Genomic DNA, 110,044 nt, shown 5'->3' with positions numbered 1-110,044 from the left:
ATTCAATAGAGCAATAAAAAACTTTTTCATACAATGTAAACCAATTATCTAAGTTCCTGCACAATTCTTTTGACCATTTTTCTATTTTTTCAGTTGGCGGCAAAATTTTTTCATTACAAAGCTTATCATAAATATATCGAGACGTTTTATCAATGCTTTTAATATCTTCGATAAGACTAAAATGTGGATTGACTGGTGAGGTTTTTGATAAATTAGTTTTCCATTGCTGGGGTATACATGATATAATTTTTAAATACGCTAGCATGTCATCATAAAAACTAGAAAAACAATAATGATGAAAAACATACGGAAACATTGCAAGTTGCTGATTAGAATCACAAATATCTTCAACGAAACAAATATTTTTACTATTCCAATCATCCATATATAAAAGTTTTCCTTTGCAAGTTATATTTTTATTAAACCACAAAGGTTCATGTAAATGACTTACATCCCTAATAATCTTGGATTTGAAAATAAACCAATAGTACAGAGTATCTCTCAAACATCTGGAATACATATTTTTGATATACACTCCATGCGGATATACATTTCCATAAAATAAAGCCTTTCCTCCATACAAATTCAAGAAAAACATTTCTATGGATTTCCATGAGACATCAATTTCGTCATTTATTAAACATTTAACCCATCTTAATTTTTGACCAATGAGAAATGATTCCACATCAAGCATATTGACCCCCCCTTCCTTCACAGGTGCAATTAATGTCTTACGTTTTATTCTCTCCCATTTTGAACCCCATAAAAATTCATGGCATATCTTATTTACTTCCATTATAAAACTATTGGGCAGTATTACTGGTAAGATGGAAACTACATAAATCAATAAGCTCAACATCAAAGATTTAATCACAGTGATTTTTCCGAGGAAATCTAGATTTCTTTTGGACCATATTTGTGCAACCATTTTCAGTTTTTGAAGTTTTGGCAAAAGGTTCACAGTAAAAAGATCCGTATCATTTCCACACACATTAATGCCCAAAATTTTAAAACAGCTAGGGTTCCACTGAAGTCCTCGGTCTTGCATAGGAAAATTTTGCCAATTATTATTTGCACCCAGGTATAATGCTTGGCATTTATTCGTATTTATCTTGCACCCAGACATGGTAAAGAAATTATCGGTTTCAGAAAATACTGTTTTAATACTTTTTTGTGACCCATCACAATATACTGTTGCGTCATCTGCAAACAAGGAAATTTTAATTTCTGTATTTCCGAGACATATACCTTGTATATTATGGTTTTGTCGCATTCTACATGCAAATATTTCAATTATTAATAAGAACATATATGGTGAGAGACTACAACCTTGCCTCAAACCTTTCTTAACTTGAAACATTCTTGAACTATAATTATTATTAACAACAGTGCTTTGACTTTGAAAATATAAAGTTTTGACCCACTTAATAAACATTTGACCAAAATTAAAAAATTCCAACACTTGAAAAAGATAATTCCATGAAACAGAATCATAAGCTTTTTCTATATCCAAGTTGAGTGCTATTCCTGGAAGCCTTTTATATTTCAAAAAGTCTCTAACATTAAAAAATAATCTTACATTTTCGCCAATATATCTTCCCTTAGTAAATCCTTTTTGATCATTGTGAATCAATTGTTGTTGTTCATTGTAGGATTGTAGGATTCATTGTAGGATTGTTGCGGAGACATTTTACAGCCTCAAATTGGCGTATCACTATAAAATCTTTGAAAAAATGACCAAAAATGGCTCTACGCTGTGTTTGTGGTCAAATTTAACGCATTAGATAGTTTTTTATTCCTGATTGCGTTATATATTTAGATAGCATATATCTTAAAGTTCAAAATCCACCCTTCGGTTTCATTCTAGCTCTTATAACAGCGGACTTATTCGATTCGGTACAACAACACGACAAAATTTTTCCATAAGACCTCATTGTTTCGCGTTTCCAAAATATGGCACAAGATGGCGTCCATGAACTTTTAACATTAGGCAAGTTGGTTCTCGGCCGTTTGCCGGAACGTGGGTAACAGTCCAGGGGTCCCCGCGAGTTGCATTCAAATCCTAAAGTGTATATTAATGCATGTGCATTGTTCAACTAATATCAAATACCTATTGCCTTATTACTATCAGTATCAAGTCTATCAATATCGTTAAACTTGATACCGGTACGGTACCAATACCGGTACCGGTACCGGTATCTACAGTACCGTAGCAGTTTGTTTTGCCAGTATCCTTGGTATTTCTGTATATAACGTTATAGAAGGCTACCGGTATAAAGGTATAGTCTAGTTCAGGGTGGTCCAAGGTTGTCGGCCTCGCGGGCCACACTATAATTTTTGTATTGTTCGCGGGCCACAATACAGCAATAGTGCTAAGAATAGGTAAACAGTGAAATACAAAACAAACACTTTTTTTGTCCAAACACATTAGTCATTATTTGTCATTTATCAAGCTAAAACATGCAAAAACGCGAAAAAACTCACTTAAACTGTGCAAAAGTTTTACTATATGTACGGTACCGGTACCGGTAACACTTCGAAATCTTCATAACGGAGAAAGTGCCATACGGCTGTACGGGGGAAAATGCCGTTTTAGTTATCATATTAAGCAAGCATTGTGATATTTTTTCTCCCATACCGCAGTACCGGTACCGTATATTCCCGACCGAAAATATAGAAACCAGGTAACAATTTAGAGTTACCGCTAGTTGCTTCAGCTAACCATAACACCAGTCAATTCAATTACATTAGTGATGTAACAATATGTCAGAAGATTTTTCTGGTTATTTTTATGACGAAACAACACCAAATGCGATTTTTTGTTTACCCTCAGACCCTTGTGCAAATGCGACGCGGGCCACAAAAACCACCCTTTGACCCTGGTCTAGTTTATGTAATTCAATGAATAAAAGACGGTTGTAAATATTTATCAATCTTTTCGTGGTTATGCTTTTCGTTGCACCTAGCTTCGAGCTTAAGTCTGTAAGTACCGTACCGGTAATTAGTTTACACAACTTTTTCACTTCTGTGGAAGATTTTTTTCCCCCGTGTGATTATTATTTGTTTCGATGCTACCATTAGGTTTGATGTCATGACCGCCAAACTCGCTTCCTTTACTGCTGGTATTGTGTTTTCCGTTACCGTACTAGTTCTTTTGACACTTCACTTTCTATATCAGTATATTCTTCTCCAGCGAATTGATTACACATGATTTGTATTTCTTTTTTGATACATCCATTTGCCATTTTGTTATAGAAATGTACATTGTTTTGTTTTTACAAATAATTCACCGCTCCTTATATCGTTCATTTCGAATTCCCTCCACCATCAAGTCCATGTATCTGGAACAAATAACTGGCTAACTAACCCCATGGCCATACAGCCATACTCAACGTAAACTTATAATCGGATGAGAGGCCGTGGTTCCCCATATGTTTGAGCTGTCTTATCGGCTTTACTTTCTTTCAGGATAAATATGGAATCCTTATCTTATCAGTTAAAGTAATAAACAGGCTTACCGGGGTTCCTCGAGCCTCTGGAATATTAAATTGGGGGTTCGCTTCACCAAAATGGTTAAAAATCCACTGTATGCTGGCTTTAGATTAGCAACATAAGTAGACCGGATACAGACCTATATATCGAGATCTGTTCCAGCTTGCTTTGTTTCTAAGGCTTTTTCAAACAAAGTAATAAGAACAAAAAAATGGATATCGCAGCCATAAATCTTCATTTCCACCTCTGCTGCCTCTCTCTGTATTGTGCAATATAGGATTACAGTACAGCACACTATCCAAATTCCAAGAATTTCCCTCCATTTGGCTCAATAAAGCAAACACTCCATGTGTCTCACAAACGAGGGGCGTCTGGGACCACGTCAGAAGCTTCATATCGCGCCATGCTTGTCTCAATAATAATCTAAATTAATCGCAGCCGTCACATGACCAAAATTGCCGATTTTTGCAAAAAAATCTGTCGAATGCTACGGTAAAATTTTTTCTCCTTCGGTAAATCGGATTATTTTTTCTCAAGGAATTCAATGATGATGTTACTAGATTGCGCTTTTTGTAGTATTTTGCGCAACTTCATTATACTGTATTATTAACGATATTGAGGGACATCAAAGTCCAGACGTCTCCCAAAGGAGGGGTGTCTGATCATCTGTAAAATGGGTTTCTCTGAAACGGGACAATGTCACCCGATTTGTATAGTGTGCTGTACTGGATTAAGATGTTTAGCCCGGGGCGGGCGAGGAGAGGTGATGAGAGGGCCTAATTGAATGACGTAATGCAGATAAATGATTGCATTTCAGAGTTTGCACCAATTTTTTTGGTCTAGTATAGTTTAGTACCACAAGCACTTCTAGTGGGCATAGCATAACGAATTTTGCATATGTTATTCCTAACCCCCACCTGACTATGTCATCCAAAAATTATGTCACTGCGACGCCACCATCACGTCATAGAGCTTGCCTAAGTATAATTACGATCGCTCGAAATGGCATCTGCGCCGCCGATAACAACTCGCTACGCCGACAATCTCTCATATTGTGATCGTTGCGACGCGAAAACGAGAAAAATAACTTGCTCGATTTCAGGAGATCGGTGTGCGCATTCCGAACGACCATCCGCATACTTTGGAGTGACTTATTATGCCACTGTGACGCCGCAATGACGTAATTTTTTGGTGACATAGTCAGGTGGGGGTTAGGAATAACATATGCAAAAATTGCTGAGCCAGGCCAACTAGAAGTGCATGTGGTAGGCCTACTAAACCATACCACCCCATTTTTTTTTAGAATTTGCACCAATGATCGCACCTACTCCAGTGGGCCCCACTCTCTTGTCTTTTTTCTATGGGCTGGTAGTGCTTGAAAAAAATACGCTCCCACCAATGATGCATTGTTATATATACTAATTTATTCCATTTTTAATGTTACATCTTACAGGTGTCTTTATTACAATTTAAAGTTTATAACCTAATGGTCTACCATGTGATGGAAATTCTTCATTTGGGTTGATATTGTTTGGTCACATCTGCATATTGTAGCTACATCAACAAGTTCTGTGATAGATCTGTGTAGATTGCATCTGAGATATCAATAACCATGGATACAGATGAACGAATGTGTCAAAATTTTAAACAGGTTTGCATTTTTCATTTATCAGATTTAGTGGTGCTCCCGAAGTATGTGTACCAGGTTAGAGTTAGTCCTTGATTTCATTGCGATTTTCCCTATTTTAGTTGAATTACGAGTTTGGGAACAGTCTGTCCCTGTCCATAGGTTTCAGTCCCTTTACAGAGTTTGATGTAAAATAGGCGAACAAAATTAGTTACCTCCAAATTGGTATACATACTTCTGAAGCAGCGATTTAGTACTATGAACAGCGGAGATTCTGATTCCTAGCTGGAACAATTTTATGGTGGTGAAAATTGATGCATTTATTGCATTATATAGGGATTCTTTGTTGGGGTTTTATTAATTCCTATGTGGTTTTTTGGACATAGTGTCCAAAGTAATTATTTTCTGATTTCCAGCAACCTTCCTTTACTTGTGTTATGCTATGTATCCTATATTTTCAGTACTTTTCAATACCTAAATTAACTATTTAAACTATTTTCTTTCAGAGGTTTCTATCAAATATGTAGTGTGAAGTATGATTGTTTTAAAATATGCAATATTCAACAGTGAAGTTTTTACAAATTACAATCTACGCACATGTTGTATGAATAGAAAGCGTTGTTTCACGTTGTTTTGTGCAGTTATTGAGCCCATCTGAATGTAAAAATAGATATAAAAATTATTTGAAAATATTTATGATATCGAATATCGATATATACTGTATGTACTGAATTTTTTTTTCATCAAATAATACATTTGAATGTCATTCATGCCCATAAACATGAATGAATACAGTACGGCACAGTTTTTCGATTCTTTAAAGATCCCCCACATTAAAAGACAAGCATGGCATGATCTGCTGCGTCTGCCATCGTGTCAGACGCCCTCGTTTCAAAGACAAATAGAGTGTTTGTTTTATTGAACCGAATGGCAGGACATCCTGGAATCGGAACACTGTGCCCTACTGATATATGGTGGGTTAAATTATCATGTCGCATGCGATTTCTCGTCTTAATTTATTCATTTTTTTGCTTATTAAAGGAATTCAGAAAGCAGATAGAGTTCTATAGTGATAAATCATCTGGACTTCTATATGCTTATGGAGCAGCACTCAATGTTTTTGCCAAGCGCTTAAACAACAAGCCATCGTCTAAACCTATTAATGCGACATGGGAGGAATTGATGCGGTAAGGTTTCAAGTTTGAAGTTACAAGAAATTGATTTTAACAGATTTCATCATGCATGTGCGGAAAATAATATGAGCACAAAGTTTGGTGCTCCTGAAGTATGCGCACCAAGATGTTGCATAACCTGAATCCTAACCTGGTACACAACCTGAGTTCAGGTTGTGCGCCACCTCGTTGCGCATACTTCAGGAGGTCCCAAAGTTTAGTAATGAATACGAGTTTCACTTATACTCATTTATATTTATAGTTTCGTTTACAAATACCAATGTTTATTTAAGGCTTAAATAAACATTAAATTGTAAGCATATTATATTGTACTGCAATACCATCATGCAATTTAATAGGCTAATGTCCGCAAGTTGTAAATTTTACTTCCTTAGCGCCAATGGGAATAATGTTCAACGTAAATCAGACAAAGTGCATGGCAGCCGAAATCACCAACCCAGACAAGTGACAGCTTTATCTATATAATTTGTGATGTAACATTGTGCTCACGTCGGTTCTTTGCGTAAATGACATTTTATATTTCATGTGCGCCGCGTTTGCATTGTTGTCTCTGCTTGAATATTTTATAATTTATTATATAAGAGTTTAGAATCCCTGTCTTAGGCTGTACACCCTTCGTATACCCTTTATCAGTTGTATACCCAACTTATGGTCCAGTATAGACTAGGGTATATCGTATAGGCGTATACCCGGTTGAAGCACTGCCCTAGATACTCAACTGCACTAGCTTGTTTAGTCAAATATGACTGCATAACTAAGAGCCAAGTACCATAAGGGCTGGCGGTAATATCTGATTTTGAAGGGATTGTCTTCGGTTTACAGTAGATGAATTTGAATGACTTATCAAAAAGCATTACCATTTACCAGTATATAGGCTACTATTTGCTATGTCTTCATTTTTTTTCGATAGCCGGCACTGTTAGAATTGAGGTACCGATAATACCATCTTTGAATCATTCCATGTTTTGTCTTTCTATTTTTATAAATTATTCCTATCAGAATAGTTTAGGTTAAATTAATCTTAAATTTATCTGAATGGTGTTGTTCAGAAAAATGACTTAAACAAAATTTGCAGAATGTTTATATGGTAGTACTAGGGATTTCTATCAAAATGCTTAGAGCGTCAAAATTAAAAATATGACAAACTGGTTTATCATTTTTGTGTCGATAGGTCGGTTTTGCTAGCTATGACCAGCATTGAGCAACCTCCTGATACGAATGCTTTGAAAAAATTTGATACATTACTCAGACCTTGGTTAGAGGAAAAAAATGCAATCAAGTAAGTGCGAATTGTTTATTTTTCTCGTGCAGTTTCTTGCCATTGTTTAAGTAAATAAATATTAAAATACAAGAATTCGGATGAATGAGATCTTTATTTTATAATTTATGATGCCTTTCTGAATATGTAGCTGTAGCAAGTTCCTATCTGTCAAACCAAATTTTCTAAAACTGTGTTGAGCCACGGCAACCCACACTGACATAGCAAGAATAAGACCAAAGCTTCTCTTGTTCTGAAAGAAAATCTAATGTGGTTTAATGTCACATTATTTGTATTCGAATGATTAGCTGAATTGCTGATGTACAGATTTGTGCAAAAGAAAATATCGTTGATTGTGTGTGTATGCTAGTGGTAGTGCACTCTCTGTATTTATAGAGATAATCAAGGTGTAAATGCTCATTATAGTCATGTTATATAATTCAAAAGCGCTTCAGAAGTATGTGTACTAATATGGAGGTAACTAATTCTGTTCGCCTACTTTAAATCAAGTTGTGTAAAGGTACAAAAGCCTATGGACGGGTGTATATTCACATGGCTAACACATACAGTTCCCGAACTCGTAATAGAACTAAAATAACAAAATCAGCATAGTTTTATGGCTTAACCCCAACCTGGTACACATACTACGGGAGTACCATTTAAATAGTTAGGATAATTACCAGTGTACTTTGTTTTCAGAGAGATTAAGGAAAACTTTTTGGTACTTCATAATCTTGCAATTAATGGTGCTTGGGGGCATCCCATATTTCAATCTCTACTACAGGAAGAGGATGTCGATGTTACAAAACGTAAGCAGTCAATTAAAACATTCAGTTCTAAAATAACTGACAATCATCGATTGTATTTTCCAATTATTTTCAGGACATCAAAACTAATCATAACCATAAATTGCCATGTCAGGAAATGGTAAAAATGTCAACGTTTTTTAAATGAAAGGAAATTAGGAATCAATATATTTCATGAAGTAATACATTTATTGTTTATGAAGCTTAAAGCAAGGCTGTTATGTGGAAACTAATTGAAAAGCATATAGTTCGATAATAAATGAATAGCCTATACAAGCAATGTTTTTTCTTGCACTTCGCTAGGATTTGACTGCCTTTTAAGAAAATAAAATTCAAAGCTTAATAAATGAATTGTGAGATCATAGGCTATCTAGTTTATGTTATATTGAATACCAAATACCTGTCTTTACCAAAATTTATCTGGGATCTGGTTGGAAACATTGTATCTTATTTGATTCATAATCTTTTTCTGATCTTTTACATATTTAGTTGGTGACATCTTATTTCAAGAAAATGAGGAGGCATTGTGTGCAAGATTGCACGCTCTTGAACAATGTTCAAAAAATGATTCTGCATCCAAACTTATACTGGCTGCAATGAAGCATAAAAAGGTATTCTGTCGTCTTAGGTGATATAAAACTTACTACATATCATATTTGACAAGTAACAAAATGTGATGTAAAATTATCAATTCTTAAATATTTCAATTGGGAACCCTGGTATTCATCATTTAATCCCACCTAACTTTGATAATGCTAATTGCTAACTTTATTCTACAGTTTCGTGAAAGCGGCATTTTTCAACAAACTTTTCAAATGCACATTCTGTTCAACTGTAATGAAGATTTGTGGGAAAACTGCAAATATTTCGATTTTGATGCTTCATTAACGGTTTGTTTATTAATCATAAATGCTAGGAAATCAAACTTTTTCCATTTCCTACGTGTTTTCAGTATTGCTGCTATTAGATGAAAGGAATAAATAGTTATTCTTTTTTTTGTCCTGCCCTTCAGTAAATGTTGTTATTTTTTTTTTACAGATAACATTCCCTTTTTTTTTTTTTTCATTTTGGTCACATTTTACATCACTGTTGGAGAATGTACATAGTAATAAACTAGAATACTACGGTAATCAAAATTCAGTTTGCATTCAGTCAGAGTTACTTTCTGAATTGCATTGTGTCTTTCTGGATTTCTCTATCTATTCTATTTTTATCATTTTGCATTTTGTTCGTAATTTTGTTAGTCGGCTGGTTCTATTTTGAAACTGTAATATGACATATTTACGCAGAACTCTATGTTGAAGTTTTTTCACTTTGCAGGTTTTAGAAAAACTGGAAGAAGCAGGGGAAAATGAAAAAATGTCGTCATTTTGTGATATTTTGCTTGCTTATATCTGGGAAAACGATATTGTCACATCAACCATGTGAGTAATAACTGCATCAATACGTTTCTGAGAAATGATATATAGTTGCCATCATAATCGAAACATGTTTCCCGACTGTGTTGCAATACTTCGCATTCATCAGCATAAGTTGTATTTCATATCCTATGGCCAAACGGTGCATAGGGAGTTGTATATTGAGCTATTTTAGAAAATGTTTCTATATTCTTCTCTTATTATTACTTTTGGTCACTATACAGAGGCTAATTCTAAAGTCACTCATACTTGGGTTTCTTTGCTTACATTACAGAGTAAGCAAGAGTGGTTTCAGGAAAACCTTTTTTTTCAAGAAAATTTTATATGGAAAAGATATTGATAAAATGCACCCTTTAACCCTTTCATTGTTTTCCGATTTCATGTTATAGCAATGGATCAGAAAATTCTAATGCAAATAATCACTAATTTCTGCGCGAACCGAAAACACCAATATATATATACACTTTGTTGATTCATACACACATGTACAGTACAAGTTTTATCTGGAAATTTGGAGAGTACATTAGCTATAAATTATGTGTGACAGAGTTTTTCTGGTCAGTCAACATCATTGAATATTGTCTTTTTTGGAATCTTAGTATTTTGATAAGTTTATAATATAAGATTATTTCACTGCCCTTTAAAAAATCATGGTTAACCTAATGCTACCTATTCTCATATAAGATTATATCACTACTTATCGACATATAAACTTATGTGACAAAATATAGATGGTAATTTTTTTTCATTGTTAAACTGTGTTATTTTATTACAGTGAAAAAATGACGAACAAATGGTGCGAAATTAAATTGTCTGGTTCTGGTTCAGCATCAGACTTCCTGTCTTATATTAAAATGTTGTTGTCAAAAGAGAATGATGGACCATCATCTGTAACTCACTATCTCATTCTGATGCAAGTTATTTGGGAAATGGTATTAATTATTAATTTCATAAAAATAGTTTATATATTCAGGTAGTAGATATGAGAAAGAATTAGCGAATATCTCTAATGTTGTTAGACTCACAAACCCATCGAACACTTATCGCAAAACACTTGCGATATCATGCCTCTAGTAAAGTGATTTTTAACTCATTATTTTTGGAACACCAAATGGAAATTTCAAATTTTTCGCGAAAAATGTCTAATTAAATAATATTCACCTCAATGAGTATTGACACGAAAACGAAACAGCAAAAAGGCCAATAGTTTGTGCTCAAGTTGGAATAAGACCCAAATAAAATTCTGGTCCAAATCTACAAAGAGCTAAGTGCGATTAAGAGTTTTTCCAAGGTCAGACCACAAAATGCTGAATAGAACCATAATTCAAGTACTCAGTTTCTCATAACAATTTGGCCCAGAACAAAATCTTTCGCAGAGCACCAGTTGAAAATCACTACTCTAGTACACTTGTGTTTGCATGAATGTTTGTGTAATGATATATAAAATTTGAATTTTCCGAGCTAGTGACAAACATTCATAAAATGTTATATTTTTCTCCCTTATCCACAATAATTATTAATTATTAAAAAAAAATAAGTTTTTCAATTAATGATATATCAGCTGTTTACCTATAATGAAATTGTGCTTTGGGTTCTAAACCTTCATTCAAGCGATCTATTACCTCTGCCTTATTTGGTTTCGTTTCATATCTAGTAGCATTGTCCTATAAATTTTCATTGAGTACTGGGTAATACTGTCGTGAGGTTTGTCACGTATGTGAATTGAAAAACAAACAAGAAAGAATCACTGATAATGAAACCCTAATTTGTTATTTTACGAAAAGATGGTTTTGTTTGGTTTGCTGTCATAGAATGTTTAAAAACCAATTAGCAGATTGCTTTGTTGATAATGTGAGAATGCTCTTGTAGATTCTATATGTATATGTGCATCCAATATTTTCATGGATGTGGTATAGTCTTATCCATTTCAATTTTATGAGCTATTATTGGTATAGAATAAAAGTCTCAATTGTTTATTTAATACTGCAAGAAATTTACTGTCTGTTCTCTATTTAGTCATAGTTGAATATATAACAAATCAATATAGCTTTTGTTTGCCACACAAATACCATGCCATTGCAAGTAGAATTATTTTCAAGTTCAAGGTTTGTCAGTGAATTTTTGAATTTCGATTCAAGGAATCTAATATCTACATTTTCGATGGTTTCGATATTTTGTGTTTGTTTTTAATAAATATACTGCAGCAAATTCCCGAAATATGTATATAACAGGGACTGCTCTCTGTAAAATTATAATTTTGATAAAAAAATAATTTGAGAAACTATTTTTTTTCTCTGTAGATTGGAGATGTGAGTCGGGAAGTTTGTGTCGACATATTGATGTGTGCATTGCGTTTTCTTTCTGATGAAGAAGATAATGACAATTCGAATAAAATAAAAATTTTGGAAACAATTGCAAAATTGCTTCCCAAATCGACAGTAAGTTGTATACTTGTATGGTAAATTTATTTCAACAATTTAGTTTCCTGAAATTATTTTCTGCAGCTAAACTTATTTCTAATTTCAATTTTGTAATAATTTCGTCATATTTCCAATATCATATATGTATAACATAAAATAAGATAAGATTAATTTCACACAAACAATATAACATTGATTTATGTTCTTTGGGTATTGAAACTATATTGTCATTCATTGTTTTCATTGTATTTTAAAATTGAGTCACATTTTTAACTCACTGTTTGTAATTGTTAAATGTGATTTTCCTTTTTTTCCTAATGGGTAATTTTATTTCAGGTGTGCAGACTCTGTCTCCTGTGTGTGTTCTATTTGGAACCTTGCATCGACACTTATTATTGCTTGTCAGATGCCTATAATAATCCTTTGAATACTGACTCTGCGAAAGGAACAGAGTTGAGGTTGATATATATTTTATTATACCATCGTTAATTCTTGAACAAATGTTTTTATTTTACTATGTTATTCCACTTCAATTCGAGGATGTAAATCTCCTATTGAATGATGTAAATGCCACTTTAGTTGATTACTTGAATGCAATACACATGTAATCAGAGACTTCCCTTATTTACTGAATCGAACTGACCCGCAACTGACCAGGACAAAACGTGTGAAGCAAGATACTCACATATTAGTCATGTGATTTATGAGAGATTATTGAGAAATACACCATATATTGCTTTACCCAGTGTAACAAGCATATGTATGTATTTTACAGTCTCTTGTCACGCCTTTGAACATATATTTTAATTTGAATGATTCGTTTTGCTAAAATGTTGCCAGGAAAAATCACTGTTCTCAAAAACTACTGGACCAATTAATTTCAAATTTTCAGTTCCTCAAATTCCCTCAGAGTTCCATGCTGTTATATTTTGAATCTGACATGGGCAAACTACGTCCCCCGGGCCAAATATGGCCCCTTGGTTAATTCAATCTGGCCCGCCTGATGCTGCCACGACCAAACCAAAATCGAATTTTGATGTTTTATCTAAAAAACAACTCAAGGAATTTGTTGAGATTACGATTAAATTTAGTTTTGACACAAGGCTTATTGTTTCCCAATTTTGCTTGTCTGCCAATTTTTCAGTAAACTCTTTGTGTTCCGCTAAGGTCTTACCAGTTGCATGCAACAGCAGCTTTTGTCACAATTAAATTTCATATTTTAACCACATTTGATTACCCATCTGCATATGACTAACAGCTTTTGGGCATGATGTCTTAAAAGAATTAAATGGTTTTTGGGAAAAATTTTCCTAGATTTTGTTAAATTTGGCATATCTTGTTAAGAGATGTAATTATTCAATATTTTGAGTGTGTGGGATATTTCACTTCTATCTGCTTTTGATTCATGAATTCTTTAGACTATTGCCTCACTATAAGGGATTGGATTATCTAACTGGATGAAGTTAAGCAATGGAGGATTTTTAACTATTGTTTTGCTAACTCCGAATATGTTTGTACTGTCACTACTTGATGTAATATAGTTTTATAATGTAGCATACGAGAACTAATACGATTATTGATGATCATTTTTCTTCTTTTCTCAGGACAGAATTGATGCTTTATATACAAAAACAATTTCCCAGTGGATCTGATATTCAAATGACTGATTGGAATCAAATTAATGAACAATGCCTTTCTAAATTATCGCCTGAAGATGTTACATTTCTGCTGAATGAAGGAAAGAGCCCTGACACAAATGGTGACTTTTATTAATCAAAAGTTGAAATACTCAAATTGAACGGTTGATATTTTAACAAGATTTTATGAAAAAAACAATACCACACCTTATTTATGATACACAACAATTTATTATAAAAGAATCATTCAAAGTGAGATAGTTTGTGTGGTGCATCTTGCTAAGCTTTAGGAATACGCTTGCCATCGCACCTCGATTAACTTGAGTGGGTTCGGTTCGAAGATTCGAATCTCAGATGGATAATAACTGCTGGTCAGTAACGGCTTCCTCCATCACCAAGTCCATGCATCTGAAATAAACAACTGACTAACTAATCCCCATATCAGACATGGACTTGTAACTGGACAAGAGGACGGGGTTTGACATAATATGATTAAGCCGCCTTATAGGCTCTTTCACCAGGGGTAAATATGTAAATCCTATTGTATTCCTAATAATGGTTTACTTATTTCACTTCACTTATGTAATTTGACCAAGGCTCTGCAAAAGCTACCACTGATAAATACAAGGCTCCTTTTTTTAAACCCGCAATGCTTTCATAGTTAAGTCTAATGCTTTAACCACAAAGCCGCCGATTAAACTAACGTTTCAACTCTTCCATGTGATTGAGATGGAGCTGTTTTAATTTTTAGAAACCGCAAGTTCAGGGGCAGATCAGTCACCTTCCCCTCCAAGATCTGAAGTACAACAAGATGACAATAATGTAGTCACTGAATGGAAGTCGATTGAAAAATGTGAATTGTGTACTACTGAAAAGTTGTGTGAATCATGCAAGGTATTTATAATTTTTTGATATGTTGAGATCTCTTTCCATACCTTTATTTGCCCGCTCTTTACAACTCATCTTATTTGTGAGATTATTCGTTTATTAAGTGATAGGAGAACCATAGATTTTCTTCGCCTTGCAGCATTTCCCGTCTTTTGTTATAGTTTCCGCAAGTTTTGGATTATCTGATTCTTCCTTTGTGCAACAAACTTATATTTGACAAACTTAGTGTTTTGGGTAGGAAGACTTCACTGTATTTTTGACAATATATCATCGAAAATGATCCAACATTTTGTACAGCCATGTTTTTGGCGATAGTCACTAATATGTTATCACAAAAAAATTTAAAAACAATGGCATTATGGATTGTGTTATATTTTGCGAACAGGAAAAAAAGATAAAACTTGAAAAACCTCACAAGAAAAGTAGAAAAAAGAAGCGATATGGATGGACTTGTCCTGTTGTTTTGTGTAATGTTATGTCTGGGAGAATGAATTATTTGTGTACACATCTCAAATCCAAGCATAATTGGCATCAGGAGGAAATAAGGTAAAGAATTTTGATATAATAATTTCTATACAATTGTAACAATAATATTCATTGTACCATGTCGTGTTTGTTTGTCTAATTGAGCGTCGTGCACAACTCAAATGAACGAACAATTGCTCACAGGTATCATTATTATCATATAACTCGTATTGTGTTATATTTTTCATAATATAGCAAATTAACAGTGTAATACATGATTGATTCGACACAGCCAGCCTTTAATGCGACATGTGGCATCTTTGCCGGCGACAAGCTCCTTATAAATATTCATTCAGTTGTTTGTTTTATTTATTTGTCCGTTTTCATTCCTTTTTTCTTGGTCATTGCATTTTTTTTGACAAATGCTGCAATCAAACGTTATTATTGCATGCCCTTCAATACATTTGTTCCTTACAGCGCACAAGATATTATGACATAAGAAAGAATCATAGTGCCAAAATCATACCATGGATGCGAAAGTACTTAGAGATAAGTTATATGGAAAAGGGCAACTTGGGTGTTACCTGAAATTGTAATTCGAACATTTAGATGAATTTATCTAGACTTAACTTTCTAGCACCAATCGCCTATATTTTTGTATGCGTAAGACAAGTAAATTTTTCAAACAATTCGCAGGCCACATGAAAAGATTTTGTGAACATGATGCGACTCGCGGGCAGTATATTGTGCAAGCCTGGTCCAATCTAGCTTATATTTTTGCACAAGCGCAAGCACAAGTTTTGAAAGTAAAAAATAAGGTTTTTCAGTAATGAAACAACTTATTCACATCTTCAGTTGTTTTTTCAAATTGTATAAATATTCACAAATTGTATTTCAGGGCATTTGTGAAATCTCTCGGTGTAACGAGGAGTGCACGTTGGACAAGTACAAGTGATAATCTGGTTTTATTGCACAAGGCACAATTAAGAATTTCTGAGGAAGATAATGGTTCACCAACAAGTTCGAATGATTCCACATTATTACGGCAAAGTTCTGTGGAAAGTGTTAAAAATGTCATGGATGCTGATATACCAATAGGGGAAGTGCAAGCAGAAACATTAAGCAATGAAAAAACAAGAGTGAAAGATTGCTTCGTCAAAAATAGTGGATCAGTGGGGATGGATAAAAAGCTTTCTGGCAGCTCAGAAGTTAAAACAGAAGTTAACAACAATGCGACTAACACATTGGAGAGTGATGTGTCAACAATTTCTAAAACTCACGATTTGGCATTGTGTAAAAAGGCTGCTCCAATTGAAAGTATGAATGCTGTGATGGAAGTAGATTCAGAAGTTACAAAGAAATTCCCAAATTCACAAAGTGATGAAGACTTGTTGAAAAATGAAGTTGGCAGTGTGGTGACAATGCACACGAAAAACTTCAATGAAAGCTTGAAGCAATCCTCGAGTGACTCTGCATCACATCACAAATTGGGAAGGCAACGGAAATCAAAAAGTGGCAAAAAAGTAGGTGCTCCTTCTAAATCAAAGAATTTGCTACAAAAGGATACACCCACTGTGAGAATTGATGAACAAAGTCAAGTTACAACATACAAAGTAGGGAAATCTTCTGTCAAACCTGTAAATGATTTATCAACTCCATTACCTCCGGCGATTATTTCTTCAGAAAAATCAAAATCAATTAGGCATCCTGGTTATGTATGTCCGATAGGCGATTGTGGCCGCATTTTTCAACATAAACATACAATTGTGGCACACATCAAATTCCGTCATCGGAGGAGTCAAACGGTTTCAGAAACATTGGCTGAAACAGCGAAAGAGGCCGTTGTAAAAGAAACTGAAAAAGTTGAATCACCCGACAAGACTTTGGTAGATAATAATATGTTGCTCAGCTCCAGAATGTGGTATCTAAGGGTTGATGAATTCATTCATGAAGAAATAGAAGATAAGCCATCTGATACTGGTGGTAATACCGAGCCGAGGACATTTTTGATTGAATGTGTGCGTACTTTGTTTGAAAATCCTTTGACAAATTTCAATTACAATGCTGCATGTAAATATCTTCAAACTTCTTGGCATTCACTGACGAAGAAACCATCTAAGTCCGAACCTTTTGATGCCGACAGCATGGAAGATGCTTTTAGTTCTGTAGATTTTTCATTTTTGGAATCTAATAATGTGAGGATTGATCAAGGTGCATCTCTTACTTCTAAGACAGGTGCACCTGTCATCTCTGTTAATGAAACAGAACATGAAGAAGGAATTCAAAATAATGCTAACAACAGAAAGAAAAAGTCCACAAAATTAAAAACTAAGAAAATTTTAAAATCCACTCCATCAAATATTTCTGACCAGAGTTCAGAAGTCAACCACACCCGTACTGATAAAAACCCGTCATGCAATTCAAAATTAAATTCAAGTCCCACTGTGATGACTAGATTGTCATTAGATGGAGTGCAGATTGGAACTGATGTGAAAACTTTGAAGGCTAGTTCTGCTGTCAAAGTATCTAAACCTGTACAAGTTATGAAACCTAACAAAGAGTCGTTGAAAAAATATCAATCCAAAGTCTCTTCTACCTCTCATAAAAATCCAAAAGAAATGACAACTGATAGATCAGAAGTGGAACAGCCTAAAAGGTATTAATTTCTTCTGTTTGAAATTTTCTTTATCGTCTAACCCAGTCCAGGCTGGGATTAATTAAAATTTGCAGAGACTACACTCGTTTGCGCTTATAATAGCAGCAAGTGATATTAAATGGAAATTGATCTTCCAACATGTGGTTACACTGTTTACCTATAATTAAGATGTTGCTTTGATACAGTTACAGGCTTGCAAATCAGTCATGTGACAGTGAAATGTGGACATATATTCTTCCAAATCGGAACTCAAACTTATCCAAAATTTGGCAATCGCAATAACAGTCTCATCCTTTTCTTGAGCCGGATTGAAATAAAAAAAAAACGACTCCAGCTCTGACTTGTGATAAAAAATTTAACTCCCGACACATACTTACCGGTAACTCTGAGACTGTTTTCCAAACTTGTTTGAAGTTATAAGATTTTCTGTAATTTATGTATATATTTTTTTTGATGCAATTGTAAAATTAACAATGCTGATCATTTATGAACTTGGTACAATCTGTGGCCTCATCCTAATTATTTAAATAAAGTAGGTTCTATTTGTTGAAAATATTTTTTGAATATTCAATTGATTTTCACTGTTATTTTTCAGTGAAAAGTTGAAACTTATGAAACCTCCAAAAACTGTTTCTGTCTCGTCTGTCGCTCAGAAAACACCAAATAAAAACATCAGTTTTGAAGAAGCACTGGCTGATGTAAATACACTCGAATCAACAAGTCAAACTAGGCCAAACAAAAAACTGCATAAATTGTCATCTGATTTAGCATCTGTACCTACTCCAACTACACAAAAGCAAAAACGCAGTCGAAGTACTTCTTCAGATTCTATGCAAAAGCTTAAGCATTCTTCTGCTCAAATTTCCACTACTAAACATGATGAAAATCCAAACATGAAGACAGATGAGAGAAAAAAACGGAAGATACCATCACATAGAAAACACAGTCTTGATTCAAAGCATGATGCTGCTACATCTGAACGAGAATTTGTTGGAGAGTACTCTGATTTGATTAAACATGCTGAACGAATTGTTGGAACCGAATTCAAATCAGATTTGTCATCTGCTGGTCAAATTGCCGAAATAGAGCAAAAAGCTCCAAAGATGAGACATTTTTCATCTGGAAATAATTCCCGTCCAGCAAAATCTCAAGTTGCCAAAAAAATTAAAAATAAATTAAAGAGGAGTATTGACCTTAGAAAACTTTCAAGTAATTCTCCGGAAGACGAGGTTTCATTGAAAACACGTAAGACAGAGAAAGATCGTTCCAGGAACAACCCTCTAGAAAATTTATTGTCTGAATCGTCGTCACAAGATTCTAACGATGTGCCTAGCCATAATGAGAGTATTAAAAACGAATGTCATATATGTGGGCGACTCATGGCAAATGGCTTTGCCCTTGCTTGTCACATGCGTAAAAAACACAAATCGAAAGCAAAAATGTTTATTCCAGATCGATCACCAGATGCCACAGAATCAGTCCAACGAACAAAAAACTCAAAATTGGGAGATAAAAGTGGTTTGACATCTCACACATCAAAGCATTCAAAAAACGCTGAGCCTGTGCACAAGGAAGGGCACTCATCTAAAATCACATGTGCACAGGCTAATTTTATGACCCTTCCAACAGAAGAGTTTCTGGGCGACAAACCAAGTCAAATCCGCTGGTTGTCTTTCAGTAATATTTTCTATTCTAGATATTTTAGAGAAGAACTTGAAAGAAAACAAGATTCCATTATTAAAACAAATGTGTACGAGCTAATTTCGACATTTTTTCTCAGCTCCAATGGGAAATATTGTTGTCTCGTGCCAGAGTGTAAAAAGCGTTGCATGGCCCATCCTAAATCTCTTAGACGTCATATGAAAAGAAATCACATCGTATCAGTTTCTAGTCTATTGAAAATTGCTCGTTCAGTTGTGGAAACATCTGCTTTACGAAGATGTTCTGGATGTCTAGAAGAGTTCTCAGATTTTGAGGAATTGGAAAATCATGCTTATGGCAATGCAGGCTGTAAAAAATTTCTAAAAGATTCCGAGATAGGTATATTCATTGTCACACCATCCGGGAATAACTTGGATCTCCAATGCTATCTATGCACTAATAAATTCTCAAATCTGAGGAGCTTAACCGACCATTTGTTTCGTATTCATGACCGCTCAAGGACAGATGTTTCCACATCAAAAGAATTTCTAGGAGTTAGTGCTCAAATTGAAAATATTCTGCTTAATAGGCTACAGAACAGAATTGAAGTATTTAGACAACGGTCGAGTAGTGATGAAACATCTGAGAGTGACAAAGATTTTCCAGAAGAGTTGAATTCATTGAATGCTGATAAAAGAGAAACAGATGAAAGCTTAGATGTTGGAAAAGATGACAAAGATGTTGAAAAATCTAAAGCTACTGAATCATCCAGTGAAATGGATCAAGACTCTGAAGGTTAGTTTCAATACAGCTTCAGTTATTTTTGTTAGCGCCAGACTGTAAAATATTTGTTAAACCCATGATTGTGAATACCCACCTGACAAACAGCTTAAATAATATCATGTAGAAAAATCAAATTTTTTTTAATGAAGCAATCCATTCAAAGGGATGACTTCAGCCACGTTTTGTCAATATTGGTCATGTTTATACCCAAAAGTCACAAAATGAACAAACCAGCTTGTTGATTATTGAGGGACAAAATTGAACTCGTTTCGAGTCAGTAGGGTGGTTTCATTATATACATAATTAAATGTGTCCATAACGTGGAAAAAAAAATTCATTATTCGATGTCACAAATCTATTTTAGGTTGTACTTTTATTTTTTCTGCCTTGTTTTCCAAATTCAACACAAATTCAATTCAACAAATTCCCTGTTTTTAAACTCAAATTGTTAATTTACATTTCAGTAGAAGACAAAGTTGTTTCTTCTAGTGTTGGAGATCTCTCGATGGAGACTTCTGATAGTTTTTCAAGTGCAGATGATTCTCAATCTATTGATATACATGATAGTGATGCCTCGTTGTATGGTTATGAATCAATACCTCAATCGGGTGTGAACGAGCAATCCACAGACAACATATCTGTTTCTCCGATAAAAGGGAGTTTTGTTCTCCCCGTAGATGATAATTATTCAGTTAGTGATGAAAGTTTTGTCCTTTCTGATAACAATGTATCGAGTGAAGCAGACATGGATGTAAGTGAGGAAGCGGGTATCGCACCACAAACCCCAATCAGTGAAAAAAGAAGTCTTCGACGTCTTGCTTACACACAAGCTACTAGAAAAATTGCCATGAAATCTCCAGAAACTTTCAATAGAAGGTGGGTACTCGTATATTTCCAAGACCTAAATTTTGTTTTAATTATTCGACGTGGTTGAATCCATGCTCTTACGATTTTCCTATGCTGCGTGATTTCTTACGACGAATTTTCAGACACAGCCTAATACATTCTTATTAAAATATATTTTGGCTTTTGTCATGGTCAACATATAAATTTGTCTAAATATAGTTGATTCGCACTAAATAAATTTGGCACTGCATGATAATTTAGATAAACATTGCTTTGAATAACTTTTTATATTTAAATCTTCAGGAGTGGGAACAAGTTTTTGTCTCGATGTTTAACTTAATATGAAATATTTTAAAAGAGTAAAACGTTTTAAATTATTCCTAAAATGAATCCCAGAATAAATTATTTGAATATGAGCAATTTCAAATGTATTTGATTCGTGTTGGACATCTCTGATCCTTGCGAAACAAATTAAGTCCTTAATTACCAGTAGTCTTGACAACTTTAAATATGTTAATTCAAGTCTCAATTGCCTAATATACTATTTTATCACATTATTATTCAGGCCACATCTCCAAATTTCATGGCATCTGCCACTGTATCGCAGTAATAATGCTGTATATAAATTACTAAATCAGTCAGTCCCTAGTTGAGTCACTGATGTCCCAAGTCATGGTTCATGACCTGAATCATAACAAATTTCTATCATATGTATTCCTATTTCCTCGTATGAGTTTTAATATAAAGTGCAAATATCACAATAACAACAGTATTTGGTAATTTTCTATCCTTATTAAACCGGAATCTGGATTTTTTCATAGCCAATTTTTCAATTCAGCATCTCAGCTGGTTCATGACCTGAATCATAACAAATTTCTATCATATGTATTCCTATATCCTCGTATGAGTTTTATTATAAAGTGCCAATATTACAATAACAACAGTATTTGGTAATTTTCTATCCTTATTAAACCGGAATCTGGATTTTATCATAGCCAATTTTTCAATTCAGCATCTCTGACATTGAACCACATATAATTTGGCTCATACCAGTGAGGGAATTTGGATGAATTTCTAAATTCAATTTTACAACCCACAATACGATCTATTATCATATTATATTTTCATTCTTTATTATTTCTTGCAATAGAAAATGGGCAGAATTTCAAAATCTTCAATATCTCTACAACAAGCGTGCTTTGAAGAAAGTAGCTCAATCTCTGGCACCTGCAAAAAAGAATGAAATTTCATCTTCTTCATCATTGGAAGCAAGTTTTTATTCTCTTTGATTTTAGAACTGGTTCAAGTCAAATTCCTCATGCTGTTTTTGCTTTGATGGTTTAGCTCAGGGGGATCCGGCCTCTGCTGATATTGCGACTATACTTTCGTGAATATGAATTTTGGTTGAAAATATCTATCAAAATAACGTCATAATGACCCCGATTGTTACATTGTGCGTTTTATTATTATATAAACGTTAGCTGTTGACTAACTTTTGCAAATAAACTGTTTTTTATTCATAGCTTTTCAAATTGAGGTTTTATCAAGTGATTAACTAGTAATGTTGCCTAGCCCTATACTACATAGTTCATCCTCTTATTAATTTCATTTTTTCATCTTTTCTGTGGTTGTTATGAAATGGATATGTTCCTAAGAAATTGTGATGAATGAAAAGTATAAAAGTTGCTCTTACTGTATAAGATGTTTACTCAAGATTTTTTTGTTTTTCGCCTAATATAATTACTTTGCTTAATATAGCTGAAAACATAGCCTATTAAAAAGTTATATAATATTATGATCAAATATGCAATTTGAAGAGTTATGGATAGAATGATGGAAATTGGTCGCCTATACTTCCAGAGGAATACTTTATACCTAAAATAAATAGCAAAATATTGATCTTAAAACAACATAGTTAATTGATGATTTGTCCATTTGAATTTAATGAATATGTCGTATTCCAGTCGACATCAGCACCAGACGGCGCTACTATGAATCCAACTTCAGCAGTAAGCGATACTGCAAAGCCAAATTCGACAGGGAGCAATACTATGAAGCCAACTTCGACAGGAAGCAACAATTCCATAAAACGATGCTGGCTATGCAAGGTATATCTTGTCTCAGGGGTGACAAAATACGGTCCGTGGGCCACATGCAGCTCGTGCAATACCCAGGAAATGAATACCAAATTACTACAATTCTGTAAATTTATGACATGACATTATTTCACTGTTCTTTTACTATTTCTAGTTGGATTTCTTTATATGTTTCATCATTTCTAGTTCAGTTCAAGGTTACTGTATTCATTCCACCATCTCCCATTCACTCAGAACAAAGCTCTGGAAATTCATAAATCTTACTAGACCTGGTTCTGTTCAGTTTAGTATTTCAGACCCAAGGATAATTAGGTAGCAAATTCAGTATTTTCTATAATAGTAATTATTATTCTATATTTTCTACCATAATAATCCTTCTATCATAGGATGGATTCAAGAGACTGGATAATTACATAAGCCATATTATTTTTCATCTTCGGACCATCGATCGATTCGAGAATTTGTGTGATTTTCCTGGCTGCCTCTATGCTTTCAGGTATGTTGGATATAAATTTCTTTGCTATATGAAACATCAAATCTGAGCCATATAACTCAATTCAAACTGGGACTCGTTTAATCTGAAAGATTTGGTTTTTGAGAAAATTTTTGTGAGGCCTTTGAAAAGAAAAAAATTTCTGTATGATTTGTTACACCTGATTGAAATGGTATATTAAAAAATGTAAAATTCACTAGCTTTTTGCAGCAATAACTTGTAATAGGCTGGGATGATACTGATTAAATCATAGTTCGATTTTCGAATTAACATTGACATAAAGTCAGATTCATGTCATAGTATCAATGTGACTCAAGTTTGTTCATGCCACTGTTGTTTATAGAAACTGTTATGGCTCTGAATGCAACTTGTCCTTGCTGCATTTCTTATGATCAGTTCATTACCTTACTAGATAAATCGGCGTTCAGGACTTTTATCCAATACTATAGTGCAAGTTCTGTGTTATTGAATATCTCCACTTAGTCATCTCAGTATGGTGCAAAATATTCAGAATGTTTTTCCACATTGCTTCGGGAATAAATAATATTTGAATACATTATATCAATATTTTTTATAATATGATGGATGTTTTATAGAACTGAAGAAGAATTAGACACACACCAATTACTTCACGAAGGAGCAGTGAACATATGTTTATTCTGTGCATCGGATTCATGCTTTTCATCTGCTGATGATTTATTGGAGCATGAGAAAAAACATCATACTGATGTTGTAGTGAGTCTCTTGTTTTATAGAAAAAAATGTCCAAATCGCCATCCAGTAATCACTATCTTCATATCATTTATTATAGGCCTATTGAAAATATACGATTTCTGCATATGGGATAAGGGTTTACATATTCATCCCAGGGGGGAAAAAAGACGATAAGAGGACCTAATCACATGGCGAACCATGGCTTACCGTCCGGTTACCAGTTCATGTCGGGTATGGGATTAGTTAGTTATTTGTTTTCAGATACGCGGACTTGATGGCGGAGGAAGCCGTAACTGACCAGCGGTTATGTTAACCAAGGAGGAGTCCAACAATCTTTTCGCACATAACTATTCTCGAACAAGATTCGAACCTACAAAGGGCAACAGACGTGCGGTGGCATCATATTCCTAACGCTTGGCACGATGCGCCACAATGCTAGTATTATTACCATTGGTGATTTAACCATTATACGACTGGGTTTTTCACTTGAAGAACATGTTCAGATTTTGCTTGTGATGATTCCTTTCCTTAATAATATTTAATGTGAGGTTGCTGATTAAACTAATTGTTGTTTTTTAAACAGAATATTCTATCGATATTACGTGAAAAATTCTGCATCAACAAATTTCGCAAACCAAAAATATATCGGAAAAAAGGCAAAGGCGAAAAATCATCAATATCCCCAAAACATCGCAGCGATGACAACGAACATTTTTTATGCTGTAGCCATCGCAAAAGATCTCACAGAGGGACAGAAAATGAAAATAACGATAAAATGATAAAGGAAAGTGGCCATGATATAAAGTATTGCGATTCTATTGCCTTACAAGGCCATGAATATTTTCTACAATCCTATGTATGTGACATCATAACTGATGTTTTGGATACACTTGAGGAAGTCGGCTGTGAATATGATCCTTCTGAAAATGACATAAATGTGAAAATAGCGATGGTGGATGACAATAGGCCAACTTATTCGATTTTGAATGATGATAATCAAGTTGCAGTATTAAAAGATGTAAATATAACGGAGACAAGAGATATTACTTTCCCTCAAAATGGGGTGGATGGCAACACCAACGGCAACAGTATTCCTGAGTCAAGTGCAAGTAGCCTTACGGATTCTATTGCTTTGAGTTTGCAAATTGAAGTTGCTGACAAAGTGGATGATTGTTTAAAAGTTAGCAGTTCAAATGACGAGGTTGTTGAATCCTCAAACTTACCAGAAAGTGACAAAATCTCAAATAATTTTGAATCTGTTGCAAAGATAAACCAGGAGCCCGATTCACTCATGTATGCTTGTCAAAAAATTATTGACCTTGCTATGCGAAGGGACAAACAAAATGAGTGTTTGAACGCCAAATGTGACGACGTTCAACGGGAGAGTTACTCAACGATCGCCATTGTGGAGCGACATGGAATTTCTGATAGTGAAGTTCAACAAGATATGGTTGATTGTAATAAAGATGTTTGTGTTCTTCCTTTGTCGAAGTCCGAATTTGAAATGAAAGAACTTTCATTTGATACTGATAATGACGCAGATCATGTTGAATCAACAATGCAGATTGTACCGATTGGAATGATTTCATCATTTCTAGATCCGCATATTGGAGGAATTGGGGCTCTCATTTCAAAAAATTCTCACCGAATAATCGAACATGACATAATACTTATGGAAGTTGCAAGTACATTAGAGAGAGTGTTGACTCATGTTGAATCCTCCGAACAGTGTGATGCATTAGAACTATTGGGTGTTGATTGTTTTTTAGGATTGCTTCCCATAACTGTCGATGGTGTTGAGAATGCTGTCATTGCTTCCTTGCCGGATGAGTCAACCACAGATATCATGCATTCTGAAAACTTACTTTTTGATGTAGGTGAGTCAAATCGAATGCAAACTGAAACCACAATTACCATACTACCAGATGAAGGTGCCGATTCACAAGAGATCCAACTAGCAAAAAGTCCTATCAAAAACAGCATATTGTGTGTGAATGATGACGAGAAACCAAATCGGGATATGATTTTAAATAAAGCAAGCTCTCTTGATACAACAAGTAATCATGCGTTTTCTTCAAATACAAATACTGTAATGTTATCGCCTTTCGGAGATACGAATTGTATGCCGGTCTCAAACATTCAGTATTCTAATATGCTGGAACGAATGATGTCAGGATTTGCAAAAAAGGAAGCAATTTTATCAGCTGACAAACCTGCTTTAGGTTGGAATAATGATACGGTTCTATCTGCTGTTACCTCGACACCAGCAATGGAAATTTCAACCACATCTGCTGAAACCAGTACATTAGATTCTGATAGTGTGACAGGCAATATCATTGAAAAAGTATATCCTGAGAATACAACAATGTCAACTACTGTAAACAGAATACCAGATCATTTGAATCCTGTAATTAGGATTAAACAGGTCAGGCAGATTTTAATATACAGATATTTTTAATACTTTCTGAATTCATTTTTTGGAATATATTCTATGATTCATGCTCAATACAAAACTAGTTATTGCAAATATTTAGACATAAAATTTAACAGTACTAAAAATGAAGAAATATTTGATTTCATTTTTATTTCTATTCTGTACTGTTGTTGAATTAAATGTTTAGTCTCAGTTGGGAAATTTTATTTTTCCAAGAAAATACGATTTGACAAATACTTTCTTGGTCTGTATCCTGTGAGTTGAATGCTATGATAATTTCAACTCTGTTACAGATTTCCTATTTGATTTTATTCTATATTATTTTAAAAAGATTTTTGAATTTCTTCAGGCTTCTCTTTTTATTGTAAATTTTGTATCATTTGTTTTTGTTTCACACTCAATTTCTTAATTCCCTGTAGACAAAGACCAATTAATACCTTAGGCAGCAAGACTATTTGCTCATAATTCGCCACAAATTCAAATATTCAAAACATTTATTCAAATTTTAGGCATCAATTGATAATTTGAGGATGATGGAGAACAGCCAGATCCCCAAGTCTGGAAAAGACTTAAAATCATCTGAAAAAGTTTTTGTCAAGAAAAGTTGTTCGATTTCTAAAAGTAGGAACACAAAGCATCAAATAAAGTCAACAAAACAAGAAAAAAATAAAAAACATAAAAAAATATCAATATTGAAAGACTCGTTCAGAAAATTTCGTGGTCGATATACTAACCATGTCAAACATCTTGAACCAGTAGCAATACCAGATGTATGGCAAGCAGATGACGAGATCTTTTTGAAGATGTTTCCATCGCTGTCTGAGTCAGTTCAACAAGAAAAAAGTAAAAAGAAAAAATTGTCATCACTACAATTATTATCAGATGCCGCAGAACCGAGGACAATACCTCCAAAGAAAAGGGTCAAACGGTCGCATTCTTGTGAGTTGGCATCTCGAACTAACTCTGAAACACTTTTATCCTCTTCATCAAAATGTGATAATGGTTCTACGCTTCCTAGATTGAAAAAACTTAGTCAAACAGAATCATGTAAGCAAAAACGGAGACGATTACATTCTGTATTGAGTGCAATCCAAGTGGTAAAGACTAAGACTAGTACGAAATCAGAGAGGATGCCATTGCCTACGCTTGCCCTGAGCTCTCAACCATCTAGACCTATATTATCAAAAATGCCTTTTACCCAAAATCTTTATTATCAAAGATGTTCTTGGCTCTTGGAGGAGTTTATTTCCATTCCACAAGGTGAAGGATGCGAATATAAATTTTTTATTCCAGCTATATGTGGAATATGCCAGCAGGCTGTTCAAATCAAGGATATGTTAGAGCATGTTCTTCAGCATGCACTTCAGTCGATAAATCATAATAAATCTTGTGTTCACCCTCAAGCTTGCCTCTTCAAATATAGGTAAGTTTTTCATATAGTGCAAGGTTAAAACATGGTTATTAAATGTATAAACATGAATGGCCTCGACTCATGATAAGTCGAATATTTTTAATAAGCGTAACTATCAGTTGGGTTACGCGAGACTAACTCCATATTCCACCTCTATGCCTTTGCGTTAGTGGATCCGTTAGCAGGAATAAACAATTCAAGAGTCCTACTAATCACTAACACAAAAATATATCTGTAATATTGCGTCTGGCTTTGGTGGTCAGCTGGACTCTTTTACTTTCAGTAGATATAGCAGATTTTTCATATGATATTTTTTATCTTCATTCATTTTCTTTCATACGAGTAGTCTAAATCCCGGTTATACAGTTAGAAACGTAATCGGCCGGCAACTTAATGAGAATCTGTCAAAACATTTTATTTTGATTCCAAGGCTTTTGGATGTATTAGTACTTGTGTCGGAATTTTTTGTTATTGAAGAGTTTATAACGGTCAGGTCAGTACATACTTCAAATGTATCATTTTATTTTATTTTCAGCAATCATTCCGAATTGTCTAATCATCATCACACCGGTTCCTTTCCGCTTTTCTGTTTATATTGTTGCTTGTTAATGGAATCGCAACATGACCTCGATCTTCATGAAAATAAATTTCACGTCAAATTTCAAGAAAGGTTTCGCAAAGAATTGGTAGCTCGATTAAAAACTAATGACAGGTAATATTTTTTGAAAAGATAATGTTATTCAACTGTTTGTTGGTAAATATAAAACTTATAAAACATTGTCAGTGTGAGAATTGGTAAATTTCATAGATAAATTTATTTTTTACAAATATTAATATTGGCATGGGATTTTCATATTTATCCCGGGGGAGAAGAAAGCCGATAACACGACGTACTCACTACTCATATCATACGGCATACCATGGTCTCTTGACTAGTTACAATTGTCCATGTCTGGTATGGGATTAGTTATCAAGGTATTAGTTTCAGATACATAGACTTGATGGTGGAAGATGCTGTATCCGATCATAATAGCAGTTATGTGTCCACAACAAGGTGAAGGTTCCAGCAAACGCACCTAATTATCCACCACTGAATTCGAAACTGCAAACCAACACAGTCTAATCAGAGGGGCGATAGCAGGCGTATACTTATTGCTTAGCGGAGTACGCCAAACTATATCCCCATAATGAAATATGCAGGAGCAAATATACTGATAATAGGATGAATTTCTTTTATTTATCAGAACTAATACGGCTGATGTTCCATCGCAAGACAGAAGTCTACAACTACTGAATGATGTTCCAAACACAACAGAATTAGAAGAGGTAAGAGTAATAGCGTTTGCATTTTGATATTCGTGTAGTATGTGATTATGTTTTCAAATAAGCAAATGGATGCCAGATTAATTTCTTGTGTATACTTGAACCACTGGGTGTCGTTTTTGAATATGACATATAGTATCATCGCGTATGAGATTTGCTGTGATTATATTGTTTAAAAAAATTTAGAAGTGTGATACATCAGACAATATTTTGAAATTTTTATCTCAGCTCTAGTTGGAACTTTAACACAAAAAATCTTTTTACGTCAAATCTTGAAAATATCTGAATGTGCTTCTAGAAATCCAGATGAGAAGCTATTTATATATGAAGATCTTGGTCTTTTATAATCACTTACAAGCAATGCTCCAGCATTCAGACGTGCGGAAATCTTGGTATTAACTATCAATCATTTATTCATTTTTCAGAATTCTAACCAAAATCAGACAATTGTGAAAGACTTCACTTTGAAAAATGAAACGAAAGAAATGCCAGCGCTTCAAAATATTTCTATTTCAGTTAAACCATTGGCCATACATCACAGCACTGTGTCACCATTGGCCATACATCACAGCACTGTGTCAAACAATAGTGTGGTTTCGGAGCCGATTGCACAACAATCACAAAATGTAACAAGTCCTAGCACAATTGAAAATAATACTTCGGGAATGTCTCGACCATCAATTAAGTCGCCACAGAAGACAACTAAAAAACAAATGACAACAAGGAACGGATCAGTCGTAACTATTGATTTGTCCGTGGATGAAGACGGGAATGATGATGATGAATACACGAAAACAGATTCTGCACATTATTATGCTTCTATGTCGACTCTAAGTACAAGTAATACAAAAACTGTACCCGAGTATACTACAATCAGACAAACACTAGATGCCCGAATAAAAAGCACATCTGGCATGCCGAAATGTTCATTAGTAGAGAAAGTAGTTAATAGAAAACGACCAATCATTTTGAGTCCTCGGAAAATATCACAGACCGGAAGTAATGATTTGACAATCCACACTGTCGTAACAAATAGTCCACCATTGTTGATAGGCAATACTGGAAAAATGGACTCTGAAACTATTCCTTCTACATCAATTAATGAAAAAGATACACAAAAAGTCAAACAACTCCATACTGGTGTTGTGAAATTTGATTCTGCAAATCAACACAATACTGATAATGTTTCAGAAGCCAGCAGTATCTTAAAACTTGATACTGACGACATTGGTGTGCAAGGTATTGAAAGTGGTCATATTTTCAACTCCGAACGTACATCTTCTTCTAATATTACATCACGAACAATGACATCACAACTTTCAAACTTTGCTGATAGTCTGAAGCAAATCTGTACTGAACCAACTACACTGAACAGCACTGTGGAGCTTTCATCTTTGCTGGCTGAGCATAGGATTGCAAGTAAAATCATCAAATCTGAAACACATACCATTTCAGTCTCCAGGTTTAGAGATTATTTCAAAAGCTCATCTTTATTATATGCATCAGCAGGCAAGGGTGCAAAAGTTCGTCTGGTGCAGAGTGCGTATCGTCCGTCGCAATCGCATTGTGCAATTGCATCTTCAAGCCATATATTTTATGGAACGCCAAGTACTTTTTCCTCGGCTCAAAGTACTACAGAAATAAATAAAAAAGATTCGTTTATTGAGCCTACCTCCATGACATATCAAGGTATGCACAAGCTGCCTGGAATTGTTGGTGACGTAAATACCTCTGTATTTGATATCAAGCAGGTCACTGATAATACGAGTAAAAGTCAAGTTCAGAGTAATGATGTTTGTTCGGGTCACGTTGAGCAATCGTCGGCGCGAACATCATTTTATACTCCAAATCGTAAACCTGTACTTCCATACCCGAACAAGGTAGTGATCACTTCGTCCACTGTCAGAAATAAATCAACTGAAGATATGAAAAAAATAAAAGAATATAGATCAAGTGGAACCATAATGTCATTTCAAAAAAGTGAAATCCCACGGGGATCTTCAAACATAACATCAACAAAACTGAGACTTCCAGTAGCTTCAATATGTCAGTTTTCGAATTTAATTAACTTATCCAGCTCCAATTCTACTGAACGCAAGCCTAGCAGTTTACAGTTGAATGTCAATAATATTCGCTCTTCTTTGTCAGATGTAAACTCAGAAATAGATCAAAGTACTGCTTCATCTAGTAATTCTAGTCTGATTTCAGTTACTTCTACAAAAGAAGCTGATAAATTATTCAGCAGACGTCATGTCATTTCAGATATGCCGCAGAATCGGTTGCCAATAAAAATTACATCTCAAGTTGGTGCTTTTCAATTTCAATTTCCTAGTAAACCATCCTCCATTGCAAGAAAGGTACAAGTTGTAAAACCACTTGTGCGATCGAGACCTGTAGGAAAATCAATGCCTCAAAATTCAATTGAATCATCTGTGTCTAGTATTGCCACACTGACTGTCACTTCAGAATTGTCACAACCAACTTCAACCAGAGAACAAACTACGTCATTGTTTACTATACCAAGTCTGGGACAATCGTTAGGAAGAAGATTTTATCAGATTCCATCATCTACTGTTCGTCAAAGGGTTGTGCAACCACAAAATCATTTTGCTTGTCCTGTGTCTTCCACATTGTACAACCCAGGACACAACACTGAGGTAGAACAACATTCTATGCCTAGTGTGGTGACAGATTCAGCATCCCATGTTTCTGTGATTACAGTAACAGATTCAGCAACCCACGTTCCTGATACAGTTGGAGCACAAATTATAGAAATACCTGAAGGTGAGTGACTTCTAAATTGTAGATTTTACGAATTTTTTAGATTGGGGTTCTCAAACTTTTTAAGTCGCGGCATCTTTTTAGAATTTGTCAAGCCCCACCTAAAAAATAACTAGCTATCTAGCGAAAGTATGTTTTATTCTAAAAACACATAAATATCCAAATAAAGAAAGGGGAATATCCAAAATAAGATGGGCATTGGGCAAGATCAAATCTAACAAATATTTTTATTTGCAATTAGCTTTACGCCCCCCCCCCCCCTTAAAATTGTATACGTTCCCTTGTCGGGCACGTCCGACTGTTTGAGAACCACTGCTGTAGATACATATACCCAAAAAATATTTACCAAATATTAATCTCTCATACTTCCTTATATACGCTCGATTGTCATTCAAGTTTTTAATCAATTTGTTCCAGCTACTTTAGTTTTTTTTCGCAACAGGGAATCAAAATTTTGATGCTGTTGACTGTACAAGGAATCTTTTTATCGAGGGAGAAGTTCAGCAACAGCAATCATGCATGCCTTATTCTGATTTAAATTCTGAAATGGACAACTCACCTGCTAGTGATCGTGACATGACAGAATTAAAAGATAATTGTGATATTGAATATGAAGATGTAAGTGTTCTGTGATTTGTTCAAGGAATTTCAAAAAAAACTTTCAATTCTCATTTTTGAATCACATTTACATAGGAAGTTTCAAAGTAAATCATAAATGTGTCTTTACAGTAGGTGATGATACGTATAATATCTTGTTTGAATCACTTTTTTTTATTTTTAGTTCACTGAAATAAAGTGTGGTCTGAACAGATTATATTGTTTTAAAAGATCAACTCATATCAGTAATCTTCAAACTTTTTTTCTCACAACCCAATTGGCGCAGCCAAACTCTTACGCGCCCCTCAAGAACTAAAATAAAAATAAAGTGAAATATAATAACTCTAATAACGAAGATATTGGAAAAAAAATAATAGAAGTGACAATATTTTTAATGAGACCAAAAAATCGAATCTTGACTCTATTTCGGTGATGGTGGGTCTCGGTGCGGGTTTCAATTCTTTCAAATTTGATCGATATTTTGTTTTAACATAAGTTGGTGTCGAAGAAAGATATTACCGCTAGTGTCGAAAAAAAAGTATTACCAGATTCTTTATAACGAGATACTTTCTTTTTCAAGGATGAAGATGCTTATATTCACAACAATAATATTCAAATTACTTCTCACACAAGGTGTGTAAAATTAATCATAACTCATAACGTAGCTTAACCTTGTGTTGTATCGATATTCGCAGATATAAGTTTCATTGAACTTGCCAATGACTGCTATAGTGTATGTAAATTCTCAGTACTCATACCCCTATAAGAACGTATGTGTCATATAAAATAGAAAACCCAACCTTGGCGCAACGAATTCATACCCTATCAAATGAAGACACAAAACTAACTTTAACATATCAAATCGCTGGGTTCAGAAGAACGTAAGAGTTCGGCAAGTTTGCAAATGCCAGCAATCGCTGAATTGGGTGTAAAGCATATATTATGTATTCTTTATTCTTCGCATAATTCGACATAACGTACTTACCAAGTGTGTTCCACTATGATAATATGGGCTTCTTCAGACAATAATTTGAAGATTTATTTAAAGTATTTTGTTTTGTAACAGTTCTATGCAGATTAAACAAGAAACTCTGCCTGAACAAGAAAAGTTTTCATTTCCACTTAGTGTGTCAAACCAATTATCTATTCTGGAGGAAAATCAAAAGGAAAACATAAGCAATTTAGCAAGATCTGTATGGGATGCAAAAGAACATCATAATGGCTGGTAAGTTATTCTTCCCAAAGTGTGCACTGAAGAAATATTTCTTTGATTTCTGTTAAAGAAGAAATTTCAGATAATTTTCGGTTCAGCAGTTCCTTTTTATTCTTCTGTCTATATATTTTCTTTTTATTAATATACGCTATTACTAGGATAGGATAAGATTTACATATTTATCCTGGGGGAGAGGAGAGGCAAAAAGACAGCTTAGTCATATGGTGAACCACGGCCTTTTGTCCGGTTACCAGTCCATGTTGGGTATGGGATTACGGTAGTTAGCCCGTTATTTATATTTTTTTCGGAAGCATGGACTTGATGGTGGAGGAAACCGTAATAGACCAGCGGTTACTGGAACCACCCTACGGTGACGAGGAGTTCATAGGATTCGAACTTGCGAACCATACAGGCTAATCAGAGTTGCGGTGGCGAGCTTAGCACCATGCGCCACACCACCTAGTCATATTAAAATGAAACAATGGAAAAAAGTTCTATCATATTTTTTTCACAGCGAAAAATCTCCAAAATATGTGAAAGAGTATTGTGAAGTAACACAAGAATCAATTCGTGAAATTTATAAGGACTTGAAAGCTTACAGTTCAAGAGTTTCACGACAGTATGTATACACTGATTACTATTAATTTGAAGCTTTTCATTTACTCAGCAATATTCAAAAGTAACTTCGGGGTGATCGCTAGAAAAACATAAAATTTGTCAAAAAGCTATTTATTTTTACAAATAATGATTTGAAAACGAGCTTGGAATGGTATTCTACAAGTTAACACTTAAAACGCTACACGAGCTTGGACTTTTAGGTCAAGAAACTTCTCTGAAGTACATAGACGACATTTTGAGCATCTATGAGTGTAAAATTTTCTGTTTTTCTAGTGACCACCCTGTATAACTGATTCTTGGCATACTGCTATAAATGAAATAATAACCACATGCTCTGCTTGCATGCAATATATTTTTATAAGTGGTTTGTATTATTATACAGGATATCTTTGTCTCTAGTAATTTTGCATTATTGTTTATTAGAATGCTATATAATTATATTCTCCCATTTCTGCCTAATTTTTTCAGTGCTTTATTGAAACATGCTGCATTCCTTTTCTTTCAGTTTTCGACCAAATGAGATTGAACCGTACTATAACTGTCCTATATCGAAGTGTATGATCAAGCAACATGATACACAATATTCTTTGTATTGTCACCTATGTAACCATTCAATGCTAGAGGTATATTACCGTGTTTTTTTTTCATTAATTTATAGATAACTGAGAGCAGGGCTTAGCTTTAAACTAAGCAAGCGAACTTGGCAAGCTAACAATTATGAATTAATAAAGTCCCTTATTTCACAGTTCCACAAATTCACAAGCTGTAAATTGCATTTCAATTCAGAACCTTTTATGTAAAAGTAGACCATATAAACAGGACTGAATAATCAAATTAACAGTTACATTTTATTAAATATTGTCAGTCCTTAACAATTCAAAGAGAATTAGGAACTTCTCAGGGTAGGATAGGATTTACATATTTATGCTTACTGGGACTTAATTATATCACAAATCATGACCTGTCGTCCAATTACCAGTCTATGTGGGGTATGGGATTAGTTATCCAGTCAATGGACTTGATGGTGGGGGAAAGCCGTAACCGACCAGCGGCTACACAAACCACGAGGAATCCAAATTCAAACCTGCGAACCCAAGCATATTCTTAGCACGATACGCCACATCGTCGAGCCAATTCATGATATTCAAAATGAATAAAAACTCACCTATTGATGTAATATAATCTGTACCAATTTAAAAAAAATGTTTATTTAATAAAAAATTATTTTTTGAGGAAGATACTTTGTTAGTATTCGCACTAACAATGTTTATAGTCCCATTTCTCTTCCTTACAGGTAGTTTCATTCCTACAAGCACGATATCGAAATCTGCGTAATCGCAGATTGAAGAGTAAACAGAATGTATGTACTTATATTACTTTTTTTTGTGAAAGTTGTTTTATTATGAGAATCATATATATCAATATATGGCAGTTATCCACTAAACCGATGCTTGTTTTATCATGTTGTCAGTATTTTATCAATTTTTGTTATTTAACTTCAAAAATTCTCTGTGTAGAAGTTTATTTGCTTCTCTGAAGTGCTAATTATACACACTTTGATGGTTTCAATATTTCTTGAAATAGTTTTATTGTTATATATTTTGCTAAGTTTAGGCTTCTGATAGTTCATTGCAGATACATATCCCTTAAAAGGGCTTTCCCAACATTGTACTGTTATTAACTTTTTCAACAGATACGTACTAAGCGTTCCAAAGTAAAAAAATGTAGATTCGAGGGTTGCAGTGCTGCATTTCAAACTCTGGACTCAAGGTTTGATATTATTTTAATTACTGAATCAAATTGAGATTTCAATAAAACAGAAGCTAGGCTAGAAAGTTCAGCAAAGATTAAGTCAAAACTTGGATAATTTTAAAGGAGTGATAGTTACACATGGGAAAATATAATCTCTTATCTTTTGATGTATGTCGTTTACATGCTACTGACTCGTACTGCTTATTTTAAATATGCTCACTCTCACATTATCTACGAATGAGGTGGCACAAAATTTTGGTTATTGATTTAATGACATGCGTCGTTCGCTTGGTACAAGCTTGCTGTTAGGGCAATGTAACGATATAGGCATAGATAATGAATTTGCCCTGGTATATGTTTGCAACGCAAATGGATTGTAATAATCCACGTACCAGAATAATCAAAATTAAATAATTTTGTGGGCCACACACCATTCAAAATTGGCACTTCTTCGCGGGATGGACAATTTTTCCTTGTAGATCGTATTTGGCCAGCGGGCCGCAGGTTGCACACTCCTAGGATAACCTTTATTGAGGTTATCAGAGTGTATGTTCGCAATAAGCAGCAACTATTTTTCAAATTAGCCACAAATAGTGAGAGAGAGGTAATTTTTTTAGGTTTGGCCCTATATTTCGTTCTCACATGAGGAAACACACTAGCAAAACAATGAGAGTCGGTGACAGGAAAATTTTCTACTTTGACTCCTACGTCAAGCTACGTGATATCTCAAATATACAACCAGAAACAGTATGTGAATTTTTTTGGTCAGATATCCGTTATTGCTGGTATGTTGTTCTCAACGATTGATTATTCATGTATCAGGGCATGCTTCATCTATGAACATGTCATACCGGGCGTACCTTACTAAGCAGTAGGTATACGCTTATCACCGTACTTCAAATTACCCTGTGTGGGGGATGATTATGTACAAGAGTATTGCTGAACGTTACAGCTGGTTGGTCAGGGTTTTCTCCACCATCAAGTCCATGCATCTATAAATAAATAACTGGCTAAATAATCCATACCCAACATGGACTGGTAACTGGCCTAGAGGCTGTTGGTTCGTCCTATGATTGAGCCATATTATCAGCCGGGTATAAGTATGTAAACTCTATTCTCAATAAGATAAAAATAGAAAGTCAGTTTATCAAACATTACTACAAAAATTACGCTCCAGGAAATTCTTTTTGTTTTCCATAGTAGTGAGATTATCGGGAATGTAAAGGACTATAAAAGTACATGTTTCTTGAAAAGTTTTTTAGTATCCCAGTATTCGCTAATGGCTAAACCAGTGGTTCTCAAAGTTTTTAAACCACGACCCCTTTTTAGAATTTGTCAAGTCTCGCACCCCACCTCAAAAATGACTAGCTAGCAATAATCTACAAATAACAGGTAGTAAGGCAAAACTATGTTTTATTCCAAAAACACGTTGAAAATATGTTTGGATGGAACGTAAATAATGAAATAAATGAAAAGTTTCAACAACACGCCAAATGCGTTGTTATTTTTATTAGTGCAGTTGTTTGTAGCTGGCAAGACGGTTAACGTTTTTAACAGTTATCTGGTTCCGGGTTATTGTCTGCACGTGTACCAGTGTGGAAAATCCAATTTCGCAAAAGTATGTTGATGAAAATGATAATAAAATTAGCAGAGCAACGTTTTTAAATAGTCTCACCCCCCCCCCCTCAGAAAATTGTCTTCGCCCCTATCGTGGGGCGTACCCCACTGTTTGAGAACTTGTCCGTGCATTACTATCAATCATTCTGCTGGAAACCACTCTGTAAAATATGATATGTTTTCAGGAAGCAAACAACACAAGAAAACAGTTCGTGACGGAAACGCCTAGAAAAAAGGTAATCAGGAAACGGAAGATATCTTCAATGAGTGAAGACAGTAATGAAGATGATTGGTTGGAATGTAATAGAAACTACTTTGATGATGAGGAACTATCTTTTGTATATAAACCACCAAGCATGCGCCCTAGGCGTATACCCTGTAATTTTAGTATCAAAGACAATATGATGACACCGCAGATAAAATTGGAAGATTCATCCGAATCATCAAAAGTTGCAGTTGTGGTGTTAAAGAAACTGACTTGAGCATTGGTCTGTGTTGCTCATTTTGTTTTTACGTTTGTCTCCCGTCCACTGCATAATTGATGAAGTGTCATGTCATCTTTGCTGCTTTTCTTGTAGTTTTCTAAGTTGTAGTTTATCCACTGCATCATTCTTGACAAGCGAGGGTTGAATTGACGCATAATTAGCTTTGTCATATGTGTGTTATTTTCCATTTTTTTTTAAATCTGCGTCTTATGGATAATTCCAGTTTTTTGGAATTTTCATGTGGATTTTCTAATGGAAAGTGTGATTTGTAACGCCAATTCTGATTAAACATTTCTTTGTTATAAAATTGTTGAATTTTGTAGTGGTGCACGCGTTCCCATGCAGTTGTCCCGGATAGCGCATGAGATATTATGATGTAGCAAAGAATCATTATGATGTAGCAAAGAATCATAGTGCCGAATAATAGTCGGTGTGCCGAATAATAGTCGGGGTGCCAAACTACCTATATGTAAAGTAAAAAAACTTTCGCGGGCCGTACGACGTGCAGGTCTGCGCTCTAGAGCAGTAGTTCCCACCCAGGTGAGTAATCTGACAACAAACAACGTACTTGTGAAAATTACACAGAGTAAACGCAATGAATGAGTATTATTACACAATGAAATTTATGACACCAGCGAAAAGGTTTTCCCATGCCGCCATAGGTGTTGCCAAGAGGGCATTGGCCCCCCTACCTCCCAAAGAGCAAACGCAAATTTAACATATGTTTTTTCGACAAGCGACTTTGCGTCAATTTCAGCGAGGTACAAACTCTGTACTTTTCATCAACAAATTTTCTAAGCATACACCAACACTCCGATGATGTCACACTTGATAGGTACCATCACAAACACATGCTCCAACTCCTGAATTATAAGTTTCCTTTGTGTCGTGATTTAGGTGTATTTGGCCCAATCTGTTCACATATTGGCGTTTTTATCTTTTTCGGATTGTAATTATTCAATTATAAATTAAATGAGTGGACATTTTATCATAATTCGAACGTTTTTATATACCAATTCGCGTTTCCCAGATTCCTGACTTTCTTCGTGTGTTTATTGTAGTCAAGTTCGTTTGGTAATCTGTCTAATTTAGATAGCTCTGGGTCAGCGTTTCCCAACCTTTTTTGGTTGTGGTCTATTTTCTCACCGGCGAAAACCTTTGCGGACTCGAGGTGCGTTTATTGCAACCGTACTCTGTGTAAAGAAGCAATAAAACCAAACACAACAGAATTTTAATGAATTTCAAAATAGGAAATTCGCCGCAATTACGCGTTTGTTAAAAGAGTCGACTTTTTTGGTGTATAATAGACTTTTCTATCGCACAATATTCAATCCATGACAACGACGATAATTCAAAATGTCTTTCTATTTTAATTTAATTGTGTTCATCATGGTAACTCGCGGTTGCGTCGACTTACGACAAGATGAAAGCATTACTTTTTTTAAAATTCCACTGCCATCTGCGAACATAATAATGAGAGAATATATTGCCTGATTATATTCAGCTTTCATACATATTTTTTGCAATCTTGTGAATTTGTTATCGCTGTTAGAAAAAATCATACTATTTGCTATAAATTTCCAGAATGTACAACTTAATTTAGTATTTATTAAAAATATATTTAAAGTATATATATTATATATTAGTAAATCGAAAATACATATTTATCGCCTTGAAATTCTCGCGAACAACTTCTGAAGTAATCGTCGCGTATACGTCCCGCGTTAAAAGAGCCGACTTTTCAATGATTTTTTCTGTTGCATAAAATATTCAATTCATCCACATGTGTGATTCTTTTAATCTGCGGTTGTGTTGACGAAATAAGAGCAATACGACTCAAAAAATACCATGACAATCCGTGGACGCAAAAATGCGTGGTAAAGTGCCCGATTTTATCTTGTTTTGATTCGTATTTTTGTGAATTCGACAAATCTGTGTGAATTCGACATCACTACTGCGCGTACTTACTGTGCGACATTACTAATGTGGAGGCAGTAAAGCAGAGAATCCTAAAGGAAAATGACCTGGTGCGTCTACTACGGTAGCACCCGAAATTTTGCGTTTTCAATCGGTCGCGGGCCGCTTTTCAATTTAGAAAATTTGGGTTGCCACCATTTACACCTACCAGAAAAATAATTTATTCCCCGTTGTACGAACTCGCGAGAAACACCTATTCCGAATCTATCGAAGCGGGTACAGACTCTGTTTTCGTCGGAGATCCACAAGTGAGTTGTGAAATCCAACCGTTTGATTAAGCGACTCGCAAGTGACCTGTCGCGTCACGTGTTACCAAATTTTCGATTAGTAAATGTGCTATTCTAATAGTTGAATATTCGAATATATGCCCAGCCCTACTCAGTAACCAGTAATTATTGACGCGATTAAAGCCATGTGAATAAACCGACTTTTTATGTTTTTTTTTTTGTAAATTCTAACGCAAATCCTAACTTGGCTGATAGTTGATTAAGTTTCGCGAAAACGTTTGCGGCCCGCAGTGACTTTCTGACTCGTTGCGGACTCATTTAAACGCTCTGCGGACTCATTTGAGACCGCGGACTCGAGTTGGGAAACACTGCTCAGGGTGGATGCTGATTTTTGATGATCAAATATCCAAGTTGTGGTGGTGGAACCACATGTAGCCAGGTTAAAGTTGTGATTATTTGTTTAATCTAATGTTTTGTAAAAGATGAGCGAATTTATATAAATGAACTGTGGAGGACAATTTGATCAACTACCAAGCTAATCGTGCCATTTTACTTGTCAGGGAGTGATATGCCAGACCCTATGTTGCTGATCATTAAATTCAAAATCATAATATTGGCCTCCAAACAACCATCAGTCTTTCTCGAGCCTTTCTAAGGTATCAAAAAAAGGAAATTACTGTAACAAACATGCTTCTTCTCCCTCGTGAGTCTATGGGGCTATACGGGAATTTTGAATCTCCGACTTTGAACGGCCTGGCTGCGCCCTTGCGTAGGTTTATTGCGCATATAGGAAAAGTATCCTATTCCGACATAAAAAGAATTCATGGATAAAACTTTAATAAGCTTATTCTTGCAGGTTATACCAATAATTGCTAACAGTGGAATTTTTTATTCCCTCGGTTAATCTGATTGGTCACACTTTTCCACTCCAATGATTTTCATTCATGTGTGAACAAGAATCCCCAAATAGAAATCTGTAAACCTAACGTGACTGCTCATTTTTCGAACTTGAAATGTTTAAATAAAGAAGTTGATGTAGTGTAGTAATTCGAGCTTGAAATGCTTTCCATTGAGGTGTCAAATGTTATTCAAATGCTCCAAGTGCTCCAAATAAATTTGTTTTTTTCAAGGTGCTCCGTGAGAGACAAAATTTTTGCGAACCACTGACTTAGGGGATTGTTTCCATGTATGTTTGTCTGCCAAAACCACATGGAAACTCAGTGACTCTGAAATGACTATTTTCAAGGCGATATAAGTCAAAAATATTATAATTTAATCAAAACAATATGATAGGTTCATATATTATCGTTCAAGAGATAAATAAAACATATATATACGTCAATGATTCGTAAGAGTATGTACTTATAGGACGAATATTGACAAGTACCGGAATCGGGTACGGAAAACTAACTTTCATTGGCGCATTTCTAGTTACAGAAGTTATATATATATGTCTATTCCGTGACAAATCCAAGAGGTGGCATTTCAGGCGGTTCGTTCAGGATTTCAGGAAACAAAAATTGCTAGGATACCAACGTAGTTTTGTGAATGGTCTTTTGTATCCTGCGACAATATCAACGTTTGGCGAGCAGCATTAAATCCGGCGAACGGCGAGTTAGATATTTATTCATACTTTTCCATGTACGTGATAGATATTCCATCCTACATATCGTCAGGCTAATAACCGAATTGCGTAAGTCATTTTCGGCGGTTTTGAGTTTTTTATAAAACAGGTATTTGTGTAATGCTGCGCACCTGTCTGTTAACTCAAATTTTATTTTAAGAATTCCGAAACCCATAAAAATGGAGATTTTGTATGACATGCAGATTTGTGCAATTGTGTCGTCATAATGAATTATCATTGTTACCACAGGACTATTGTGATGTCACAAAGGCAAATAACCTCTGCGAAGGATTTTCGAGTTTTTGCATCTCAGATTCTAGCTTAGCGCTTATAAATTTGAATTTATACTTCAGTATAGGAAGGCGCGCACTTGTGATATTCACTGTCTGAGTCCAATTCCCCTTGGTTGGCTCTTGTATAAGGGTACATTGCTGTTTTATTCTTTATATTTAATATTAGTCTTATTTCGGGCGGGTGTGTAGAGCGTGTTATATTGATGAAATATATATTTTTAAACATGAAAAATAATGTAGTTGAAACAGATTAGCTACTTTGGGGATTAGACATCGTAGATACCGAGAATTACATTCGTTTTTGGATTCTTTGGTTTTCAGGACTGGTGCATATAGTCAAGTTGCAAAATTGCGTATGTCCCCAAGCCATAGACACATTTCTGCCTAAGTCACAGTGCGCCATTATGACGTCACATAACTGCGTCATACAAATTAACTTAAATCCGGTTACGATCAAAAAATTGAACCATGGTAAATTATTGACTCTAAATGGCATAACAATACAAGTTTTTTACGTTTTTCTCAAAACTGCTAAAAATGACTTACGCAATTCGGTTATTAGCGTGACGTTATGTAATTGTACCATTGGCTGTGACAGTCTATATTTACACAGCGGCTGAAAGTAGGTTTTTCTACGAAAATGTAATAAATAAATACTTTCGCTAGTGAAGTACCATTGAAATATGTCAAACGCCGTCTGTACAAATTTTTATTACTGACGAATGCGATTTGATGATATTTTAAATCAATGTTGTTAGGCGGGGTCCATGCCCTCGATTGCTGGAATCTAGCTTTAACTTTAACTATATTTAACATTCCGTATGAATCGGATATTTCTTATTATCGTTTGAAAATTTAATTCTGAATAAACAGCTATGCGTCTAATATATACTGTAGGCCTATATATATAGTATATATCATCTGAGTCAAAAATGGATTGGGTAAAATGGATGAACTTTAACTTTATTTTACACTTTACTTTTTAATGAGTAGCATATCAGAACACTCAGATTGTAAAAACTTTATGTTATTATATTTAATCAAGTTTACTTACATTGCAGTACAATATGTAAATGTATCCAATGTGTTGCAATTTTCTGATACCTGTTTTGAGTCCTATTTCATTTATTTGATTAATTTTGTGCCATGAATGAAATATCATGTTTATGCTTCATTGCTGTCTTTTTCATCAACTTTGGTAAGTTTTTTTTTCGTATTTTTCATGTGCACGTTTTTAAAATTGCTGTCGGTTTATAACAAAAACGTGTCTGCATAAGCTCATACCCCAAAATTGTGAGTTTGGACGAAAAGGCTACTTATCATGATAGTTCTCGGCATTAATTTTTAAGTGTATTCTTTTTAATACAGGCAATGTGATAATCTTTGTAAGCCTACCGCTTATCATCATTCTCATCGTCGCATTACGATTCTCTGGCCACAAACTTGTTAAATTTATATCAATAAATTTAGGTCAATGGTTTAAAATAGCAAGCTAATTTGGTCGCAATTGTCCAGAGCAAAAATACTGCATATCTAATTATGTGGAAAAACAAATCATTACGAAAATCGTCAAAAGAAGTCCAGGCTATTTAACTTGCATGTTTTTGTAGACGTGTGTACAAGCCAAGCATGTGGTGGTGACATATCAGTCAGAAACTTGGATCGAAGAAATCCTCGAGGATTCCAAAGACTGTTTTCTCCAGATTACATGAGATCAGCACAATACGCCAGTAACTTAGTATGTGTGTGGACTTTTCATTTTGGTCCAACAGACCGTATAAACGTGAGTATACCAACATTTAGTTATCCGAATGTTTATTCGAGGTTTTACTTTCGTTTCCCGTCCTGTCAGAAACCATTTTTGGCTGTTCCAAGTGTTAGGAATATTCGTATTGACTTAATTAAAACAAGTTCACAATCAAAAGAAAACTTTATATTTTTCATGGAATTTCACTGTAATTGGCGATTAAAAACCAAATTACTTCAATGAGGTTGAAAATGTATAAAATATTGTTTTAATGACTTGAGCTCAGCATGTTTGTCAAGGATTTTGATGAAGTGGTGGATCACAAAAACTAGCTAATGTTACTAACATAGCTCCACTGATCTACTCGCTAGTAAAATGTGGTCACGTTGATTTAGTTTATGATAAATGGTCATTTTCGAGACTCTAACTAATGACGAAAATATATAGACTACATTCAATTACTGTGATTCAAGATGTTTTGATGTGATGTGACATCATACAATGGATATAGCTGCATGTTCGGGGAGCGTAGCAGCAAACATGCGAGCGAATGACAATGACGGGGATCTAAATTAATGAACCAGATTCAGATAATTTATTTTCGTCGTGCATGAAACATTGTACACACAAACAATACTAAACCAAGGCAAAAGAAAAAAAAACAGACACACAATGTTTCAACTGCAATTAACGAGGAGCCGCGAAAGAAAATCAAGTCATCGTGTCAGCGACACCATAAATGCTGAGTTCAGCAGCAGATGGCGTCAAAAAACGTCAAATAATTTAGCTAAATTTAAATACGTACAGAGGAAAATTTGGAAACGTAAATCAAATCGAGAGAACCGTGAAAGAAATTATGCCAAATGCTATAAGATTCAAATTATTGAGTTCCCTGCAGTTTATGCAAGTTGATTGGATACATTTGTAAATACATTTGATTGACAGTTAATGCATATGTTTATAGATTTATATCGGCCATATAGCACGTTATCAAAAATATCTGGTACTTCACCCGCAACGTTTCAGAACTGTGAATTTTCGCAAAAATAAAAGAGTCAGTGAGCAAAACACGACTGTTTGGTGATTTGAATCGTATTAAAATCGAATCTCAAGTTCAGGGGTCGTCTAACTGCGGCCCGCGGGCCAAATGCGACTCGCGAGCTAATTTATTGCGGCCCTCGAACGACCCAACATTTTATACATAAAACAAAAAATAATCCTAAATTTATTATTGTCTCTACACAAATTTATGTGGTAACAAGTGCTGGTGTACGGCGCTTGTTTTGTAATACCTGGCGTCAGTTGTATGTTATTCGAATTAATTTCGATTTTTAAAATGCAAAATTGTCTGGGAAACGGAGGGAAGTTCGCGACAAGGGTCGAACATTTCAAAGTGCTCGGGCGGAAAATATTTTTCTTCCTAGCACATTTCAAAACCAGTTTGCTCGATATGCCCAGTCTGCATTGCAGATATTAAGGGATTTAATGTTAAGCTCGTTACGAAATGTGTTGAAAATTTGACCCCGAGATCCTGAAATTGCGCCACAGCTCATCTGTGGGACAGTACAAAACGTGTAATCTGCACGTTCGGAATCTCCTATTGCTGGGAGCAGCTTTATCTTGAACGCATTACACTTTGAAGTTATAACAAAATGCCCAGTCAGCATCGCAGTTACGGGATTTTGCCATAAACACATCATCCTTCACATTGATAATAAGTAAATAAAAACAATGTATTGTTGGATATTATATCAAAAAACGCCACATACACAACTCATTGTGGCAGGCTTTTAACGCAGCAATAGGATGTGCGAATGCGCCATAATTTGAAGTTCAATGTGGCGATTCTTTGAAGGCGGAATTATGCGACCCGCGTGCTACCAAAAAAGTTGATATTTGGCCCGCAAGTACATGAAGTTTGTCAACCACTGCTCTAGTTCCTAGCTCGAACAAATTCTCCCCCGGAAATAGATAAAATTTTTACAGCTCCACTCTATTATTTGACACACAATTGAAATATACTTTATCCAATGGCGTTTTCTGAATTTCAATATGTTTTGAAAAATTCAGTTCCGATTCCGAGACTTTAAACTTGAAGGAGACGGGAAAACTTGCGATAAAGATTTTGTTAAAATATTGTTTTCTAACAAAGAAGAGGAAGATACCTATTGCGGATTACAGACTCCTGGTCCCGCATATGGCTCTGGTCCCGTGAAGATGACATTCAAAACAGATGAAAAGAACAATTTTCGAGGATTTTTTATCATGTATCAAGGCGAGATGTTAAATATAAACTTCTTCGAAATTAATTTAGAAAAACTGTCAAACGCAACGACACATGCATTCACCACTTGTTACTCCGTGTTTCTTATTTCATACTAGCCAGCTATATTAGATATCGCACACAGCTGGAATCTGGAAACTTTCTGGAAATATACTGATTTTCAGCAGTAATTGAGAAAAGGAACAAAATAAATCTTTTGGCTTGTAAAATTAGTCTCAGTAAATAATCCTGTGTATTATTGGATTTGAAGCAATATCAACTTTGTACCAAAAAACTGCTATTTTTTGTCATTTTCTAGTAATGCGAAATGTTCTTCCAACACCTGATGCTTGCCGATCAAATCCGTGCAAGAATGGTGGAAAGTGTAATAACGTGCGGTATGGATATGGATACAAATGTACTTGTCTCGCAGAATATACCGGAAAGGACTGTGAAATCAAGATAGGCATGTACTCTGTTTATTATTTACCCCAAACTTCAAATTAGATTGGACAACCACATACATACCAGTCATATTGTGCCTAATAAACGTTTAATAATTACACATGGGTTTGAATCCGAACATCGAACTTGTTATCATTGTTTGCAAAGTTTCAAACATCAAATATTGTTTGAGTTTATTTTTTCAAAAGAAATACAATCCTCGATTGGCTATTCCAATATGCCGATGCGTATCCTTTGATCTGTTAAAAAAGTAAATATCCAAAAAAGTTCTTTTCACCAGCCGCTACATAACTGAAGATAAGCCAAATATAATGTTTGAAGAGATCATTTTGATCTCGCTGGCTTCAGCATTTCGATGAATACATCATACTGTTGCCATTATTGTTCATTTTTGCAGCAAGTACATATTGAAAACTTTACTATACAAGTAATATAGATCTACGATACTTCACGTACAACGTGTTTTATTCAAAACTTTGCCTGATTGAATAAAAACTTTGTAAACGCGTTTGACTTACAAAATGCTACCTGGAAACTAGTGATTTCTATTTGCTGTGTCACGAGGTACTATAATAGTTATGTCAATTTGAATGATATATATTATGGCAATCTATATGTACTTTTGATATTAAATTGATAAATGAATGATATTCTAGTATTTGAATTATGAATTCGTGATTGGTCTGTTTTTTAATTGAAGGCGCCCTTTTATATTGAATGCATAATAAAAGGCGTTTTGAGCTCCCATGTTCCATTAAATTTAGATTAGAAATTGGCGAAAGAAACTCTTCATAAATGTACGTAGAGAAAAATCGACTCATTTCCAACATGTAATGATGATGTTCAGGATAAAAAGTTCTCGAATCTAGGCACAAACCCAAAGGTTTTGATTTTGAAAAAAGAACCTACTGGATAGCGTAGAGTGAAATCTAGTGAAAGTTTATAGACATTTTACCATCCGTGTTTCTTTTTATAGAAAAACCTGAACCAAAGGCCGAACCTTGCGAGTCTAATCCGTGTCAAAATGAGGCGACATGCACAAATGATGGCGATAATTACCGATGTCAATGTGTTGAGGGCTGGGAAGGAACAAATTGCGAACAAGGTATTTTCGTCAATGGGATTACCAATTTTTTTATCAAAAGTTTGCGTTTTGCTGGATAACAGAATGTAGAATAAAAAGCGACTCGGAATTCGCACCCTCTCCCTTTTATTTCCTAATCCCGAAGAGAGTGAATGTGAGCGACAAATAAACTTGCAGCTTTTTAATCTTGTGTGACTTTTACTTATTTTCATTAATATCAGATATTGATGAATGTTCATCGAATCCTTGCCAGAATGGGGGCAGCTGTGAAAATTTATTAAACAAGTTCAAATGTAACTGTCTTGGTGGCTGGGAAGGAGATACATGTGACAAAAGTAATTGATATTGTACATTTTTTAAATATATGATATATATATATATATATATATATGATATGTGGTAATTAAAGAATTGTTTGTGGAAAATATATTGTACACAGTACATAATGTGTTCTACTTCAATATAGTTTGATATGTATTAGTATAAGATATATCTACATTGCATTTGGTGAGCGTGTGGTAGTCTACTGAGAAATGAATACATATATTCTATACGTAGGCTACTGTGAACATATGATCTTTTAATGAAATCAATTCAAAACCACCAACAACCTCATATGTATCCCAGTAATTTTTTGATTAATTAATTAGTCTAACAATGTACAATAGTCTGGACTAAAACTAATAACTGAAATATTTTTGAATGCTAGAAATAGATGTCAATGAGTGTGAATCTGATCCGTGCTTAAATGGCGGATCTTGTGTTGACGGCGAGGACAAATTTACTTGTCAATGTACAGCAGGATGGACTGGTGTTACATGTGATACGGGTATGTTTCGTTTTGTTTCCGTTTATCTATTACCGCCTAGCCCTACTCTAAATTCGTTACGAATATTCAGATATTGATGACTGCTCACCCAATCCGTGCAAAAATGGCGGTGAATGTACTGATGGACTAAATACGTTTACATGCAATTGTAAGGCTGGGTGGACTGGTGATTCGTGTGATACTAGTAAGTACAGTTAACCATTATGAATTATTTATTATAACTTGACTGTCGACAATTCCCCATCTTTATTAATCACATGATAACGAATTCGTGATAACGGTGCCAGTACCGACAAAACCTTAAGCACAGAGTTCCCTTAGCAAAACGAAAAGGCATAATGGATGAAATATCGTGTCCCATATGACTCGGAAAAAAATTTGAATAATAAAAGTAATAGCCTCATGGCAACCGTTTCAATCAACCACATTTATTCCATTTATTTTCCCACTAACATCGAAATAAAAATTAGTTCATCGGATGAATACGTCTTTTGATAGAATGTCAAGGTGCGCAATTTTTGAATTTGATGACGTCATTACACACATAAAAACGAATCCCATATGATCCACAAATATTTTCAAGATAAATCAAAGTAATACCCTTCTAGCGACAACAATAATCTTCAACCACTGAAAATTTTAATGCAATTGGTCCAGCAATAACAAGAATTCTGACAACAGCAACATAATACCAAAACGATCTATAGATGAGTTCCGATTTTAGCAAGTTGTTCCGCCTTCCCGACCGGTAGACCTAAATGTCCCGGTTATGCAGTATGACAGTCATAAATATCTATTTTTATTTGATATCAATACAAATTTTTTTAACGGAGGCAGCTGGTTTGCAACTCACTCAACTAGATTAGATAGAGAGAAAAAAATAATTATATCATAGTTATGATATGAAGTATGAACCAAACGTTCATTTAACACCTAACTGTACTGTCGTTGAATCATTAAAAATACACAAAACATAGTGCAAGTTTTCTAAGTTCTAATGAGTTGAAGTACTTTTCATTATTTAGAGCAAAGACCAATAATGTATATTTTAATAAGATTCACAGCTACTTCTGATGCCCATTATCTGCCCGCAACGGTATGAAAAGTGTTAAGCTTCTACTGAGTCTCGGTAACAAACCTCGGTATGTTTGGCTTGCCAAATCTGCACTGTCCCGTATTTTTGCCCCAAATTCGTGTTCAATAACGACTCATAGTAAACTCATTGGTGTAAGAGCAGATATCTTATAAAAGTACATTTGACGCTGACCGCTTATATATGAATATTGGATATATATATATATCGGTTAGGTATCCATATTATGGTCGTTATATGCATTTAATTTTACGAACTTTTTTTCTATACAATGACAGAATCTATTAACTTAGTAGGACTGTATACACCTGATATTCTGATGTACCGATGCCAACTTTAACAAACGAAAATCGGTGTTTAAATAAGCAGTTGTGTACTTTTAGATATAGATGAATGTGCATCCGACCCGTGTATGAACGGTGGTGTATGCACCGATGAAGTTGACAAATTTTCATGCGAATGTAAATCTGGTTGGTCTGGCGACGTTTGCTCGACAAGTAAGATCGAGATTCCAATTTTGCTTGCTTTAGTCGATCCTGCAAGGTAGTTCTTTGAACTTTTCTTGTAAAACTTTCCAATCTCTCAGAGATGGCAACTCCAATGATCATCAACTACAACTTTTATTTGTTTAAATATTGCTGGGCAGATTCTATTATAAAAAGCTGGATGATGAGCGTGTTTGGTATCCTGTGGATTTCTTGATGCGAGATAAACGTATTCATACATTGTTGGCTGACAATCGCACTTACTCTTCAGTTTCTTCTCAGCATAGTATAGTATCGGCTATATAACATCACATGTTATAAAAACATACGACGGAAGACTGCATAAATCGGATATACGATGGGCCTTCGCCAGATGACAAAGCTTACTAGTTTGCCTCTTTGCTGACGTTGCGTAGTGATAGTACGTAGGCGAGTTAGACAATCGTCTATAGTTTTGGTAGCAACGTACTTTTTATACCCACTTTTAAATTATTTATATATATTTATTCCATTAACCTAAAGTATTTCTCGATCTTTGGGCAAATAATATTGAATGTGGGTACATGAAGTCAACTTGTTAACACGAGGCATATAACTGCAAGGTATTTGGGTCGTTTGCGCTGAATAAAACCATCACTTTTATAGAAAATTTTGCGGATGATTTCAACTTTTTACTCAAGTTTATAGAAATGAATTTTTGAAAATGAATGAGGCCCGATTTATTCGTGTGAATTTACATTCCAAAACAAACGATTCTGCCAACAAATCAGTGACCAGTGTAAGCGAAAAACATCAACTTGGCTAATGTCATTGTCGATATCTGGTATTTCATAGTCTAAATAATATGGGACTAGCAAAGAATACTTTATTTGAAACTGTAGGTTAATATATGAGGCACTTCTAATACTATTATTGTATTTTTAGCAGAAAAGCCTTATGTGTCTCCTTTGCTGTCTAGAAAGCATTGGAGATACAGTCGGATCTAACTGTATGTAGATATTTGTAACGTTGTCTATTTTAAGATATCGATGAATGTGCATCCAACCCGTGTATGAACGGTGGTGTATGCACCGATGAAGTCAACAAATTTTCATGCGAGTGTGAATCTGGTTGGTCTGGCGAGGTTTGCTCGACAAGTAAGCTATAATTAGCCACATGCAGCTTGCAGTTTTTGCTTTAGTCCACGTTGCTCACTGCTCAGTAGTAGGACTAGTAGCTTGAATTTTCCTCACGAAAACCTTCAAGCATTTTTGCGAAAAATATCTGCATAACACCAACGACAGTTTGATGCTTATCTCATGTGTGGTTGGACATTTTCTGTATCCTGAAGGCGGGTTTCCAAAAAAAACTTGATATGAGATTGGACAGATTTGTATTATTCTTCGGAGTTGCTAATGTGAGGTGAAATAGCATGCATGTGCGTCGAACACTTGTATCTCTTCTTCAATTTCTTTTCTGCGTAGTACTGGTGACAAATCACCTCATTATCAATTTGGAACCGTATGAAAAGATAGGTTGAATACCCTGATGCTATACAGAAGACGCAGGGCTTGCTAGTTTGCCTCCTTGCTGATGCTGCGTAGTAGCTTACGTTACAAGAAATAGGATAGCTATATCATTATATAATCCATAGCGAAGCCGTATAAAAAGATTGGTTGGAATACCCTGATGCTACAGAAGATCCAAAGCTTGCTAGTTGGCCTCGTTGCTGATGCTGCGTAGTAGCTCACGTTACAGGAAATAAGATAGCTAGATCACACTTTGCTTTTCGTTATGAATTCGTTATTTTAGAGTAGTTTGGAAGGTTATTCAAAAAAAGAATTAGATACACTGTGCATCAATGCAATTAGATGATATTATGCTATGCAATGCAGAGTATTGGCACGCAGTCGCGATTTTGTTCTAGCTCAGCTTATTGCAAACAACACTTAAAAATAAGAAAGGTTTGATCCCTTTATTTAGATATCGATGAATGTGCATCAAATCCATGTAAAAACGACGGCGAGTGCACTGACGAAGTCAATAAATTCATTTGCAATTGTAAACCGGGTTGGTCTGGTGAAATTTGCTCGACAAGTAAGAACTGCTTTCAAAGCAACACATAAGCAAGTTTTTTTTTTGCCTGGTGGGTTATAAGCAGACAATTGTAAGTGTAAATGAATGACTACTCACATTTTTAGTGGCCTAACCAAAGGGGTTGACTTGTCATTCGAGTGTAAGTATTCTTTAATACACTAGTTACGGAGAAAGTTATTATAATTGCATTACAGCATCGGTAATACTTTATGGAATTTTGGTGAGTCGTGAATTCTCTCCATCTCCGTTTCAAGTATAACATACCTATTCCAATTATGTTAAGATATTGACGATTGTTCTCCAAATCCATGCAAAAATGGTGGAGCTTGTAAAGACAAACTGAATGATTTCGAATGCTCTTGTAAATCTCCATGGAGTGGGAAGACATGTGATAAGAAGGAAGAATCTGTTCCAACACCGAAACCAACTCCTAAACCAAAACCAGGTGATCATAGGGAATAAATGTGGCAATCACTCTTTATTGTCGAATACAATTATAAAATCGTGAGATGTTGTTGAGAAAATTCGGCTTCAAAAATTTCAGCTACAAAGTTTATTATACGATAGTATTCGTTGACCTATTTTCAGTCCCGAAAAATATTTTAACATTGAGTCAAAACTCTTACCTTCGGAAAATGTTATTTGATGATTGACTCTCTCAAAAATTGAATAACACTTAAGCGATCCCTTAGATCTAGGACAGTGGTTCTCAACCTTTTACTGACCGCGTACCACTTTACTGATTTTACTCTGTCCGCGTACCACCAAAAAAAAAAAAACTTTTTGGGCGTGGGGAACAATGGCACAAGACAAGTTCTATGGGAGCATTTATTAATGTGACACTACATTTTTTGTGATCTAATTCGCAAGACGACGAAAACACGCCCATCTCTATTCGTTCGTGAACAATAGCAGGCGATCTTTAAAGACTAGGCTGGTCCATAGAACGTTTCTCCGATCCTTGACCCCAGACAAATTCTTCCTGTACTTCACTATTGCAAAAAATTTTATACTTATTTTGAGAATGTTTCGATGTGTTGGCGCTTGTTTACGTGTTTAAAACCCTCACGTGACGCTTACAGGCACTGATAGTTTAGACTAGTCTATCGCAGCTATTGCGAGATTTTTTGACTACAGCAAACAAATTAATGCTTCTTTGAAGACATAATCAAGATATTTAATTCACAAATATTTTTTCGAAACACGACTGAAAACCCCCAAATCTACAAAAACGATGCAAATGTTTACTTTACAACCATACTTAAATATCTGCCTGGAGGACAGAAGTGTCTGAACGGCTGCAGAAATTGCAATTGTTACATCATTGTTGACTTTTTGTTGATTGGTTATGGTTATGGAAATAAACAAGGTAATTGATGCCCGGGAAAAGATGCATAAAGGCCGTACAGCGAATACATAGAGTATGGAAGATAAAGCGTTGTCGGCATATTTTAGCGAACTCAAAAGTTTAATTGTTGCAATTCAAACTGCTCGCGTACCACCTGAACATGTTCCGCGTACCACTAGTGGTACGCGTACCACAGGTTGAGAACCACTGGTCTAGGACCTAGGTCATTTGTGTTATATTATGAAGACTTATGCATCAGGTATAAATATCTCTTCAGCTACTCACAGGTGAAACATTCTTTACCTTGACAATTTTGTATTATAATATGATTTCATCAGCACCTAAGTTTGTATTTCACGATCCTGGTCCACTAACGCTTGTTCACAAGATATAGAAACAGTACTCTCAATTTGAAAATTCACGACTATGAAATTCGCAGAACAATTCTACACGAATTTTCACGAGGTTGCGATTAACATTTGATAATAACTGTTTATACACCCCACTCTTCATGTACACATAATATCAAATCAATTTTAGAAAAGAAAAAGTATTGCGTTCCAAATCCATGCAGAAACGGCGGATCGTGCACTGAGAAAAAGGAGGATTTTGAATGCAAGTGTGATGACGGATGGGAAGGGAAAACTTGTGAATCGAAAGTTAAGGAACCAGAAAAGCAAGGTTTATATTATTATATAAATGATGGGTAATGAATTGTATTTTGCAGAAGCCACGGTGTTTTTGTTTCTTTTTCACTAATATCTTTTATTTTATTGTAAATGTTTTTGTGCATACGGCCCTCACTATTAACCTTTTTTGGCTATGCATTTGATGTTTAAAAAAAACGCACGTGAAATGTTTCACGTTAAGTTTCATATATGAATAAGTGCACAATTCGAACTTCTGTATTCATTTCATACCCGCATTCTCCTCCTTCGATTGATGACAATCGCGGGTATCCTGGAAGTGTCAAGGATGTTGCCTCTAAAGTCTAAAGCCACGATGACACCTCTAGTGATATAAGTCGTTTCTCAGAGTAACTGAATTCTCAATTATTTTTTCATTTCCGTTATGAGGACACAAACAAATTTCTAGATTTTGATCCAAACGATCCTTGTTCGTCTGCACCGTGCTTGAATGAAGCAGAGTGCGTTGATATGGGAGACGGAACCGTGTTTTGTATTTGTCAAGATGGATTTAGTGGAGATTTCTGCGAGGAAGGCCAGAATATAAAATAATAGTAGTAGCAATAGTTCATCGGTTTTCGTAGAATAACTTCTAGTATTCGAAGACAAAGGTTAGAGCAGATTTTATATTAGTAGTAGTATAGTCTGTTTTTGTTGTGTGAATGAATTAAGCTTATATCTAATTTTTATCTCTATGGTTCGTTTATTTTTGTCATATATAATATGATATATATATATAAAAATTGGCATTAACAAACCAAAATACTACGTATTTAAAAAAATATTTTTATTCATGTTTCCAAACTAATGAAACACTGAAACACTGGACTTTTCTAAACTGTGCGACAAATAATGCAAAATCAGATCAAAATTTAAAAAATAATTATGAACTAATGATAGCCTTTTCCATAAGACATACCTTGAATATTGTTTGGCCATGGCACGTAATTTTTCCGCGTTGGAAGTGTTTCAAATGATTGTGGTTTGTCCAAGTCTTGATATACAAATTATTTTCATGTGCACATGTTTCAATGCACATGAAACTGAAAAAAATGCTCAATACCTAATATAGTCATAAAAAATCTTGCGTAAAGAGACATCAATCTATGTCATATGTCGTTACACGAGCAATAATATTTTTGTATTTTGATGTGATACGAAAAAAGAAATGAAAAATTTTGTTTAGTTTTTGGATAATGGCATTTTTTTTTGCTTTAGAAGGCATTTAGCGTATTATCATTATTATAATTAGTATATTTCATTAGAAAATTTCAGTCATTTCGTCGAGAAATTTGTAGAGAACAGATACAGATTAGATGCTCACTAGATGGTAGTATATCCAATAAATTAGTCGTGTTTTTTATCATATATTTTTAATATGAAACGACTTTTATACTAAGAAGCATTAGTTAAAATGTATATATTTATAATATAAGGTCAGTCTATAAATTTTCAATTAAAATAATTCATGTGAAAAATTCTCTATTCTTTCACTCTATTCAATAGGGTCGTAAGCTATTATTTTAAATGAGTAGCGTTTCTATATTTTATTTTATATAAATTCATCGATGTAATGTATAATATATACAGGAGAAAACGTTTGTATTCCAAACCCATGCAAAAACGCTGGCACATGTATAGCGTGGCACGAAAGTTACACTTGTACTTGTGCTGCTGGATGGACGGGAGAAAACTGCGATAAAGGTACCACATCATATCGGTACCATAAGCGTCTCTTAATTAAAATTTTAATGTTTATATGTTGCATCGAAAACCGCACCATGAGATCTCACTCTTTTGCTAGTAATTTTCTTTTCTTTATTGCTATAATTGTAGTAACGTAACTATGAAAATTCATATTTATTGTGCATAATGTTTGGCGCTTCACGCCATTGTGTGTATATTCAAACTTTTTATTGCGATATTATTTACAAGTTTTATTACCATTTCGTATTTTTTCTTGTATCTTTTCTGTTTCATAGATGTGAATGAATGTGCTTCAAATCCATGTTCAGAAGATCTTGAGTGCATTGATAAAGTCAACAGTTATTTATGTAGAAAAGAATGCAACCCAGGATTTACTGGAGACGACTGTGAAATTGGTATATTTTAATAAAATGTCTTCACAAATGATTTTACGTAAACAAACAAAAAAAAAAAGACGTAAAAGACACTGAAAAAGGTACTCATGTAGTATGTGAACCAAGATGGCAGACACCGAGACGTAGTATGTGTACCCGGTTAGGGTTAGGCCATAATTACAGGTACAAATACTACGGGACTCACTTGGCTAGTCTTCGAACTCGTAATAGAACTAATATAAAAAAAATTGGAATAAAATTATGTCCTAACCCCAACCTGGTACACATACCTCGTTCCGGTGTCCGCCATCTTGGTTCACATACTACGGGAGCGCCCTGAAAAAATGTCATGTTAATAATGTAAGAAAACTAACGCAACAGGATACCGTGATACAAAATATTTTGCATAAAACCAACGTGGTAAAATATTTAATATATCAATCTCATGATTACGAGAATCATATGGTTGGATATATAGAATATCTGATCAATATGCGTTTCCCATGTGTACTACTTACTATATTGATGGCTATTGATCAACATATGTATGCAATGATCCGGCCCGGTATCTTCCACCGAATACCGCAAAAATCATAATCAGGGTCGGATTTACATTTAGGCAAAGTAGGCTGAAGCTTATGGGCACCAACAATCAATTTTGGACTATCATTTATTTTTAAATTTTACAGTTTTCTCCAGAATATAACTGATTTAAATTTTATAAAACTGATAATTGTTTAATTTTTTTACATCAGGTTAATAATTCTTGTTCCAAATGTTTACCGTTTAAAAAGTAATCACGGCCAAGCAAATGAATTTGTTTAAATTTGAAAAGCTCTACCTTAACAAAATCGGGTAATTCAAATTAATTGAAAAAATATATTAATGGCGTCATAATTGTGGTGGGCCTATTATGGCGTCATACTTGATTCCGTTTGCCCAATGACGTCATTATTATAGAGGGGCCTCATGGCCTTCCATCGTCTTAATCCGGCCCTAATCATATTGTGAATTGAACATAAATGTTTATATATTTTACTATGAAAGTTAGTGTGTTTTTCATTACGTTTAGACATAAATGAGTGTGATAGTGCTCCATGCAAAAACGGAGGGAAATGTATTGACGAGGAAAATAAGTTCCTTTGTAAATGTGACACTGGATTTTCAGGATTATTTTGTGGTGAGTTGTAATGTCATGCTTGTTATTACTGGAACTTCCTTTAAATATCAAAAGTAAACAATGGTATTAGTTAACCAAGAACACTGACCATTCCAGGCTACTTTCAGAAGACAAATTTCAATCGAAATACTTTGTCGATTCAAAACGAATTTAAAAAAAATGTTTACCGCAGGTTGTAAAGACCAATGCATTAAAATGAGCGTTTATCCTTAATATTGTGTCTTCTAATCTTTTACCCATAACAAACAAATACCAACAATGCCTTGTAAACGCACAAAAATTCTGTAGTGAAGAGCTATTCAAATTTTTATTCACGTGCAAGATGGAGCAATTGAAATTTATCTTTTAAATTCCGCGCAAATAATGATATTGCCCACAGACTTAAAAAAGCGTTTGGTTCGAGATCAATTCGGAGCGACGTGTTGTATTTATATCAGTCACACAAATGTCCGCTGCATATGTGAGTAAAAGTGCGCACTCACAGGTTACCTATCACCCTATTGAGCAGACAATGTCTATACTTTAATACTAATTTGAAAACTGTAAAATCATATTTTTTGTTCATTACAGAAATTTCTAATCCATGTGAAGGCGACCCATGTAAAAATGGTGGTACCTGCCACAAAAGTTCCAGTTTGAAAGCAAATTCGACTGGATTCATTTGTGCTTGTAATTTGGGTTGGTCTGGCGACACCTGTCAAGAAGTGGTTTGTGAGTCAAATATTTCGTTTACTTTATCAAAATAGATACAAGAGAGCAATGGTCAAATACGAAAGCCCAAACGAAGTACCACGCGTATAAAATCTTTTATAGTACCGGTACATAGTCTTCCCAACTTCGACTATCCATCTGATCGCAACGAACGCGGCCGTGGAACCGACACAAGGTGCATAATTTTCAATTATGATCCCGTCATCGCCCACGGGAAAACGAATCTCACTGGGGAGAGGGAGGAAAGGGAGAGGGAGGATTCGCTGTATAATTAAGCTTGCAGATATAGTACTGTAGCGTTAAATTAATATCATAGCCTACATTTTGATACTGGACACTTGATTACTGGATTATGAATGATTGAAACTCTTCAGCATTTGGGGTGGAATCTGTCAACTGAAAGCTCAACATCATTTTCGAGTTGTGGATTCAAGAACAACTGAGATGTCGTCTACTACAAAATCATGCGATGTTCCTCCAAACCCCCCAAAGCGTAAAAGTCCCACCGACCGTCAAGTTGCCAGTTCTTCAGCAATGGCTGACATAACCGATCAAAACATCTCCAACCTAGTCTCTGTACTCGAGAGCACTATTCTTAAGACCCTGCGACTGGAAATACCAGCATTAATTGAACAACATATCGAAAAATTAGCTATGGATATTTCATCAACAACACCTACTAGTAAATGCATCCAGGAATCTCTATCATCTCTGGATGAGTCAATGAGGCAAGTTAAGACCCAGTTATCCTCGATCAGTGTTATCAAAGAAGAAGTTGGGGAGATAAAATCAAGCCAAGTCTTTATTGCAAAAAAATTCGATGAATTGAGTGCCAATTACAATGAACTCAATACCATTACAGCCAAAAACAACAAAAGAATTCGCCAACTGGAAAGAATTGTAGAAGATCTCGAAGAGGAGGTTGATATTCTTACAGAACGACAAAACGACCAAGAGCGAAGGTCAAGACTCAATAACTTAGAGTTCCATAATATACCATACACAGAAAAAGAAGATTGTGAAAACAAAATCATGAAAATAGCAGCTCGACTCAATATATCGCTACAACCTTTAGACATCTCAAATTGCCACCGAATGTCGAAAGCTAACACTAAAAAACCTTCACCAATTATTGTCCAATTTGTAAATAGGAAAACCAGGTATCAAATATTGAAAAACCGTCGCCATCTTAAATCAGCAAACTTTCATGAAGATTTTCCACAATTCTCAAGATCCACCACAATTTTCGTTGTCGAAAACCTCAGCGACTACAACAAGGACCTATTCTTCAAGGCGAAAGATCTGAAAAATAAGTGCGGATACAAATATCTATGGACGCACAATGGAAAGGTACTAATAAGAAAGAACACAATGACTGCTACCATCCATATTGAGAGTGATGCTGACCTTTCATTAATCAAGTAGGTCACTTAAACATAATTTGTACACTTTACAATGTACTCTTGGAAAAATTTATGTTTTCCTAAATATGGCTACTTGTCTTATACCACATTGCAATTATCTTTTGTCATCTTAAATGGCCAATTCTAGTAACTCTCAATTAGTTTTTTCCAGTGATGTCACAATGTGCAGTAATATAGAAGTTCATAATTTAAAGTCTATCCAATCTTTATCTGACTTAATAATTTTCCATGTAAATATTCGATCCCTACAAAAAAATATTGATGACTTGATAACTCTTTTAAACAATTTTCCATCTCCTCCCCATATAGTAGCAATAAGCGAGTCAAAATTATTAAGTGACAATGTTTCTAATATTAATATGGATGGGTATAGTTTCATACACATGCCTTCTACCACCAAAGCCGGTGGTGCTGGTGCTTTTATCCGTGACGACCTTACCTATAATGAAATTTCAATTTATAATCTTAATTACCCGAACTGTGAGAATGTATGGTTCGAAATCACTTTGGCCAGTACTGACAATAAATTAATCGTTGGTGTGATATATAGACACCCTCGAAATGATGTTCCTCATTTTACTGACATGTTGGAAACTTCTCTCGCTAAATTGGCAAACAAACAATTTTTGATAATTGGAGATTTTAACATCAACTTACTTTTAACACCTAGTAACGCTCATATTGCAAATTATGCCAATATGCTCATTTCACACAATGCCACATCCCTAATCACTGACCCAACTAGAGTTAGCCGTACATCAGCAACTCTCATTGATCATGTATATACAAATATCAGAAACCTAAAAATAGATTCCCACATAGTTCTGTCAGACATCACAGACCATTTTCCGATCATGTGCTGTCTGAGAGGCATCAAACCATCATACACATACAATCGCAGAATGTCAAGGGACATGTCAACATTCTCAATCGATTGCTTTCGTAGTGATGCAGAGGTAATTTTTGCTAATCAATTTGCTGAAATTAATTTAAATATCCAAAATTTTAATAGTGTTTTTGACGACTTTATAAAGTCATTTGTTCACCTAATTGATCGCCATGCCCCACTTCGACCACTTTCTCGGCGTCAGAAAAGGTTACAATCAAAACCATGGTTAACCAAAGGGCTAAACGCTTGTATTCGACACAAAAATAAAATGTTTAAAACTCACTTCTTGAAAGGTAACAGTTCCCAGAGCTCTTACTTTAAACAATATAGAAATATTTTGTCAAGAACCATAGATAAAGCTAAACAAATCTATTATCAAAATCTTATTGCTACAACCAAAGGTAATCCCAGGTCAACATGGCAAATAGTTGGCCAAATCACAAATGCAAAAAAGAAATTGAAGCATAAAATTGATGAAATTAATACTGAAAACGGTTGTATAACTAGAGATGAACTTTTAATCGCGACAGAATTTAACAAATACTTCTCAACAATTGGGTCCAGCCTGGCTGATAAGTTTTCCAATGATACAGCTAACTTCGAACCTTTTCTCCGCAATCGTGTGAGCCAATCCATCTTTTTGAGCTCATCCACCGCGAATGAAATTTTAATCGAAATACAAAATCTTAACGACAGGAAGGCTGTAGGACCAGACAACATCCCAGCGCGCTTCATCAAATTAGTTGCGGATATAATTGCCCCTTGTCTCTCAAGATTCTTCAATTCCTCGCTGTTACTTGGAATCTTTCCTTCATCTCTCAAAACCGCCCGGGTTATTCCTCTTTTCAAATCTGGAAATAAAAAATTAATTTCAAATTATAGACCAATATCAATCCTCTCAGCAATTGATAAAATGTTTGAGCGTTTGTTACATAAAAGACTCGCAAATTTTTTAACTAAATATGATGTAATAAATAAATATCAATTCGGTTTTCAGAGCAATTATTCTACATCACATGCCATTTTAGATACAGTATCATATATCTATGATAAATTGGAAAGAAAGGAGTATGTCAGTGCAACTTTTCTAGATCTAAAGAATGATACTGTGAATCATGACATCCTGATTTCTAAGTTGAGGCATTATGGTATACGGGGAATTGCAAGCAAACTCATTTCTAGTTATTTGAATAATAGATCTCAATATGTTCAAGTGGGATCATACTGTTCTTCTCCCTTACCGGTGACGCATGGAGTTCCTCAAGGTAGCTGTTTGGGCCCTCTCCTTTTTCTCGTATATATTAACGACATAACTTATTGCTCTTCATTATTTTCCAAATTGTTCGCTGACGATACTAATCTCCTTGACAGCGACAAATCTTGTGCAGTTCTTCAGTTGAGAGTAAATACTGAAATTGCAAAAGTGTCAAGTTGGATGAAAGCCAATAAATTAACACTAAACATTGAAAAATCAAAATCTATGTTAATATCTCCATACCAATGCAAATCGAAAAATGTTTTGAAAATCCAAATTGATAATAAAAAATTGGAAAATGTCCATTCCTTTAAATATCTTGGTATATACATTGATAGTAAAATGAAGTGGGATATTCACTTGTCCAACCTGGCCGTTAAATTATCCAAGTCTGTTGGAATGCTATACAAGCTTAGAAGATACACATCGCTTACCACCTTACGCATGATTTACTATTCCTTATTTCAAAGCCATATCCAGTATGGCATAATTGCTTGGGGTTCAGCTGATAAAACCTTATTACACCGCATTGAAATTATTCAGAACCGAGCAATTCGTGCAATTTCTGCTGCCAGTTATATTTCACGACTTAGTCCTATTTATCATAGTCTTAAAATTATTAAATTAGCAGATATTTATGAAATTGAGGTATTGAAAATAATGCACCAACATCACTGCAAAAAACTCCCTTCCGCTTTCACCAACTATTTTTTAAAACAGAGCAACGTTCACTCTTATGAAACGCGCTCCTCTGTCGGGTGCTCATATTATGTAAATCGCTTCAGCACCAAACGAACTCAAAACTCGATCAAATTCGTTGGTGTTAAATTGTGGAATAACCTCCCTAATAACATTCGATCCAGTAGTTATAATTCTTACAAACATGCACTGAAAAGCCTATATCTTGATGCCTATAGGCCTAGTTGTCATTGATCTGAAAACATTACCTTCTGTTGTTTTCTATATCCATCCATCTTTTTGAAACTTGCCATTTTCTTCTGTCTGCATATTGTGTCCTGGTATTTCCTTACTATTTTCAGCCCAGTGCAATCGACACGAAGTATGCAGATCACATAATTCATTCTGCACTAATCTGTAGAGCCAATAATTTACTAGCAATCGCTTTAACAGAAAATAGCCACAAATTCAACCCTAGCAGCAAACTCCCGTTGCTGGGTACGCCATCTTGGTGTAGACTGAACGCTGAGTCATAACGCTATTTCGCTGTGCTCCGTACTCAACGAGGCATAACCATTTTATAGATGTCGCTGTTGCGTCCGTCATGACATTCCGTGGTGTATTTTCGATTTGTTGATGTTTTTTATCTGTCTTGTTTTTTATTTAAAAGTAATCTTTTTTTATTCCAAAGTCATTGTGGCATTCCGTGGTTTATTTCGCATGTTTTGCCGCTCTTTTTCTTGTATGATTATAGCCTATTTCATGTTTGTTAATCATTCCACAGGGATTGTGGCATCCCGTAGTTACTCAGGTTTTTTTCTTGTTGTTTTTCATTTTTCGAATGATTGTGTCCAATTAAGCCAATGTGTAATATTGAGTTCTATTTATTTTGTATTATTTTTTTGTCTTTTGTATGATCGTGTTAATTTATTAAGTTAATGTGTAATATTGAGTGTCCCGTTTCTTATATTTGCTGCTTAATTTCAGCTACAAGGTGTCGCTGACTAGATGACTCTATGAGTCTTTTCGCGACTCCGCGTCAACTGCAACAAGCCGATATCCATTTGACATTTTGTTACATTATATTATTTATTCATTTTTCATATCGCGCATTGTTTTTTGCATGACGAAAATAAATATCTGAATCTGAATCCTACGCAGGGTAATCAGAGGTGCGGTAGCGAGCGTATTCTTAACGCTGAGCACGATTCGCACACCGCCGAGAAAACCAAATTATTTTACCCACAATTTCCCCAAAAATCATACTCTGAACAAAGCTGCAACTGTGGTGCATCGAATAGCATCTGCAGAATCAAAATGGAAGACCGCCGAGATGTGGGTTGAACTGCAAATGTTCAATAATATTGTAATGCGACTTTTTGCTTTGAATTGTTACAATCAAAATTTCTATCTTTCACAACTGACGACGAAAGATGATACAGTTCTTCTTTAAAGCTACACAATTTCACCTGCATTCTACGTGCTTGAAATGATTTAATTTGAATTTCTATATTTCAAATTTCCAGTGAAAGGATGTCGTAACCCAGACGATTCAAGCAAGGGATTGGTACCTTTTGGTGTTTCTCTTGAATTTTACTGTGGAAAAGGATTTGTATTGACAGGACCTAACATAATTACCTGCCAAGAGAGCGGTGAATTCACTCACGTTGTACCAGAATGCATAAGTGAGTTAGTCGCGATAAGCCAATGCTGTACAGTGTACGGTGTACAGATTTTTTCTTCAATCTACATTGTGTTACGTCCCACAGGTGATACAACCGACCCTTCAGCAGCGAACCAATCAGCTATGCAAGCAATAAAGTCGCCTATGGTGTTGAGCATGGTGGTAGCAGCGGGAGTTATTTTCATATTAATCGGGGTTTTTCTACTGTATATATTCTTCTTTGCGTAAGTATTTTTAGGTTCGACATTCCTTTCCTCTGATTGTACAAATTGGCATTCGGGTCGGTAAAATATGAGGTACACCCGAGAAAGTCCCAAAAGTATAATATATATATCTTATTATTCTTAAAATCACATAGCAGCAATCAAGTATAATTTTTGTTTGCAGGCCATGGAACTCGCCACGAAGAGAAGCCACGGAGTGAAATTGTTTTCTCCGTAATATAACATGACTTAAGTGGGATTTCAAAGATCAAAAAAGGCACAGGCCCCATCTACACATTGAGCGAGTATTTTGCAGAAATTGATTCTGTGGACGTAGACGCAGCTAAGCAAGCATGTCGTAATGATCACCCAAGTGCCTAACATTGTAGCTCCTAATTTTTTCTTTACTTTCTAGATTTAGAGATTACACCGGTAAACACACACTTTCATTTATTGTATATCACACTATAAAAGACATGCCATCATATAATACAATTGAACTTATGTTAATGTAATAAATTATAAATATAAATTATAAAAAAAATCCTATTCGTTTAAAAATTATGTAAGAAAACATTATTTATTCCATAATTTCGTCTGAGTTTTCGTCTGATTGTAATTCGTCGGAAATATCCTCTTCAGCGCCCATGTGCGGTGCTAAAGGGGCTGCTGCAGCCTGGACTTCAAAATTTGTCGTAGAAAGAGCAATTGCACGACGTGCCCCGCCGTCTCTGGAAACGTTATTTAATTCTCTGGAGACGCAGAACTTCTTTATGACGTCATGAGAAAGTCCACTAATTACGCAGCAACTCAATGCGCTTCGAAATATGTGCATTTCCCGTACCTCGTACCTATAGCATTGTATGAAAATCAAAGGGAACGATAAAATACAAAAATAAATAGTGAATATTTTGGTTATATTTTGTACAATTTCCTAATTATGAATCAAATTGTTACCCCGCAATTTCTCGGCAATTTTGTACAGTATAAGTATATAAATAGTTCGATTCAATTGTTTGAAACATATTTTGTTATCGTATATGAATGAGAAATTACCACTCGTTCGTAGTGTCGTCATAAACCTCTACGTCAGCGGATGTCTGATGCCCATTAAATCCACCAACTGCTATTATTTGATCATCAATTACATCCATGCCGAAGTTGGATCTTGGTTTATTCATTGTAGCAATGGATCTCCATGTATTAGTTACAGGACAGTAGGCTTCTGCACTTCTCAGCCGATTTATCCCGTCAAATCCACCGACTGCGTAAATCTTTCAAATATAGGTAATGTTATTAATACCAGAAAGTTGAATTGGCCAGTATTGCAAGTCGAGACTAAATTTTAAATCATTTGAATGAAGAAATTTTCTGTATTTGCCAATATGCGTCGCCATAACGTCATCACTTATATACAGGGTGGTCGCTAGAATAGCAGAAAATTTGAAGGTCAGATGAGATCTCGAATAAAAAGCATGCCTATTAATTCTTTTTTCAGTACGTTTTTATTTCTTTTAGGTTCTGGGTTGTTTTAGGTCGATACCTTTTAGGTTCTATTTGATTACTGTAATATTCTGTGTAATATAACATATGCCTATAAAAAAAACTTTGTAAAAGTTATTCTTTGTTAAATAAAAGCTGTTTGACAATTTTTTTGTTTTTCTAGCGACCACCCTGTAGTTGTGGTGAATATTTTGCGAATGTCTTTTCAACTTCTGTTTTTACATCGAATTATAGGTTTCTATAATGTAGTTTTGACGAACTTATTGAAACCTAAATCCGAAACAAAATCTAAGCCACACAACTCGCCATTCCGTGAAGAGCAATAATCGAGACTCCTGATCTTCTACTGCGCATAGGTGTGATGCGAGTCCAAGATAAACTGTCCAAATCGTAAAATTCCGCTGTGAATAAACACTCCTGACCATTGAAACCGCCAGATATATAAACCTTCAATGGTGCATGTAGAAAAATGAATATGTAAAGCTTTTGATGAACTTTTTTTCTAATCCAAAAATATGGTAATCGATTCGCTAATTTAAATTTGTCATGTTTCATTAAAGAATCCTTGTGATCCACATACGGATCAAAAAGTATATTGATTCAGGAGCAAAAAAGTTTGTTCAGCACAAGTCGCCATCGACATGTATCATTTTAACTAGCGATGTTTTATGAAATTAATTTATAAATAATATTTTGCTATATGTAAAATAATTTACAGCTGAGACAGTATGCCATAACTTTTCACGTGAGACTAAACAGCAGTAAGTTTACCGAAATGAAACAAAGTACAACTATGCCGCTCTTAGACTTAGACGATCAATTCTTGCCCTTTCGCGAATAAATTTCCATAATTTAGATAACTTAGACCCACCTTCCGTCCGCAGCATCTTGTTTTTCTAGTCTATTATGAATCTTACGTATTGATCGATACTGCATACTTCCGGTACTTTTGATCAGAATATAATCGCGGAAAGTCAGTTTTGATCCTAAGATTTTATTGGTTGCCCAGAAATTCACTTCATTTACAAACCTTATTGCCGAGAGCAGCCGCGCTAGCATCGCTGCGCCTCTCATTCATATCTGGTAAAATCGTCCATACTCGTTGGATAGGATCGTATGATTCTCCTGTGTTTAACCTGTAAAAATAGTTACTGAACTTGTTCATTTTTTCATATGCAATGAAAATTGAATTATGAATCTCCCGAAGTTTACTATTATTTTTATAATGATGATCCCGATTTTCGCCAGAACAAACTTTTAATTCGATTCGGGCGACTTACTTATATGTCGTCTGTTTTTTTTCACATTTATGTCACATATACGCATCTAATTTAAGATTGACCATAGGCTTAAAGTACCTGTGTTCCCCGTCCATTCCACCTAGTGCGTAAATGCGTCCTCCCATCATTGTAACGCTAACGTAACATCTTTTGTGAAACATTGAAGGTTCCTGCAAATAAATACCTATATTAAAAAACAACCAGAGAGCGATGCTCAAGTATATGGCCACGAAAGTTAAATCGGAGCTGTAGTCTACACCTTACCCCACAGTACCTTACGTATTCTACGTAGTACGATACGATAAAAAAAACGAAGTCGTGGAACCGCTACGAATAATTTTGATGAGGTCATCACACAAAATTTCGAAGTAAAAAACGAATCATATCGAGCCAACAAAAAGTTTTTAAAAAAATAAAAGTTATAGCCTTCTAGCGAAATACGAATACAATCCTTAAATACTGAAAATTTCGAAACAACCACTAGTTGAAAGGAAAAGAGATTTTTCAAAACAATAGGACGGAGAAAAATACCAACAACAACATAATAATAACAAAACGATCCTTAGGTACATTTCGTGTCCCAAAACGATTTGTATATACACTTCGTATTCAATAAGGAATATATATTATAAATTAAATAATAGCGGAAACTTCCGGCGAATATGTTTCAGGAAATATCTTCTTCATTTTACATACTTGAATCCAGTCGTTAGTCTGAACATTGAATTTCCTCATGGTGTTGAAATAATTGACGCCGTCGAATCCCCCAATGATGTACACGCATTTATTGAGATACGCAACTCCATGATATGCTCTCGGTCGCTCTTCTACAAGCCCTGTAACAATACTCAGCAGAACAACCGAATTCAAAACAATTCGACTTCTGATATACGTTTTTTCAGGTATATTCAAACCAATAATCAGGAATTTTACTCGAACTGAAGGAAAATGCTCTGTCGGATTTTATTTTTTCCCGTTAAAACCTTCGCTCAATTTCTTTCTGCTCTTACGTTTAATTCAGATGTTTGTGTTTTAACTTAAACAATGGCTAATTTCGTGGTATTAGCCAAAAATGTATTCATTGCACAAGTCGCTATCATAAAAGAAACGATCATGAAATGATATCCTAAATTTTCGAATAACGCAACGTTAGTATAAAAATACTGTATTGGAAATTTTCGTTTTAGAAATTGAATATTCAGACTGGTAAAATTCACAATTATTTGGGTATTATACTTTATGGCTTTTCAAATATTTACTAAACCTAGAAGCTATTACTTTTAAAGAATGGTAAAACAGGTCGCATGAAACAAGTAATTATCACCACCTGGCATCGAGCTTATATTCACCCATGTTTCTGCTCTGGGATCGTACGCTTCTATTGCATTAGTAGAACAGCCGCCACTCCATCCACCAACAGCCAGCAGTATCTGTAAATGAGGCAGACGTACGTTTAGTTTAGCAAGGGGTAACAATTTTTATGTTATGAAATTGGAATTATTTTGTTAGCTGTAGATAAAAGAAAATTTACGTAATTTTGCTGAGAACCAGGGGCGTTGCCAGAAATTTTCAAAGGGGGGATTCTGACATTAATATTTGCCAAGTTAGATCGAAACAGCTAGCGGGCCCGCAGGAAACTTGTGTTTTCACGAGTCTTGACTCTTGAGGGTCTAAAAAGCGTTTCAAGCTACAAAAATGGCTATGTATGATACAGGAAGATGCTTTTATTTTTTTACGTTCCAAAAAAAGAGGGGGGGGGGTCGACCCCCAAAACCACCCCCCAAGCCCCCGATGGCTACGCCCAGATCTTAAAAAAAAAACTTTATGAGAACTAGAGTCTTGAATTGAATTGGTCATTTATAACACTCTTGAATAGTTACCTGATAATTTCAAGTTAAGTTTCAATACCTCGTTTGGTAACCTCGGTCTTAACAATCGATGGTAAGCATTTGAATTTGCCATGCGAATATCCGATTCCGGAGAATGTAAATCACACACAACCTGCATTGCTTCTTTTACCAGCACGCGACAGTCCTTTATGCGCTCCATTACAAGATCATTGCCTTTTATGGAAACATATTTTTGAAATAACCGTTCCATTGCTCTTCAAATAAGGACTATGGCGCTTAAGCCGAGTCAAATACTATCGTCGTTATTATCAGGAAGATATTTTCACTCCTGGACCTGGACACTTCGACTGGACTATTTTTATAAAACTCTTTTCGCCTTTTATACAGAAACTCTCTGGCGCTTCAACTGGTTGACGCATTTTAATTCAAATGCAATTTAATATCAGTGTTAAAAATATGTATCGCTCAGTTGGTACATCCTTCAGTTTTCTTAAAAAGTTTTCAACTCTACCTTTAACTTTTGTCATGAAGTATTCTGGATCCAGAAGCCCCAATCTAACACTCTGCAGAAGTTGTTGTAGATACTGAATCCGATTATGCCTGTCACTTCGTATCCACCTGCGATATAAATAATTACAAATAAAACAAGAGAGCTGTGCTCAAATATATGGACACGTTAACCAGAGCGAAGCAGTATTTACCTTTGACGCCACCGGTACCCACAAAAAGTTTCGCGTAGAAATAATTTACAGAATCAAACCGGACAGCCAGTGTTCCCATGGATAAAATAATACAGCGAAATTTTAGACGAAATATCAGATTTCATGCGGAATTTAGAAATAAATAAAAGTAATAGCCTTCTAGAGAAAAATTTTATCTTTAACCACTGAAAATTTCAAAGCAATTGGTCCAGTATTCGAAGAGAAAAGCGATTTTTTAAAAATGATGGAGACAAATAACAATAACAACAAAATTTTGAAACGATCGTTATGTCCACTAAACGTGTCCAAAAATAAATAGTCAAAATACGATGCTCAATGCTTCCCAAGCAGATAACGATTAATATACTCAATCTATATAATAAATGAACTGAGTACATGAACTGACCTGAAAACAGCTTCACACACAATCTCTTCAACACGTACATTTAACCTATCATCTGAAATCAATGCATACACCTCATCATATGACAACAATAAATATTCAGGACTCTTCTTAGACATTTCTTCGAAATTGTTCAAAATATATTCAGTTGCAGCTTTTTGAAGTTTGGCGCAGAAAAACCATCTTTGAAAAAAAAAATTTAAAATTGCGAAATAAAGTAACTTCTCCAGATTATTGTCACAAATCATATGCATTCATTAATGATAAGATAAATAACATAACAGCGCAAAATTTAGAATACAGTCATTATGCTCCTCTGTTTTATTTCGACACACAAAAATCCATTTGGAAATTTTATTTGAACTATGAATAACTTTGGAATAAACTGTTAAGTTCATCGGACCTGCTAAAACACAAAACATATTAAAGCAACGATGCTTTCGTTAGACCGATTGCAACTCTAAGGAACGCACCGCGTACATTTGAGCATGTACTGAGACTTTCGTCTCTCCGGCTGTGCCCAGCTAAACATTTGATATCGTTGAGTTATCATGCGAGGGAAAAACCAAAAGCGGTCTTGCTATCAAGTTAAAATTTTCCCTTTGTAAATATGAAATCGAAAATTAGTAAAACTTTGGCATCTATTTGACAAATTTGCGCTTTGTCGTATATACACACATATATATATATATGCAAATCTTTACGAGTTTAAACCTCTATCGTAAAAGATAGGCATCGAACACTACCACCATTATTACATGAAGTGAAACGTTCATAGAAAAAAAGTAAGGAAGGAAAGGTGTACATTCTGCCTAAAGCTGAATGAGGAATGCTGCGTATCAGCCTAATGTGTTCATGAAGTTTTTTTTTCAACAAACTGGTAAATAACGTTGGGAACTTACTCCGCATATTTTCGAATTCCGACACAGTTTGTTGCAGATAGTTGCCGTTTTAAAAAAGAACAACATTTTTCTTTCACAAACATAATTTGAAACTGGTCAGCTGCTGGAAGTAATTCTTGAACATTGTGAGCAGTGATAACAACCTAAACATTATTGATAAAGGGATATCAGGATAGGATATCAGGCAAAGGATATCAGCAAATATCAGACTATGAGAAAAATATATATATATAAAATCTCGTTTCTTGAAACGTGGAATTAATTAACATGCTATTTTAACTGACGAAATATATCGGCATCATATTATTACTAGATCAAGCTGATTCATTTTTCATGTAAAGAACATGTAAAGAAATAGCCTAAATAATTAGTTAAAGTGTAAGAATCCGCAGGGGGTGGGGGGGGGGGGTATATTCACTTGGCTAACACAAACAGTCCCCGAACTCCCAATAGAACTGAAGTAAGGAAAATCGGAATAAAATTATGGGCTTACCCTAACCTGGTACACATACTATGGGAGACCCCATTAGTTCGGGCCGTGCATTACATGTCAGAGCGAATATTGGAAAGTATAAGCAATAAGAGGTGGTGGTTTTCTTTACCTGCCCCGTATATGCAAAATTGAGTAACGATGACATCATTTCTGGGGAGATTCCAGGGATCTCTATTTCTTGTTTATCACTGCTTTTCCATCCCCCAACAAAAAGAGACCTGTATTCAGAAAAAGTAAACACAATGAGAAATATAAAACAGAACTGTTATATAGGGTTACCGAAAAAAGTGAAGTTATTCAGCGCGTCTCATAATGCAAAAATACATACCTGAAATAGTCGCTACATGCGCACAGAACTAGCCTGTGAACTGGAAATCGGACATCTTCGACTCGCAGCACCACATCACAAAATAATCCCTGGTGTCGAAAATCGTTAAAGGTTAACCATGCATCACTTGATGGTTTCCATTCTTCTGTTGAAAACGAGGAGTTCGACAGGCTCGATTCTAAAGCCATAATCGAAACGAGTTTCGACACCCGAGGGCGCTCATTTTGTATTATTCTTTGGACTTTTTTTATTTTTTGCTTCAGATATTGTGACGTAACAGTAACAGGAAAAGTAAACTATGGGAACTTGGATAATAAGCGCATGGATGAGAGCGGAAAACAGTTACAAACTTGATACAATTTTAGTATGCTTCGGCTGGAATCGGGAAAATAGTGTTAGCGGTCAATAAATAAAAGATTTCGAAAGAATGCATTAAACAATTATACCTGAAATATTGAACATGCGATGATTTATCAAATATCACACGACGATGAAAATCGCAATTTAGAGCCGAGGCAAAGCTAGCTAGCGACTTTAGTGGGATTCAGAAGGTCCTGAAATATATTGATATTCAGCGAACCCGTTCTATTTTGTTTAGAGCTATAAATAAGTTGCATGGTTTTCTGGAAAGATGGAACCTGTTGTTATTGCGTTCGACACAGAAGAGAACCCGTTCTAAAATTTCAGTCATCACTAGCAAAAAGCACGAGTTTTTCAACAAAAGCTAGGTTTTATGGTAATGCTTCGATGCAAATGGTATAAAACATTGATGTTCAATCTTAATAAGGAACACAAGTCTTAGTAATTTCTCATTAATCGAATCGAAAGACTTCTACAAGTCTGAATCGTCTTAGGCATTTAGTTCACAAAAGAACTGTCGTTAACTGCTGGTATAGGAAGGATGAGGTAATGAATGTTGTCATCAACTGATACTGAAGTATCGCATTAATAAACGATTGGGCCAATTCGAACTAACGTTGAACAGAACATTTTGTTGATATATCGCATCTATAAATATACGCTGGACGTAGTGGGTGTAGAAGTTTGAGTCCGCAATGGTTCAGTGCGGGGGGATTTCCAAGCCACTAATTTATCCCTATACGTGACGTCAACTGGTAAGCAGACGACAGACCTGTCTCTCTCGCACTACAGAGCAAACACTTGAACGTGGTAAAACAATAAAAAATTGTTGATAACATCTTATGATAAATTTGTTTGTCAGTATGCCGAACTTGGCCTTCTTGCATCCAGTATGTCAATCATTCTGACACAATAAACCTAATACCAGCCTAATTTCGCCAAGAAATTGCCAAATACTATTACAAGGATATTTGCTCAAAGAAAGAGAACACACTCTAAATTAAAGAGACTGATACATGGGCGAAGCTACGGGCGACTACTAAAATGCCAATAGCTTCCGACACTATAAAAATAATAGTGTAGCGATAAGAATACCTATTGAGGAAAGACTTGAAGAAGTTTGAGTCAATACGATCTGGGAAATAGCTATGAGGTAGGCTAGTGAATCAAATATAGCTGGAGTTCTTGGAGAAAAGGTTTTTGCATAGAAGGGAAAACTTCAGAAGAACATTTGACCGCTTTCATTACCTCGGCGGTAACAATTTATTAGTTGTTTCAGTGTGGCTAATTACGAAAATTCTAATTGGCAATATTTTCATTTCATCGATTACTGGTACCTTAGAGACATATAACGCAAATCGGTGAGAAGTTTTTTTGTTTCGGTCGATCTGATAATTGTCAAATCGACCTTTCCATGAACATACAGCAATTCCATGCTGAAGAACGAACATCTTATTGTGTCTATGATATGTTTTCCCCCTCTGTGTCATATTTATAAGTCAAACTGTACTTAGAATAATCGTAATTTTAATGCTTCCTTTCAATTTATCTATGAAAATATTTTTACGGCTTTCATTGATTGAAATTTTTATTGTTCATGTTAATGTTTAAATTTTGATTTTGCATGGAAATATCTTAACGAATAGCAGCATTTTGTACTCGATAACATCGTGAAAAGTGAATGCCAAAAATGGTTTGGGTAGTGTGAATTTCTACAACGTCAAAATTCTGCGAATATGGTTTGGAAAACAATCTGTTGGACATGCAAAGGTAAAATATTTCTATAAATACTTTCACGGAATAGTGCGGTCGAATTCGGCCGAGTTGGAATTCCACTAATTTCACGCTGACAAATAAAACACGTCGACATGCGTGTCTGCGGCCAGGCAAAGTCGGTTGAATTTGTTAAATCGGAAGCCTGTATTCATAAATATTACAATAGACGCTTTCTATACCGTTGCTGGACGACAGCATCTTTAATCCCATAAATAAACAAGTTAATATGACGTCCTGTTCGAAGCCATTTAGTCGCCCACAGGCTAGACAATCTGTGAGAATGCCTCGAAAGTGGAAGGAGTTTAGTAATGACTTTTAATCGATGTGCCCACTTGTACGCAGGTATTTTGCTGATATCGATATTGCGCTTTATGGCAGGTGAAGACATTTTATCAAGAATACAGGATGTAAGCAAAGAAAGGAACGGAACTGCGCTAAATAACACTTGGGTTGAAAATGACTTACCTCTTGCGTACCATAAGAAATCAGGGCGTTTGTTCAAAGAATTAAACTGTGGTTGTCGTAGAAGAGTTAGACATCATAAACGTGAAGTGAGGAGAACGTACCTAGGACGATCAGCAATTTCTTCAACAAGTGACCGCTCCCCTGGGACTGAAGCCCATCAAGTAAGCGGAACTGGAACAAATTTACGATTGAATATCACGGTGTCAGATATAATTACAAGCCGAAAATGGAAAACCATCCCGATTAAAACGCGAAACAAAACAAGAATGACTTCTCTGGATATACCTTTATATACATTGTCAAAACTGTTGGAACGCGCTGAAAGAGAACATAGCAGGCATAGACTGTTAAAAAGGAACAACGAAATGATGAATAAAAGTGGTAAATGACGTCAATAATGTGCGAAATACAGTATATGGATGAAATATCTGCATATCCAGAGTGAAAAACGATTAGGTGCACGGAGGTAGATGTTTTTATGTATAACCAGCAAAATTTATGAGAAAAGGCTTAAAACAGCAAGATAAGAAAAACATTTGGTCAAAAGTTAAAACACTGCCAAGGCGTGATAATATTGCTGTTTCTAATTAAAATATTGCAATGTGCATTTTCGCCAAATTAAAAACGATAGGGTGAATCCAATTAATATGATATTTTCCGATAAAACTTCTTCAATTACCTCAAACTTCACCCTGTTTGAATGACGAATTGAAACGAAAGTTGTTTGTTCAGGTTTTTACTTTTATGTCATTTTGGAATGTAAAAAAAGCATTTTCTGTATCATACATAGCAATTTTTCGTAGCTTTCAACGCTTTTTTGATCATCAAGACGTGAAACCCACGTTTCCCAGCCTCCTGGCTACGCCCATGTGGTGTGAATATGGTGGTCTTGCTCGAACGTGGTATGATTTTAAATTATATTTTCATTTTTGCACCTACATTGTTTTTCGAGTCTTGAAGCAAAAAATAAAAAAATCGATAACATTTTAAACGAGAATATCGGTCAGAGACCGAAGACTTATCGATCGAAAGTTAGGGGATCCCCAAAACAGCGCTCTCACTCCATAGTGACACCTTGTGTCCTATCACTAATTATTCAATAACTCGCTAATTATACGACGTAATTCGCCCAAAATCGATAGGATTCTGGTCCGAGATATGATGAATGCACATGCAAAATCGCTTTCGTGAGATATCGCGTACATCTAACAGACAGACAGACAAATACCTATCAACGTACTTACCTATTAAAATCGATAAGTAATAAACTTGCTAAATACGGTTGAAGTCGTGATACGGATGAAGTAATGGACACGCAGACAGAGCAACAAGGGGCGCCGTCCGAAAGCTGGAGCTCTTGCAGCCAACTCATTATAAATATACAGACACTCAAGTAATGTGCATATACAAACCATCGATTTTATGGGCATGAACGGCCGTGTGTTGGCTATCATTCTATTCAATTAGCGAGCAATTGCCAGGGTCAACGTAAAATATGACTTTTTTATTCCTTTGTATTTTTCGTAATAATACTTCCCAACCGCCGGTCCGAGGACCGGTGCCGTCCGCGAAACTTTTTTGCCGGTCCGCGAGAAATTTCGGTGTTTTGTTGTTTTTATGCCGTATAAATCGCTTTGCCGAAAACGAGGTTGCGTTGGTTTATTACGCAATTTCTCTTCCGCCGTCATATTGCGACATCTTGGCGCCGAGTAATCATACTTTTCGCTTTTTCGGCTCCGATTCATCTCGAATGCGCTCCGATCTCTTTACCGAAGACGAGGTTGATTCATTACGCAATTTCTCTCCCGCCGTCATATTGCGACGTCTTTCGCGACATCTTGGCGCCAAATAATCACACTTTTTGCATTTTCGGCTCCGATTCATCGTGAATGCGTTCCATCAAATCTCGCAAGATTCAGAAACCTAAAAATTGGCACGCGTGCTTTTTCTGTTCTGTATGCTTTTCCTAATTAATATGACCATTCAAATGAAACGTTATGCATATTTCTTTGTTCGAACCAAAAAACAGTCAAGAAAAGTATAATACTCCAGTAAAATATGGCAGGTGGTCACGAGGAGCGCAAATAAGCATGGGCCGATGAGATCTTTTCCAGTATCTTGAGCAGACAGAGTAGGATTTTGAGTCTGGTGCCAAGTTACCGACGACTTTGTCATTGTGATGTAAATTCATTTCGTTAGAAGCATCGATCAACTGCAGAGGGATTGATATGATAAACCAGATGAAAAAGAAAAAGCTTGATTCAAATTGTGATTCTACTTTACAGTCCAGATTTAAGAAAGAATCACTGTCACAAATTTTGGATATTTCTTGATAACGAATACCCATCGCTAAGTAATCGTGCAATCAAACTGTTGTCCGTGTTTTCAACGAGTTACTTATATTTTTATTACTTATATATAAAATATTTTCATCACTAGCTTTAATTAAAACGAGCAAGGAAATTGGCTGCACGCCGCTGCAGAGCTACGTGTTGCAGAAACTTCCTTGAGGCATCGTTTGAAAACCTATATTGGAAACTAAACAGCAGCAAAATTTTTATTAGAGTTAATTGCGTTCATACTTGATTTGGCATGTACATGTTTTTTATGTGAGATGTTTTATGTGTGCCTTTCTTACGCATAATGGTTGTCCAGCACTGCATTTCATTACGCAAATATTTTTGGCCGGCACATTATTTGATAGTTTTTCTTCGTGTGAGCTGTTTCTAAGTGTGCCTTTTTTGTCTAGATGCATATTGAGTGCCCCACATTGCATTGTATTACGCAAATACATGTTATTCTTTTCTGTTCCGGTCATTTCAATTTTTTGCCGGTCCGCGACTAAATTTAATTTTATTTTACCGGTTCGCCAGGGTAGAAAGGTTGGCAACCACTGGACTCTAGCGCATAGCTTGGGTTTATTGACTCTTCATCAATCATTGTTCTTTTACGTTGTCCTGTGCGTTTCGTTGTTTGAAGCGAAAATGTAGACAATAAAGTAGAAGTTACCTATAATATATATTGACTTATTCCAGTCCAAAATCAGATTCGATGTGTAAAGAAACATTTTCTAATGAACGATGAAACCGTCCAGAATTCCCCAGCATTTAACAAAAATTCACATGGATACGGCAGACAAAAACGTTACATATTTCCAGGCACTTCGGGAAGATTTAAAAAGCCATTGGTCAGATTCAGATTCGATGTGTAAAGAAACATTTTTTAATGAACGATGAAACCGTCCAGAATTCCCCAGCATTTAACAAAAATTCACATGGATACGGCAGACAAAAACGTTACATATTTCCAGGCACTTCGGGAAGATTTAAAAAGCCATTGGTACTGCGCCTTGAAATTTACCCCAAAAAGAAATGACGGTTTCCTTGAGTCTTACAATTTGTCTGAGACATTACACCATCATTTTAAATGACAGACTTTGTAATTCTGATACGCATTTGTCCTCTATTTGGTGCCATTGTATAAATAGACATTAGTGCACACGCAGTCCAAAGCACCGTGAAACTTCCCCGTGCGAATTAACTAGAATAATGCTAGATCAACAAACAAACGAGATAGTGATCAGAGACCGCGACTTATCGATCTAGCGGCGTGTATCTTTTGCTCTCTATAGCGACACCGCGTGTCCCATCACTAATTGATAACTCGCTAATTATACGACATAATTCATCAAAAATCAATAGGCTTCTGATCCGAGATATGATGAATGCACATGCAACTTTTGAAGCGGATTCAACCTCGCTTTCGTGAGATATCGCGTGTATCTAACAGACAAACACACAAATACCTATCAGCATACTTACCGATCAAAATCGATGAGTAATTAGTAGAGAGACATCATCTCAGCTCGTCAATATCAACATTTCAACTGAAGTTGGTCAGTTTCGGGGTCGCCCTGCTCTCTTGCTATTTTTGTAGTGCCTAGCGAATGAGTTAACACATAGCAGTTCAATGAGTGCTTGTACAGTGGCTATTTGCTAGCAGACTTGTAAATGGTCTGCCCCCGGCACATTAAATTTTTGAATAGCGCCCATTTCTTAGTTCGGAATTTATATGTAAATATTTATCACCGACAAATTTTATTGGATTAGTTGAATTGGTGGTCAGCGCATTTACAATCTAATCCACAGTCTGTAGGAAATTTTAAGATATACCATCTATGTTAACTGCGTGAAAGGGTGCACGCCGCACATTTGTGTTATTTAGGAGGGTGCAGTCCTGTGCAGGTATCCCGCCAGCTTAACCATGTATAATTCTTACCATTACTGGACGTATATATGTACTAAGGGTATTTATACTGATATCGAAAAGAATTCGCGAGAAAAACTCATTGCTTTATTTTTTATTCGGTTCTAAAACTGTTTCGTGTCGGAGTCATTATTCGAATTTTTCAATCTATATACAAGAGTTGGAATTTTCGTCCCAAAGGAATTTTGAGTGAAAGTCTATATATAACTGAAATTTCCAACAGAATTTTCAGAATGCCTAATATACGCAAATACATTAGAGGTAAATTTTAGATATTTTTTTGAGGTCATCAGATAAAGTCGCAGTCTTTTACGGTGTTGCCGTGCAATGCATAGCTCTTCGTCCTTACCTTAAATCTAAAGCTGCTTTAGATATCCGCAAAACGGGTTTTCCGCTGTATCTCTATCTGCCTAAGGCAATTAAAAGGAGCAAAAAAATAAACGGATAAAACAACACAATTAAATAAATAAGAAGTACCAAAACTGCAGCGCAGTTTCACATTGTAAATGCATGTTCGATGCCAAAAAAACACACTTAAAATTCTATTGGGCTTGCTAATTGCTCAGTTATGTGAAGCGGGGGTGTGCAAACTTTAATAAGGGGGCCAGATACAAATAACTTGGTGAAACAGAAGGTCACACCTATACTTAACTTAGGCTTCTCAGTAGTTGCAGGCACAAAAATAGCTTCTTTTTGTTATTGATCTTATGGCATTACTATGGGTCCTTGCAGAAATGACGAGTTAAGACGCATGAATTTCTAAAATAAATTGTTATGCAAATTTATTGTCACATAGACTTTAAACGAATTCAGTGAGAAATGCGCAGCTAGTTTTTTTCTCGAATACTTTTTCCAAATTTTCTCTAATGGAAGAGCTAGCAATTCGAAGTCCGTTTTCCAAGTGTTCGTCTGTCAGAACCAATCTAGAAGGATATTTGTCGACGCCCATTTTAGAGAAAAAATTGTTCGCACAAATATGTTGAGGCAAAAAGTGCCCTACTTTTTTCAAATGTTGAAAGTTATCTTGAATGAGAGGTTTTTGGTGAAAATCGACAATATTCATTTCCAAAAACTTTGCTGTCAAATCTGTGTTATTCTCGACTAGATTTAGACAAAATCGATTGATATGCTGAAACCAAAACTCATTTAGCTTCTGTATCTTTTAATGGGTAAATTCTTCAGACTGCTTTCTAATTGCCCAACCTTTAATTGCCCGTTTTTACTAATTTATTAGTGTCTGCTCTGCACTTTCCTTAATTAAATTGCTCGCTGCTCAGCAAATGACAGCTTTGTGAATCGCTATTCTATTCAATTAAATCGCGTTGTTCGTTTCGCACAAGCTAGCTGTTACGGCTTAGGGTATTGTTACGTCATAGGCATAGATGATAAATTGGTGGACCCAGGTATAAGCTTTGCAACTCAAATGAATTGGAATTGCTTCCACGAACCAAATTTATACTCGATTCGCGGGCCGCACACAATTCAAACTTGGCACTTCTCCGCGGGCCGCACAATTTTTCCTTGCGGGCGTCACAAATCCTTCTTGCGGGCCGCAGGTTGCACATCCCTGGTGTAAAGCATAAATCGGTAAAGTTTAGAAATAACTTGAATTATTATTATATTACACAGGCATCCTTTTTTTATTATATACAATGAACTTGATAAATTGCTAACTGAACAAATCGGTTATTTGTTGACTCTGTGACTCTTTGTACTGAGTTCAGATAGCTATTTATCTAGGTTCATTGTATATAATAAAAATGGGTTCATGTAATAATAATGTAGCGTACCGGCAGTCTATGAAATAATTATCCAAGTTCAGAATATCTTCCAATATGATCTGACGTCAAGTTTCCTCCCAACACTCACCCCAATCCATACTATTTTGTTTTATTTATTAATTAACAATCTCAACACAACCAAATACTCCAAACAAAACGACAAGCATATCATAAAGCGACAAGTAACAGGCAGCACAATGCAAGAAAACAGAATATACACAATAAAAACACTTTGAACAGTACTGATGATAGCTAATTACCTGACAACAACCAAAAATACAACGCTAAAATAACTGCAATGGCACTGTACTGAAACAAATTTTATCAGCCTACTGTCTAGCATAAAAACATCCAACAAATCCCCATCCCGCAGTCGCAAAACCACAAACAAACATCCCTGATAACCCACCGGAGACCAGAGGCACTCCCACAGACACTTATGACCAGAATCCAACCACACTGTACCGGTACCAACCACAGCACACGCCAACAGGATACCAAAAGACAGATAGACAGTGTCACAGCGCCCCAGTGTTAAAAATACCAAATATGGAAACAATATCACATGACATCATTTAACAGATAAAACAAGGGTCGTCACATTACCCCCTCTTCTAGATGAAACATTATGAAAGAATGTGTTCATCTTCACCAGAAAAATTTGAACAACAAAAGAGGCAGCAGTCAAAACAAAATATCTCCACAAAGTCTTTAAAATATGCAGGGTGTCTGTCCATGCTCACGCTTAGACATCCGCAAAGTTTGTCTTACAGTGTTCACTATTAGCGCACTTTTTTGCGAAAATTGCGAAGCGCTTTCGCAACTTTTTTTAGGGACTGCGAAATAGCACTTTTTTCCGATTTTGAAGAGAAATAGCACTTTTTTCCGATTTTGAATGGAATAAAAATTCAAAGTTAACAAATATTTTCGAGTATTAAGTTACTGGTACTTTTGTAACTCAATTCTGCATATCATAACGATATTTACCGGAATTCTAACCTATGAGATGCAGACATAGGAGATAAAGCTTTTGCATTAACGGCAAAATTCTTGTTTATAATATGATTATTTTACAAGCACAGGGATTCCGCTTCTCCCGCAAAAAACGCTCCCGGGGCGTTTCTTTGAACGAGAGTGGTCATGTGACTATCGATGATATCGGTGAATTCAAATTGACTATAAAAAGTGTTAGTAACCTGTTATAGTCACTTTGAATGAATTGTGACCAAACTGCACGATTTTCAAATCAGACGAAACTTTTAGCAGCATGTCACAGATTTGCAAAATCAACAAATTCACAAAATACCATTAAGTGCCATTTTATTGTAATCACAATGGTGAAAGGACGTGGCATTTTCCGGAATTTTGCGATATTTACACAACTATTTCTCATTGATATGCGAGGAGGGGTGGGCAAAATTCAATATTTTTTTAAATCGAATATTTTTAAGGAGTATCGAATAAACGTGGTGGAAACATTAAAAAATCGGCAACAAAGACTTTTTACTGGTTAATTCCGTCGTAATCACTAATTGTTCTTGTCACCGATCGTTTTGGCGGCGATATCCAGGTTTTGGGTAATCTATATTCCCGCCCTCTCTTTTTTACAAATATGAATTCTTGTGGGTCGGCGGACATCGAAGTTTTATATTTCGGGTTTACCCGTTCGTTCACATCGGCAACAGCTGTTGAAGACATTGAGGACTCAAATTAACATTTGCGCTGGCTTCAATATTACCTATCAAGATTTGTAAATTTACCGTCCAAATTTTATGCGAATGGTAATATTATTGTCCATACCGTGATGCAGATATTTATTAAGACGATAATTAACTTTCTCATGTATTTCTATGGTGATAAACTTCGCAAATCTGAAATTGTGCCAATCCTGAATGTTGATTTGAAATAGTGATTGAATAATTCGGCTATAAAGGCATTTCTGCGTGGTCATAAGACGAGATGACGTTACTGAACAGCACTTCTTTTACAGGATATTTTACGTATGCGACTTAATGCTAAAAAGATTGGGCTCGAGTGCTCGAGTGCCTAATAGAGGTCAGGCGCTAATTGTAACTAATTCCCTCAAGTTTCAACGTGTTTTCAACAAAACGATACCCCGGCGATAATTATAGCTAAAATGTTACCGAGCAATTCACAATTTTATTTATGGAATTTGCAAATTCACCAGTTTCTTGACGATTTTGATGTTGTCACGCCCTAATTATAAGTGCAAAAAATACTCCCCTTCTTCCGCGGCGGTTCGACGGGTTCTTTGTTCCATTCTTCAGAAAGTTCTGACACAGGGATATAGAATACTGAATCCGAATCCCTGTCCACTTACTGGTGATTTTCCGTTTTGAAATGCGTGAAACACTCTCTATTTTAAATTAAATGACGTTTCGCGGGCTAGAGTTCTCCCCGAAAATGATGTGTTCCAGACGTTAGTTAGACGATAGATAAAACATTAAATTAATAATTTTCGTGACGCCCGTTTTCGAAAATACAAAGTTATATCGCAAAAAAATGCGTTATGATACATTTGGAATGAAACATTATTTACGGTGAATTTAGATCATATTTTGCTACATTTTGTTACATTTAAAATAAAACATTTTTGCGATTAATTTAGATCATATTTTACTTTTCAGGAAACCCGTTTTCGAAAATACAAGGTTATATCGCAAAATGTGTTTTGTTACATTTAAAATAAAACATTTTTGCAATTAATTTAGATCAAATTTTACCTTTCACGGCAACACGTTTTCGAAAATACAAAGTTATATCACAAAAAATGCGTTTCGTTACATTTATTTTGCATTCCCAATAAAATACATATTTTCCCTAATTAAGGTCTTCGATGAATCTGTTCCTGTCGTTCAAGCTCGACACACGTTTGGACGAGTGTGGGGCGGTTTTTTGATCGACGATAAATTAAAAAGTTGCCACACGTTATTTGTATAACGATAATAACTGAAAATTAAGATTTTATAATAGAAGTGAATTAGTCTCAAGATGGTATTTTACAATTCCTGCCCACAGAAAATAAACACGCTGACAGGCTTGGTTATAATTGATATTCGTTTAATTTATTTTACACTATTAATAAACGCGCCACACCAATTGCGACCATATAAATTGCAGTCGCATCGTTATGGACTGTATGTTTTTGGCGCTCTCAAATTAATAATAATTTTCAACAAAACAATACCCCGACGGTCATTAAAGCTGAATTCGTTACCGAATAATTCGCAATTTTATTTACGGAATTTGCAATTTCAAGATCTCACTTGACGATTTTGATGATGTCATGACCTAATTATTACTGCTTAAATGCCTCAAAATACAGCAAATGTAATAATTTTCGACGATAACAGGCGCAACAATTCGTAAACGAGCCGTTATAACGAAATTCGCGATTGATTTTACCTCTCTCTTGTTTACAATTTTAACATCCCGCCGGCCATGTATGGTCGAATAAAATGTTCACATATTCGAAACATGACTTGGCCAAGGATGGAAGGGATCACTAAAGAGCTAATAGAAAGTACATACGCGAGGGTATGATATTAATATCGAGAATATTTGAGCATATCACCGGACGGAAATATTTTGCACCCCGCTGTTTGTTGGCAGAACAACGATACGCTAAAGTTAATTGATCGAATACAGGGAAGTATTTATTTATCATCTCACTTGCGAACATCGAGGTTTTGGCGGAATTGTACGATCATGTTGTCTTTCTTAAATAATAACTTTTTCAATAAATGTTCATTTTACTTTTGCGTCTTTATTATATGTCTGGTTTTCATTTATTTTAAATTCGAAATTGTCCGAAATACTCCAACAGGTGTATAGGTACAATAATAATAGTACTTACCAAAGTACACACCAGGGAAGTTTAACACACACGATGTGTAAAGGGCGTCGTAACTCCCGTTTATTAATTATAAATTTTTTTACGTTCTGCTTAAAAACAATGGCAGTCATCTCACGTAACTCTCGCGACCAAATCTTTTTTGTTTTGTATGGCATCGTCTTGGCGACGAATTTATTGCTGACTGAATTTTAATTGTGTTTTAGGTTAGTTATTTTCTGTTTGTTGGTTTCTAAAATTTACAAACTTGGGTAGCAATTACTATTAATGTGAGATTTGTGCATATGAACGATTGAATATCGCGACTGGATGTCCGATATCTGAGAATGCTTAATTCTCTTTCAACATTAATTTTCAGGATATCAGCGTTCATGTGGTCGAATAAAAATTATTTATCAAATGGATTGGTATTTCGAGACACTCTCAAAATTATTTGGGATCCATTATCATATCATTCGTTTATTTTTTATATTCATGTTTTTCTCAAGAATCACCCTCGTTATATTTAGTGTACCTTCGCAAAAGAAAACTCTTTGATGTCATCGTTCCTATTAGTGTAATTGAAATATATGGAAACCTCGCAAGTGGCGTTGTGATGCGAATATTTGATACTAGGTCAGCAGCATTACAAAGAGTGCTATTTATGAATGCTGAAAGTACATGACATTACTAAACATTTTGCCAATATATGATGTTTTCTGCCTGATTTAAACTAACTCGCACGCAAACCAAGGCATGTGGACATTTAAAAATTACTTGTCTTTGGGTAAGCTCTGAAATAGTATAATATAAATGTAAATGAGAAATTAGGTCACGCTAGCTCACGAAACGGGAGGATTTTCAAAGTGATCTTGTGTAATATTTCGGAGAAAAAAGTTTGAAAGGAAAGTAGGTCAACCTATCTCCTAATACAGGGGAGTATCCTGCATAATATTTCGGAAGGAACGTAGGTTAACCTATCTTTTAAAACAGCGGGTGGCGACTTTCAAAGTGGTTCAAAATCACAAATTAATAATTATCAGATTAGGTTTAGGGATGAATCGAAAAGTTGAATTTCTAGCTTCTATTATTTTGCACCGGATTTGTACAAACGATCCACCCTGTAACTAATATGGTTTCCAGCCGGCCTGTGTCTGTTACATGGAAGGAGTAACAAATGTGAAAGTCTTTGCTGTTTACGCGAGTAAGCAACTGACACCTGATACATTGCATGAAAGTTTTGTCCGCGGCAGGTGTTAGCAGATGTCATTTCGTTGCCGATGAATTCGCTTGTTTTAATTAAACATGAATTCGCTTAAAGGGAACTCCGTTAACGAAAAGGCTTCTCTTTAATTCATAATATTAACCGGAGGAGCGCTTTTTCGAGTATCTATGCCGTTTTAAATGGGTTTTATGAAAGGCTAGGGCACCTAACTTGTTAAAATCGGCAAAAGCACTTTCGCACTTTTTTTTTTGGACTGCGAAGCACTTTCGCACTCATAATTTGCTTAGAGTTACCACTGTTGTCTTACTGGATTGCGTCCACCAACGTCATCGAAGTGACTAAATTGATGTTGCACATCTCCACTGGCTCAATAACGGCTTCTATGACAGGTCTCCAGACGGCCAAGGCTGCTGTAGCTGAACGAGTACAACAACTCCCGAGCGGGCTGGTATAACCACATCCTCCTCTACAGTCAAACGACAGCAAGGAACAGACATCCGGTACTGCACAGTAACATCCTGTCCGGCAAGAACAAAACGACCCGAAGAGCGACACAGAACACAGCCCCACATGCCAAGATAGTCCATACCTAGAATGCCCATCCATGACCCTAGATCGGCGACGACAACGGTATGCTCCACAGAACAGCTTTCAATCGTCAGGTTGACATCAAGTGCACCATGAAATACTAATGACTCGCCACTGGCAGTACGGAGTGGTACTGGAAAAGGATGCGCATGCAGTTCTGGAATGTCCGAATTTTTCTGCAACGTCGAGTAAACAGCGGTGTCAATGAGCGAGACACCCGCAAAGGTATCAATCAAAAACAAAACAGGCACGTTATTGACCAAAGCCTTGACATGTCATCCCTTAGTCCATGTAAGAGAAGAAATCATAGTCGATAGAAGTGGATCCATATCATCATCCAAAATCATGTTAGCAAAGAGTGCGGACCTCATCGCTGCCGTTCCGAGTTTAAAGACTGGCTGGGAGTGTTCTTTCTATTTCTGCGTGACATATTATGTTTAGAAGATATCCTGGCGTGGTCGCCCAAAATATGTAGCGTACCGGCAGTCTATGAAATATTTATCCAAGTTGTGAATATCTTCCAATATGATCTGACGTCAAGTTTCCTCCCAACACTCACCCAAATCAATACTATTTTGTTCTATTTATTAATTAACAATCTCAACACAACCCAATACTTCAAACAAAACGACAAGCATACCATAAAGCGACAAGTAACAGACAGCACAATTCGAGAAAACAGAATATACACAATAAAAACACTTTGAACAGTACTGATGATAGCTAATTCCATGACAATAATCAAAAATACAACGCTAAAATAACTGCAATGGCACTGTACTGAAACAACAACAAAAGCTGTCCTCAATTTCAAATATATGGACACGTAGCGCCACCTAGTGGCAATAATTTCGATGACATCATAGCAAAAAAAAAGTAATATACTTCTGGAGAATTTTTTTATCTTCGAGCACTGAAAATTTCAGAGCAATTGATCCAGTAATTAAAGAGAAAAGCGAATTTTTAGAATTAGGTGACAAGTGGGCGTGGCTTCCCACACGTTTTCTCATCACTGAGGGGCTGAGGCACTGCCCCAACCCCCAATGCCACTTGAAGAAATTCCCATTACCCGGGCAAAGGTTTTCCCGCTCCGAGAACGGAGATTAACGGCCTCTAAACGCCAAAATCACTCTAGTCAGTGTGACTAGATCGATGACTTCATTGACAGGTAGCCTACTCCGGGCCACAAAATGCCTGTTTTGTCCCACTTCCAATTTCAACGTGAATTGAAATACCAAGTGATTCAAGTCACTTATGCATTACGGTACCAGGGCAAAATAAAAAATATCGATTCCCCGATAATCATATGCGGTACGGGAACTTACCAGTACCTGAGATTCGTTCGCAGAACGGTTCTTCCTTGTCATTAAAGAACAGGCATTTTTACATTTATGTGAGATCGGGTTGTCAAAATTGACAACTACAAAATAGCAGTAGGCCAAAGTAAGAAATACCTCACTTGAATAACATCACTTTTATTTTTAAATTTAATATCAACCCAAATTTAAAACGTTTATTGTTACGTCAAATTCTGCACTTATGCTGATTGGCCAATGTTACGGCAGTAAATAAGGAAGTCTAAACTCGGGGGAAAATAATTATAATAATTAGTAATTATAATTAGAGTTTTATATAGTTGTTATAGCTAAATTCGCTACACAGACGCGATCCTCATATTTATGGAAAATTTGAATTATTTAGCGACCCAAAACGGAGGGCTTCGCACCCAAATTTGGGTCGCGACCCCGTAGTTGCGGACCCCTGCCGTACAGTACCTTACCATTACTGCAGTACCTGTTGCTGTAGGTAGGTCTGCTATTCGATTGTGGAACGGTTCTTCTCTGGCATATAAAAATTCAATTCAATTTGCTCTTTATACGCACCAAAGCACTATCGCTTATTTCACGACAAAATTTAGAAAACCGTCATTATCAACTAAAAACCATCAGTAGCCCAATTAGTAACACATTTTTAAACTGCCAATTATGGTTATTGTTTACCATTCGAGATTCCAGCCTACATATACAAATGCCGTCAATCATGTTTTGTCGACGTACGATTGAATCATCTCATTGGCATACACGACCAGTATAACCCATGGAAGTTGGTCGCAAGATAGGAGAGTTTAGTGTGGCAATCGGGTCGTGAATGAAGCGTCGTTAGGTCAGGTACTGAATAGTATAGCACCGTAGGCCAAAAATTGGTAAGTTGTGGCAGATAAGGCAGTGGGTCGAGGATAGGTAGGTTGAGAAGAGAAAAGTTGAGGGAGATAGAGCGGTGATTCGAGGATGCGAAAGTTGGAGAGATTTTGCAGTGAGTAGAGGATAGGGAGATAGCGTAGTGGGTCGAGTATAGGAAAGTTGTGGAGATAGGGCAGTGGGTCCAGGATATGGAGATAGCGTAGTGGGTCGATAATAAGGAGGTTGGGGGAGATAGGGCAGTGGATCGAGGACAGTTTTCAACTTTCCCCTTCAACCTTTTTATCCTCCACTCATCATTGCCCAATCTCCCTCAACTTCTCTATCCTCGATCCACTGCACTATCTGCCTCAAACGATCCACCCTCGACCCACTGTCCGACCTTCCTCAACTTGCTTATCTACGACCCACGACGCTATACCACTCAGTACCTAACCTAACGGCGCTACAATCACGACTCGATCGCCAAAATGAACTCAACCATCTTGCGACCTACTTCCATGTGTTATACTGGTCAAGTATGCCAATGAGATGATTCAATTGTACGTCGACAAAACTTGATAGACGGCATTCGTAAATGTAGGCTGGAATCTCAATTGGTAATCAATAACCATAATTAGTGGCTCAAAAATGTGCTGTTAATTAGGCTACTGATGGCATCTGATTTGGAGTCACTGTTTTTAAAATTTTAACAGGCCATTCGATATCGACATATCTGAGTTCCATTTCAGAAACTCATTCAATGTCGCCTGTATTTCAGTGCGAGGCAAAACGATGAGGAAGTAATGAAATATTTGCACGCTTGGTATTTTTTAACGAATGTTCTGCCATATCCTGTTGTATATACAAATTTCTTTTACGTGACTGAGAAGGCTGAAAAGTCAAAAACTGTCAAAAATATAAATCGCTCAGTGAGTGTAATTCCTTCCAAACTATTTTTAAGCCATGAAATGTTTTGCCGTAGCTAGGGTTGCCAACTGCCCTTTAATTCAGCGTATAGTACCAAAATTGAGCTTATCTTATCTGCGAAGTTGCAAAGGACGCAGTTCGTACGTAATCTTTGGCATCGCTTTTACTATAAAATGTTGAAGAAAAATACTTTATACAGACCAGAGCACTATTGCTTATTTCGGGTCAGCATCATATTGTCACAAGACTCATGACGTGGCCAATTATTAAGGGCATAAAACGGCTTGTTAAAATTTAGAAAACCATCATTCCCATCCAGAAACCATCAGTAGCCCAATTAGTAACACATTTTTAAACTGCCAATTATGGTTATTGTTTACCATTTGAGATTCCAGCCTACATATACGAATGCCGTCAATCATGTTTTGTCGACGTACGATTGAATCATCTCATTGGCATACACGACCAGTATAACACATGGGAGTTGGCCGCAAGATAAGAGAGTTTAGTGTGGCAATCGGGTTGTGAATAAAGCGCCGTTAGGTCAGGTACTGAATAGTATAGCACCGTAGGTCAAAAATTGGTAAGTTGTGGCAGATAGGGCAGTGGGTCGAGGATAGGTAGGTTGAGGGAGATAGGGCTGTAGGTCGAGAAGAGAAAGGTTGAGGGAGATAGAGCGGTGGTTCGAGGATGAGAAAGTTGGGGAGATAGGGCAGTGGGTCGAGTATAGGAAAGATGGGAGATAGGGCAGTGGGTCGAGGATAGAGAGATAGCGTAGTGGGTCGAGAATAGGGAGGTTGGGTGGGGTAGGGCAGTGGGTCGAGGACAGTTTTCAAGTAAACGAATAGCTGGCGGAGGCCCCAAGTGCCTTTAACGGAGTCCTGAGGCTCCGTACGGAGCACTTTGAGAACCTAAAGTACACGTAATAGGATATAACAATGCGAACAACTAAGTAACGAATGTTTCCCGAATTTTGATCTCCTGAATTCTTCCTCTTTACACTCTACCCTTGCAAAATTATTGGTACTTATTTCAAGAATGGTTTTGCGAGTTTAGGACTTATATTTACCAAAACACAACTAAAATCTAACAAATAACACGCGAAAACCAACAAAACGAGGTAATATTCACAACCATGAAAATCTGTCTGAATGACTAAATCAGTGGTCGGCAACCACCGGCCGCGGCCCATCACCGGTCCGCGGAAAGGTTACTACCGGTCCGCAGAAACGTGACGCAAAAGACGGACAATGTCCTAATAACAAATTTAGTTGATTGAAATTTGGGTCGCGACCCCGTAGTTGCGGACCCCTGCCGTACGGTACCTTACCAGTACTGCAGTACCTGTTGCTGTATGTAGGCCTGCTATTCGATCGCGGAACGGTTCTTCTCTGACATATAAAAACTCAATTCAATTGGCTCTTATCAAAATTAACAAATACAGTTGTAACCACTGAAAATTTCAGAGCAATTGGTACAGTAATCGAAGAGAAAAGCGACTTTTTAGGTTTTCCACTAGATGTCCAAAAAGTGTCAAAGAACAACAACAACATAATATTGAAAGAATCGCTATGTCCACTACGTGTCCAATAATATTAACATACTGTCTAGCATAAAAACATCTAATAAATCCCCATCCCGCAGTTGCAAAACCACGAACAAACATCCCTGATAACCCACCGGAGACCGGAGGCATTCCCACAGACATTCATGATCAGAATCCAACCGAAAACCAACCACACTGTACCGGTACTAACCACAGCACACGTCAACAGGATACAAAAGGACAGATCGACAGTGTCACAGCGCCCCCAGTGTTGAAATTACAGAATACCAAATATGGAAAAAATATCACATGACATCATTTAACAGATAAAACAAGGTTCGTCACAATAATATTATTCAACTTTCAAAGTTTTTTTTTCAAATTCTACCGATTTATGCTCTACTTTACACAACTGAGCCCATAAGTAAGTCTAATAGGAATTTAATCCCAACTCAAATCCTCGACCCACTGCCCTATCTCCCTCCACTTTCCTATTCTCGATCCTCTGCCCTGTCTCCCTCGGCCAAGTGCTCCACCTCCCTATCCTCGACCAACCGCCCTATCTCCCTCAACCTTCCTACCCTCGACCCACTGTACTACCTTCCTTTCCTCCTCAACCTCTTTATCCTCCACTCATTGCCCAATCTCCCTCAACTTTTCTATCCTCGATCCACTGCACTATCTGCCTCAAGCTTCCCACCCCCGACCCACTGTCCGACCTTCCTCAACTTGCCTATCTTCGACCCACGACGCTATACCACTCAGTACCTAACCTAACGGCGCTACAATCACTTCTCGGTCGTCAAAATGAACTCAACCAACTTGCGACCTACTTCCATGTGTTATACTGGTCAAGTATGCCAATGAGATGATTCAATCGTACGTAGACAAAACATTATAGACGGCATTCGTAAATGTAGGCTGGAATCTCAATTGGTAATCAATAACCAGAATTAGTGGCTTAAAAATGTGATACTAATTAGGCTACTGATGGCATCTGGTTTGGAGTCACAGTTTTTAAAATTTTAACAGGCCATTCGATATCGACATATCTGAGTTCCTTCTCAGAAACTCATTCAATGTCGCCTGTATTTTTATTTGAGATTCCAGCCTACATATACGAATGCCGTCAATCATGTTTTGTCGACGTACGATTGAATGATCTCATTGGCATACACGACCAGTATAACACAAGGAAGTTGGTCGCAAGATAGGAGAGTTTAGTGTGGCAATCGCGTCGTGAATAAAGCGCCGTTAGGTCACGTACTAAATAGTATTGCACTGTAGGTTAAAAATTGGTAAGTTGTGGCAGATAGGGCAGTGAGTCAGAGAAGAGAAAGGTTGAGGGAGATAAAGCGGTGGTTAGGGGATGCGAAAATGGGGAGATAAGGCAGTGCGTCGAGGATAGGGAAATAGCGTAGTGGGTCGAGTATAAGAAAGTTGTGGAGATAGGGCAGTGGGTCGAGGATAGGGAGATTGGGAGAGATAGGGCAATGGGTCGAGGACAGTTTTCAGTAAACGAATAGCTCGCGGAGGCTCTAAGTGCCTTTAACGGAGTCCTGAGGCTCCGTACGGAGCACTTTGAGAACCTAAAGTCTACGTAGTAGGATATAACAATGCAAAAGACTAAGTAACGAATGTTTCCCCGAATTTTGATCTCTTGAATTATTCCTCTTTACACTCTACCATTGCAAAATTATTGGTACTTATTTCAAGAATGGTATTGCGAGTTTAGGACTTATATTTACCAAAACACAACTAAAATCTAACAAATACCACGCGAAAACCAACAAAACGAGGTAATATTCACAACCACGAAAATCTGTCTGAATGACTAAATCAGTGGTCGGCACCACCGGCCGCGGCCCATCGCCGGTCCGCGGAAAGGTTACTACCGGTTCGCAGAAACGTGACGCAAAAGACGGACAATGTCCTAATAACAAATTTAGTTGATTGAAATTTGGGTCGCGACCCCGTAGTTGCGGAACCCTGTTGCTGTATGTAGGCCTGCTATTCGATCGTGGAACGGTTTTTCTCTGGCATATAAAAATTCAATTAATTTGCTCTTATCAAATTAACAAATACGGTTGTAACCACTGAAAATTTCAGAGTAATTGGTCCAGTAATAAAAGAGAAAAGCGACTTTTTTAGGTTTTCCATTAGGTGTCCAAAAAGTGTCAAAGAACAATAACAACAACAACATAATATTGAAACGATCGCTATGTCCACTACATGTCCAACAACAAAACGATCGCTATTTCCACTACGTGTCCAATAATATTAACCTACTGTCTAGCATAAAAACATCCAACAAATCCTCATCCCGCAGTCGCAAAACCACGAACAAAAATCCCTGATAACTCACCGGAGACCGGAGGCATTCCCACAGACACTCATGACCAGAATCCATCCGAAAACCAACCACACTGTACCTGTACCAACCACAGCAAACGCCAACAGGATACCAAAGGACAGATCGACAGTATCACAACGACCCAGTGTTGAAAATACAGAATACCACATACGGAAAAAATATCACGTGACATCATTTAACAGATAAAACAAGGGTCGTCACAATAATATTATTCAACTTTCACTTTTTTTTCATTTAAATGTTACCGATTTATGCTTTACTTTGCACAACTGAGCCTATAAGCAAGTCTAATAGGAATTTAATCCCAACTCAAAGCCTCGACCCACTGCCCTATCTCCTTCCACTTTCCTATTCTCGATCCGATGCCCTGTCTCCCTCGTCCCGGCCAACTGTTCCACCTTCCTATCCTCGCCCTACCGCCCTATTTTCATAAACCTTCTTATCCTCGACCCACTGTACTACCTTCTTTTCTCCTCCAACCTTTTTATCCTCAACTCATTGCCATATTTCCCTCAACTTCTCTATCCTAGATCCACTGCACTATCTGCCTCAAACTTCCCACCTAATGGCGCTACAATCACGACCCGATCGTCAAAATGAACTCTACCATCTTGCGACCTACTTCGATGTGTTACACTGGTCAAGTATGCTAATGAGATGATTCAATCGTACGTCGACAAAACATGATTGACAGCATTCGTAAATGTAGGCTGAATCTCAGTTGGTAATCAATAACCATAATTAGTGGCTTAAAAATGTGCTACTAATTAGGCTACTGATGGCATCGGTTTTGGAGTCACTGTTTTTAAAATTTTAACAGACCATTTGTTATCGACATATCTGAGTTCCTTTTCAGAAACTCATTCAATGTCGCCTGTATTTCCATGCAAGGCAAAACGATGAGGAGGTAATCAAATATTTGGACGCTTGGTCTTTTTTAACGAATGTTCTGCCATATCCTGTTGTATATACAAATTTCTTTTACGTGAATGAGAAGGCTGAAAAGTCTAAAACAGTCAAAAATATAAGTCGCTCAGTGAGTGTAATCCCTTCCAAACTATTTTTAAGCCACGAAATGTTTTGTCGTAGCTAGCGTTGCCAACTGCCCTTTAATTCAGTGTATAGTCCCAAAATTGAGCTTATCTTATCTGCAACCTAATGAAGTGGCAAAGGACGCAGTTCGTACGCAATGTTTGGCATCGCCTTTACTATAATATGTCGAAGAAAAATACTTTATACGGACCACTATCGCTTATTTCGGATCAGCATCATATTGTCACAAGACACACGACAAAATTTTGAAAACCGTCATTCTCAACCAAAAGCCATCAGTAGCCCAATTAGTAACACATTTTTAAACTGCCAACTATGGTTATTGTTTACCATTCGAGATTCCAGCCTACATATACAAATGCCGTCAATCATGTTTTGTCGCCGTACGATTGAATCATCTCATTGGCATACACGACCAGTATAACGCATGGAAGTTGGTCGCAAGATAGGAGAGTTTAGTGTGGCAATCGGGCCGTGAATGAAGCGCCGTTAGGTCAGGTACTGAATAGTATAGCACCGTAGGTCAAAAATTGGTAAGTTGTGGCAGATAGGGCAGTGGGTCGGAGGATAGGTAGGTTGATGGAGATAGGGCAGTAGGTCGAGAAGAGTAAGGTTGAGGGAGATAGAGCTGTGGTTCGAGGATGCGAAAGTTGGGGAGATTTTGCATTAAGTACAGGATAGGGAGATAGCGTAGTGGGTCGAGTGTAGGAAAGTTGTGGAGATAGGGCAATGGGTCGAGGATAGGGAGATAGCGTAGTGGGTCGAGAATAGGGAGGTTGGGGGAGATAGGGCAGTGGATCGAGGACAGTTTTCAAGTAAACGAATAGCTCGCGGAGGCTCTAAGTGCCGTTAACGGCGTCCTGAGGCTCCGTTCCGAGCACTTTGAGAACCTAAAGTCTACGTAGTAGGATATAACAATGCGAACAACTAAGTAACGAATGTTTCCCGAATTTTGATCTCTTGAATTCTTCCTCTTTACACTCTACCATTGCAAAATTACTGGTACTTATTTCAAGAGTGGTATTGTGAGTTTAGGACTTATATTTACCAAAACACAACTAAAATCTAACAAATAACACGCGAAAACCGACAAAACGATGTAATATTCACAACCATGAAAATCTGTCTGAATGACTAAATCAGTGGTCGGCAACCACCGGCAGCGGCCCATCGCCGGTCCGCGGAAAGGTTACTACCGGTTCGCAGAAACGTGACGCAAAAGACGGACAATGTCCTAATAACAAATTTAGTTGATTGAAATTTGGGTCGCGACCCCGTAGTTGCTGTACCTTACCAGTACTGCAGTACCTGTTGCTGTATGTAGGCCTGCTATTCGATCGTGGAACGGTTCTTCTCTGACATATAAAAACTCAATTCAATTTGCTCTTATCAAAATTAACAAATACAGTTGTAACCACTGAAAATTTCAGAGCAATTGGTACAGTAATCAAAGAGAAAAGCGACTTTTTAGGTTTTCCACTAGGTGTCCAAAAAGTGTCAAAGAACAACAACAACATAATATTGAAAGAATCGCTATGTCCACTACGTGTCCAATAATATTAACATACTGTCTAGCATAAAAACATCTAATAAATCCCCATCCCGCAGTTGCAAAACCACGAACAAACATCCCTGATAACCCACCGGAGACCGGGGGCATTCCCACAGACATTCATGATCAGAATCCAATCGTAAACCAACCACACTGTACCGGTACTAACCACAGCACACGTCAACAGGATACAAAAGGACAGATCGACAGTGTCACAGCGCCCCCAGTGTTGAAATTACAGAATACCAAATATGGAAAAAATATCACATGACATCATTTAACAGATAAAACAAGGTTCGTCACAATAATATTATTCAACTTTCAAAGTTTTTTTTTTCAAATTCTACCGATTTATGCTCTACTTTACACAACTGAGCCCATAAGTAAGTCTATTAGGAATTTAATCCCAACTCAAATCCTCGACCCACTGCCCTATCTCCCTCCACTTTCCTATTCTCGATCCTCTGCCCTGTCTCCCTCGGCCAAGTGCTCCACCTCCCTATCCTCGACCAACCGCCCTATCTCCCTCAACCTTCCTAACCTCGAGCCACTGTACTACCTTCCTTTCCCCCTCAACCTCTTTATCCTCAACTCATTGCCCAATCTCCCTCAACTTATCTATCCTCGATCCACCGCACTATCTGCCTCAAGCTTCCCACCCCCGACCCACTGTCCGGCCTTCCTCAACTTGCCTATCTTCGACCCACGACGCTATACCACTCAGTACCTAACCTAACGGCGCTACAATCACGACTCGGTCGTCAAAATGAACTCAACCATCTTGCGACCTACTTCCATGTGTTATACTGGTCAAGTATGCCAATGAGATGATTCAATCGTACGTGGACAAAACATGATAGACGGCATTCGTAAATGTAGGCTGGAATCTCAATTGGTAATCAATAACCAGAATTAGTGGCTTAAAAATGTGATACTAATTAGGCTACTGATGGCATCTGGTTTGGAGTCACAGTTTTTAAAATTTTAACAGGCCATTCGATATCGACATACCTGAGTTCCTTTTCAGAAACTCATTCAATGTCGCCTGTATTTTCATTTGAGATTCCAGCCTACATATACGAATGCCGTCAATCATGTTTTGTCGACGTACGATTGAATCATCTCATTGGCATACACGACCAGTATAACACAAGGAAGTTGGTCGCAAGATAGGAGAGTTTAGTGTGGCAATCGGGTCGTGAATAAAGCGCCGTTAGGTCACGTACTAAATAGTATTGCACTGTAGGTTAAAAATTGGTAAGTTGTGGCAGATAGGGCAGTGGGTCAGAGAAGAGAAAGGTTGAGGGAGATAGAGCGGTGGTTAGGGGATGCGAAAATGGGGAGATAGGGCAGTGCGTCGAGGATAGGGAAATAGCGTAGTGGGCCGAGTATAGGAAAGTTGTGGAGATAGGGCAGTGGGTCGAGGATAGGGAGATTGGGAGAGATAGGGTAGTAGGTCGAGGACAGTTTTCAGTAAACGAATAGCTCGCGGAGGCTCTAAGTGCCTTTAACGGAGTCCTGAGGCTCCGTACGGAGCACTTTGAGAACCTAAAGTCTACGTAGTAGGATATAACAATGCAAACAACTAAGTAACGAATGTTTCCCCGAATTTTGATCTCTTGAATTATTCCTCTTTACACTCTACCATTGCAAAATTATTGGTACTTATTTCAAGAATGGTATTGCGAGTTTAGGACTTATATTTACCAAAACACAACTAAAATCTAACAAATACCATGCGAAAACCAACAAAACGAGGTTATATTCACAACCACGAAAATCTGTCTGAATGACTAAATCAGTGGTCGGCACCACCGGCCGCGGCCCATCGCCGGTCCACGGAAAGGTTACTACCGGTTCGCAGAAACGTGACGCAAAAGACGGACAATGTCCTAATAACAAATTTAGTTGATTGGAATTTGGGTCGCGACCCCGTAGTTGCGGAACCCTGTTGCTGTATGTAGGCCTGCTATTCGATCGTGGAACGGTTTTTCTCTGGCATATAAAAATTCAATTAATTTGCTCTTATCAAATTAACAAATACGGTTGTAACCACTGAAAATTTCAGAGTAATTGGTCCAGTAATAAAAGAGAAAAGCGACTTTTTAGGTTTTCCATTGGGTGTCCAAAAAGTGTCAAAGAACAATAACAACAACAACATAATATTGAAACGATCGCTATGTCCACTACGTGTCCAACAACAAAACGATCGCTATTTCCACTACGTGTCCAATAATATTAACCTACTGTCCAGCATATAAACATTCAACAAATCCTCATCCCGCAGTCGCAAAACCACGAACAAAAATCCCTGATAACTCACCGGAGACCGGAGGCATTCCCACAGACACTCATGACCAGAATCCATCCGAAAACCAACCACACTGTACCTGTACCAACCACAGCAAACGCCAACAGGATACCAAAGGACAGATCGACAGTATCACAACGACCCAGTGTTGAAAATACAGAATACCATATACGGAAAAAATATCACGTGACATCATTTAACAGATAAAACAAGGGTCGTCACAATAATATTATTCAACTTTCACTTTTTTTTCATTTAAATATTACCGATTTATGCTTTACTTTGCACAACTGAGCCTATAAGCAAGTCTAATAGGAATTTAATCCCAACTCAAAGCCTCGACCCACTGCCCTATCTCCCTCCACTTTCCTATTCTCGATCCGATGCCCTGTTTCCCTCGTCCCGGCCAACTGTTCCACCTTCCTATCCTCGCCCTACCGCCCTATTTCCTTAAACCTTCTTATCCTCGACCCACTGTACTACCTTCCTTTCTCCTCCAACCTTTTTATCCTCAACTCATTGCCCTATTTCCCTCAACTTCTCTATCCTAAATCCACTGCACTATCTGCCTCAAACTTCCCACCTAATGGCGCTACAATCACGACCCGATCGTCAAAATGATCTCTACCATCTTGCGACCTACTTCGATGTGTTACACTGGTCAAGTATGCTAATGAGATGATTCAATCGTACGTCGACAAAACATGATTGACAGCATTCGTAAATGTAGGCTGAATCTCAGTTGGTAATCAATAACCATAATTAGTGGCTTAAAAATGTGCTACTAATTAGGCTACTGATGGCATCGGTTTTGGAGTCACTGTTTTTAAAATTTTAACAGACCATTTGTTATCGACATATCTGAGTTCCTTTTCAGAAACTCATTCAATGTCGCCTGTATTTCCATGCAAGGCAAAACGATGAGGAGGTAATCAAATATTTGGACGCTTGGTCTTTTTTAACGAATGTTCTGCCATATCCTGTTGTATATACAAATTTCTTTCACGTGAATGAGAAGGCTGAAAAGTCTAAAACAGTCAAAAATATAAGTCGCTCAGTGAGTGTAATCCCTTCCAAACTATTTTTAAGCCACGAAATGTTTTGTCGTAGCTAGCGTTGCCAACTGCCCTTTAATTCAGTGTATAGTCCCAAAATTGAGCTTATCTTATCTGCAACCTAATGAAGTGGCAAAGGACGCAGTTCGTACGCAATCTTTGGCATCGCCTTTACTATAAAATGTCGAAGAAAAATACTTTATACGGACCAGAGCACTATCGCTTATTTCGGATCAGCATCATATTGTCACAAGACACACGACAAAATTTAGAAAACCGTCATTCTCAGCCAAAAGCCATCAGTAGCCCAATTAGTAACATATTTTTAAACTGCCAACTATGGTTATTGTTTACCATTTGAGATTCCAGCCTACATATACAAATGCCGTCAATCATGTTTTGTCGCCGTACGATTGAATCATCTCATTGGCATACACGACCAGTATAATGCATGGAAGTTGGTCGCAAGATAGGAGAGTTTAGTGTGGCAATCGGGCCGTGAATGAAGCGCCGTTAGGTCAGGTACTGAATAGTATAGCACCGTAGGTCAAAAATTGGTAAGTTGTGGCAGATAGGGCAGTGGGTCGGAGGATAGGTTGGTTGAGGGAGATAGGGCAGTAGGTCGAGAAGAGTAAGATTGAGGGAGATAGAGCTGTGATTCGAGGATGCGAAAGTTGGGGAGCTATTGCAGTAAGTACAGGATAGGGAGATAGCGTAGTGGGTCGAGTGTAGGAAAGTTGTGGAGATAGGGCAGTGGGTCGAGGATAGGGAGATAGCGTAGTGGGTCGAGAATGGGGAGGTTGGGGGAGATAGGGCAGTGGATCGAGGACAGTTTTCAAGTAAACGAATAGCTCGCGGAGGCTCTAAGTGCCGTTAACGGCGTCCTGAGGCTCCGTTCCGAGCACTTTGAGAACCTAAAGTCTACGTAGTAGGATATAACAATACGAACAACTAAGTAACGAATGTTTCCCGAATTTTGATCTCTTGAATTCTTCCTCTTTACACTCTACCATTGCAAAATTACTGGTACTTATTTCAAGAGTGGTATTGTGAATTTAGGACTTATATTTACCAAAACACAACTAAAATCTAACAAATAACACGCGAAAACCGACAAAACGATGTAATATTCACAACCATGAAAATCTGTCTGAATGACTAAATCAGTGGTCGGCAACCACCGGCAGCGGCCCATCGCCGGTCCGCGGAAAGGTTACTACCGGTTCGCAAAAACGTGACGCAAAAGACGGTCAATGTCCTAATAACAAATTTAGTTGATTGAAATTTGGGTCGCGACCCCGTAGTTGCGGACCCCTGTCGTACTGTACCTTACCAGTACTGCAGTACCTGTTGCTGTATGTAGGCCTGCTATTCGATCGTGGAACGGTTCTTCTCTGACATATAAAAACTCAATTCAATTTGCTCTTATCAAAATTAACAAATACAGTTGTAACCACTGAAAATTTCAGAGCAATTGGTACAGTAATCAAAGAGAAAAGCGACTTTTTAGGTTTTCCACTAGGTGTCCAAAAAGTGTCAAAGAACAACAACAACATAATATTGAAAGAATCGCTATGTCCACTACGTGTCCAATAATATTAACATACTGTCTAGCATAAAAACATCTAATAAATCCCCATCCCGCAGTTGCAAAACTACGAACAAACATCCCTGATAACCCACCGGAGACCGGAGGCATTCCCACAGACATTCATGATCAGAATCCAACCGAAAACCAACCACACTGTACCGGTACTAACCACAGCACACGTCAACAGGATACAAAAGGACAGATCGACAGTGTCACAGCGCCCCCAGTGTTGAAATTACAGAATACCAAATATGAAAAAAATATCACATGACATCATTTAACAGATAAAACAAGGTTCGTCACAATAATATTATTCAACTTTCAAAGTTTTTTTTCAAATTCTACCGATTTATGCTCTACTTTACACAACTGAGCCCATAAGTAAGTCTAATAGGAATTTAAACCCAACTCAAATCCTCGACCCACTGCCCTATCTCCCTCCACTTTCCTATTCTCGATCCTCTGCCCTGTCTCCCTCGGCCAAGTGCTCCACCTCCCTATCCTCGACCAACCGCCCTATCTCCCTCAACCTTCCTACCCTCGAGCCACTGTACTACCTTCCTTTCCCCCTCAACCTCTTTATCCTCAACTCATTGCCCAATCTCCCTCAACTTTTCTATCCTCGATCCACTGCACTATCTGCCTCAAGCTTCCCACCCCCGACCCACTGTCCGACCTTCCTCAACTTGCCTATCTTCGACCCACGACGCTATACCACTCAGTACCTAACCTAACGGCGCTACAATCACGACTCGGTCGTCAAAATGAACTCAACCATCTTGCGACCTACTTCCATGTGTTATACTGGTCAAGTATGCCAATGAGATGATTCAATCGTACGTAGACAAAACATGATAGACGGCATTCGTAAATGTAGGCTGGAATCTCAATTGGTAATCAATAACCAGAATTAGTGGCTTAAAAATGTGATACTAATTAGGCTACTGATGGCATGTGGTATGGAGTCACAGTTTTTAAAATTTTAACAGGCCATTCGATATCGACATATCTGAGTTCCTTTTCAGAAACTCATTCAATGTCGCCTGTATTTTCATTTGAGATTCCAGCCTACATATACGAATGCCGTCAATCATGTTTTGTCGACGTACGATTGAATCATCTCATTGGCATACACGACCAGTATAACAGAAGGAAGTTGGTCGCAAGATAGGAGAGTTTAGTGTGGCAATCGGGTCGTGAATAAAGCGCCGTTAGGTCACGTACTAAATAGTATTGCACTGTAGGTTAAAAATTGGTAAGTTGTGGCAGATAGGGCAGAGGGTCAGAGAAGAGAAAGGTTGAGGGGGATAGAGCGGTGGTTAGGGGATGCGAAAATGGGGAGATAGGGCAGTGCGTCGAGGATAGGGAAATAGCGTAGTGGGCCGAGTATAGGAAAGTTGTGGAGATAGGGCAGTGGGTCGAGGATAGGGAGATTGGGAGAGATAGGGCAGTGGGTCGAGGACAGTTTTCAGTAAACGAATAGCTCGCGGAGGCTCTAAGTGCCTTTAACGGAGTCCTGAGGCTCCGTACGGAGCACTTTGAGAACCTAAAGTCTACGTAGTAGGATATAACAATGCAAACAACTAAGTAACGAATGTTTCCCCGAATTTTGATCTCTTGAATTATTCCTCTTTACACTCTACCATTGCAAAATTATTGGTACTTATTTCAAGAATGGTATTGCGAGTTTAGGACTTATATTTACCAAAACACAACTAAAATCTAACAAATACCATGCGAAAACCAACAAAACGAGGTAATATTCACAACCACGAACATCTGTCTGAATGACTAAATCAGTGGTCGGCACCACCGGCCGCGGCCCATCGCCGGTCCACGGAAAGGTTACTACCGGTTCGCAGAAACGTGACGCAAAAGACGGACAATGTCCTAATAACAAATTTAGTTGATTGAAATTTGGGTCGCGACCCCGTAGTTGCGGAACCCTGTTGCTGTATGTAGGCCTGCTATTCGATCGTGGAACGGTTTTTCTCTGGCATATAAAAATTCAATTAATTTGCTCTTATCAAATTAACAAATACGGTTGTAACCACTGAAAATTTCAGAGTAATTGGTCCAGTAATAAAAGAGAAAAGCGACTTTTTAGGTTTTCCATTGGGTGTCCAAAAAGTGTCAAAGAACAATAACAACAATAACATAATATTGAAACGATCGCTATGTCCACTACGTGTCCAACAACAAAACGATCGCTATTTCCACTACGTGTCCAATAATATTAACCTACTGTCCAGCATAAAAACATCCAACAAATCCTCATCCCGCAGTCGCAAAACCACGAACAAAAATCCCTGATAACTCACCGGAGACCGGAGGCATTCCCACAGACACTCATGACCAGAATCCATCCGAAAACCAACCACACTGTACCTGTACCAACCACAGCAAACGCCAACAGGATACCAAAGGACAGATCGACAGTATCACAACGACCCAGTGTTGAAAATACAGAATACCACATACGGAAAAAATATCACGTGACATCATTTAACAGATAAAACAAGGGTCGTCACAATAATATTATTTAACTTTCACTTTTTTTTCATTTAAATGTTACCGATTTATGCTTTACTTTGCACAACTTTGAGTGGTATTGTGAGTTTAGGACTTATATTTACCAAAACACAACTAAAATCTAACAAATAACACGCGAAAACCGACAAAACGATGTAATATTCACAACCATGAAAATCTGTCTGAATGACTAAATCAGTGGTCGGCAACCACCGGCAGCGGTCCATCGCCGGTCCGCGGAAAGGCTACTACCGGTTCGCAGAAAAGGGACGCAAAAGACGGACAATGTCCTAATAACAAATTTAGTTGAGTGAAATTTGGGTCACGACCCCGTAGTTGCGGACCCCTGTCGTACGGTACCTTACCAGTACTGCAGTACCTGTTGCTGTATGTAGGCCTGCTATTCGATCGTGGAACGGTTCTTCTCTGGCATATAAAAACTCAATTAAATTTGCTCTTATCAAAATTAACAAATACAGTTGTAACCACTGAAAATTTCAGAGCAATTGGTCCAGTAATCAAAGAGAAAAGCGACGTTTTAGGTTTTCCACTAGGTGTCCAAAAGTGTCAAATAACAACAACAACATAATATTGAAACGATTGCTATGTCCACTACGTGTCCAACAACAAAACGATCGCTATGTCCACTACGTGCCCAATAATATTAACATACTGTCTAGCATAAAAACATCTAATAAATCCCCATCCCGCAGTTGCAAAACTACGAACAAACATCCCTGAGAGCCCACCGGACACCGGAGGCACTCCCACAGACACTCATGATCAGAATCCAACCGAAAACCAACCACACTGTACCGGTACTAACCACCGCAAACGCCAACAGGATACCAAAGGACAGATCGACAGTATCACAGCGACCCAGTGTTGAAAATACAGAATACCAAATATGGAAAAAATATAACATGACATCATTTAACAGATAAAACAAGGGTCGTCGCAATAATATTATTCAACTTTCAATTTTTTTTTAAATGTTACCGATTTATGCTTTACTTTACACAACTGAGCCTATAAGCAAGTCTAATAGGAATTTAATCCCAACTCAAATTCTCGACCACTGCCCTATCTCCCTCCACTTCCCTATTCTCGATCCGCTGCCCTGCCTCCCTCGCCTCGGCCAACTGCTCCACCTCAATTCAATTTGCTCTTATCAAAATTAACAAATACAGTTGTAACCACTGAAAATTTCCGGGCAATTGGTCCAGTAATCAAAGAAAAAAGCGACTTTTCAGGTTTTCCACTAGGTGTCGAATAGTGTCAAAGAACAACAACAACATAATATTGAAACAATCGCTATGTCCACTAGGTGTCCGACAACAAAACGATCGCTATGTCTACTACGTGTCCAATATTATTAACCTACTGTCCAGCATAAAAATATCCAACGAATCCCATCCCGCAGTCCCAAAAACACAAACAAACATCCCTGGTAACCCACCGGAGACCGGAGGCACTCCCACAGACACTCATGACCAGAATCCAACCAAAAACCAACCACACTGTACAGGTACCAACCACAGCACACGCCAACAGGATACCAAAGGACAGATCGACAGTGTCACAGCTACCCAGTGTTGAAAATACAGAATACCAAATATGGAAAAACTATCAGATGACATCATTTAACAGATAAAACAAGGGTCTTCACAATAATATTATTCAACTTTCAAATTTTTTTTTAAATTCTCCCGATTTATGCTTTACTTTACACAACTGAGACTATAAGCAAGTCTAATAGGAATTTAATCCCAACTCAAATTCTCGACCACTGCCCTATCTCCCTCCACTTTCCTATTCTCGATCCGCTGCCCTGCCTCCCTCGCCTCGGCCAAGTGCTCCACCTTCCTATCCTCAACCTTACTACCCTCGACCCAACGTACTACCTTCCTTTCCCCTCAACCTTTTTATCCTCCACTCATTTCCCAATCTCCCTCAACTTTTCTATCCTCGATCCACTGCACTATCTGCCTCAAACTTCCCACCCTCGACCCACTGCCGACCTTCCTCAACTTGCTTATCTTCGACCCACGACGCTATACCACTCAGTACCTAACCTAACGGCGCTACAATCACAACTCGATTGTCAAAATGAACTCAACCATCTTGCGACCTACTTCCATGTGTTATACTGGTCAAGTATGCCAATGAGATGATTCAATCGTACGTCGACAAAACATGATAGACGGCATTAGTAAATGTAGGCTGGAATCTCAATTGGTAATCAATAACCATAATTAGTGGCTCAAAAATGTGCTACTAATTAGGCTACTGATGGCATCTGGTTTGGAGTCACTGTTTTTAAAATTTTAACAGTCCATTCGATATCGACATATCTGAGTTCCTTTTCAGAAACTCATTCAATGTCGCCTCTATTTCCATGCAAGGCAAAACGATGGGGAAGTAATCAAATATTTGCACGTTTGGTATATTTTAGCGAATGTTCTGCCATATCCTGTTGTATATACAAATTTCTTTTATGTGACTGAGAAGACTGAAAAGTCAAAAACTGTCTAAAATATAAGTCGCTCAGTGAGTGTAATTCCTTCCAAACTATTTTTAGGCCATGAAATGTTTTGTCGTAGCTAGGGTTGCCAACTGCCCTTTACTTCAGCGTATAGTACCAAAATTGAGCTTATCTTATCTACAACTTAATGAAGTTGCAAAGGACGCAGTTCGTACGTAATCTTTGCCATCGCTTTTACTATAAAATGTTGAAGAAAAATACTATATACAGACCAGAGCACTATTGCTTATTTCGGATCAGCATCACATTGTCACAAGACTCCCGACGTGGCCAATTATTAAGGGCATAAAACGGCTTGATAAAATTTAGAAAACCATCATTCACATCCAGAAACCATCAGTAGCCCAATTAGTAACACATTTTTTAACTGCCAATTATGGGTATTGTTTACCATTTGAGATTCCAGCCTACATATACGAATGCCGTCAATCATGTTTTGTCGAAGTACGATTGAATCATCTCATTGGCATACACGACCAGTATAACGCATGGAAGTTGGGCGCAAGATAGGAAAGTTTAGTGTGGCAATCGGGTCGTGAATAAAGCGCCGTTAGGTCAGGTACTGAATAGTGTAGCACCGTAGGTCAAAAATTGGTAAGTTGTGGCAGATAGGGCAGTGGGTCGAGGATAGGTAGGTTGAGGGAGAAAGGTTGAGGGAGATAGAGCGGTGGTTTGAGGATGAGAAAGTTGGGGAGATAGGGCGGTGGGTCGAGGATAGAGAGATAGCGTAGTGGGTCGAGTATAGGAAAGATGGGGAGATAGGGCAGTGGGTCGAGGATAGGGAGATAGCGTAGTGAGTCGAGAATAGGGAGGTTGGGTGAGATAGGGCAGTAGGTCGAGGACAGTTTTCAAGTAAACGAATAGCTCGCGGAGGCTCTAAGTGCCTTTAACGGAGTCCTGAGGCTCCGTACGGAGCACTTTGAGAGCCTAAAGTACACGTAATAGGATCTAACAATGCGAACAACTAAGTAACGAATATTTCCCGAATTTTGATCTCTTGAATTCTTCCTCTTTACACTCTACCATTGCAAAATTATTGGTACTTATTTCAAGAATGGTTTTGCGAGTTTAGGACTTATATTTACCAAAACACAACTAAAATCTAACAAATAACACGCGAAAACCGACAAAACGAGGTAATATTCACAACCATGAAAATCTGACTGATTGACTAAATCAGTGGTCGGCAACCACCGGCCGCGGCCCATCGCGGGTCCGCGGAAAGGTTACTACCGGTCCGCAGAAACGTGACGCAAAAGACGGACAATGTTCTAATAACAAATTTAGTTGATTGAAATTTGGGTCGCGACCCCGTAGTTGCGGACCCCTGTCGTACTGTACCTTACCAGTACTGCAGTACCTGTTGCTGTATGTAGGCCTGCTATTCGATCGTGGAACGGTTCTTCTATGACATATAAAAACTCAATTCATTTTGCTCTTATCAAAATTAACAAATACAGTTGTAACCACTGAAAATTTCAGAGCAATTGGTACAGTAATCAAAGAGAAAAGCGACTTTTTAGGTTTTCCACTAGGTGTCCAAAAAGTGTCAAAGAACAACAACAACATAATATTGAAAGAATCGCTATGTCCACTACGTGTCCAATAATATTAACATACTGTCTAGCATAAAAACATCTGATAAATCCCCATCCCGCAGTTGCAAAACCACGAACAAACATCCCTGATAACCCACCGGAGACCGGAGGCATTCCCACAGACATTCATGACCAGAATCCAACCGAAAACCAACCACACTGTACCGGTACTAACCACAGCACACGTCAACAGGATACAAAAGGACAGATCGACAGTGTCACAGCGCCCCCAGTGTTGAAATTACAGAATACCAAATATGGAAAAAATATCACATGACATCATTTAACAGATAAAACAAGGTTCGTCACAATAATATTATTCAACTTTCAAAGTTTTTTTTTCAAATTCTACCGATTTATGATCTACTTTACACAACTGAGCCCATAAGTAAGTCTAATAGGACTTTAATCCCAACTCAAATCCTCGACCCACTGCCCTATCTCCCTCCACTTTCCTATCCTCGATCCTCTGCCCTGTCTCCCTCGGCCAAGTGCTCCACCTCCCTATCCTCGACCAACCGCCCTATCTCCCTCAACCTTCCTACCCTCGAGCCACTGTACTACCTTCCTTTCCCCCTCAACCTCTTTATCCTCAACTCATTGCCCAATCTCCCTCAACTTTTCTATCCTCGATCCACTGCACTATCTGCCTCAAGCTTCCCACCCCCGACCCACTGTCCGACCTTCCTCAACTTGCCTATCTTCGACCCACGACGCTATACCACTCAGTACCTAACCTAACGGCGCTACAATCACGACTCGGTCGTCAAAATGAACTCAACCATCTTGCGACCTACTTCCATGTGTTATACTGGTCAAGTATGCCAATGAGATGATTCAATCGTACGTAGACAAAACATGATAGACGGCATTCGTAAATGTAGGCTGGAATCTCAATTGGTAATCAATAACCAGAATTAGTGGCTTAAAAATGTGATACTAATTAGGCTACTGATGGCATCTGGTTAGGAGTCACAGTTTTTAAAATTTTAACATGCCATTCGGTATCGACATATCTGAGTTCATTTTCAGAAACTCATTCAATGTCGCCTGTATTTTCATTTGAGATTCCAGCCTACATATACGAATGCCGTCAATCATGTTTTGTCGACGTACGATTGAATCATCTCATTGGCATACACGACCAGTATAACACAAGGAAGTTGGTCGCAAGATAGGAGAGTTTAGTGTGGCAATCGGGTCGTGAATAAAGCGCCGTTAGGTCACGTACTAAATAGTATTGCACTGTAGGTTAAAAATTGGTAAGTTGTGGCAGATAGGGCAGTGGGTCAGAGAAGAGAAAGGTTGAGGGAGATAGAGCGGTGGTTAGGGGATGCGAAAATGGGGAGATAGGGCAGTGCGTCGAGGATAGGGAAATAGCGTAGTGGGCCGAGTATAGGAAAGTTGTGGAGATAGGGCAGTGGGTCGAGGATAGGGAGATTGGGAGAGATAGGGCAGTGGGTCGAGGACAGTTTTCAGTAAACGAATAGCTCGCGGAGGCTCTAAGTGCCTTTAACGGAGTCCTGAGGCTCCGTACGGAGCACTTTGAGAACCTAAAGTCTACGTAGTAGGATATAACAATGCAAACAACTAAGTAACGAATGTTTCCCCGAATTTTGATCTCTTGAATTATTCTCTTTACACTCTACCATTGCAAAATTATTGGTACTTATTTCAAGAATGGTATTGCGAGTTTAGGACATATATTTACCAAAACACAACTAAAATCTAACAAATACCATGCGAAAACCAACAAAACGAGGTAATATTCACAACCACGAAAATCTGTCTGAATGACTAAATCAGTGGTCGGCACCACCGGCCGCGGCCCATCGCCGGTCCACGGAAAGGTTACTACCGGTTCGCAGAAACGTGACGCAAAAGACGGACAATGTCCTAATAACAAATTTAGTTGATTGAAATTTGGGTCGCGACCCCGTAGTTGCGGAACCCTGTTGCTGTATGTAGGCCTGCTATTCGATCGTGGAACGGTTTTTCTCTGGCATATAAAAATTCAATTAATTTGCTCTTATCAAATTA

At 36.8% G+C, this 110,044-nt stretch overlaps 4 protein-coding genes and 1 long non-coding RNA gene across 12 annotated transcripts; 3 read left to right on the top strand and 2 right to left on the bottom strand.

Annotated features, from left to right (window-relative positions):
- The first annotated feature begins 4,949 nt into the window (after positions 1-4,949).
- Positions 4,950-39,064, top strand: LOC120346223 (uncharacterized). Of its 5 annotated transcripts, XM_078110097.1 has the most exons (35): positions 4,950-5,143; positions 6,161-6,306; positions 7,484-7,591; positions 8,270-8,379; positions 8,866-8,987; positions 9,156-9,266; positions 9,697-9,800; positions 10,570-10,726; positions 12,095-12,232; positions 12,551-12,672; positions 13,819-13,973; positions 14,603-14,745; positions 15,125-15,285; positions 16,103-17,860; positions 18,456-20,296; positions 20,749-21,160; positions 22,281-22,398; positions 23,095-23,238; positions 23,613-23,722; positions 24,316-24,454; positions 25,017-26,858; positions 27,377-28,290; positions 28,814-28,990; positions 29,523-29,604; positions 30,027-30,152; positions 30,183-32,385; positions 32,825-33,000; positions 33,560-33,612; positions 34,046-34,204; positions 34,707-34,811; positions 35,316-35,433; positions 36,105-36,170; positions 36,504-36,580; positions 37,180-37,309; positions 38,365-39,063. In XM_078110097.1, the coding sequence occupies exons 1-35, from the start codon at positions 5,105-5,107 to the stop codon at positions 38,659-38,661; spliced, it is 12,663 nt and encodes a 4,220-aa protein (XP_077966223.1). In that variant the 5' UTR covers positions 4,950-5,104; the 3' UTR covers positions 38,662-39,063. The 5 variants fall into 5 exon arrangements, with proteins under 5 accessions (XP_077966223.1, XP_039271872.2, XP_039271863.2 ...); XM_039415938.2 differs by having other exon boundaries at positions 20,752-21,160; positions 30,027-32,385; XM_039415929.2 differs by having other exon boundaries at positions 30,027-32,385; positions 38,365-39,062.
- A 4,762-nt stretch (positions 39,065-43,826) lies between these two features.
- On the top strand, positions 43,827-65,557 carry LOC120340754 (uncharacterized). 4 transcript variants are annotated; one of them, XM_078110057.1, is made up of 21 exons: positions 43,827-43,983; positions 44,396-44,568; positions 46,603-46,807; positions 47,115-47,261; positions 48,237-48,365; positions 48,566-48,679; positions 49,054-49,173; positions 49,244-49,357; positions 50,650-50,763; positions 51,774-51,887; positions 52,714-52,827; positions 53,111-53,272; positions 54,716-54,856; positions 55,271-55,396; positions 56,452-56,565; positions 56,844-56,963; positions 58,015-58,122; positions 58,693-58,833; positions 64,606-64,764; positions 64,849-64,987; positions 65,151-65,557. In XM_078110057.1, the coding sequence occupies exons 1-21, from the start codon at positions 43,932-43,934 to the stop codon at positions 65,185-65,187; spliced, it is 2,643 nt and encodes an 880-aa protein (XP_077966183.1). In that variant the 5' UTR covers positions 43,827-43,931; the 3' UTR covers positions 65,188-65,557. The 4 variants fall into 4 exon arrangements, with proteins under 4 accessions (XP_077966183.1, XP_077966187.1, XP_077966193.1 ...); XM_078110061.1 differs by lacking the exon at positions 50,650-50,763; XM_078110067.1 differs by lacking the exons at positions 55,271-55,396; positions 56,452-56,565.
- Positions 60,619-63,754, bottom strand: LOC144419894 (uncharacterized). Its single transcript, XR_013474351.1, has 3 exons — positions 63,349-63,754; positions 62,388-62,555; positions 60,619-61,997 (listed from the first exon to the last, which is right to left on the bottom strand). It is a non-coding gene; the product is annotated as an uncharacterized LOC144419894 (long non-coding RNA).
- Positions 65,400-72,648, bottom strand: LOC120346340 (kelch-like protein 10). Its single transcript, XM_039416054.2, has 13 exons — positions 72,427-72,648; positions 72,208-72,316; positions 71,606-71,748; positions 70,707-70,886; positions 70,111-70,217; positions 69,658-69,812; positions 69,077-69,179; positions 68,446-68,585; positions 67,828-67,919; positions 67,500-67,605; positions 66,776-66,916; positions 66,023-66,240; positions 65,400-65,817 (listed from the first exon to the last, which is right to left on the bottom strand). Exons 1-13 carry the CDS (start codon positions 72,612-72,614, stop codon positions 65,547-65,549), a joined length of 1,953 nt encoding a protein of 650 aa, XP_039271988.2. The 5' UTR covers positions 72,615-72,648; the 3' UTR covers positions 65,400-65,546.
- A 1,189-nt stretch (positions 72,649-73,837) lies between these two features.
- LOC120346505 (uncharacterized) lies at positions 73,838-77,997 on the top strand. Its single transcript, XM_039416275.2, has 2 exons — positions 73,838-74,556; positions 74,905-77,997. The coding sequence occupies exons 1-2, from the start codon at positions 74,523-74,525 to the stop codon at positions 75,414-75,416; spliced, it is 546 nt and encodes a 181-aa protein (XP_039272209.2). The 5' UTR covers positions 73,838-74,522; the 3' UTR covers positions 75,417-77,997.
- Positions 77,998-110,044: the final 32,047 nt, after the last annotated feature.

The sequence above is a fragment of the Styela clava genome, chromosome 1 (genome assembly GCF_964204865.1).
Source record: "Styela clava chromosome 1, kaStyClav1.hap1.2, whole genome shotgun sequence".
NCBI lineage: Eukaryota > Metazoa > Chordata > Ascidiacea > Stolidobranchia > Styelidae > Styela > Styela clava.
This window is presented reverse-complemented; position numbering and strand designations above follow the sequence as displayed.

What these genes read in the sequence shown, in the direction of transcription:
- LOC120346340 (XM_039416054.2), bottom strand. Translation starts at nt 72,614, where the DNA reads ATGGCTTTAGAATCGAGCCTGTCGAACTCCTCGTTTTCAACAGAAGAA. An exon ending in GTGTGTGAAGCTGTTTTCAG is followed by an intron (nt 70,218 to 70,706) that starts GTCAGTTCATGT and finishes TTTATATCGCAG; the next exon opens with GTGGATACGAAGTGACAGGC. An exon ending in GACGACACTACGAACGAGTG is followed by an intron (nt 65,818 to 66,022) that starts GTAATTTCTCAT and finishes ACAATGCTATAG; the next exon opens with GTACGAGGTACGGGAAATGC.
- LOC120340754 (XM_078110057.1), top strand. Translation starts at nt 43,932, where the DNA reads ATGAATGAAATATCATGTTTATGCTTCATTGCTGTCTTTTTCATCAAC. An exon ending in TGGAGATTTCTGCGAGGAAG is followed by an intron (nt 55,397 to 56,451) that starts GCCAGAATATAA and finishes TAATATATACAG; the next exon opens with GAGAAAACGTTTGTATTCCA. An exon ending in TGGAGACGACTGTGAAATTG is followed by an intron (nt 56,964 to 58,014) that starts GTATATTTTAAT and finishes CATTACGTTTAG; the next exon opens with ACATAAATGAGTGTGATAGT.
- LOC120346505 (XM_039416275.2), top strand. Translation starts at nt 74,523, where the DNA reads ATGGTTTGGAAAACAATCTGTTGGACATGCAAAG. An exon ending in AATCTGTTGGACATGCAAAG is followed by an intron (nt 74,557 to 74,904) that starts GTAAAATATTTC and finishes ACTTGTACGCAG; the next exon opens with GTATTTTGCTGATATCGATA.
- LOC120346223 (XM_039415929.2), top strand. Translation starts at nt 5,105, where the DNA reads ATGGATACAGATGAACGAATGTGTCAAAATTTTAAACAG. An exon ending in CGATTAAAAACTAATGACAG is followed by an intron (nt 28,991 to 29,522) that starts GTAATATTTTTT and finishes TTTATTTATCAG; the next exon opens with AACTAATACGGCTGATGTTC. An exon ending in GTGATATTGAATATGAAGAT is followed by an intron (nt 33,001 to 33,559) that starts GTAAGTGTTCTG and finishes TTCTTTTTCAAG; the next exon opens with GATGAAGATGCTTATATTCA.